General features: G+C 49.2%; 6 protein-coding genes and 1 pseudogene across 7 annotated transcripts; 3 read left to right on the plus strand and 4 right to left on the minus strand.

Annotated features, from left to right (window-relative positions):
- Positions 1-16,701: 16,701 nt before the first annotated feature.
- EGR4 (early growth response 4) lies at positions 16,702-18,582 on the plus strand. The gene is made up of 2 exons (XM_053450088.1): positions 16,702-16,864; positions 17,276-18,582. Exons 1-2 carry the CDS (start codon positions 16,714-16,716, stop codon positions 18,568-18,570), a joined length of 1,446 nt encoding a protein of 481 aa, XP_053306063.1. The 5' UTR covers positions 16,702-16,713; the 3' UTR covers positions 18,571-18,582.
- A 33,104-nt stretch (positions 18,583-51,686) lies between these two features.
- FBXO41 (F-box protein 41) lies at positions 51,687-68,534 on the plus strand. 2 transcript variants are annotated; one of them, XM_053458076.1, is made up of 12 exons: positions 51,687-52,665; positions 60,494-60,701; positions 61,371-61,450; positions 61,852-62,195; positions 62,503-62,735; positions 63,075-63,190; positions 63,342-63,494; positions 64,106-64,201; positions 64,316-64,434; positions 64,912-65,070; positions 67,435-67,550; positions 68,032-68,534. In XM_053458076.1, exons 1-12 carry the CDS (start codon positions 51,932-51,934, stop codon positions 68,092-68,094), a joined length of 2,421 nt encoding a protein of 806 aa, XP_053314051.1. In that variant the 5' UTR covers positions 51,687-51,931; the 3' UTR covers positions 68,095-68,534. The 2 variants fall into 2 exon arrangements, with proteins under 2 accessions (XP_053314051.1, XP_053314052.1); XM_053458077.1 differs by having other exon boundaries at positions 64,109-64,201.
- A 2,655-nt stretch (positions 68,535-71,189) lies between these two features.
- Positions 71,190-79,482, minus strand: CCT7 (chaperonin containing TCP1 subunit 7). The gene is made up of 12 exons (XM_053458078.1): positions 79,357-79,482; positions 77,521-77,674; positions 77,209-77,315; positions 76,956-77,081; positions 76,294-76,346; positions 75,791-75,962; positions 75,509-75,673; positions 74,928-75,116; positions 74,116-74,213; positions 73,626-73,758; positions 72,137-72,343; positions 71,190-71,945 (listed from the first exon to the last, which is right to left on the minus strand). The coding sequence occupies exons 1-12, from the start codon at positions 79,360-79,362 to the stop codon at positions 71,727-71,729; spliced, it is 1,629 nt and encodes a 542-aa protein (XP_053314053.1). The 5' UTR covers positions 79,363-79,482; the 3' UTR covers positions 71,190-71,726.
- A 1,976-nt stretch (positions 79,483-81,458) lies between these two features.
- PRADC1 (protease associated domain containing 1) lies at positions 81,459-83,744 on the plus strand. Its single transcript, XM_053458080.1, has 5 exons — positions 81,459-81,604; positions 82,349-82,449; positions 82,761-82,870; positions 83,141-83,308; positions 83,399-83,744. The coding sequence occupies exons 1-5, from the start codon at positions 81,535-81,537 to the stop codon at positions 83,517-83,519; spliced, it is 570 nt and encodes a 189-aa protein (XP_053314055.1). The 5' UTR covers positions 81,459-81,534; the 3' UTR covers positions 83,520-83,744.
- A 1,766-nt stretch (positions 83,745-85,510) lies between these two features.
- On the minus strand, positions 85,511-87,173 carry GLOD5 (glyoxalase domain containing 5). Its single transcript, XM_053458081.1, has 4 exons — positions 87,061-87,173; positions 86,454-86,603; positions 85,997-86,152; positions 85,511-85,771 (listed from the first exon to the last, which is right to left on the minus strand). Exons 1-4 carry the CDS (start codon positions 87,100-87,102, stop codon positions 85,631-85,633), a joined length of 489 nt encoding a protein of 162 aa, XP_053314056.1. The 5' UTR covers positions 87,103-87,173; the 3' UTR covers positions 85,511-85,630.
- A 1,499-nt stretch (positions 87,174-88,672) lies between these two features.
- On the minus strand, positions 88,673-94,516 carry LOC128477540 (histone-lysine N-trimethyltransferase SMYD5). Its single transcript, XM_053458079.1, has 13 exons — positions 94,410-94,516; positions 93,466-93,574; positions 93,089-93,228; positions 92,876-92,997; positions 92,588-92,657; positions 92,197-92,301; positions 92,004-92,066; positions 90,322-90,392; positions 89,995-90,101; positions 89,780-89,836; positions 89,579-89,673; positions 89,211-89,281; positions 88,673-88,883 (listed from the first exon to the last, which is right to left on the minus strand). Exons 1-13 carry the CDS (start codon positions 94,500-94,502, stop codon positions 88,733-88,735), a joined length of 1,254 nt encoding a protein of 417 aa, XP_053314054.1. The 5' UTR covers positions 94,503-94,516; the 3' UTR covers positions 88,673-88,732.
- Positions 94,517-113,359: 18,843 nt separating this feature from the next.
- On the minus strand, positions 113,360-119,258 carry LOC128488822 (histone-lysine N-trimethyltransferase SMYD5-like; annotated as a pseudogene).
- Between the last annotated feature and the right edge of the window lie 957 nt (positions 119,259-120,215).

Genomic DNA, 120,215 nt, shown 5'->3' on the forward strand with positions numbered 1-120,215 from the left:
GTATATTATATATTATATTTGTGTATTATAATGATATTTATGTATTATTATAATATTTATGTATATTATAATTATATATTATGTTTATGTATTATATTGTAATGATATTTATGTATTATTACATTATATATCTTATGTTTACAATATTATATATTTTCATTATATTATATAAAATCTAAAATACAAATTAAAATAAAACTCCATTTCCCGTCTGACCTCGAGGGATACAAACTACTTCTGAGCGCGACATTCGGCGACAATCTACATTGTATCCACGAAGTGAGACAAGCGATGGGTCCGCTGCTAATCCGCCGCAAAAACCTGCCCGACGGTCTCTTTGAATCTCACCGAGAGGGTGGTAGATAAGTGGAACAGCCTCCCAGCAGAAGTGGCCGAGGGTAATACGGTGCATGGGATAGGCATATGGCTTCTGAATCTAAGGCGAGGCCACGAGTCTTTACAAAGGGAGAAACGGGCGACTAGACGGGGGCCGGATGGGGCCGATCTGCTGCTAGACTCTAGGTTTCTCACACCCTCCTCTTGTACGGCGCTATGGAATATGACGGCGCCATATAAATCAATATCAATGAAACACGATTTCCGCACTTCAACCATCAATCCATGAAACTCCAAATTAGTGAACAAAAGGGGCCGCAGCGAAAGCCTCTTACATCATCACCGCGGGGCCCGCTGAACGAGGTCGCCGGCAGGTCGGCGGATGGCGTCAGTGCCGGCCGCGTTATCCCACAAATCGAGACAAAAGAGCAGTTTGGAAGATGGGGCTTTTTGGGTTTTAATGAATTAACAGCAGAAAGCGAGAGGAAACATCTGCAAATCTATTATCAGCTCTCTGCGTCGCCCTGATGACCCGGCGCTGACATCACTCGCTGGCGCGGGGGGGGAGGTGGGGGGCGTTGGTTGACACACATAGCGTCCAGGGCCCCGGAACAGGCTGAACGCCGGTAACAATCATGTAACCAGGCCGGAGCGCTTAATCGGCCAGCACAGCCTCGTCTGCCCAGACGGCACCCACGCTACAGGGGGGTAACCCATGCTATCACTTCCCCCCGTACCGGATCCATTGCCGGTGTACTCCCCGGGCCGATGGGATTTGGGTTCTGTGGACATTGAGAATTCCGGCTCTTTCTATAACTTCTGTGTTTGTAATAAAAGTAGAACAACGAATCGATAAAATCCACAATAATCCAGAATGATCCAACCCCCCCGCACGCTGATCCCCCACTCTCATACCCCCCGCACGCTGATCCCCTACTCTCATACCCCCCACTCTCATAACCCCCCGCACGCTGATCCCCCCACTCTCATACCCCCCCGCACGCTGATCCCCCACTCTCATACCCCCCGCACACTGATCCCCCCCACTCTCATACCCCCCGCACGCTGATCCCCCACTCTCATACCCCCGCACGCTGATCCCCACTCTCATACCCCCCGCACGCTGATCCCCTACTCTCATACCCCCCCACTCTCATACCCCCCCGCACACTGATCCCCCACTCTCATACCCCCCTGCACGCTGATCCCCCACTCTCATACCCCCCGCACGCTGATCCCCCACTCTCATACCCCCCGCACGCTGATCCCCTACTCTCATACCCCCCACTCTCATACCCCCCCGCACGCTGATCCCCCCACTCTCATACCCCCCCGCACGCTGATCCCCCACTCTCATACCCCCCGCACACTGATCCCCCACTCTCATACCCCCCGCACGCTGATCCCCCACTCTCATACCCCCCGCACGCTGATCCCCCACTCTCATACCCCCCGCACGCTGATCCCCCACTCTCATACCCCCCACTCTCATACCCCCCCGCACGCTGATCCCCCCACTCTCATACCCCCCCCGCACACTGATCCCCCACTCTCATGCCCCCCACTCTCATATCCCCCCCGCACACTGATCCCCCACTCTCATGCCCCCCGCACGCTGATCCCCCACTCTCATACCCCCCCGCACGCTGTTCCCCCACTCTCATACCCCCCGCACGCTGATCCCCTACTCTCATACCCCCCACTCTCATACCCCCCGCACGCTGATCCCCCCACTCTCATACCCCCCGCACGCTGATCCCCCCACTCTCATACCCCCCCGCACGCTGATCCCCCACTCTCATACCCCCCACTCTCATACCCAACCCGCACACTGATCCCCCACTCTCATACCCCCCCGCACGCTGATCCCCCACTCTCATACCCCCCCGCACGCTGATCCCCCACTCTCATACCCCCCGCACGCTGATCCCCTACTCTCATACCCCCCACTCTCATACCCCCCCGCACGCTGATCCCCCCACTCTCATACCCCCCCCGCACACTGATCCCCCACTCTCATACCCCCCCGCACACTGATCCCCCACTCTCATACCCCCCCCGCACACTGATCCCCCACTCTCATACCCCCCCCGCACACTGATCCCCCACTCTCATACCCCCCCGCACGCTGATCCCCCACTCTCATACCCCCCCGCACGCTGATCCCCACTCTCATACCCCCCCGCACGCTGATCCCCCACTCTCATACCCCCCCGCATGCTGATCCCCTACTCTCATACCCCCCCCCCACACTTAACACCTGACCCAGAGCAGGTGTGCTGCCGTAACCTGTTTATGATTAAAGGCCTCCGGGGATGCCCCAGATGCCCCCCGGAGGGTAATTAGCCACAAACTCCCTGTAATCAGGAAGCAGCGCAGAGACAGAACCTGAATACTGACCGCCAACCGCACGGAACATCCACAGCACACAGTATACACGCTCTGTACACGGTATATAATGTAAGGACAGTATACACGCGCTGCACACACGGTATATAATGTACGGACAGTAAACACGCGCTGCACACACGGTATATAATGTACGGACAGTATACACGCGCTGTACACACGATATATAATGTATGGACAGTATACACGGTATATAATGTACAGACAGTATACGCACTGTACACACGGTATATAATGTACAGACAGTATACACGCTCTGTACACACGGTATATAATTTAAGGAAGCAGCGCAGAGACAGAACCTGAATACTGACCGCCAACCGCACGGAACATCCACAGCACACAGTATACACGCTCTGTACACGGTATATAATGTAAGGACAGTATACACGCGCTGTACACACGGTATATAATGTACGGACAGTAAACACGCGCTGTACACACGGTATATAATGTACGGACAGTAAACACGCTCTGTACACACGGTATATAATGTACGGACAGTAAACACGCGCTGCACACACGGTATATAATGTAAGGACAGTATACACGCGCTGTACACACGGTATATAATGTACGGACAGTAAACACGCGCTGTACACACGGTATATAATGTACGGACAGTAAACACGCGCTGTACACACGGTATATAATGTACGGACAGTATACACGCGCTGTACACACGATATATAATGTACGGACAGTATACGCGCGCTGTACACACGGTATATAATGTACGGACAGTATACACGTGCTGTACACACGGTATATAATGTACGGACAGTATACGCGCTCTGTACACACGGTATATAATGTACAGACAGTATACACGCTCTGTACACAAGGTATATAATGTACGGGCAGTATACACGCTCTGTACACACGGTATATAATGTACGGGCAGTATACACGCTCTGTACACACGGTATATAATGTACGGGCAGTATACACGCTCTGTACACACGGTATATAATGTACGGGCAGTATACACGCTCTGTACACACGGTATATAATGTACGGGCAGTATACACGCTCTGTACCCACAGTATATAATGTACGGGCAGTATACACGCTCCGTACACACGGTATATAACATACGGACAGTACACACGCTAATATATATTAGTATATATCTCATACTCACGGTCACCGGACTCTCTGCTCCCTGTCCTCCTGCCTTTCCTGCCATGCTGTGTAAAGCCCGGTCCCTCCCGCCGCTCGGGCCGCCAAACCCGGACTGTTGCTATGGACGCGACCCGGAAAGTGACAGCGCGAGTCCGCGGCCCAAAGCGGGAACTGCGGGAGCGCGCATACAGCGACACCTTCCGACCACTGCGGGAAATGGGGAGCGCGCAAACAGCGACACCTGCTGACCACTGCGAGAACTCGGGGAGCGCGCACACAGCGACACCTGCCAGACACAGCGGGGACTGGGTGAGCGCGCACAGAGCGACACCTGCCGGACACTGCGGGAACTGGGGGAGCGCGCAAACAGCGACACCTGCCGGACACTGCGGGAACTGGGGGAGCGCGCACACAGCGACACCTGCCGGACACTGCGGGAACTGGGGGAGCGCGCACACAGCGACACCTGCCGGACACTGCGGGAACAGGGGGAGCGCGCACACAGCGACACCTGCCGGCCCGCCGGGGTATATTACTGTATATTACGGCTCTGAATCATCAATGGATCCGAAATGTAGAAATAAATGGAAAGAAATCTCCGCCGCCGTCACCGACCGCCACGAATCACCCACCTCATAGCTCCCAACTGTCCCCGGGAGGCCACGTCTGCGGCTGTTTCATAAACCTTCCCTTGCCTATCTCGGTCTTGTGTTTAGAGGCTACATATAGTTATATATATATATAGTTATAGTTATATAGTTTTTATGTAATTCCACTTTTGGCCACAGGGGGGAACGTATACAACAAGTTAGCTGCTGTCATCACTTCTACTATAACTGGGTCCTTTCTGTGATCCGGTGTGAGTTTTCTGCAGTTTTTTGGCGTAATCTCCATTGTATGAGGCGCAGCGCTTCTTACCCCGGACACCAAATGTGTTTTTTGGAATCTATATTGAATGGGTCTCTTACCCCCATCTACACCCCAGGATATGAGCTGCCAGTCTAGCCCCGTTTAGTAGCCGGTAGAAGGCAAACATGACTAGCAGGGGTGAGGATGAGCGCTGTTACCCCTGCCCCGTAATATAATGTTTTCAGGAAGCTGCACATGAGTAGCACATCAGGACAGAACGGACTTCATTAGCATCGCCATAAAGCGTCAGCTCAGTGTGGGGTTTGAGCCGGGAAAGTCACCCAAAATATCACACGACTGACAGCAACGGCGGCTCCAGATCTGCAGATAAAGGGAGTTTATTGGAATAAAATGAGATAAAACCAGACATTACTGTATACAGTGCTGGGGGTTATATTACTGTATACAGCGCTGGGGGGTTATTACTGTATACAGCGCTGGGGTTATTACTGTATACAGTGCTGGGGGGTATATTACTGTATACAGCGCTGGGGGGTTATATTACTGTATACAGCGCTAGGGGGTTATATTACTGTATACAGTGCTGGGGGTTATATTACTGTATACAGCGCTGGGGGGTTATATTACTGTATACAGCGCTGGGGGGTTATATTACTGTATACAGTGCTGGGGGTTATATTACTGTATACAGCGCTGGGGTTATATTACTGTATACAGTGCTGGGGGTTATATTACTGTATACCGCGTTGGGGGTTATATTACTGTATACAGCGCTGGGGGTTATATTACTGTATACAGCACTGGGGGGTTATTACTGTATAGAGTGCTGGGGGTTATATTACTGTATACAGCGCTGGGGGGTTATATTACTGTATACAGCGCTGGGGGGTTATATTACTGTATACAGCGCTGGGGGGTTATATTACTGTATACAGCGCTGGGGGTTATATTACTGTATACAGCGCTGGGGGGTTATATTACTGTATACAGTGCTGGGGGTTATATTACTGTATACAGCGCTGGGGGGTTATATTACTGTATACAGCGCTGGGGGGTATATTACTGTATACAGCGCTGGGGGGTTATATTACTGTATACAGCGCTGGGGGGTTATATTACTGTATACAGCGCTGGGGGCTATATTACTGTATACAGCGCTGGGGGTTATATTACTGTATACAGCGCTGGGGGGTTATATTACTGTATGCAGCGCTGGGGGGTTATATTACTGTATACAGCGCTGGGGGTTATATTACTGTATACAGCGCTGGGGGTATATTACTGTATACAGCGCTGGGGGGGTTATATTACTGTATACAGCGCTGGGGGTTATATTACTGTATACAGCGCTGGGGGGTTATATTACTGTATACAGTGCTGGGGTTATATTACTGTATACAGCGCTGGGGGTTATATTACTGTATACAGCGCTGGGGGGTTATATTACTGTATGCAGCGCTGGGGGGTTATATTACTGTATACAGCGCTGGGGGTTATATTACTGTATACAGTGCTGGGGGGTTATATTACTGTATACAGCGCTGGGGGGGTTATATTACTGTATACAGCGCTGGGGGTTATATTACTGTATACAGCGCTGGGGGGTTATATTACTGTATACAGCGCTGGGGGGGTTATATTACTGTATACAGCGCTGGGGGTTATATTACTGTATGCAGCGCTGGGGGGTTATATTACTGTATACAGCGCTGGGGGGTATATTACTGTATACAGCGCTGGGGGTTATATTACTGTATACAGCGCTGGGGGTTATATTACTGTATACAGCGCTGGGGGGTATATTACTGTATACAGCGCTGGGGGTTATATTACTGTATACAGCGCTGGGGGGTTATATTACTGTATACAGTGCTGGGGTTATATTACTGTATACAGCGCTGGGGGTTATATTACTGTATACAGTGCTGGGGGTTATATTACTGTATACAGCGCTGGGGGTTATATTACTGTATACAGCGCTGGGGGTTATATTACTGTATACAGCGCTGGGGGTTATATTACTGTATACAGCACTGGGGGTTATATTACTGTATACAGCGCTGGGGGTTATATTACTGTATACAGCGCTGGGGGCTATATTACTGTATACAGCGCTGGGGGGTTATATTACTGTATACAGTGCTGGGGGTTATATTACTGTATACAGTGCTGGGGGTTATATTACTGTATACAGTGCTGGGGGTTATTACTGTATACAGCACTGGGGGGTTATATTACTGTATACAGCGCTGGGGGTTATATTACTGTATACAGCACTGGGGGGTTATATTACTGTATACAGCGCTGGGGGGTTATATTACTGTATACAGCGCTGGGGGTTATATTACTGTATACAGCGCTGGGGGTTATATTACTGTATACAGCGCTGGGGGTTATATTACTGTATACAGTGCTGGGAGGTTATATTACTGTATACAGCACTGGGGGGTTATATTACTGTATACAGCGCTGGGGGTTATATTACTGTATACAGTGCTGGGGTTATATTACTGTATACAGCACTGGGGGGTTATATTACTGTATACAGCGCTGGGGGTTATATTACTGTATACAGCGCTGGGGGTTATATTACTGTATACAGTGCTGGGGTTATATTACTGTATACAGCACTGGGGGGTTATATTACTGTATACAGCGCTGGGGGTTATATTACTGTATACAGCGCTGGGGGTTATATTACTGTATACAGCACTGGGGGTTATATTACTGTATACAGTGCTGGGGTTATATTACTGTATACAGCACTGGGGGGTTATATTACTGTATACAGCGCTGGGGGTTATATTACTGTATACAGCGCTGGGGGTTATATTACTGTATACAGCACTGGGGGGTTATATTACTGTATACAGTGCTGGGGGTTATATTACTGTATACAGCGCTGGGGGTTATATTACTGTATACAGCGCTGGGGGGTTATATTACTGTATACAGCGCTGGGGGCTATTACTGTATACAGCGCTGGGGGGTTATATTACTGTATACAGTGCTGGGGGGTTATATTACTGTATACAGCGCTGGGGGTTGTATTACTGTATACAGCGCTGGGGGTTATATTACTGTATACAGCGCTGGGGGTTATATTATTGTATACATCGCTGGGGGGTTATATTACTGTATACAGCGCTGGGGGGGTTATATTACTGTATACAGCGCTGGGGGTTATATTACTGTATGCAGCGCTGGGGGGTTATATTACTGTATACAGCGCTGGGGGTTATATTACTGTATACAGCGCTGGGGGGTATATTACTGTATACAGCGCTGGGGGTTATATTACTGTATACAGCGCTGGGGGGTTATATTACTGTATACAGTGCTGGGGTTATATTACTGTATACAGCGCTGGGGGTTATATTACTGTATACAGCGCTGGGGGGTTATATTACTGTATACAGCGCTGGGGGTTATATTACTGTATACAGCGCTGGGGGTTATATTACTGTATACAACACTGGGGGGTTATATTACTGTATACAGTGCTGGGGTTATATTACTGTATACAGTGCTGGGGGTTATATTACTGTATACAGTGCTGGGGGTTATATTACTGTATGCAGCGCTGGGGGGTTATATTACTGTATACAGCGCTGGGGGTTATATTACTGTATACAGCGCTGGGGGTATATTACTGTATACAGCGCTGGGGGGGTTATATTACTGTATACAGCGCTGGGGGTTATATTACTGTATGCAGCGCTGGGGGGTTATATTACTGTATACAGCGCTGGGGGGTATATTACTGTATACAGCGCTGGGGGTTATATTACTGTATACAGCGCTGGGGGTTATATTACTGTATACAGCGCTGGGGGGTATATTACTGTATACAGCGCTGGGGGGTTATATTACTGTATGCAGCGCTGGGGGGTTATATTACTGTATACAGCGCTGGGGGTTATATTACTGTATACAGCGCTGGGGGTATATTACTGTATACAGCGCTGGGGGGGTTATATTACTGTATACAGTGCTGGGGGTTATATTACTGTATACAGCGCTGGGGGTTATATTACTGTATACAGCGCTGGGGGGTTATATTACTGTATACAGCGCTGGGGGGTTATATTACTGTATACAGCGCTGGGGGGTTATATTACTGTATACAGCGCTGGGGGTTATATTACTGTATACAGCGCTGGGGGTTATATTACTGTATACAGCGCTGGGGGGTTATATTACTGTATACAGCGCTGGGGGGTTATATTACTGTATACAGCGCTGGGGGTTGTATTACTGTATACAGCGCTGGGGGTTATATTACTGTATACAGCGCTGGGGGTTATATTATTGTATACATCGCTGGGGGGTTATATTACTGTATACAGCGCTGGGGGGTATATTACTGTATACAGCGCTGGGGGTTATATTACTGTATACAGAGCTGGGGGTTATATTACTGTATACAGCGCTGGGGGTTATATTACTGTATACAGCGCTGGGGGTTATATTACTGTATACAGCGCTGGGGTTATATTACTGTATACAGCGCTGGGGGTTATATTACTGTATACAGCGCTAGGGGGTTATATTACTGTATACAGCGCTGGGGGTTATATTACTGTATACAGCGCTGGGGGGTTATATTACTGTATACAGTGCTGGGGTTATATTACTGTATACAGCGCTGGGGGTTATATTATTGTATACATCGCTGGGGGGTTATATTACTGTATACAGCGCTGGGGGGTATATTACTGTATACAGCGCTGGGGGTTATATTACTGTATACAGAGCTGGGGGTTATATTACTGTATACAGCGCTGGGGGTTATATTACTGTATACAGCGCTGGGGGTTATATTACTGTATACAGCGCTGGGGGTTATATTACTGTATACAACACTGGGGGGTTATATTACTGTATACAGCGCTGGGGGTTATATTACTGTATACAGCGCTGGGGGTTGTATTACTGTATACAGCGCTGGGGGTTATATTATTGTATACATCGCTGGGGGGTTATATTACTGTATACAGCGCGGGGGGGTATATTACTGTATACAGCGCTGGGGGTTATATTACTGTATACAGAGCTGGGGGTTATATTACTGTATACAGCGCTGGGGGTTATATTACTGTATACAGCGCTGGGGGTTATATTACTGTATACAGCGCTGGGGTTATATTACTGTATACAGCGCTGGGGGTTATATTACTGTATACAGCGCTGGGGGTTATATTACTGTATACAGCGCTGGGGGTTATATTACTGTATACAGCGCTAGGGGGTTATATTACTGTATACAGCGCTGGGGGTTATATTACTGTATACAGCGCTGGGGGTTATATTACTGTATACAGCGCTAGGGGGTTATATTACTGTATACAGCGCTGGGGGTTATATTACTGTATACAGCGCTGGGGGTTATATTACTGTATACAGCGCTGGGGGTTATATTACTGTATACAGCGCTGGGGGTTATATTACTGTATACAGCGCTGGGGGTTATATTACTGTATACAGTGCTGGGGGTTATGTTACTGTATACAGTGCTGGGGGTTATATTACTGTATACAGTGCTGGGGGTTATATTACTGTATACAGTGCTGGGGGTTATATTACTGTATACAGCACTGGGGGTTATATTACTGTATACAGCGCTAGGGGGTTATATTACTGTATACAGCGCTGGGGGTGATATTACTGTATACAGTGCTGGGGGTTATATTACTGTATACAGCGCTGGGGGTTATATTACTGTATACAGCGCTAGGGGGTTATATTACTGTATACAGCGCTGGGGGTTATATTACTGTATACAGTGCTGGGGGGTTATATTACTGTATACAGCGCTAGGGGGTTATATTACTGTATACAGCGCTGGGGGTTATATTACTGTATACAGCGCTGGGGGTTATATTACTGTATACAGCGCTGGGGGTTATATTACTGTATACAGCGCTGGGGGTTATATTACTGTATACAGCGCTGGGGGTTATATTACTGTATACAGTGCTAGGGGGTTATATTACTGTATACAGCGCTGGGGGTTATATTACTGTATACAGCGCTAGGGGGTTATATTACTGTATACAGTGCTGGGGGTTATATTACTGTATACAGCGCTGGGCGGTTATATTACTGTATACAGTGCTGGGGGTTATATTACTGTATACAGCGCTGGGGGTTATATTACTGTATACAGCGCTGGGGGGTTATATTACTGTATACAGTGCTGGGGGTTATATTACTGTATACAGTGCTAGGGGGTTATATTACTGTATACAGCTTTATTTACTGAAGTCATAAAGATCTGTGATGGGGATCGGGTGATGGGAATCGGGTGATGGGGATCTGGGGGTAGGGATCGGGTGATGGGGATCTGGTGATGGAGATCTGGTGATGGGGATCGGGGGGTAGGGATCTGGGGATAGGGATCGGGTGATGGGGATCTGGTGATGGAGATCTGGTGATGGGGATCTGGTGATGGGGATCTGGGGGTAGGGATCTGGGGGTAGGGATCTGGTGATGGGGATCTGGGGGTAGGGATCTGGTGATGGGGATCTGGGGGTAGGGATCTGGTGATGGAGATCTGATGATGGGGATCTGGTGATGGAGATCTGGTGATGGGGATCTGGTGATGGGGATATGGGGGTAGGGATCTGGTGATGGGGATCTGGTGATGGGGATCTGGTGATGGGGATCTGGGGGTAGGGATCTGGTGATGGGAATCTGGTGATGGGGATCTGGTGATGGGGATCTGGTGATGGGGATCTGGTGATGGGGATCTGGGGGTAGGGATCTGGTGATGGGGATCTGGGGGTAGGGATCTGGTGATGGGGATCTGGTGATGGGAATCTGGTGATGGGGATCTGGTGATGGGGATCTGGTGATGGGGATCTGGTGATGGGGATCTGGGGGTAGGGATCTGGTGATGGGGATCTGGTGATGGGGATCTGGGGTAGGCCAGATGATGGTAAATGCTGGAAAGCCCAATGATAAAAAAAAAATCTAAATTTAGTAATTTCCTGGCCTAAAATTAATGTTTGTGCCGTCTAGCTGGTCGCTATGACAACCTGACATTATCTGACAATCTTTACAGATGCAGCACAAGAATTTTCTGCTTTTAATCTGAAGCAGGAAGGTGCGGGGATCACCCGGCTCGGGGCGAGAAAAGTAACCGGCCTTCCCGGAGGCCAAACCGGTACCGGCTCACCGGCCATCCCGCAAAATATGAAGTCATTTCTTCTCTGTGACTCACGAGAGAGAAAATGCAGCCAAAAAACGTCTTCCGGCGGGAAGAAAATATGTTTTTCTGCAAAGAAGAATTATAAAGGTGGGGGAGGGGGGGAGTTGGTTAGATAATTCTGGCTCTGCCACAGGCTGCCTCCGGTCTCAGTGACCCTGCTTTGGGACAATGGGGTCTCCATGTTTATTATTCTAAAAAGCTGAGAGTTCTTGCTGCTGATCCATTGGTCACGCCGCCATGCTTCCAGCATATGTTACGTGTCCGTGTCCAGCATATGTTACGTGTCCGTGTCCAGCATATGTTACGTGTCCGTGTCCAGCATATGTTACGTGTCCGTGTCCAGCATATGTTACGTGTCCGTGTCCAGCATATGTTATGCGTCCGTGTCCAGCATATGTTACGTGTCCGTGTCCAGCATATGTTACGTGTCCGTGTCCAGCATATGTTACGTGTCCGTGTCCAGCATATGTTATGCGTCCGTGTCCAGCATATGTTACGTGTCCGTGTCCAGCATATGTTACGTGTCCGTGTCCAGCATATGTTACGTGTCCGTGTCCAGCATATGTTACGTGTCCGTGTCCAGCATATGTTACGTGTCCGTGTCCAGCATATGTTACGTGTCCGTGTTCTGTCGCCATGCGCGGTTACCGTCACCGCGCGCATGTTCCGCTGAGACCCCACCAAAGCCCAGTGTCCCCCCGATTTTGTCGTTGCTTGTGCTGTGGATGTTCTGGATCTTTCTCTGCGTCTCCCCCTCCTCCTCCTTCGTTATTTGCTATTTATAAACCGCTCTGATCCGACGGTCCGCGGCGCTCCGGAACAAAGTACCGGAGCGGAACCAGAACGCTTCCTGCGCCAGGCGGAGGGGGTCAGCTCTGTAAGAACCAGGAGGCTTAGCTTATAGAATGCGGGTTGGTCGGGACATGGAGGTCTGGAACGCAGAAGACTCGGGGTTGGCCAATCAAACCATTCCGTACTTGGAATTTGGCGAAGACGGAGGCATCTTCAGAACTTGGGTCTCTTCTCGTTCTCCGACTCAAATTATTTCTTTTGTACCCAAACTTTGCAAAGAACTTTGGCCGTCCCCCAACGCTTAACGTTTGGAGAGCAATTTGATGCCACCACATGGTGTCCTTGGTGAGGTTGCTAGGCACTGACTTAATATGGATCTGAAGACCACAGACCTTAAGTGGTGGAGGAGAGAGTGTCCTACTTTACAGAAGTCGGGGGTTTCGAGGGCTTTTTTTTAGTCATCGGCCCAAGTCCATCTCCACAGTTCCATAAAGAGGTTCGTATCTCGGCCCAAATGCTGACAATGCGCCACCAACCAACATCGGGTAAAATAAAGGCGCGTTCTGTGAACCTTCTAGAGCGTCTCGCTTATCTCTGTCTGCGTTCCGTTGCTAAGATTTATTACGTTTCTCTCATCTTATTTTTTCTTTTCTTCAAAGCCCAAGGTGTCAGGCGACAAAAGAAAGGCTGCTTGGCGCTTCTCGCCAAAGTTAGGCCAAAACGGACCCGGGCGCCCCCAGCTGGGACCATTTCTCCCATTTTTTTTAACGAAAAAGAGAAAATCCTACGTGAACGGAAAGAATGTTCGCAAAACAAAGACGAGGTTCCGTGCTTTTCTACATATACATTTTTTTTTACTATTTTTTACGTCATTGAGCCAAATTGTCACCTGGTCAAAAGATCCTCCGCACATTTTTTAATGCCCCCCCCACAATGAATAATTTCCTTGGTTTGCTGAGTAGAAGGCGAGGCTTTCAGAGCTTTCGTATTGCGTTACCTAGAACCCGCAGACAGCCTGACGCCGCGTTCCGTGAAGGTCGCGCTTCGTTGGGGGGGGGGCTCGGCGGCCGGTGGGGGTATCTGGAATCCCGTTAAGAAAGGAAACAACTAAATAGAGACTGGGAAGCTGTTTGCAGAGCAACGAGAGATCCTCGCCTCCCACGGCCCGTCTCCCGCCTCTCACCATCTGCACCCGATACACGCGGCAGGGAACACCACCCAGCCATCGCTCGCTCCGTGCCAGGGTCTGACACGGGAAACACGCTGACATCACCACGAGGCGCGGGGATTCCTCTGGGGATCAGACGGCCGCCTCGATGTATGGGGGATTTAAAGGGACGAGAAGCTTTACAGGAAGATCTGGATCAACAGTCCTCAGGACCCTTGGCCCCTAGGCATGACCCCCCCTCCAATTACAGTGTTCTAGGGGAGACCACCGAACAATCTATAGTGCTGCTCATGTGGACTGCATGCTACTTTACCTCCTTTAGGGTGACCCTATTGACATTGGGACCCTCATAAATATTATTAATAATTTTAAAGGCACCATCATATCCCGCAGTAGCAGTGGCTACTTCTTTATGACAAGATACTGTAGCACGTCGTAGGATGTATAAGCGGGTAACCTTGTTATGTTCTGCTAAATGTGATGACATCATATAAATTAATAACTCATCATAACTGATTCTCTTGTTATACCGCGTGCATACTGCAGGGGGCAGCACTTTACACGCGCTGGACTCAATATTGTATGATACGGGTAATGGGAAGAAAAGAAATATTTTAGACCAATATTTAAGACAAAGGAAAATTTAAAAAAATATCTGAAGCGTTTTTAAAATATTTTAACAGATATTTCATCTTAATTTGGCCACAATATGCCACTGGTTACTCCAAAGCGCGCGCCAAAACATTAATAAAGAAAGCCGTTTGAAAATGATGTATTTTGGCCTTGGTGATGCAACGCACTGAAAAAAAGTATAGTCTAAGAAACGTAAATCCGCTTTTTAAGAAGTAAAACAAGTTGGGCAAAAAGTTTGCCTTCTGAGGCTGTGTGCAGTTCCTGCCGCAGTCCACTAGAGGGCAGCCGACTCCCAGCTCAGTGACCCCCACACCATGACCTGGAACCAGGGGCTGGATGCTGCGCTAAAGCTGCTGTCCCACTCACTCTGCTGAATGTAACACTTTGCTAGCCTAAAGCAGCGTTTAACCCCTCATTCCCAGTCCTGCTAGATTCCTAGAAATGTCCCTTTAATCACGCACACGCATGTTTCACTCGTCATTCTTTTCTGGGAACGCTGTCATGTGACACAAAAGCAGCCGCTGATAGATCGTCGCCACAAAAGGGTTTCCAGGCGGCTTTCATGCGATTTACGCGTTAAAGGGAAGAACGTAGCGGCCGCTCTGATGAGGTCTCGTCGTCCAACACGCTAGACAGCGCAATTTAAGCACTCAGTGGAACGGCAGCATTAACCCCGCAGAGACCGTGAGAATCGAAATCGCAGAAATTCACAGTTTCTGTAAAAAGCATCATCCTTTCAATAACAATTATTATTATTATATATACGGTATATATATATAGTTACAGGGCTGTAGTGAGGATAACGAGGGGGCGCCGGCACTTTAAGGTCAGCGGCCGACGGCTGGATATGTTATATGATTGTTATTATATATTTTTCTTCTGGACATTATCTGATATCTCCGGACCTAATGAGAATAAAGCTATTTTTTTCTTGCCTGGAATAAAAATAATAAATAGTCCATAATGTCGCTTCACACCTCCGACCGCTTATTGACAGCGGAGAGGCGCAGAGGCTTAGGTGGAATGTAAGAAAGGTTTTACGGTGGTAGATGCATGGAACAGCCTCTCAGCAGAGGTTGTAGAGGTTTAACCATGCATGGGATAGGCATATGGCTCCTGAATCTAAGGCGATACCAACGACTGATTAAGGTTTGAGTCCTTACTACAAGAGAAACGGGGGACTAGACGGGGGCCGGATGGGGGCCGATCTGTCTTCTATCTATCTATCTTTTCACTTTCTATTTTTATTTAGTTCATGAAGCCGGCGCTGCCCCAGCCATGGAATCAGAAGAGATCGCAGGTCCTTCTGCGAACGATAACTACCACTACCCTCAGCCGGCATCTGCCAGCCCAGCTTTAGACTGCAACCCCCATCATATGAAGCCAGCTACCTGATGGGAGTTGTAGTCCACAACATCTTGGCCACACAGTTTAACCCTTAATCCCCCCCCCACACAAGAGCTGCTTTGTGGCTGTAACCAGACATTTAACCCCCAAAACCCTGCAGGCACCGGACTGAGTGTTTAAAAACCAGACATTTGGACCCTTTAAAGATGCTCAGTGCTACTATCCTCACTGACACGTGCATTGAAATGGTTAATTCGTCTTATCATCCAAATCCCCCACTTCCAGACCCTTCGATTTCCCCCCTGGCTGAGCATACTGGGAGTTGTCCCAGCCGTGCAGCTTCAGGGCTGTTATAATAATAATAATTCACAACTTTTTTTTTCCCCTTCTGGTTGTTGTTGTTTTTTTGTATTATCATTAATAGCGATAATGAAATAAATAAATAGCATGAAAAAAAAAGAAAAAAAACCCACAATAAAGAGATTTTCCTTTTTGGGTCTCCCCATCCTACATCCTGTGTCCTTATATGGGCTTTTACGTCACGGCCGCGTCACGGGAGGCTCCTGAAAAGGAGAGATCCCCGGCAGCGGAAGATCAGAGGCTGCCTCCGCCGCAGATATAAAAGGGAGGCAGCTCCGGAGCATGGTCACAAACACAGCCGAGCTCAGCGGAGAGGGGTCTCCGCAGCCCCCCACACACAGCCGCGACCCTCATTAGCACTTGTTAAGGACCTCCAGCCTGGCTGTTACCTTTTCACATCTACCCCGAGCTTTGTCCTCCACCTTCTCCTCCTCCCCACCATCTAATGCTCTGGGAACTGATGGATCTCTCCCGCCAGGACTCTCTCCATCCCAAATTCCAGGAGGGCTGTGACCTGAAAGAAGAAGGAGAAGCAGGGCGAGCCATGGCCCCCGGAGAGCCGCAGCAGCAGCCCCCCAGGACCCAGGAGCTTACATCTGGCTTCCATGAAGGTAGGAAATGTTCATATTTATCTAGATTTTTTTTAATTGAAATGACTATATATGGCGATTTGCCGGATAAATCCCGATGATTTCAGGTTAATTAGACGTAGTAGATACAATGCCGGAGCGTGCGCGCCTCAGTGTTCGATTTGCTGGAACCTCTTGTAATGTTGTGTTAATTGCCCCCGTGTATCATTTCTGGGGGGGTATTGCTATGTTTTCTGGGTTATATAGAATAATATGATATATATTAGTTGGGAGGGGGTGTTCCGTGACCCTTAAAGTGTTAAACCTGCCATCAGAACCATTTTGAAGAGGCGCAGAGTTCTGTATGAATATCTGTTGGAATGTCAGGCGTTCGGGGGGCGAGATATTGGACGCTTTTAACTCACCGGTGTCTTTTTTTCTTTTAACCTCCAGAAAATGGAGACACCGCCGACTACTTATTCCTCGGCAGCCAGCCCTCCCCACCTCTCCCGCTCAACTACTCCGGGAGCTTCTTCATCGAGACTGCCCCAGACAACCACCAAGACCAAGAAACCCTGTTTAACATCATGTCGGGCATCCTGGGCCTGTCCTCTTTCTCTGCCCCGCAACGGCCAAGGAGACAAGAGGCGCTTTATTCTGTTCCCGAGGCCATGCAGAACCACATGGACCTTTACTCCAACTCCCAACCCAGCCTGGACATCAGCGTCCCGCAGCCCTACGCCAGCCAGCTTTACTCTGCCTTTAGCAGCACCGAGGACATTCATCAGGTGCCGAGTTCACCGAATCTGGGCAGCTCCTGCTCCTCACAATGCTTTTTTGACTCCAAGGTGATTCCGGGCAAGCAAGAATTGGATGCTTCCCCCGTGTCCCCCTCTCTGGATTCATTCGGTTCCATATGCCAACAGTGGGAAACCCAGACCCCCCAAAACCTTGGCCCAAGTTCCTACCAGCCAGACACTTTCTTGCAGTCTGATGGATCGCTGCCCATGTTTCACCCACTGGAGTCCAAGGTGGAGAACGTCCTTTCCGCCTGTTGCCAGCCACACATGGGCACCATGGCAGATGATGGTGCTCTCTACAACGCCATGGACTTCACCTGCCCGTCAGAGACTTACCAGACAGATTTTAACGAGACCAAGGTGGACTTGAAACCTCAGCTGATGGTAGATTTCAAGTATCTGGGACCTCAAGTGGCAATGGTTCCAGGGCTTATGAGGCAGGAGGACTCTATTCATCACCAGTCCCCACCACTCATCTCCGCCGACTTTCTGGGCCATTCCCCAAGCGCGGACCACACCGTCCTCCCAGCCGATGGAGGGAACCCAATCGGCGAGCCAAGGAAGAAGTACAGGAGAAACAAATTCCCTGCCAAGTGTTTTCGCCCCAAACCTCACGAGAAGGCCTTCGCCTGCCCGGTGGAGAGCTGCATCAGGAGCTTCGCCAGGTCGGATGAGCTTAATAGACACCTGAGAATCCACACCGGACACAAACCCTTCCAATGCAGGATCTGCTTGAGGAACTTCAGCCGCAGCGACCACCTCACCACCCACATCCGGACTCACACTGGTGAGAAGCCCTTCTCCTGCGACCTGTGCGGGAGGAGGTTCGCTCGGAGCGACGAAAAGAAAAGACACGGCAAGGTCCACCTCAAGCAGAAGGCCAGGACGGAGGAGAAACTCAAGGGACTTGGCTTCTACGCCATGGGCTTATCATTCGGAACCTTATAAGATACCTCCAAACCAAAGTTGGATTATGGGTTCCACCTTTACCTTGGAGAGGTTTCCTCCACATGGTCAACCTGCCAGCTCCTCGTGGTCTGGAAGGAGCTAAGTTCGTGGCTCTGCTGTTGCCTGCATGGCTCAATCTTCTGTTATCTTTACAGTCTGATGTATACAAAACCGTGAAACCGACGTATACCGTACCTGTCATCGCCGAGAACCTACACTGCTTCAGTAGCCGGAGACGCTACGCCTGTACAGAAGAAGGTGACCGCGCCGAGAGATTTGGAGCTCAGCACCAAGAGTGCGGACAGTTCCCCGCCAAGCGAGCCAAGCCCGAGACTTAAAGGAGGGATTGAATTCCCCTCACGGACTGAGAAACACAGAAAAGTAACTTTTTTAAACAAAAAAAAACGCTATGAATGGGGGGGGGTTTGCTGCGGTGTATGAAATGACATCATAGATTTCTATAAATACTCACAATATTTGTATGGAGCCTTTGTAGTAGACATAAATCCTCTTTTTTGTCCGGCACTTAGTGAGTTAATAATCTGCTGTATTTTTATGCTGCTATCGTAAAAAATTATAATAATAATAAAAAAATGATTTGTTACGGAGGAATTTTATCTCCACGGATATTTTTTCCGCGGCGGGCGGCGAGGGGTTAAAACTATTTTTTAAGTCAGATGAGAAATAGACTTTTTTTCCCCCTTTTACACACCTGGCAAAGTTCTTTTTTATCGTCAGCTTCTTGTCGTATTTATCACGTTCTTTTTTTGTATATAAAGAAAAAAACTTGAATTGTTTATTTTTTCAAAGAAATAAAGTTGGTTTTAAACAATGGATTTGTTAGCGTGGTTGATGGTGTGTAATGGGTTAACGATCTATCTGTATACCGGTGTGTATATATATATATATATATATATTATTATTATTAATTATTAAATTATTATTACTTAATTATGACAGTATACAGAAATGTTAGAACAATCTAAAATCTAGACCGAGAAGGTTGGAGTCTTGAGATGTAATGGGGGAAAAAGAAAAACAGTTTTACCGAAAGGGTAGTAGATAAGTGGAACAGCCTCTCTGCAGAAGTGGTAGAGGGGAAATTAGAACTGTCAGGGGAAATTACACATGCATGGATCATGAATCGAGACCGACGACTTATTAAGGTTTGAGTGTTTACAGACACTTTATGTGACTTTGTGCCCCACTGCGGGGTATTTGTGTCACTGGGTGGGGCATTTAGAAGAATAATACTGGGGGTTTATTTACCCCGTTTAATTTATAAAGCCGTTTCCTGCTGCTTCTATACACATTATCGGGGCTTTTAGGGCTGTAGAACCCTGCGATCCCCTCATACCCAGCAAACATTCCGACCTCCTAGAAAAGAGGGGCATCAGGGGAGGAGAGAGAGGGGTATCAGGGGAGGAGAGAGGGGTATCAGGGGAGGAGAGGGGGTATCAGGGGGGAGAGAGAGGGACTGGCCTAAGTAAAGAGTTGTTGCCTGTCTGCGCCTCTCAGTGTAACGCAAAGAATTGTGTGTTTGTAGACACGCTCCGTGTCGCTGATGTTAGGCGTATCGTGACGCTCCCTCCCTGGACCTGCCGACCCGTGGCCTACAATCCCAGCACGCGCTCCTTAACCCGGCTCCCGCTCACCGGATACCTCTAGGACACGAGCAGGCGGATAGTGAGTGTGTGTGGGGGGTGCGTAGAAGGGTTATTGAATGGGAAATACTCATTGATAGGGACTGGAAGCGGAGAAGCCCTTGTGCTCCGCGGCGAGGGCATCCATACATAACGATGTTAATTGTATCGGAGCCGAGTGCCGTCAGCGCGATGCGAATGAATGAATGAATGAATGAAGCAGGCTCTCCAACCCAGGCATGGAGGATCGGGGCAATCGCATTGCTTTCAAATATTATAACAACACAATAAATAACCTTATTTCACCCTAGAAACACAGAATCTGCCGGCAGATCGGCCCCATCCGGCCCCCGTCTGGTCGCTCGTTTCTCCTGCTGTAAAGACTCAAACCTTAATCAGTCGTCGGTCTCGTCTTAGATTCAGGAGCCGTATGTCTATCCTGCGCATGTTTAATACCTAAGTAGACAAAACCCTTATCCTGAGACCCCCCCCCAGTAGATTACATTACATCGAAGTATTTGGCCCTCGAGTCTTAGATAGCAAAAAGAAAATAAAAACGTAAAAGCGGATGATTTCCACAAGGCAAAAAATACGAGACAAACTCAGAGGAGAACGGACAACTCGTGGGACCTGAGCTCACTTGTGCCATCAAAGAGGAATTATCTTCATGGATATCACAGATTACCCCCTCCCCCCACTGGGGCAATCTAGAACCGCTATTTTCCCAGCATGAAGGAGCTAATGACCCCAGTCGTATCTCCTGGGCATCGGCAGTGAGGTGGGCAACGAGATCCATGTCTAGACTCACTGTAACCCTCAGACAGAACCCCTATATATTTCCAAAGGAACCTGGAGAGCTGGGCCTATGGGGCGTCTATGGCTGCCACCTTCTCCCGGTCCATTTCCTGAGAGGTTGGGTCAGGAGTTGAGGCTGGGATGTGGTCACAGGTATGGTTTAAGGGTGTGCTGCTACAATGTTTGGTGTGGTAGAGAAAGATGAGAGGTTAGAGGAGAGAAAAAGAAGAATGGAGACAAGAGAAGAGAAAAAAGGAGAAGAGAGAGAAGAAAGACAGGCGAGAGAAGAGAGAAATGGCAGGAGAGAGAAAGAAAAGGCAAGAAGAAAAAAGAACAAACAGGACAGAAAAGAGAAAAGGGAGTAAGAGAGAGGAGAAAAAAGAGAGAGAATAAAGAAGATAGAGGAGAGAACGAAGTGAGGAAGGAGAGATGAGACGCTCCAAAATACCTAACATTATACCTTCTTAGCTAGGTAATTAGGCCAAAAGCATGCGCAGGGTCCCAAATATCCGTAGCTGTTGATCCAGAAGACCTCCTCACCAAGTGGTGCACAGAAACTGCAACTTGGAGCCAAGTCCCTCAATGTCCTCTCACAAACCTCCATGGCCCCTTTGGGTGGTCTAGTGAGGTGAAGGGATATCTGGACTGGATGTCTTCTGCTCCCTATGTCCGTATGTTGGTAGGCACTCGGTAGCTGGGGGTGTACGACGTGATGTATTATCTAACGGGCTCACATATCCTAGAGAAGCATGTGGAATGGCGGTGAAAACAGAATATAGCCTGAGAGGTAATGACTCCAGATTACTCATCGTGTAATAAGCGGGCGTTGAGAAAGCCGTCTAATGAACGGTGGAGCTCAGAGGTACCACTGAGTGCCAGAGGTTTAAACCAAGTTCCATCAATGTCTGCTCTGGAATGATGGAAGGCGGCTTAAGGCCCCCCGCGTACCACCAAACACTTACCCATCAGGCGGACGCGAGAAGTGGCGTCACTGCCGCCGATGCGTTTCACTTAACTGGCTTCATCAGGAGTAGAGTCTGTCTAATCCCGCTTATTACCTGCGGAGTTATTATCGAGAGCTGCGTCTGTCTCTCTGAACGTGTTATCAGCTGACGTAAACTAATCTGCCATTAGACATATTTAATGCGTTAAGATATTACCGATGGACAATAAGCACTTTTTTTACATCCTTCAGAGATACTATTTTTATTTGACTGCTGGCGAGGTCTGGTGACACGGCTGAGAAGGACACTTTCTACACCTTACGCGCCGGTGGCTGAGACGGTTCTCTGTGCAGACGTGTGAGAGAACGCCACTTGGAAGCTGATGTCTGATAGAACGTCTGGCTGGACCTTGGATTACTCCAAAGACAGCACATACCATAAACGGGTCAATGTGAGTCCTCCGGAGAAGACATGGCTGTGAGATGTGGCTATGGATCCTCCTTGAACAACATAACAGTGAACATTATCCCAACAACATTACTCTGATCCGGTCAATGAGACAGCGCCACCTTCACAAGAGATTTCCGAAGACAGATGCCGTTTTCTAGATAATAGTACTTGGAAAGGCTGATTGACTCTAGAGAAAGAGCACATTTGGTGACACCTTTGTTGGCTAACTGAAGTACTGTATCAAGACTATCTCTTCTTCAGGGGTATAATATGGCTGAGGAAGAAACCTAGATGGTCATCTTTGCCATATTTGCTCTTTCTACGTCTAACACGGCACTGCTCCATGTGGGGTTCTTGTGATGTTGGCGTGTTCCTCTCAGCCCTGCCAGTTGAGTTGTGTTCTAGATTTCATCTCAAACAATGACACAGAGCCAGTTTAGAACCTTGACTGGGTTGTGCTTCTACTGCTGCTCCTCCAGCCCCGCTAGTGTCTTCCTAAGCAAAATTTGGTCTGTAGCCTTCATCAGGTCCACAGTCCGCTTCTACCTACCTTTGTAGATTCCCATGATCTTGCAGGAGCCGTAGAGCCAAAGGGGGCTGTTGAAAGGGTATCAGGACATGCCAGTTTAGACAGTTGTGTAGCATTGTATAGTCCCCTGCTTGCTGTATTATGGCACCAAGGTGTGTACGGCTTTGCCGATGTCCCATGAGGTTCCATCACACGCTCATACCATTCCAACTCATTCTATCCCAACCCATTCCATTCTAACCCATTATGTCCCAACCCATTGAATCCCAAACTCATTCCATTCCAACCCATTCCATCCCACGCCATTTGCACATGTCTACCTGATGGGTCGGATGGGTCTGATCCTTCGGCAGGTTCTAGGTTTCTAACAAGAGGGTCATTCTGGAGGTCTACAGTATCAGTTGCCAGAGGTTTTTCCAGAGGATGTCCTCTGGAATATGGGGTCGTTTCCCATCTGCAACGATCGGAGAGGCTGCAAAGTTTTATTTACTTGCTACAAACCTCACAGCTCCAGATACTCCTGAGCAGGGGGAGTCTTTAAAGCGTCTATTTCTGGAGGAGGCTCCCTATTTAAAGTGTTTTGCTTGTCATCACTTCACGGTGCATTTTAACGAGCCGGTCACATCTCCCGTCTGCTGTACGGGGTGTTTATGCTAATTCCTGTTACTTGCGTGGCGGCTCCTGGAGTTTATCGGGGGGAAGGTGGGTTGGACGTGGCTTTTCAGCAACACAATCTCCTGCTCGAATATTTAGATAATAAAACATTACTTTTCGTGTCAATCTAAATGATGACAACCCCGGCCAGTTATGGCCAACATTCACAGAATCACGGGGGCCGGAGAGATCATGCATATACAGTCTACGTGTTTTAGACAGCATTAAAGAAAGGTCCTCGGAACTATGTGCGGCCAACGGTAGATGGGCTGTCTGCCTGACTTGTCTTCCATTGGCTGGGAAGGGCGTTTTTAATGATGTCACAGACTATCGTAATTATCAATGGAATCCATGAGTTTCTTGGATCTTCTATGTGGGGATTCCATCGTAGAATCTCGTACTTGAGGTTTGAGTCGGTTACTTATTCAGGATAAATCTCTAGATCTATCTATTATTTCTAGGAATTGTATTATGCGGCGTATGGCACCATGTTTGAGTTGGCGGATCCTTTGGAAAGAGATTTGATTGGATGTTAACCAGTGCCAATAGGAACGTTATACCAAATTAGAAGGTCTGGCAGATGCCACCAGGCATACCTCCATGGCTCCTGGTGAAGGGCCCTCAAGACATAACAGCTGGGCCTATGACCTGCGAAGAGTCTCTAAACCTCTATGATCTACGGAACCCAACCTCCACTCCAGTAGATTTCCCCAAACTGTCTTAGATGACGAACAGATTCAGTGATGATCCCTGGAGAGACTCTCTTCACAGTTACACAACATAGAAGCATAGAATGTGCCTCATTCCCCCCATTTAAGACTCCAACCTTGATCAGTCGTTGGTCTGGTCTGAGAGTCAGCCGCCATATGCCTATCCCAGCCTATCTACCACTTCTACTGAGGGGCTGCTCCACTTATCTACCACTGTACATGTATACCGTTTATTCATGTAAGAGATTGCACAGCTGACAGCCCGCATCCACAGCCCACAACGTATTAAATATAAAATCCTCCCACCAAACCTCCAAGACTTCTCTGTCTTGAATGATTCGACACGAGAAAACCTGGCCAAGATCTGTAACTTTTTAATTAAATTCAACAAAAATATATATTTCTTCTTTCCATTTTAGCTTCGTTCCCTAAATGAATCAAAGCGTCAGTAATTATGACCACAGCCCCCCCAGATCCGCTATTTACTCTTTTTATAAATATCGATGGAACGTTTAGAACGAAGGGTAATCTGGAATCCTGGCGTTCCCTCATTAAATGATTTTTCTGCCCGGGGCATCGATGTGTGGTGGGGGCTTCGATGCGTGACAGGGCCAATGAGCTTCTTTTCTAAAAGGGTTTGGAATGCAGTGTATGTAGCAATGGAACCGTCATTCTGATGCATCGAGACGTTGCTTGGTGGTTCTCGAGGTTCTCGAGGTTCTAGTACATGTTCTCGGCAGTCATACTTCTCCTATATTGTGTAGGGAGTCCCGCATCTTACATTTGGGCAAAGAAATGAATGGGCTTTTGGTTCTAGAGGTTCCATCGACCTCGTTTCGGATCAAGTCGTGAAGAATGTGTAAAATAACCCTTCGTCTCCTTTATCGCCGTTACACAAAGCCCCGCTTGGCTATTGGCATGGGGGCCAGAGCGGGGCCGCAAAAATAGCAGCGGCTGTAGGAATAGATCTAAGATAGCGAGAACGTTAGACGCGGAATTAACCAGGGAGCAGGGATAGAGAACGAGAGGCAGAATAGGTGTGTGTGGGGGGTATGTATGTGTATGTATGTATGTATGCATGTATGTATGTGTGTATGTATGTATGCATGTGTGTGTACGTCTGTATGTGTGTGTGTATGTATGTATGTATGCGTGTATGTGTGTGTATGTATGTATGTATGCGTGTATGTATGCATGTATGTATGTATGTGTGTATGTATGCGTGTATGTATGTATGTATGTATGTGTGTGTATGTATGCATGTAAGTATGTGTGTATGTATGTATGTGTGTATGTATGTAAGTATGTATGTAAGTATGTGTGTGTATGTCTGTATTTATGTGTGTATGTATACATGTATGTCTGTATGCATGTATGTATGTGTGTATGTGTGTATGTATGTATGTGTGTGTATGTGGGGTGGTGATATGGAAGGAAAGATAAGGAAGATGAAGACGGGATGGGCAGGGATAATGGATATGGAGGCCGGTATCTGCGGGGCAGGAAGTGAAGGCGCGGAGGCCGGAGGACGATGATAGGGAGAGAATATGGAAAGAGAAAGCGCCAAGAGGAAAAGGTAGAGTCTGGTGACACGCGAAGTGATTTTAATCCATGGAAAGTGGTGAGCGCTCAGCTCAAATCAAATCACCATGACAACAAGGACAGAAAAAAATGTGAGAAAGGGGAGTCTTGATGCTATTTTTGTTAACCTGTGCATGGCCAAAAAAGGCCATGTTTCACTTCCTATAATCAGCAGTGGGCACTTTATCTACAGCCACGTAAGATCAGCGAGCTGGCCCTGTATAATGTATGGATAAGTTAGTGTGCCGGGCCCCTGTGTAATGTATAGTTAAATCAGTGACCGGCCCCTGTATAATGTATAGTTAAATCAGTGACCGGCCCCTGTATAATGTATAGATAAATCAGTGACCGGTCCCTGTATAATGTATAGATAAATCAGTGACCGGCCCCTGTATAATGTATAGATACATCAGTGACCGGCCCCTGTATAATGTATAGATAAATCAGTGACCGGCCCCTGTATAATGTATAGATAAATCAGCGAACGGCCCCTGTATAATGTATAGATAAATCAGTGACCGGCCCCTGTATAATGTATAGATAAATCAGCGAACGGCCCCTGTATAATGTATAGATAAATCAGCGAACGGCCCCTGTATAATGTATAGATAAATCATTTTAAACTTCGCCCCAGGCGGCATTATGTCTTGGGCCGTGCCTTAACTCTTCCCCAACCTCCATCTCTCCTCCACAGACGGGCGTCTCATACATTAATCGTTACTATTCGCAGGCGAGCCGGCTGGACGCACAGCACTGAGCAATCCGATTGGTTCATTCACTCGCAGGTTCTAAAAAAACATTTTACTCGGTGGTTCCGGCAATAAGATAAGGAAGGATTCCGGGTGTCCGTGGAAATATCGCAAAGCGGACAATAAAGCTTGAGTTTTCTGTGACTGAGCGCGTGCAGGAAGTGTACTGACGGACACTTCCTGATTCAGCAGACGCAGCAGGGGGAGGAGTTAAACAGGAAAGAAGTCCGATTTTCTGTCTCCGATAACTAATGGATGTCTGCAACATCAGAAATGGACTCCATCATGTGTTAAAAAATACTATTTGAGGGAAGGGACATAAAAACACCGAAAAATATAGTTTTAAAATAAATATTTATTGAAAGAGGAGCCATTTGAGCAGACACCCCGCTGAGAGAACACAAAAAGGATCCCACCCAGGCCTTAATAAAAAAGTAGTGGATGCTTGGAATGGTTCCACAGTAGAACTGATCATGGCTGGAGGTGTTCGTGAATATATATATATATATATAGGATGGTCATATAGCTATGTGAGTCAGAGACTGAGATGGAAGGAAGTTACTTTAGAGAGAGGGTGGTGGATAAGTGGAGCAGCCTCCCAGCAGAAGTGGTAGAGGGTAATACAGTGAGGGTATTAAGCATGTATGTGACAGAGATACGGCTCCTGAAGACTGTCAGGGACCTGAAGTGGCGTTAAATCTGTCCGGTGGCCTCCGGAAGACAAATAGTGACATCGGAGTTAACCATTAACCCCCCGACACTCATCTACGGAGCTGTCTGCGCGGGGTGATTATTAACCCTGTCATGGGCATGGCCGGGATATATCCCAGAATGCACAGCGCCGGTTTTCAGTGGTTGGCCCCGCAGTTCCAGCGAAGGGTTCAGCACCGAGATCCTCGCTTCCAGCGCTGCGGAGACAGTTTGGGGGGAAACCTTTTCTATCGCAGCGGCCCCGGCGCGCAAAGCGAGTGCCATAAAGACACGGGCCGGACGAGTTTGGGGAGGAAAAACTTTACCAGCTGCACAGAGCCCCGACCTCAACCCCATCGGACCCCTTGGGGATGAACCGGAACGGAGACTGCGAGCCGGGGGTCTCATCCAACATCAGTGCCGGACCTCACAGACGCTCTACTGGATGAACGGGCAGAAATCCCACAGAAACTCCCCAAAATCTCATGGAAATCCTCCCCAGGAGAGCGGACGCCGTTATATCCGCACGGGGGGGCTTCATATAACACCTGTCTGGGGCGCCCCGCTAACTCATAGAGGTGTGATGGTGAGGCGTCCGCATACTTCTGGCCACAAAGGTGGCATTTTCGTCTGGAGGGCAGTTTTTGTTTTCCGCCCCTTTATGGAGTAAATTTACTGAGCTTAAAAGAATCCTAAAGTGAAAATGTTTCTTTTTTGTGAATTTCTCCGATTCCGGGGCCGTTCGGGGCAGATTTTCAGTTTCCGGTGGTTTTACCCCAGCAGGGGGCGGCCGGACCCTGGGAGGAATCCCGGCCGTTACACATTAACCCCGATCTCCGCAGGGGGCTTCACAGCTCCCCCTGAATGGGGCAGATGGATGGCACTGAGCCGGTTAAACGTTAACCCTGTCACTGGGGGACGTGGAATGCATCGGACGGGGGTCCGGAAGATGGATTGGGGGGGATTCTCAGATCTGTCACCGGAATCTGGATACACGGGAGCGGAATTCTAGACTTTACTACATTCTAAGGGGTTTAGAAAGTTCCGGCGCCGACCCGCAGGGGCCGGACTGAGGAAATCACAGACTCTCTAACCATGTCTCTCTTTCCTCTCAAACTCTGAAAACTTCTTTAATGAACCTAAAGAAAAACAACGCGGCTCGATCTGTCCGGCCTGGGGGAGAAGAGAGAGACCGGGGAGAAAAGAAAGAGGAGAGATGGGGAGAAAAGAGAGAGGAGAGAGAGACCGGGGATAGAAGAGAGAGGAGAGAGAGACCGGGGAGAAAAGAAAGAGGAGAGATGGGGAGAAAAGAGAGAGGAGAGAGAGACCGGGGATAGAAGAGAGGGACTGAGAGAAAAGAATCAGGAGCGAGAAAGGGGGGGAGAAGAGAGAGAAGGGGGGGAGATGAGAAAGAGAGAGACAGGAGAAAAGAGAGCAGATAGGAGAGAGACATTTAAATCCATAAAGGGGTTAATAAAGGACGGGAGAAGAAAAGTAACAACAAGAGACCGGAATCCAACACTAGAGAGTCAGAGACTGAGATGGAAGGAAGTTTTACTTTACAGAGAGGATGGTGGATAAGTGGAGCAGCCTCCCAGCAGAAGTGGTAGAGGGTAATACAGTGAGGGTATTAGGCATGTATGGGATAGACATACGGCTCCTGAAGAATGTCAGGGACCTGAAGTGGTGACTCTCCTGTCTCCGGAGTCCTGAGTGGACATTAAATCTGTCCGGTGGCCTCCGGAGTTAACCAATAACCCCCCGACACTCGCCTCTACGGAGCTGTCTGCGCGGGGTGATTATTAACCCTGTCACGGGCACGGCCGGGGATATGGGGAGTCTGACACTCCGGCACACGCTGATAAAATGATATCAGCCCCATGCATGTTTAACCCCACCGGCCGTGGGTGGCAGCGCCGAGACCTCCGTATGGAGCGTGATTATTTCCGCTGTGATTGACAGGTAGCATCCCGGGGGCCGGCTGTGTCTGGGGCCCCATCTCTGGGCCGTTAGTACCGGCAGCCATCGCTGTGAGCGTCATGACGGTTATACCGGTTAACCATTTACCGTGTCACACAGCGGCAACAGGGAGACATGAAAACACAAGCCACACGAGTCTCCTCCTCAACGTCACAAAACAGGACGTTTCAACTCGCCATACTATGTTCAGCCTTAGTTATTTATTGCAGTAGAAAAGTGGAGCAGCCTCCCAGCAGAGGTGGTAGAGGGTAATACAGTGTGGGTATTAACCACACGTGGGATAGACATACGGCTCCTGAATCCAAGACGAGACCAACGACTGATTAAGGTTTGAGTCTCTACAGCAGGAGAAATGGGGGACTAGACGGGGGCCGGGAGGGGCCGATCTGATAACTTTTTTTACTCCATTATTACTCAAAATGACGATATTGCGAGGAAAAGAGCGTCCGTTATGACTTCACTCATCCCCGGCACTCAGAGGATGTGATGATGTCATTTGTCAGATTGTTTTTGGGACGCTGTCCCTTTAAGAGTTATTCCAGAGATTCCAGCACTGGACGGGGGGGGGGCGGGGGGGACGCAGAAATATCCCGGGAATGGCGAGAAGCGCGATTCTCTCCCCAAAATAGACTTTTCCAAATCAAAAAAATGAATTCAATATTCAACAAAATCCGAGTGCGCGTGGAGACCCCCCCGCGACATTCTATTAAATTCAACATTTTCGTGGAAATTCGGATTCCCCCCCTTTCTATGCTGTATGCGGGGATCCCGGGTGCCGGCTCGGGGTGATGGGGGTGATATTATTTCTATTGTATATTCTTTAAAGTCAGGCTTTTTTCCGGAGTAAATTTGCTGAGCGGAAAAGAAAAAAACGAAAAAATCCTAAAGTGAAAATGTTTCTTTTCTGTGAATTTCTCCGATTCCGGGGCCGTTTGGGGCAGATTTTCAGTTTCCGGTGGTTTTACCCCAGCAGGGGGCGGCCGGACCCCGGGAGGAGAACGCGGAGGAATCCCGGCCGTTACACATTAACCCCGATCTCCGCAGGGGGCTTCACAGCTCCCCCTGAATGGGGCAGATGGATGGCACTGAGCCGGTTAAACGTTAACCCTGTCACTGGGGGACGTGGAATGCATCTGACGGGGGTCCGGAAGATGGATTGGGGGGGGGATTCTACAAATATCTGGGAATTTGGGGGGGGGCGGGAGGATGGATTGGGGGGGATTCTACAAATATCTGGGAATTCGGGGGGGGCGGGAGGATGGATTGGGGGGGTTCTACAAATATCTGGGAATTTTGGGGGGGGCGGGAGGATGGATTGGGGGGGGTTCTACAAATATCTGGGAATTTTGGGGGGGGAGGATGAATTGGGGGGGGGTTCTCAGATTCTTTAGATTATTTTTAATGTCCTTAAAGAATAAAAATGTTTTCAGAAACGACTCCTAAGAGAAAAGACTAACGGCGCTCAACATATCCGGCATGGGGGAGAGAGAGAGAGAAAAGGGGGGAAAAGAGAGAGGGGAGAAGACAGAGTGAGAGAGAGACGGGGGAAAGGAAAGAGATTGAAGAAAGAGGAAAGAAAAAAAGGGGGGAGACAAGAGAGAGAGAGAGATGAGGAAGAGAAGAGAGAAGAGAGAAAAGCGGTAGAGAAGAAAGAGAGACGGGGATAGAGATGAGATGGGAAAGAGAGAGGAGAGAGAGATTGGGAAAAGGAAAGATGGGGAGAGAAGAGATGGGAAAGAGAAGGGGAGAAAAAGAGAGAGGAAAGAGAGAAGGGTGAGACAAGAGAGAGAGAGACACGGAAGAGAAGAGAGAGAAGAGAGAAAAGGGGGAGAGAAAGAAATATGGGAAAGAGAGACGAGGGAGAGAAGAGAGGGGAGATGGGAAAGAGAGACCGGGAGAAAAATAGAGAAAAGGGGGAGACAAGAGACAGAGAGAGATGAGGAAGAGAGGAAAGAGAGAGAGGAGATGGGAAAGAGAGAGATGAGGAAGAGAAAAACGAGACCGAAACGCTCTCGGAAACGTACTTGTGTCTCTCTCCACTTTAAGGATCCTTCGGTGTCCAGGCGGGCCGGGCTCTGACTGCGGCTGGCTAACTGCTGCACACAGTGCTTGTTGCCCCGTTACAGGGTTAATGTTTGCCAGGGTCGGGGGGGGGGGCTGTATATACGCCTGGCTCGTTGGGTGGCTGTTAACCATTTATCGAGAGTCACGTGACTAGGAGGCGAGACGTCCCTCATACCCCTCATACCCCTCATACCCCGTGACAGCTCAGCCAAGGGCAAGTTCAACCCTCGCCGGCTACCGGAGGGAGGATGTATGTACAGCGCTGCGCTATATGATGGCGATATATAAAGCCCTGAATCCTGTGTACATAAAATGTCATTATTTATATTATAATCTCAGCTGGTGGGGCAGACGTCGGTGATGCCGCCTCCCCTGGGCCACCGCAAGGCTTCTGTCATCTTTTATAACACTGATGGCATCTTAGAGGGTGGTGGATAAGTGGAGCCGCCTCCCAGTAGCAGAGGCTAATACGATGACGGGATTGAAACATTGGAGGGTGGGATTATTATTTATTTTCTGATCGCAGGACGGGGTTTTTGGCTTTCAAAAATCCTAAAGTGAAAATGTTTCTTTTCTGTGAATTTCTCCGATTCCGGGGCCGTTCGGGGCAGATTTTCAGTTTCCGGTGATTTTACCCCAGCAGGGGGCGGCCGGACCCCGGGAGGAGAACGCGGAGGAATCCCGGCCGTTACACATTAACCCCGATCTCCGCAGGGGGCTTCACAGCTCCCCCTGAATGGGGCAGATGGATGGCACTGAGCCGGTTAAACGTTAACCCTGTCACTGGGGGACGTGGAATGCATCGGATGGGGGTCCGGAAGATGGATGGGGGGGATTCTACAAATATCTGGGAATTCGAGGGTCCGGAAGATGGATTGGGGGGGATTCTACAAATATCTGGGAATTCGGGGGGGCGGGAGGATGGATTGGGGGGGGGATTCTACAAATATCTGGGAATTCGGGGGGCGGGAGGATGGATTGGGGGGGTTCTACAAATATCTGGGAATTCGGGGGGGCGGGAGGATGGATTGGGGGGGATTCTACAAATATCTGGGAATTCGGGGGGCGGGAGGATGGATTGGGGGGGTTCTACAAATATCTGGGAATTCGGGGGGGAGGATGGATGGGGGGGTTCTACAAATATCTGGGAATTCGGGGGGGAGGATGGATGGGGGGGTTCTACAAATATCTGGGAATTCGGGGGTCCGGAGCCTCGCTCTCACACTCAGCGGGATCAGAACCACCCTGGGGGCAAGAGCCCTAAAACCCCGGGGGCAGCAGGAGACGCAGGACAGGCATTTGGGGCACAATAACTGAAGATGCAATTATTTAACGATTGTGTAACGCGTCGTGTCTATAATCATAATAATAACTTCATTAATGTCTCTCTATATGAATTAATAATAATAATAGTAATAATAATAAAAATAATAATAATATGCGTGGTGCTGAATTTCTCACTGTACACATAAATAATAATAAATACATTTATTTAATTTCTCTCTATAATAAAAATAATAATTTTACATTGGAATTTCTTGCTATATAAATCGATAATAATAATAATAATAATAATAATAATAATAATTACTACATTTGAAAATTAATTTCTCGCTATATAAAGTAATAATAAGAAGAAGAATCTGTAGAATGGAAATGTTTCCTGTATAAATGCTAATAATTTATAATAATAATAAGAATGAAGTATTTTGGTGACCGCAGGAAATTATTATGTATTTTTTTTTAATTAAATATTTCCAATAAAAGCAGTAAATCAGACGACTTCCCTGAACTCTCCTCGCATTCACTACACATTATACAGGGCCTTCAGCCGGCCCGCCCGCCCTTAACAATGTATTATTTAATCAGGTACTGAGATTTAACCCCTAAAACACTGGTCTGGCCGGATAGAGTCTTGTTATGATATATATTTATAATATATGCATTACGTCACTAGCAGATGCTGCGGACGGCTCGATGCGCGGTGATCGTTTCTTAATCTAAAGTATTCCTAAAAACACGTTTTATTAACCCATTGAGCGCCAGAGGAATGCACATATTGCCCTTTCCAATGACCCCGGAGGGACTGGATTCCCTGCCCCGGGACACACACACTGACCCCGGAGGGACTGGATTCCCTGCCCCGGGACACACTGACCCCGGAGGGACTGGATTCCCTGCCCTGGGACACACTGACCCCGGAGGGACTGGATTCCCTGCCCCGGGACAAGCCCTCCTTTGTGCGTACGACATGCAGCAGCTGTGTTGGGGTTAATGATGAAAGGATCCTCATCTCTCAATTAGCTTCCCAGGGATAATAACAACGCGCCATTAACCCTTTCACTGCAGGCAGCCGATCCAGAGCTTACCTCTCCGTGGATACATTTAGTAGAGTTACTCTACTTATACAGGGGCCGGCTCACTGATTTATCTATACATTATACAGGGGGCCGGTTACTGATTTATCTACACATTATACAGGGGGCCGGCTCGCTGATTTATCTATACATTATACAGGGGCCAGTCACTGATTTATCTATACATTATACAGGGGGCCGGCTCAATGATTTATCTATACATTATACAGGGGGCCGGCTTGCTGATGTATCTATACATTATACAGGGGCCGGTCACTGAGAGGGTAGTAGATAAGTGGAACAGCCTCCCAGCAGAGGTGGTAGAGGGTAATACAGTGAGGGTATTAAACATGCGCGGGATAGACATACGGCTCCTGAATCTAAGACGGGACCAACGACTGATTAAGGTTTGAGTCTTTACAGCAGGAGAAACAGGTGACTAGACGGGGGCCGAATGGGGCCAATCTGCCGGTGAGTTCTATGTATCTGCGGACAAGGCGTTATCTCTGAGCAGAGTATTGGCTGATTCTTTGTAAGTATGTTTCGTGACATTCATATACGTCATGGGTGATTAAAATGCAAAAGGACTAGGATTTGCCAGTATGGCCCCCGTGGCCCCCTATTGCTGGCAGCCTGAGTGTAAATGCATGATTGATAAGCCTGGAATTCATATCTTAAAAGACATTCATTGAGGGCAGGAAACGCAGAACAGAGAGCCGGTTAACCATTAAACCCGCCGCCATGACAGCCCAGCCGGAGACCACCGAGGCCAGAGACCAAGCAGTTATTAGCACTGGCAGCCCCTCCAGCAGAGATGGATGAGGGGACGGGGTTAACCATTACCCCTGTCACTCAGGGCAAGGAGGCAATGAATGGGTGCAGCTGGGCCACTCAGCAGCGCCACCTGCTGCTCATAGCCGGAACAAGACAAATCCATCAATAATAGAGATTTTATACAGAAAAACCCCGAAAATCACTAAAAGTGGGAAATCCTACCAAAACCCTAAACATTCTTGGAAGTGGCAGGGGGTGAATCCACACTCAGAATCCTCGGAGGTTTTCCCCCCAAAAATCTAAAAAATAAAATTAAAAAACATACAGAAATATCATGCATGCAGGGTTTTTATCCTCTACGGATTAATAAAATGTTTTTAAGTTATTTCCCCCTTTAAAATAATAATAATAATTAATCTTATTTCCCCTGAATATTGACAATTTAGGAAGGAAAATCCCTGAAGTCGCAGCCCGAAGGGGTAGTGCTGCCCCCTAGCGGTGTTGGCTGGGATTACCGGCGCTTTACTCACCGAAGACTCTAAGGGGGAGACATTTTTTGTATCTTGAATTTTATTAAAAAGTTTCCTTTTTCACAGCGAAAACACTAAAAAAAGGAAATATAATCTAATGATCCCAGTCCTGATATCCTACCAGGCAGGAATGGGGCTTTATAGTTATCCCAGTGTCCCAGATTAACCTCTACCACTTCTGCTGGGAGGCGGTTCCACTTATTAGCCACCCTTTCAGTAATGTAAAAAGCCTCTGACCCTCTATTACTTTTCGTTGTGTCTGAGACCGACGTGGAGACCCCAGAGGAGTTCTGCCGCGCTGGCTGTTACCGGGGACGTTTCCGGCGCTGTCACTCAGGGTCCCGACGTCGGTGCTTTTCTCCCTGCTATATCACAGCTGGAATCCCTGCTTGAATACAGGTGACTCCATTCAGAATATCTCTACCTCCTGTAAAGTCACGGTTTCCATAACGACCGTTTTTAGAACCACTGAGTTGCCACCGATACATAATCCCTACGATAGAGTGTTTGCGGAGGGACTGGCCCTGCTGAGTAGGGACACCTGGGATTGAGAAATAAATCTGGCCTCCATTTCTGTGAGAGGCGACCCAGTAACGTTTCTTCCGCCCCAGTGACCTACATGCCGGGAAGGGGTGAAGACGCGGCGCGGGGAGGCGGCAGAGGCGGCAGCTCTGTTGGAGGGATGTGTCCCGGGCTAGCAGGGCTTCAGGCGTCCCGGGTCACCCACAGGGCGGAACGACAAAAGCAGGTCGCCCGTTATATATTAGGTCATAAATACAGCCCAGATTCCATCACTGTATTAACCTCTACCACTTCTGCTGGGAGGCTATTCCACTTGTCTACTGCCCTCTTTTTAGTTCGGATGTGATTGAAAGCATAGTGCGTACCGGAGCTGCCGCCCGTCACTGTACACGCGTAACACGCTGCCGGTGAATGATGATAGGGGGGCCGTGTTGGGGATCATTTCGGGGAATCGGGGGTCGCCTCCTCCGCTTTCACCATCACTTTACTCAAACTACCGAGCGGGGGCTCCTTCCGCGCCCCGGGAGAGTCTATCAACTGCGGGGGGTGCGCCTGCGGGGCATTTATAATACCACAAACATTAAAACCATTTCATTTATAACCCCGCCTCCTGCTGCTTCTATACACATTACGGGGCACACCTTCCGACCTCCTAGAAAAGAGGGGCCTCAGGGGAGGAGAGAGGGGCATCAGGGGAGGAGTGAGGGGCATCGGGGGAGGAAAGAGGGGCATCAGGGGAGGAAAGAGGGGCATCAGGGGAGGAGAGAGGGGCATCAGGGGAGGAGAGAGGGGCATCAGGGGAGGAAAGAGGGGCATCAGGGGAGGAGAGAGGGGCATCAGGGGGGAGAGAGGGGCATCAGGGGAGGATTTGGGCTCCGCCTGGGCGTACCCCGAGTATCCTCCATAGCGCGTATTACTGAGGTTCCGCCAGCAGGTGGCAGCAGAAACACACACATATCCGCATTATTCCGAGTATTGTCGCTTTCAGGACTCCTCACTACCGACAGAGCAGGCTTTGTAATAAGAGTTAAGACATTTGGAGTAAAATTAAAGGATAAGGTGGATAAGTGGAACAGCCTCCCAGCAGAGGTGGTAGAGGGTAATACAGTGAGGGTATTAATCACTTTAGTGGATTATATGCGTGTTTAATCCCCTCACTGTATTACCCTCTACCACTTCTGCTGGGAGGCTGTTCCATTTATCTACCACCCTCTCAGTAACATAAAACTTTTTCCATTCCATCTCTTTTTAGTCTGAGGTCACGGCCTCTTCTCCTAACATCCCTTCATCTTAGAAATTCACTTTTATTGTAGTGGCGCATGTCCAGCATTATGTCTAATAGTGCATGCTGTGTGGCTGTGATGATGCATTGCATGCTGTGTGGCCATGATGATGCGGTGCATGCTGTGTGGCCGTGATGATGCAGTGCATGCAGTGAGGCTGTGATGATGCAGTGCATGCAGTGAGGCTGTGATGATGCAGTGCATGCAGTGAGGCTGTGATGATGCAGTGCATGCAGCGTGGCTGTGATGATGCAGTGCATGCAGTGTGGCTGTGATGATGCATTGCATGCAGCGTGGCTGTGAGGATGCAGTGCATGCAGTGAGGCTGTGATGATGCAGTGCATGCAGTGAGACTGTGATGATGCAGTGCATGCAGTGTGGCTGTGATGATGCAGTGCATGCAGTGTGGCTGTGATGATGCAGTGCATGCAGCGTGGCTGTGAGGATGCAGTGCATGCAGTGAGGCTGTGATGATGGATTGCATGCAGTGTGGCTGTGATGATGCAGTGCATGCAGTGTGGCTGTGATGATGCAGTGCATGCAGTGTGGCTGTGATGATGCAGTGTGGCTGTGATGATGCAGTGCATGCAGCGTGGCTGTGATGATGCAGTGCATGCAGTGAGACTGTGATGATGCATTGCATGCAGTGTGGCTGTGATGATGGATTGCATGCAGTGTGGCTGTGATGATGCAGTGCATGCAGTGTGGCTGTGATGATGCAGTGCATGCAGTGTGGCTGTGATGATGCAGTGTGGCTGTGATGATGCAGTGCATGCAGCGTGGCTGTGATGATGCAGTGCATGCAGTGTGGCTGTGATGATGGATTGCATGCAGTGTGGCTGTGATGATGCAGTGCATGCAGTGTGGCTGTGATGATGCAGTGCATGCAGTGTGGCTGTGATGATGCAGTGTGGCTGTGATGATGCAGTGCATGCAGCGTGGCTGTGATGATGCAGTGCATGCAGTGTGGCTGTGATGATGCATTGCATGCAGCGAGGCTGTGATGATGCATTGCATGCAGCGAGGCTGTGATGATGCATTGCATGCAGCGTGGTTGTGATGATGCAGTGCATGCAGCGTGGCTGTGATGATGCAGTGCATGCAGCGTGGCTGTGATGATGCAGTGCATGCAGTGTGGCTGTGAGGATGCAGTGCATGCAGTGTGGCTGTGATGATGCAGTGCATGCAGTGAGGCTGTGATGATGCAGTGCATGCAGTGTGGCTGTGATGATGCAGTGCATGCAGTGTGGCTGTGATGATGCAGTGCATGCAGTGAGGCTGTGATGATGCAGTGCATGCAGTGTGGCTGTGATGATGCAGTGTGGCTGTGAGGATGCAGTGCATGCAGTGTGGCTGTGATGATGCAGTGCATGCAGTGTGGCTGTGATGATGCAGTGCATGCAGTGAGACAAACCATTGCAATTCATGAGCACATCTTGTAGCCAGAATTGGAGGAACAGGAGTTAGGGATCGTGGATAAATGTACCACGGCTGCAGTAAACGCTTTAAAGCATTTCACGGCCAGAGATTCGGGGACACGGTGAGACAGCGGGCCGAGCCGGCGGGCGCGGAGTGTTGGATGCGGTGATAGGAGGCGGGGGCAGGGGTGGGTTGGGGGTTAGAGGAGTGAGGATTGCGGGAGAGGGAGGTGAGTTGGCAGACGCTCCCTTCGTGTTCTGCACAGCTGGGCTTCTCCGAAAGCTCCACATGCAGCGCTGAGAGGAGGACCGCGGCGGGCAGCGGAGAGAGGGGCAGCGGGGAGAGGGGCAGCGGGGAGAGGGGCAGCGGAGACACGGGCAGCGGAGACACGGGCAGCGGGGCAACAAGGGGTAAGGCAGGCAGGACCTGGGGCACAAGGGCGGTGGGCACAGCCAGGGGAGATGCCAGGCCGGGTAAGAGGAGAAAAGCCCCCCCCGTAAAAACCTGCAGTCATGGAGGCTCCGCAGATCGTGCCCAGGAGCCCAGCAAGGGCCACACCATGCCAGCCACAAAGGGGCATCTCCGGCCCCCCACCCATCCTGCCGTGTTACCCTAATTATACAAGGACCCCCCCTAAGCAACACCTGCCCCCCCCCATTACCCTGCACCCGCCGGATCAGAAGAGATGCGGGTTGTGGCCCCCATGCAGGTTCAGGGGTGTCAGGTATTTCCCCAGCCCCCGCAGGCAGGGGGTCCGTGTTTTGGGGGGCCGGTCTGGCAGCATGCGGCTTGCCCTTGAGAGGCAGACGGTAACGCTGCGTGCCGCATCCTCATCGGGTCTTTGCATTTTAACAGGGGCTGTCGGTGAGACCCCCGCGGGGGGAAGATACGAGAGGAGGGACGCATCACGCAGCGATGGAGGAGACCGGGGGTCTGAACACCGTGTGATTTATCACCGTCTGCACCTTCCCCAGCGAGACGGGCTGCGGCTCTCTCACCGCCCGAGGTACGCGCATGCATTCACGCCGACGGCTGCGTTAAACCCGCGGGCTGGAGCCGGGGGGACGGGGGGGCAGCAGGCGCAGGGACAGGGTGATTGGGGCCACTGGCCATGGTCCTGCGGAAGAGTCAGCGCCGGTCCAGGTCCTTGCGGGGATGATGGTTCGGTAAAGGCTGGGAGGAATCCTGCCGGGTGGTGTACCTGCGCCGCCGGGTTATTCCGATGAACCACCGGGGAGACGGGAATCGGGACGGAGGAAAATGAGGATGGGGTGGAAAAAATCATCAAATTATCGCAATCTATATGAATTAACCGGAATCAAGTGAGCGGCACAAAGCGTTCCTGACCCACTTATACCGATAGATATATACGGTATATAATGTGCAGTATAGCCTTGATTTGATATATATGTGTATATAATATATATAGGAGCAGGTATGTTATGTGGATGTATAGGTTCTGTATCTATAGGTTATATATACGTGGTTCCTGCCCTCGGTGATCTCTCTTAGGTTCTGTTTAAAATGCACCATGTGATGGATGTACATATAGACGCCCAGACATATATCATACACTGGATGATGGGTACTGAGGGTACGGGGTTTGGTATTGGATAGTGAGGCACTTGATTGGATGTTGGGTACTGGGGGCACTTGGTTGGGGGTGTTTGGTATTGGGCACATTTGGTTGGAGGGGTATTAGGCTGGATGTTGTATACTGGGGGCACGTCGTGGTTGGAGATGTTGAGTACTGGGGATACTGGGCTGGATGTTGTATACTGGGGGCACGTCGTGGTTGTAGATGATGAGTACTGGGGATACTGGGCTGGATGTTGTATACTGGGGGCACGTGGTTGGAGATGTTGAGTACTGGGGATACTGGGCTGGATGTTGTATACTGGGGGCACGTGGTTGGAGATGTTGAGTACTGGGGATACTGGGCTGGATGTTGTATACTGGGGGCACGTCGTGGTTGGAGATGATGAGTACTGGGGATACTGGGCTGGATGTTGTATACTGGGGGCACGTGGTTGTGGATGTTGAGTACTGGGGATACTGGGCTGGATGTTGTATACTGGGGGCACGTCGTGGTTGTAGATGTTGAGTACTGGGGATACTGGGCTGGATGTTGTATACTGGGGGCACGTCGTGGTTGTAGATGTTGAGTACTGGGGATACTGGGCTGGATGTTGTATACTGGGGGCACGTCGTGGTTGTAGATGTTGAGTACTGGGGATACTGGGCTGGATGTTGTATACTGGGGGCACGTCGTGGTTGTAGATGTTGAGTACTGGGGATACTGGGCTGGATGTTGTATACTGGGGGCACGTCGTGGTTGTAGATGTTGAGTACTGGGGATACTGGGCTGGATGTTGTATACTGGGGGCACGTGGTTGGAGATGTTGAGTACTGGGGATACTGGGCTGGATGTTGTATACTGGGGGCACGTTGTGGTTGTAGATGTTGAGTACTGGGGATACTGGGCTGGATGTTGTATACTGGGGGCACGTCGTGGTTGTAGATGATGAGTACTGGGGATACTGGGCTGGATGTTGTATACTGGGGGCACGTGGTTGTAGATGTTGAGTACTGGGGATACTGGGCTGGATGTTGTATACTGGGGGCACGTCGTGGTTGTAGATGTTGAGGATTGGGGATACTGGGCTGGATGTTGTATACTGGGGGCACGTGGTTGTAGATGTTGAGTACTGGGGATACTGGGCTGGATGTTGTATACTGGGGGCACGTCGTGGTTGTAGATGTTGAGTACTGGGGATACTGGGCTGGATGTTGTATACTGGGGGCACGTGGTTGTAGATGTTGAGTACTGGGGATACTGGGCTGGATGTTGTATACTGGGGGCACGTCGTGGTTGTAGATGTTGAGTACTGGGGATACTGGGCTGGATGTTGTATACTGGGGGCACGTCGTGGTTGTAGATGTTGAGTGCTGGGGATACTGGGCTGGATGTTGTATACTGGGGGCACGTCGTGGTTGTAGATGTTGAGTACTGGTGATACTGGGCTGGATGTTGTATACTGGGGGCTCGACGTGGTTGTGGATGTTGAGTACTGGGGATACTGGGCTGGATGTTGTATACTGGGGGCACGTGGTTGTAGATGTTGAGTACTGGGGATACTGGGCTGGATGTTGTATACTGGGGGCACGTGGTTGTAGATGTTGAGTACTGGGGATACTGGGCTGGATGTTGTATACTGGGGGCACGTGGTTGTAGATGTTGAGTACTGGGGATACTGGGCTGGATGTTGTATACTGGGGGCACGTCGTGGTTGTAGATGTTGAGTACTGGGGATACTGGGCTGGATGTTGTATACTGGGGGCACGTGGTTGTAGATGTTGAGTACTGGGGATACTGGGCTGTATGTTGTATACTGGGGGCACGTGGTTGTAGATGTTGAGTACTGGTGATACTGGGCTGGATGTTGTATACTGGGGGCACGTCGTGGTTGTAGATGTTGAGTACTGGGGATACTGGGCTGGATGTTGTATACTGGGGGCACGTCGTGGTTGTAGATGTTGAGTACTGGGGATACTGGGCTGGATGTTGTATACTGGGGGCGCGTGGTTGTAGATGTTGAGTACTGGGGATACTGGGCTGGATGTTGTATACTGGGGGCACGTCGTGGTTGTAGATGTTGAGTACTGGGGATACTGGGCTGGATGTTGTATACTGGGGGCACGTCGTGGTTGTAGATGATGAGTACTGGGGATACTGGGCTGGATGTTGTATACTGGGGGCACGTGGTTGTAGATGTTGAGTACTGGGGATACTGGGCTGGATGTTGTATACTGGGGGCACGTCGTGGTTGTAGATGTTGAGTACTGGTGATACTGGGCTGGATGTTGTATACTGGGGGCACGTGGTTGTAGATGTTGAGTACTGGGGATACTGGGCTGGATGTTGTATACTGGGGGCACGTCGTGGTTGTAGATGTTGAGTACTGGTGATACTGGGCTGGATGTTGTATACTGGGGGCGCGTCGTGGTTGTAGATGTTGAGTACTGGGGATACTGGGCTGGATGTTGTATACTGGGGGCACGTCGTGGTTGTAGATGTTGAGTACTGGGGATACTGGGCTGGATGTTGTATACTGGGGGCACGTCGTGGTTGTAGATGTTGAGTACTGGGGATACTGGGCTGGATGTTGTATACTGGGGGCACGTCGTGGTTGGAGATGTTGAGTACTGGGGATACTGGGCTGGATGTTGTATACTGGGGGCACGTCGTGGTTGTAGAGGATGAGTACTGGGGATACTGGGCTGGATGTTGTATACTGGGGGCACGTGGTTTTGGATGTTGAGTACTGGGGATACTGGGCTGGATGTTGTATACTGGGGGCACGTCGTGGTTGTAGATGTTGAGTACTGGGGATACTGGGCTGGATGTTGTATACTGGGGGCACGTCGTGGTTGTAGATGTTGAGTACTGGGGATACTGGGCTGGATGTTGTATACTGGGAGCACGTGGTTGTAGATGTTGAGTACTGGGGATACTGGGCTGGATGTTGTATACTGGGAGCACGTGGTTGTAGATGTTGAGTACTGGGGATACTGGGCTGGATGTTGTATACTGGGGGCACGTCGTGGTTGTAGATGTTGAGTACTGGGGATACTGGGCTGGATGTTGTATACTGGGGGCACGTCGTGGTTGTAGATGTTGAGTACTGGGGATACTGGGCTGGATGTTGTATACTGGGGGCACATCGTGGTTGTAGATGTTGAGTACTGGGGATACTGGGCTGGATGTTGTATACTGGGGGCACGTCGTGGTTGTAGAGGATGAGTACTGGGGATACTGGGCTGGATGTTGTATACTGGGGGCACGTCGTGGTTGTAGATGTTGAGTACTGGGGATACTGGGCTGGATGTTGTATACTGGGGGCACGTCGTGGTTGTAGATGTTGAGTACTGGGGATACTGGGCTGGATGTTGTATACTGGGGGCACGTCGTGGTTGTAGATGTTGAGTACTGGGGATACTGGGCTGGATGTTGTATACTGGGGGCACATCGTGGTTGTAGATGTTGAGTACTGGGGATACTGGGCTGGATGTTGTATACTGGGGGCACGTCGTGGTTGTAGAGGATGAGTACTGGGGATACTGGGCTGGATGTTGTATACTGGGGGCACGTGGTTTTGGATGTTGAGTACTGGGGATACTGGGCTGGATGTTGTATACTGGGGGCACGTCGTGGTTGTAGATGTTGAGTACTGGGGATACTGGGCTGGATGTTGTATACTGGGGGCACGTCGTGGTTGTAGATGTTGAGTACTGGGGATACTGGGCTGGATGTTGTATACTGGGAGCACGTGGTTGTAGATGTTGAGTACTGGGGATACTGGGCTGGATGTTGTATACTGGGAGCACGTGGTTGTAGATGTTGAGTACTGGGGATACTGGGCTGGATGTTGTATACTGGGGGCACGTCGTGGTTGTAGATGTTGAGTACTGGGGATACTGGGCTGGATGTTGTATACTGGGGGCACGTCGTGGTTGTAGATGTTGAGTACTGGGGATACTGGGCTGGATGTTGTATACTGGGGGCACATCGTGGTTGTAGATGTTGAGTACTGGGGATACTGGGCTGGATGTTGTATACTGGGGGCACGTCGTGGTTGTAGAGGATGAGTACTGGGGATACTGGGCTGGATGTTGTATACTGGGGGCACGTCGTGGTTGTAGATGTTGAGTACTGGGGATACTGGGCTGGATGTTGTATACTGGGGGCACGTCGTGGTTGTAGATGTTGAGTACTGGGGATACTGGGCTGGATGTTGTATACTGGGGGCACGTCGTGGTTGTAGATGTTGAGTACTGGGGATACTGGGCTGGATGTTGTATACTGGGGGCACATCGTGGTTGTAGATGTTGAGTACTGGGGATACTGGGCTGGATGTTGTATACTGGGGGCACGTCGTGGTTGTAGAGGATGAGTACTGGGGATACTGGGCTGGACACGCTGGCCGATCGGTCACTGAAACTTCCTCAGCGGGCTGACCAGTGTTGTCCATTATGCTTTCCCCTGTGCCTCTTCCTCCTCTTTTCAACCTCTCCTCCCCTATACCCCCCCCCCTTACCTCACCTCTCCTTTGCTTTCCCCTCTCTCTCCTGGCTTAATTTGTCGTAGGTCTCAGCCTTATCTTGGGGTCTTCTCTGATCTCTTACATCTCTTGATGGCCTCTCCTTTTCATTTTAGCTCTTATCCTCCAGCGGCCCCGGTCCCTTCCTATATTTTGTCTCTTTTTTTTTCTCCCTCTCTTAGCCCTCTCTACGTATTCTGTATCCCTCACTCCATGGCCTCCTCACTTTGAGGTCTCCTCAGTGGAGTTCCTCCTCGGTTCTGAGCCTCTTTCTTCTACAGTCTCCTCTCTGACCCTTTTCTCTGCCTGACTCCTTCATCCAGACTTCATTCTGACTCGTTTTCCATTCATCTCCCTCTCGCTCCTTATTATATCTCCATCTCTCTCACCTCCCTGATCTTCTCTCTCTCACCTCCCTGATGTTCTCTCTCACCTCCTTGTCCTTCTCCCATCCCTCCACCCTTCTTTTAGAGGATGAGATAGAATGGAAGGAAGGGTTACGTTACTGAGAGAGTGGTAGATAAGTGGAACAGCCTCCCAGCAGAGTCGGTAGAGGCCGATTGGGTCTGGTCTGCCGGCAGATTCTCTGTTTCTATTACAGCATCTGCCGGCAGTAAGCAGGATGATATTGACCACGGTGTTTAGCACATCCCGCAACTGTGTGGGGAAATAAAGGGTTAAATTCATCTTCTGCAGTGTGATGGAAACACTCAGTATTGTCCGGTATTGGAGGTTTCTAAAGATTCTAGAACATTCCACTGAGCATTCTGAACACAGCCCCCCCCCTCCTCCGCTCCACCTCGCGGACTCCGGCCTGCGGCAGACGTGGTGTGCTGACAGGTGTGCGCTCCCCGACGCAAACCTCCGAACGGGGGCCGACGAGAGACCCCAAATCCCCCCGACGCAAACTTCTGAACGGGGGCCGGCAAGACTCAAAATCCCCCCGACGCAAACCCCCGAACGGGGGCTGGCGAGACCCCATATCTCCCCGACACAAACCTCCGAACGGGGGCCAGCGAGACCCAAATTCCCCCCGTCGCAAACCTCCGAACGGGGGCCGGCGAGACCCCAAATCTCCCCGACACAAACCTCCGAACGGGGGCCGGTGACAGACCCAAAATCCCCCCGACGCAGACCTCCGGTCACAATAGGCATCCTCTGGCCGGCGGTTGTTTAGTCCACTGGCTGGTCACTGGTCGGAGGTCCGGTTTGTGGCCGCAGTGCCTTCCGGTTAACCTACAGGTTGGCGCAAACCCAATAAAAGCCGGTGTCCTATACGGGTAACAGAGCGGGGGAGGGGCGAGAACGTCACCAACTTTTGCCTTCGCAAGCTGCAGCTTCCCATCCCCGTCGCGTCCCAATGTCTCACTCCACTGAAGCAAAACCAGTCAAAACATGTACTTACCTTAGGGAGAAGCTGCAGCTTTCCATCTCCCCTGTCCCAAGAATTCAGTCCACTGATTGGTCGCTTGAAGCTCGGCCAATGCTGCGGGCGAGACCGCTGTGCACCGGCAGTGATTTATATTATTGGAGGGCAGCTGCAGCAGCAGGACAGCCCGCAGAGGGGTGCGTTAATATGGGGGTGTCTGTACCCATAATGGTTACCCGACGTGGTCCCGTGGGCCGCCCGTCCGTGGCTCCTGGGAGTTCCAAGCCGGGCCCCGTCTTCTAAATAACACAAAATTGTTTCATAAACCCAAAAGCCACGTTATTTAGTCCTCGTTTTCTGTAACGCGGCATTAGTGGGGGGGGGGCAGATCCTGGGGGTCCGAACGGCAGAAGAGATCGATGCAGAGTATCGATGAGATGACTCACCGGATGATGATGTCATAACGGGCTCCCGGCTCACATAACATGTCGCGGCCGTTACATGCGACATCATTCTACCCGACGTGACACATTTTACGCCTCTCATTGAATCCGACGTCTCGTAGGACCCCTGAAACGCACGGGGGGTTACATGTTTCATAAGACAGAGACCCGAGTGGCATCGCTTGCTACCGTTATTACACAATTCCTGCTTATGTAACATTTCCTTCCAGGCCGATCTGCCGTTAAATAATATGTTTAAACATAAATAACATCCTGTCCTTATACGCCGAAGGGAAAGGGCGCAGGATTATTCCTCCCCGTCAAATACAGTTGCTGATTGTTGTTGATTGGTTGAGTCCTTGTAACAGTTGGGGGGAGGGGAGATGTTCGCACATGAAATAGATTATGCTGGCCGTGTCTCCCCCCCTGATGCCCCCCTCTTCTCCCCTGATGCCCCCTCTCCTCCCCTGATGCTCCCCTCTTCTCCCCTGATGCCCCCTCTCCTCCCCTCTTCTCCCCAGATGCCCCTCTCTCCTCCCCTGATGCCCCTCTTTTCTAGGAGGTCAGAATGTTTGCTGGGTATGAGGGGATCGCAGGGTTCTACAGCCCTAAAAGCCCCGATAATATGTATAGAAACAGCAGGAGACGGGGTTATAAGTTAAACGGGGAAATAAACCTCATTATTCTTCTTCTAAATACCCCACTCGGTTACACAAATACCCCGCCCTCAGCCACGCCTCTAACCCCACCCCCTAAACCCAAACTGCCCCCTCCGGCCGTGCTGTTAGATGGTTGGGGTCTCTCAGGGGTTGTGATGCCCGACAGCTCCTCTGATACGCAGCACAGAGAGGGTTAACCCTTTTAACACGGCGGCACCGTGGTTACCAGGTGGTTGCCATGGTAGCCGTGGGCCACAGAGACGCTTAAAGCAGCCCCTCTAGTCTTGTTGGAGTTTGTATTGTGAGGACGGTCACTACGGGGGGGGCAGGAATACAACGCCACGGCGTATGAGTCACCAAACTCACAGCCCGGCGTACGCCAAGCCAACTGGAGCCGAGTATAGTGGGGGGGCGGGAAGGGGGCAGATTCCTAGGGGGTATTCTGCAGATTGCCTCCCCCATGCATTTGTAAATGGAAGGGCCCTGCATTAAAGTACAGTCAGTGGGCCACCCGAGGGCCGGAGCTGTGCGAGTCGTGGTGTTTGCCCCTAGTTAACTGCCCCCACCTCCCCCATGTGATATTACCCCCCCCGTTAACATGATGTCATACGTGTGATGCAGTGTGTTATTGTGTGTAACCACGTTAGCCGCTTGATCCCGGAGACCGTTTACTCCTGATGGAAGCACCGCGCCTCGGGGCGATGAAAGGGTTAACGGACCAACATATTTATATTATATATTATTATATATTATATTATCAGCTGGGGGGGTTATAGTAATAACGGGCCCCTGCGCATGCCCCCCCCAACCCCCTAAACCCAGCACAGCCGTCGCCCATCTGAAGAGGACACATCCGGGGGGGCTGCAGGTGGGGGGGCATGAATATTGGGGAGAAACTTATCTTTTAAATAGGAAGCTCAGCTCTGAGTCGCATTAAAGAGCATTTAAATCGCCCCTGCTGCGTGTGGCCCCCGGCAGTGCTGCATGTGGCCCCCAGGACTTCTGCGTGTGGCCCCCGACACTGCTGCGTGTGACCCCCAGCACTGCTGCACTGCTCTGGACTACAGGCTTCTCTGCGAGACGGCCCATCGTGCTCACAGCTCTGGCAGACCCGGCTGCCACACGCGCTCTCTTCCCCCCGAGGGCCCACCTGTCACAATGTGTCTGAACGGTGCGGAAGGGATGCCCGGCGTGCATGCGCACTACTCAAAACCAATGCATGGAAGGAAAAAGCACTATTACCGTTGTTGCCATAGCGATAGATGCGTAATGCCAATTACTAAATACAAATGTATCAGAAACCGACGTTATGCGAGTCCTGTGAAAGCGGCCGTCTTAACTTCCTGTTGTTGGGATCTGCAGGATTATTCCTCCCCATTAAGTTGCTGATTGTCGTTGATTGGTTCAGGCAGCCTTTGTTAGGGTCGGGAGGGAGATTGGAGAAAACGCCATGACAGGGAATTGGAATTTGCGTCCTCGTGATGAGATGATGTCATGCGCTGGTTCCAGGAGGATTGTGGGTAGGCGAGTTTTCCTATTAATCCTCCTGTAAGTCAAATAAAAGCTGCCAAATAATACATAATCCAATCATTACCGCTTTATTTTACTTTGGACAGGGTGATGGGAGTTTTACTCCGCGGCTATCTTGCCCCCGGGCACCAGCGAGTTACTGAAGCCTCACTGGCCCGGGCTAATTCTACCCTTTTTATACCCTTTGTCTAAACCAATCAGATAACACCTGGTCATATGTAACCGCCCCTTACTGTATGAAGACTTAACCCCTTTATTACCTTTTAGATGTACAGGTACGTCCACAAAAGATATGGCAAAATTACCTGTAGGCCGTACCTGTACGTCATGCGTGTTTCACAGCAGCGGGAGATCAGACCGTCTGTTGGCAGCCCGCAGTTCCCCCGTCAGCAGAAGCCGGCATTGCTGGCTTCCTGTCGAGTGATCAATGTGACCGCCGGTACACGGTCAGACGGCGCATACTGAATGCCTAATCGGCGTCACCGGAAAGTCACTGGAGGTCTGTTCCGACCCTACTTGGCTCTCGGATTGCTCCCTCTGCTGGATGATCACAGGTATTGCGATCAGCAATGCAAGGCAATGGATTCCGGCCTGCTGATCCCAGTGTGATCAGCGCAGGCAAGAGAGTAAGAACCCTTCCATCCCATTGGCTTATCACTACATTGTTACCCCTCCCCCGGTCACTACCCCCATCCCCGAAGACAGAAATATTAAAACAAACTATGTGAGGGATGCACGTGGCCCTCTAGAACATAAATCTGTGTGTGCGGTGCGTCTGTAATCGGGGGACGTTGGCGAAGAAATATTGGGTCGTTGTTTATCTGGGGCCCTAAAACACAGAAGAAGTCCAAAGAAAATGCAAAAAATGTTTTTTTTTTTAGTTTTTCACATACTAGCACTCACAATTATTTTTTTTTTGCCTTTTTTGGTTTCAAAGCCCTATTTATTTTATTTTTATTTTTTTGAAGAAAAGGATGGAAATGCTAAAAATGGCAAAAGAAAATGTAGGGTATGTAGGTTACTGGAAAAAACCTTGGTGTGGAAAGGGTTAAAAAACCATCTCCTGGTGGGAATCCCCCCCTAACCCCCCCCCTGTCATCGCTCGCTATTCTGATTAAGTCTAATAAATAGGGCAGAGAATGACACCTCGGGATGCCCACGTGTTGGAGATTAACGGGTTAATAAAATAATACCCGGAACCTTCTAGCTGAGACCCTCCAAATTCCCAATTTCTCGAAGAATACTCCGGCCCCCCATTGTGTTTTTTTCTTTTTAATACAGATGGAGGTTACAGAGGTGCAATGAATGTTTTGTGTCAGTGGAACGGCATCTTTAACACCTTTCCTATAATCCTGTGTCAGCCATCATACCTACCAAGTGTCCTGGCTTTCATAGGACAGCTAATTTTTTTTAACCCCCCCCTATACTTACCAAAGGTCCTCTTATACACTGGGCAGTCCTGATTTGTGGTTAACAGGGGTTGTATACATTCGATGAATTGATAAAGGCGAGTGGATCTGCCCCGGAGAAGGGGTGACTTTGTACCCGAGCGCCCGCTCCATCTCACAGGGGAAAGGTTAGGAGGCTTGTTAACGCACATCTAATAAATCCACCAATGGGAACGCAGCGTGCTACAAGTGCCCTTATAGCGAGGCAGCATGCGGGGGGATCGGGCTATACATCTGTTGCTAGGCAACTGGCCGAGGCTAACAGCTCCTCGTATAACCCTAATCAGGACGGACGGATCCGGCGGGCGTTCAGGCGAAGCGCTCCTCGTAATCGGTAATAAAGCCGCCGGGACTGACGGCCGCGCTCAGGACTTTCCCACCCAAAGCTGCCGCCCTACTGTCCCTCTTTATTTTGGCAAGTCCCTCTTTAGGACCCAAATTACCTGATGCCCCCCTCCTCCCCTGATGCCCCCTCTCCTCCCCTGATGCCCCCCTCTTCTCCCCTGATGCCCCCTCTCCTCCCCTGATGCTCCCCTCTTCTCCCCTGATGCCCCCTCTCCTCCCCTGATGCTCCCCTCTTCTCCCCAGATGCCCCTCTCTCCTCCCCTGATGCCCCTCTTTTCTAGGAGGTCAGAATGTTTGCTGGGTATGAGGGGATCGCAGGGTTCTACTGCCCTAAAAGCCCCGATAATGTGTATAGAAAGGGGGACATTGGGTGGGACAGCCATTTGGGTCCAAAATAGGGACTGGTCAGCTAAACAGGGACACTTCAGAGGTATGAATTAGGAATCACCTGACATGATTTGCAGCATCCCTGCGTGAATCCTCATGGTGCAAAGGGTTAAACCCAGCGCTTCTTGCTGGGCCCTTTCCCTGTTGTAGAGTCCGGGGAGGAATAATTTTCTATTCCTAAAACAGAAAAAACACTGTGGGGAGATATGAGGAGAAGGTATCGTGGTTCATTTTGCATTTAACTCTATGAGTGCCGGTTATTAGCGGTGTACTCCTTCACCCACTTCACCCACTGGAGAGTGCCCACCTAAATTCCATTAGAAAGCCCCTTTTCCGGGCGTTTGGATGTTCGGGGGTTAATCTGCGCTCTTCTATTTATAGGCAGGCAGCTTGGCGTTAGCACTCAGTGCCAGGCAGCAGCCGCGCGAGCCGAGGGGCCGATTCAACGGAGCCGAATCCAGGGCTGTTTGTTTTTCATTATAAAACGTTTTGTGCAAGAGGGGCAGACGGGGTATTATTCTAAAAACCAAGTGCCCTGTGGGGGGTAATTTTGAGCGCTGGTGGTGTAGAGGAGATCCTCGCTGGGATTGGTGGGATATCTCGGCACGCAGCCCGGTATCTCGGCACGCAGCCCGGTATCTCTGCACGCAGCCCGGTATCTCGGCACGCAGCCCGGCACGCAGCGCGGTATCTCGGCACGCAGCCCGGCACGCAGCCCGTTATGGCGGCACGCAGCCCGGTATCTCATGTCTGGCAAATAAAAAGCAATGAAATCATAGTCCAAAGAGGGACTACTTTGCCTTGCAGAAGTCTTTGGAAGTGGCAGCCTGTGGCAGAGTAGTAATCCCACCCAGAAACCATCCATGTTCCCGGCGTTGTTTGTAGAGAGGTTAAGGAGGTCCGGTAAGGATAGCCGTATATAATATATAATATATATAATATATATCACTTCCCGGTAACTGCGCTGTGATTGGTTTAATTTGCCCACCGTGTCTTCTTCTGGTTCTGGTCACGTTATGGTCCTGAAGGACCGAGTTGGACACCTTTGGGTTAATATGAGTTACACGCGTGTAAAATCTCCCATAACATATTGAGAAGAGTCTCCCCGTCACGGCGTACTTGCGCTCTTTGACGTTATGTTCCCGTCTCTTTTCAGAGTGATGTCCCTGCAGAAGACCCCCGCGTGAGGAGCGAGACCGGCACGAGACGGCTCTCCTGGAGGTCTGCGTAGAGGGTCGGTCTGTCGCTCAGCTGCCTCAGAGATGAAGCCGTGGATGCAGAGGAAGAAGCGCTGCTGCTACCCCTACAGCTCTGCCCCCTGTACCCCGCCGGGCACACCATGATCCTTCCCACCCAGCCGCTCTCTCTGGGGCTCCCTGATAGACACCCCCGGCTCGGCTGAGGGATGGCCTCTTTGGATCTTCCTTATCGTTGCCCGAGGTGTGGGGAGCACAAACGTTTCCGGAGTCTGTCTTCTCTGAGGGCCCACCTGGAATACAACCACACGTACGAGACGCTCTACGTCTTGTCCAAGACAAATAGTATCTGCGATGCCGCCATCTTTCCCTTAACCAGCGAGACGGCCCTGCTTACCCCGGCCCACCGCAGGGAGGTGTTTGAGAGCACGTCGTTCCAGGGAAAGGAGCAGAGGTTCTCCAGGGACGCGGTCCAGCCCGAGGACCCGAGTCCAGCATCTTCGCGTTACCCGCAGGAGGTAGACATTCCCCTCGGGGAGATATTCACCAAGACCACGATGGCATCTCACTCCCCGCCGCCTGCCGCCGTGGCTGCCGCAGCTGCCGCCTCGGCCGCCGTGGACGCCGCCTATGAGGAGGGCCTGGCAAGGTTAAAAGTGAGGGCGTTTGAGAAGCTGGAGGTGGACAAACGCCTGGAGAAGCTGACCGAGGAGGTCGAGCAAAAGATAGCCACCCAGGTGGGCCGACTGCAGGTGGAGCTGGAGAGGAAGAGCTCGGAGCTGGAGAAAGCCAAGCAGGAGAGCGTCAGGCTGGGCCGGGAAAAGCAGGAGTTGGAGGACAGAGCGTCGGAGCTCACGCGCCAGGTGGACGTCAGCGTGGAGATGCTGGCCTCCCTCAAACAGGATCTGGTGCAGAAAGAGCAGGAGCTGACCAAGAAGCAACAGTAAGTGGCGTGTGTACAGAGGTAGTACTCTCAGCCGCGCACGACGCAAGAAAGCGGCACCTAAAGGAGTATCCGCCGCTATCGCGGGTCCTACACGATACGTTTACCGCACCTACTGTACTGTTAGAACCCCTTTGTACGTCACCGCAGAGTATGACGGTGCTATAAAAGTCAGTAAGTAATAATATACCATGAGAGCGGCCATCTTAAATTCCTGTTCGTAGGAACTGTGTGATTATTCCTCCCCATTACGTCACTGCTCCTGTGTTGTTTTGTCGCTGATTGTCGGGTTTTGATTCAATGTAACGCCCGAAGCTGTCTCTGTAAACAATGAGATGTTGTAGGATGTTAGGAGACGGTCCGCGGCGCTCGGTGTCAGTCTGTGCTGTCTCTGCACTGACTGCCGGCTGTCACTGAGAAGTGGCCTCATCCGATGATGTCACCGGAGAGACACGTGTCATACGAATCAGACACTGGAGACTCTGTATCCATCACATGATGAGATGTGACAGCCTGTGGGGTGGAGTGGGGTGACTCACTTGGATAAAGAGACACTCCGGATTTCCCGAGACCAAACTGGCAGAAAGGGAGACGAGCGCCCTGCGCCCGGGAGCTTACAATCTAGTCAATTGCTAGAAATTGCTCAGATCAGCCATGAGATGCGCGGAGTCGGGTGTTACATGTACAGAGTGTGACATCATCGCGTAGATGTCATGTGGACAGAGCTACGCCGTGACATCACATCAGTATCATAATGCGTATATATATATATATATATATATATGTGGGGTTTGACTGACGTCATCCGGTTATACTTCCTATGTTTGTAGCTCATATTCTGCGGCGCTGTACAAAAAAAGTAGACCCGGATCATATGGCATTAAAGGGGTTAACGCTGCAAAAATCACGCGCCGCACCTGATCCTCGCACTCAACTCAGACTGATGCGAGAGGTGCAATGTCGCCCGAGCCGTGTGACGCAGGGGAGGGGAAGGTGTTATATATATATATATATAAATACAGTATATATATATATACCGTATTGGCTCGGATATAGGCCGCCCCCGTATATAGGCCGCACCCTAAAAGTTTGGTGCTTTTTTAAAGAAAAAGTTTTTTTTCTTTAAAAAAGCACCAAAAAACATGCTGCCACTCTGTCCTCCCTCCCCGAGATCCGCTGCCACTGTTCTCCCTCCCCGAGATCCGCTGCCGCTGTCCTCCCTCCCCGAGATCTGCTGCCGCTGTCCTCCCTCCCCGAGATCCGCTGCCGCTGTCCTCCCTCCCCGCGATCCGCTGCCGCTGTCCTCCCTCCCCGCGATCCGCTGCCGCTGTCCTCCCTCCCCGCGATCCGCTGCCGCTGTCCTCCCTCCCCGCGATCCGCTGCCGCTGTCCTCCCTCCCCGCGATCCGCTGTCCTCCTCTGCCCCCCCCCTCCTCGACTTACCGGAGCAGACTCCCGGGCGGCTTGCGGGGCCGGCGAGGGACATGTACGCAATACGCGTATGCAACTTCCGGTACCGGAAGTTGCATGAGCGTATTGCGTAAATGTCTCCCGCCGGCCCCGCAAGACACCCGGGAGTCTGCTCCGGTAAGTCGAGGAGGGGGGGGCAGAGGTAAAACGCTTAGATAACCTCCCGTGCCGGCACCCCCCCCCCGTGGGAAGTGCTGGCAGGGGAGGCTGTCTGAGCGTATCGGGGAGAAGGATGCAGGTCCCCTGCACCGCTGCGGGGGATCTGTATCTTAACCCCGCTGCCTGCCCGGCGCCCGGGACTGCATGTCCCGGGCGTCGGGCGCTAGAGCCCGAATATAGGCCGCACCCCCACTTTAAAAACTTAAAGTGGGGGAAAAAAGTGCGGCCTATATTCGAGCCAATACGGTATATCATGGGCGGGGGCGGGGAGGAATAAGCGCTATAATCCATTTCACAATTTAATTAAGAAAACACCATGGGGGAAAGTTTTGTTTTATTTAAAAATATATTTATGATAATAATAAAAATTAAAAATTTATTAAAGCACATTAAATCCTTTTTTTCTTTAAATGTCACAGTATAATTGTATAAACCTGTGACAAAACGTGGCAGAGCTAAAATTATCTGATCAGCAGGGGAGAGATAATGGGGAGGAATAATCATATATTCCAGCGGTAAGGGATAACTGCTTAAATCTTGGGGAAATAATATTTATCAAAAAATATTCGTTTTTGGCAGATATTATCTGTTAAAAAAATGAAAATACTTTTTAATAAGCGAATGAATAATAAATACAAATCAACGACTGACACATTTCTCCAGCTGTGGGAAGCAGTTTAAGTCGATAGTTACAAATCCCTGAATATAAATACCGTTAATATGCCCTGAAATGTTTGATCGCCTAACAAAAGATGGCCTACATTCCTGGGGGAGTGCGGAGGCTTCATTCTCCTCATTCTCCTCATTCTCCCGCTCGCGCCGGGCGGCCGTTCTCTTGGAGAGGCGTCTGTTCAGAAGGCGATACTCGGGATTATTGTTTAAATTGTGTAATAAATCGTGGCGTCGATCAGCAAGCAGGTTCTGCATTTAGTTTGGCGCCTGATGCTGATCACCTGGGATTTTCTGGTCCAATGAGATGTAGACTGTAAGCTCCTCGGGGGAGGAACCTCCTTTCCTTATGTATTCATAACTATTGAACCCCAGTCAGGAGGTCTGTAGACCACGCAGATTGATTATCATTGTGCAGCGACACTTATTGTACGGACTGGCAGATGCCCAGCTGGCGGCCGGCCGGCAGCGCTCTGTACTGCCAGCTGGATATGACGGGCCGCGCGCTGCGTGATTATAAAATTACGGGCAATTTCGTATATTTTCAATGTTAATCTTTTTTGTAATTTTGTGACATCGCTACGGAATCTGCTAGCGCTCCAACAAGAAGCGTCAGCGAATGGGCTGAGACCATTTTAAGAAGGTTTTTACAGTTTCTATGGCAACGACTTATCAGTGTTTGTTTTTGTTGTCACGTGAAAATTACGTATTCCCAGCAAAAATTCTGCAGAGGGCAAAATCATTTCTAGGAAGGGTTGGGGCATCGAGCAGGACCAGGAACTGTGATTCTAACGGGGCATTCCAACGGGGCATTCTAACGGGGCATTCCAACGGGGCATTCCAACGGGGCATTCCAACGCGGCATTCCAACGGGGCATTCCAACGCGGCATTCCAACGGGGCATTCCAACGCGGCGTTCCAACGGGGCATTCCAACGGGGCGTTCCAACGGGGCATTCCAACAGGGCATTCCAACGCGGCATTCTAACGGGGCATTCTAACGCGGCATTCCAACGCGGCATTCCAACGCGGCATTCCAACGCGGCATTCCAACGGGGCATTCCAACAGGGCATTCCAACGCGGCATTCTAACGGGGCATTCTAACGCGGCATTCCAACGCGGCATTCCAACGCGGCATTCTAACAGGGCATTCTAACGGGGCATTCCAACGCGGCATTCCAACGGGGCATTCTAACGGGGCATTCTAACGGGGCATTCCAACGCGGCATTCTTAACACGGCATTTAGTTATAAAAGTATTAAATAAGCAGAGTAGATGGAACAGCAGCTTTAACTCCATTTTCCAGGTGCCGAAGCCAGTTGCAGGGAGAATGAATTCTGTGTGTATATATATATGTGTATGTAGGTGTGTGTATATGTGTACATGTGTGTATAGATATGTGTGTATGTATGTATGTGTATGTATATGTATGTATAAATGTGTGGTCTGTGTATATATATGTGTATGTATGTGTATGTGTGTATGTGTATGAGTGTATATATGTATGTATAGATGTGTGTGTATGTATATGTGTGTATATGTATTATATATGTGTGTATGTATGTATATGTATGTATGTATTTACGTGTGTATGGATGGATGCAGTGAGAAGTGCCGTGTTGCTGTCCAGCTGCTGAAGCAGACGCCATGCAGAGACTGAAGCCCTCAGCAGTTCAGCGCTCGGCCATTGATCCCTCTCACAGGGGAGATCCAGAAATTAACCGTGTCACTGCCAAAGGGCAAGGCGCTGTATTCTTCCCTCTGCGTTCATAAAGAATACAGAAGAAAGAAGGTACTGATTCATAAATAATGAATTTACTACCCGTAAAATCAGGGTCTCTACCCCACAGGTGAGACGGGGGAGAGAAGAGAGAGATGGGGGAGAAAGGAGACCAAGGGGAGAGAAGAGGGAGACAGAGGAGAGAAGAGAGAGACGGGGAGAGACATTTAAATACATAAAGAGATAAAGGACGGGAGGGAAATTTATTTCAGAGGAGGAGCAAAGTTATTTTCATGATAGGGTGGTAGAGTCATGGAGCAGCCTCCCAGCAGAAGTGGTAGAGGGTAATACAGTGAGGGGATTAAACATGCATGGGATAGACACACGGCTCCTGAATCTAAACGAGACCAACGACTGATTACGGAGTCTTTATAGCAGGAGAAACGGCCGGCAGACTAGATAATTTGTGTAAAGGATTCTTCCAAATCTGTGAAGAGGGTATTTTATCTATCGGTGAATAATCTGCCCCAAAATCACTTCTGTCTGTTTATTTGTTCTGCCTCGTTCTCACGCTGTACATGGTTTATATTGGTTTCTGATTGGGTAATATCGGGTGCTCGGGGAGGGAGCGGGCCGTGGTATGGGGTTATACGTCGTGGGTAATATTGGGTGCTCGGGGAGGGAGCGGGCCGTGGTATGGGGTTATACGTCGTGGGTAATATTGGGTGCTCGGGGAGGGAGTGGGCCGTGGTATGGGGTTATACTTCGTGAGTAATATTGGGTGCTCGGGGAGGGAGCGGGCCGTGGTATGGGGTTATACGTCGTGGGTAATATTGGGTGCTCGGGGAGGGAGCGGGCCGTGGTATGAGGTTATACGTCGTGGGTAATATTGGGTGCTCGGGGAGGGAGTGGGCCGTGGTATGGGGTTATACGTCGTGGGTAATATTGGGTGCTCGGGGAGGGAGCGGGCCGTGGTATGGGGTTATACGTCGTGGGTAATATTGGGTGCTCGGGGAGGGAGCGGGCCGTGGTATGGGGTTATACGTCGTGGGTAATATTGGGTGCTCGGGGAGGGAGCGGGCCGTGGTATGGGGTTATACTTCGTGAGTAATATTGGGTGCTCGGGGAAGGAGCGAGCCGTGGTATCGGGTTATACGTCGTGGGTAATATTGGGTGCTCGGGGAGGGAGCGGGCCGTGGTATGGGGTTATACTAGGGCTGCAACAACTAATCGATAAAATCGATAATAATCGATAATGAAATTCGTTGCCAACGAATTTCATTATCGATTAGTTGAATCGATTTTTATCGATTATAAAATGAGGGTTTTTTCAGAGCAAACGCTCTGAAAAATCCCCCTCATTATATAATCCGTTTGAGTGACTCACAGCAGCAGCTCCTACTTACTCCCCCTCCCTGTAATCACTGTGACAACTGGCCCCGCCCCCTTCCTTCTCCCAGAAGGCCAGAACCACATGGCTGTGACACTCATCTAACTGTAAGTATAAAATTAATATTTGGCCTGCTGAAAGTTAGGGGGGGTGGGGGTTAATTTAGGGGCAGTTATGGTTAATGGGGTGTTTAGGGTTAATTTAGGGGCAGTTATGGTTAATGGGGTGTTTAGGGATAATTTAGGGGCAGTTATGGTTAATGGGGTGTTTAGGGGCAGCTATGGTTAATGGGGTGTTTAGGGGCAGCTATGGTTAATAGGGTGTTTAGGGTTAATTTAGGGGCAGCTATGGTTAATGGGGTGTTTAGGGTTAATTTAGGAGCAGCTGTGGTTAATGGGGTGTTTGGGGTTAATTTGAGGCAGTTATGGTTAATGGTGTGTTTAGGGTTAATTTAGGGGCTGTTGTGGTTGACAGGGTCTTTAGGGTTAATTTAGGGGATGCTGTGGTTAATGGGGTGTTTAGGGTTAATTTAGGGGCAGTTATGGTTAATGGAGTGTTTAGGGTTAATTTAGGGTAGCTGTTTTGATGGGGTATTTAGAGTTAATTTAGGGGTAGTTATGGTTAATGGGGTGTTTAGGGTTAATTTAATGATGAGGACTGTGGGTTAATTTGATTAATTTAATAAAGTTAACTTAAGGCGCAGTTAGAGGTAAAGGGGGGCAAACTAAGGGGAATCTAAATCCTGGGGGCAGCGAAGATTAACCCTGTACTTATTTATAAAAGTATGGTGTCTGTGAACTGTGAACGGGTCTGTGACTCTATGAGGGGACTATGAGATATCTGGGGGGTATAAGGCATATCTGGGGAGGACGGAGTGACATATCTGGGTGTATAAGGCATATACAGTATATAAGGCATATGTGGGGAGGGCAGTGTGGCATGTCTGGGGAGGACGGGAGTGGTGTATCAGGGTGTATAAGGCATATCTGGGGCCACAGTGGCATATCTGGGGGTAGAGTGGAGTGGCATATGTGGGGAGGGCAGCGTGGCATGTCTGGGGAAGATGGAGTGGTGTATCAGGGGGTATAAGGCGTATCAGGCACAGTGGCATATGTGGAGGTGGAGTGGTATATGTGGGAGGCAGCGTGGAGTGGCATATGTGGGGGGGCAGCATGGCATGTCTGGGAGGCAGCGTGGCAAGCCTGGGCTCAAATGTGCATCAATTGGGGGGCTGGTTGGGAAATAAAGACAAGAAATGCATTTTATCTAAGTTTTTTTTATTCTGCTGTTTGTATTTAACATCATTTGTTTATTAAATTATTTTAAATAAATGAAAAATTTACATTCATTTTTTTATCCGATTAATCGATTAATCGACAAAATAATCGGCCAACTAATCGATTATGAAAATAATCGTTAGTTGCAGCCCTAGGTTATACGTCGTGGGTAATATTGGGTGCTCGGGGAGGGAGCGGGCCGTGGTATGGGGTTATACTTCGTGGGTAATATTGGGTGCTCGGGGAGGGAGTGGGCCGTGGTATCAGGATATACGTCGTGGGTAATATTGGGTGCTCGGGGAGGGAGCGAGCCGTGGTATCAGGATATACGTCGTGGGTAATATTGGGTGCTCGGGGAGGGAGCGGGCCGTGGTATGAGGTTATACGTCGTGGGTAATATTGGGTGCTCGGGGAGGGAGCGGGCCGTGGTATGGGGTTATACTTCGTGGGTAATATTGGGTGCTCGGGGAGGGAGTGGGCCGTGGTATGGGGTTATACTTCGTGAGTAATATTGGGTGCTCGGGGAGGGAGTGGGCCGTGGTATGGGGTTATACTTCGTGAGTAATATTGGGTGCTCGGGGAGGGAGCGGGCCGTGGTATGGGGTTATACGTCGTGGGTAATATTGGGTGCTCGGGGAGGGAGCGGGCCGTGGTATGAGGTTATACGTCGTGGGTAATATTGGGTGCTCGGGGAGGGAGTGGGCCGTGGTATGGGGTTATACTTCGTGAGTAATATTGGGTGCTCGGGGAGGGAGCGGGCCGTGGTATGGGGTTATACGTCGTGGGTAATATTGGGTGCTCGGGGAGGGAGCGGGCCGTGGTATGGGGTTATACGTCGTGGGTAATATTGGGTGCTCGGGGAGGGAGCGGGCCGTGGTATGGGGTTATACGTCGTGGGTAATATTGGGTGCTCGGGGAGGGAGCGGGCCGTGGTATGGGGTTATACGTCGTGGGTAATATTGGGTGCTCGGGGAGGGAGCGGGCCGTGGTATGGGTTATACGTCGTGGGTAATATTGGGTGCTCGGGGAGGGAGCGGGCCGTGAAATGGGGTTATACGTCGTGGGTAATATTGGGTGCTCTGGGAGGGAGCGGGCCGTGGTATGGGGTTATACGTCGCGTTGACGCTTGGTTATTATCTCGCAGGGAGGTGATGGAGATAGACTTATTCCTGAAGGAGACGGCGAGCCGTGAGGCCAACGCCAAAGTGCGTCTGCAGCAGTTCATCGAGGAGCTCCTGGACCGGGCCGACAGAGCCGAGAAACAGCTCCAGATCATCAGCAGCTGTGGCAGTACCCCCAACGGCAGCTTGGGGCGCTGCAGCGTCCCCGGGTACAAGGTGCAGCCCAGGCAGGTGCGTATGAAGGGAGGTGGCGAGGGGTAAAACCCTGTCCTACGGACGGTATGGGTGATGGCCAGGAGAACAAGTAAGTGCCAAGATGGCCAATCTACGGGGCCAAGAAATAGGTGGGAAATATAAGATGCCCCATGTGGAGGACCCACAAGTTACTGCATGAACCAGTCCCATGTACTACGTAACGAGAGATGGCGGGAAGAGTTTCCAGTAGATGTTAATGATTTTGGACCAAAAAAGTAGTTGTGGTGGTGATGATGATATTGATGATGATGCTGATAATGGTGATGATGATGATGGTGGTGCTCATGATGGTGATGATGGTGGTGGTGATGATGATGCTGATAATGGTGGTGGTGTTGATGATGGTGGTGATGAATGCTGATGGTGGTGATGATGATGGTGGTGCTCATGATGGTGGTGATGATGCTCATGATGGTGATGATGGTAGTGATGATGATGGTGGTGCTGATGATGGTGGTGATGATGCTGATGGTGGTGATGATGATGGTGCTCATGATGGTGGTGATGATGCTCATGATGGTGATGATGGTAGTGATGATGATGATGGTGATGATGATGGTGATGGTGGTGATGATGGGCAATCAGGATAACAATTTATTAAAATTTCTTTTAAAAAATAAAAATTTCTCTATTCTCTCCCCAAAGCGGGACAGGAACCCCGGCCCAGGCTCAGCTGCCCACAGCTCGTATTCAGCCGCCAATCCAAGGACCTCCTCGAGTGTTGGGTGAGCGTCGTTCTGGTCACGTCACCCACCCCTTCTCATGCAGCTTCGCTCTCTCGTTGCGCGGATGGTACAAATGCCTGTTTGCCAAAATTCTCTGGTTTCCATAGAAACGTGGAATCTGACGGCAGATAGGAACCATTCAGCTGGTCTAGTCTGATGTAAAGACCAGGGTGAAGTGAGGCAGAAGTGTAAGCGCTGTAACCGGCCGCTTTGTCTCTCTTTTATCTCTTTATTCATCTTTTTACTACACACAGCTATCCCTTAACCGTCTCGTTTATGATGCTGACGCGTTAATAAATGTCATCAGAGGTCTTTATCTTCCCCAAACGTCAGAGGTGCCCTAAAGAGAACACGCTTGGTCCTCCAAAGATAAAAGAGAGGTCCTTCTGATTTTTTTTCAGGGCCCCTGGTAGAGTGAAGACCGTCTCCCAAAGCTCAGGGGGGTACGACAGCGACGTCGCAGAACAAGCGGCAGCGGACGAGGCCTCGGACGGCCCGCGCTTCACGAGGAACAACTCGGGCTTGGAGAGCAGCTTTGAAAGAAATAACAATACCCCGAGCTCCGGCCTTCGCAGGCAGGCTATCCAGAACTGGCACCGCCGGCCCTACCGGAACAGTACAGAGGGGGAGGAAGGGGACATTTCGGACGTGGGATCCAGGACCACGGAATCTGAGGCGGAAGTTTGGGAACACGAGAGCGTCGGCTCTGCGGAGCTCAGGGTGTCGGGAGGCAGCCGGGCAAAAGGTAAGCAATGGTGGCAACAGCCTATAGAGGAGCATGATAATGTACAGATTGGGTGCCCGCCATAACTCCTCTCGCCCATACGGTGGAGGAAGAAAGGAGTAATAAGTACCATGACTTCTCCTACACGATGGAAACGAAAGATATCCCAAGAATATAGTCCGGAATTCTAGGAGATGCTTCTAGATTTCCATTGCTTAAGGTCCACAAACTGAAGTGTCCAGAGAGATGTATTCAGGAACCCAGTGCCACTGGCGGTGAGGAGACTGCTGTGCAGCACTGGTGACCTTCTCCCACTTGCTGCACCCAGGACGTTGCGACGGGAGGATGCAGAGACCAGAGAAGGGGAGTCCATCCCGATCGAATGAGGTCATCAGCCCCGAAATCCTGAAGATGCGGGCGGCCCTGTTCTGCATCTTCACCTACCTCGATACCAAAACCTTGCTGCGGGCGGCGGAGGTCAGCAGGGACTGGAAGTTTGTGGCCCGGCACCCGGCCGTGTGGACCCGGGTGTTCCTGGAGAATGCGAGGGTGTCTCCGAAGGTGAGATAAGCCGCCTGTCACCCGACCGCGTGGCTCCTACATCCGTCCCTGCGGCGTCGCTACATCTCCTCATTTATTCTGTCTGTTTAACGGCATCTCATTAACTAATCAATAACCAATCACACGGCGCTTTACATTCTCAGAGCCATTAGCCTTAAAAGCCGGTCCGCCGGGGGAGGGGGGTAGATGGTATCACCGACAGTCCTTTGCTGGTAGAGGAATAAAACCAAAAATAACCCAAAAAAATAAATAAAACCTTTTCCTTTGCTTGTTAAATGGAGCAGATGCCGGCTGAGCCTCGTTCTCAGAGCTGACAATCTTTGCGCGGTTCTCTTTCAGTTCTTGGTCACGCTGTCTCAGTGGTGCACTCAGACTCACTCCTTGACCCTTCAGAACCTCAAACCTCGTCAGAGAGGAAAGAAAGAAACCAAGGAGGAATACATGAAAAGCACACGGTAGGAGCGGGGACCCCCAGCTCACGGTGGGACTGGTCCAGGAGCTTGCGCTTTAATCCGTATGCTGGCGTAGTGCCCCCTCATATATTTCCATGTGTTCCCTGTCCCCCCACAGAACCCCCCCATATGTATTTGCCCCCTTTCTTTGCAGGGGATGTCTCGAAGCCGGCCTGGAGTCGCTGCTCAAAGCGACAGGCGGGAACCTTCTGATCCTGCGGATCTCTCACTGTCCCAATATCCTGACCGACCGGTCCCTCTGGCTGGCCAGCTGCTACTGCCGGTCACTGCAAGCCGTCACATACAGGTACTGCCGGTCACCCCAAGCCGCCACATACAGGTACTGCCGGTCACCGCAAGCCGCCACATACAGGTACTGCCGGTCACCGCAAGCTGCCACATACAGGTACTGACGGTCACCGCAAGCTGCCACATACAGGTACTGACGGTCACCGCAAGCCGTCACATACAGGCACTGCCGGTCACCGCAAGCCGTCACATACAGGTAACGCCGGTCGCTGCAAGCCGTCACATACAGGTACTGACGGTCCCCCAAGCTGTCACATACAGGTACTGCCGGTCACTGCAAGCTGTCACATACAGGTACTGCCGGTCACCCCAAGCCGTCACATACAGGTACTGCCGGTCCCCCAAGCTGTCACATACAGGTACTGCCGGTCGCTGCAACCCGTCACATACAGGTACTGCCGGTCGCTGCAACCCGTCACATACAGGTACTGCCGGTCCCCCAAGCCGTCACATACAGGTACTGCCGGTCCCCCAAACTGTCACATACAGGTACTGCCGGTCGCTGCAAGCCGTGCCGTGTAATCACTGCAGATCGTTACTCCCAGCGCTCAGAATTCTTTTATTATTATTGTTTTGCCTAAAATGGGTTTTTGTTCCTGTAACTTTCAGAAGTTCGACGGACCCCGTCGGGCACGAAGTGATCTGGGCTCTGGGGGCCGGCTGCAGAGACATCATTTCCCTCCAGGTGGCGCCGTTGCACCCTTGGTGAGTTCCTTCGATTTTGCTGGGCCGAATCTGCCATAAAAACACCCAAAAATGACTCTGACGGCTAAACCCTGTCCGGTGGGCCGGGTAACCTCTCCCTGTGCTCTCTTCCAGCCAACAGCCCACGCGGTTCAGTAACCGATGCTTGCAGATGATTGGACGCTGCTGGCCACACCTCCGGGCCCTTGGTGTTGGAGGAGCCGGCTGCGGAGTGCAGGGTCTCTCTTCTCTAGGCAAGTGAGGGGGGCTTTAGGGCAGTAAATTATCCTTTCATGGAACCCTCTAAGACCGGAATTATTAGGAATTTCCTCCGTATTCCCGGATCATCGGGTCGCCTCGTCTCCATTTATTTCTATATCGCCAGCAGATTCCATAGGGCTGCTGCAATAGGGGACGGCGAAGCTCTCATTAACAGACGTTAAATAACCCTCATTAACCCTGCTAGGTTAGGGAGCTTACAATCTATTTATTTAACCAAAAGCTCGACCCCGGCGCCCCCTCATGGAGAAAAAAAAAAGCAGGTCCCCATTCTATCCACTGCTATATGTATGATGCATACCGTGTTTAGGATCCATGCGGGGATTAACCCTTTGGTGGTATGCCCACCTACCGGCAGCCGGCGGTGGCTTCATTGGTCGGTACGGGGTGTAATAAATGGCGGGCGGGCCGGTTCCTCTCGTTTCTCCATGGCAGCCGCTCTCTCTCCGCAGCTCGGAACTGCATGCGGCTGCAGGTGCTGGAGTTGGATCACGTCACCGAGATCAACCAGGAGGTGGCCGCCGAGGTCTGCCGTGAGGGGCTGAAGGGGCTGGAGATGCTGGTCCTGACCTCCACGCCGGTGACGCCAAAAGCCCTCCTGCATTTTAACAGTGAGTATTGGCCTGCGGTGGGGTCTCCTGCCCATATTACCCTCACGACACCGGGGCCTGAGACTGGGACCTTATGGGGGCATTTACGGGGTGTTCTTAAGATTAAAGAGTTAAAAAGTTACAATATGCGCGGCCAATCAGAACAAAGAGTAGGGTGAATGTTCTAAGCGTCAGAGTTACATTATGTGAATAATTAAAGGTGCCGTTCCACCGAGTCTGCTGAATTTAATGTTTATTACGTTTATTATCGGGAGCCCCGTTCCTGGTGTTACCCACAGTCCAGACCCTTCCCGGAAATAATCCTTTAGTAAAACTTGCCCCCTCTTCGTAACATTTGCAGGGAATGCTTAATTGTCACATGACATAAACGAAGGCACCCCTAGGCGACTGCTGCCGAAACGGGATAAAAAAATTTAAAAAAAGCTCCTTAACCCCTTAACGACAATCCACGTACATGTACGGGGTTGCCGTGCAACGGGTTAACGACAATGCCCGTACATGTACGGGCTGCCGTTAAATAGCTGCATCGGCGGCTTTGCAGCATCCACGGAAGCCTCCTAAGTGAGGCTGACCGTGGATCCGGGGAGGGCAGCCCTTGGCAGCCCTCCCCGGAAGAAAAATGGCCGCCGCCGCACCGATCATGAAAGATCGCGGCGGCGCCCGGCTAAAACAGCTTAGGAAGCGAACTGAATCGCTTCCTAAGCATAAATGGTGTTACTGACATGCCTCGATATCGAGGCATGTCAGCAACACTACCCCCCTACCCCGATCGCCTTGTGATTGCTCCGAAGAGCAACCACAAGTGCCATCCTGTAAATGACGTTGCCGTCATTCACAGGATGGCATCAACAATAGAAATGAGTTCATAGAGGGTCTATCCAGACCCTCTTGTGAACTCTCGAGCTCCTCCTGCAGGTTGAATGCAGGTACTGCATCCAACCATGCAAGGTCAATGGAGCCCAGCTCAGTAATGAGTGATTAGTATTAAAAAAAAAAAAAAAAAAAAAAAAAAAAAAATTAAAAAATTTTTTAAAAAAAAATATTAAAAAAAATGTTTAAAAAATAAAAATAATATGGTAACATATAAAAATCCCCACTGTCACCAAAAAAATAATAAAAAAAAATTAATAAGCAAGTCCTAAAATTCTTTATCTTTACAAAAATTCCAGCATGGAAAGAGTTAAAATATTGGCATTACAAATGCCCATAGGGTGTCTCGTATTAAAAAATGCATGAGTGGATGAGGTAAATTGAATTGGCCGGGTTCAAAGGTGTCCCAAATATGGGACATGGGGGCAGTAGGATCAGATGTCTAAATGGCCAAAAAATACACACCTCACAAAGGCGGCCTTTTACCTCCCAAATAACCCAACAAACCCATGCATGTGGGGTATCACTGCGCTCAGGAGATGTTACTGAACACATATTGGGGTGTTGTTTGACACGGACATATACCAGGAGCGATAAATTTATACCTGAAGTACAACGTGTGTGAAAAAAATACAAAAAAATTTACTACCATAAAGTTTCACAAAGGCTGGTGGTAAAATTAGTGCATGGAAAGGGTTAAATTACCAGCATGTGAAATACCTTGGGGTGTCTAGTTTTTAAAAATATATGACTTGATGGGGTAAATTGCATTGGCCGGCTTCAAAGATACCCGAAATGGCACATGGGGGGAAGAATTACCAGATTTGGAAAAAAAGGTTTTGAAATAGCAAAACGCTACCTGTACTTATTGCCCCATAACGTGCAGAAAAAAGCAAAAAAACATAAAAACATTGGGTATTTCTAAACTCAGGACAAATAGTAGAATCTATTTAGCAGGTTTTTTCATTCGTTTTTGCAGATGAGTAAAAGTTTTTTGTTTAAAAAGTGAGAAAAAGTATTTTTTTAACAAAAAATCCCCATATTTTATCATTTTTTTTATAGTAAATTAGATGATATGATAAAATTAATGGTATCTAAAGAAAGCCCTGTTTGTCCTGAAAAAAACAATATATAATATGTGTGGGAGCACGAAATGAGAAAGAAGAAAATCACAGCTAAACAGGAACACCGAAAAATGTTAAAATAGCCATTGTCCCACAATATACTACGAGTAATAACCCCTATTGTCCTTAAGGGGTTAAGAGGCTTTGCGATGTTTTTATGGGATGAAAGTCACGGATCTGGGGCACTCGTGTGTTGTGTAAGTGGAACGGCACCTTTACGACGCACTCTAAAGGGATGCTGGGATCATTCTGTGTCGGACCGGCCTGGCGTATCTTGGGTTGCCCCGTCCTGAGCCCCGGCCCCGGGTGCTGATGGGTTACACGGATCTGATTGGCTGCCGGGTTCTGACGGGTCGGTTCTTTCTCGCAGGCGTCTGTCGCACCCTGAAGTCCATCGTGGTGCAGGTGGGCATCGGGGATTACTTTAAAGACCCCAGCAGCCCGGAGGCCAGGAAGCTCTTTGAGGAAATGGTGAACAAACTACAGGTAAACGTAAATATATCTACATATATGTGCTATTTGGGGTGTTACCATAGTAACGTAATGTTTAGCTAAGCAAACAAAAGCCAATCAGAGTTGCAAGGGGAGGCACATTGTGTATCGTGGGACTGGGGACGTCTCCGCTAGTAAAGTCCTCTTTCTCAAAGGGCAGTGTTCTAGAGCGCAGTGTTCTAGAGGGCAGCATTCTTGTGCGCAGTGTTCTAGAGGGCAGCATTCTTGTGCGCAGTGTTCTAGAGGGCAGCATTCTTGTGCGCAGTGTTCTAGAGGGCAGCATTCTTGTGCACAGTGTTCTAGAGGGCAGCATTCTTGTGCGCAGTGTTCTATAGGGCAGCATTCTTGTGCGCAGTGTTCTAGAGGGCAGTGTTCTCTCTGGCAGTGTTCTCGAGTGCTGCTGCGCTTTGCGTTATACGTTGACAGCGCCGGTTGGGCTCTATCATATAATATTAACACGCATTTTATGTTCCAGGCTTTGAAGAAGAGACCTGGTTTCTCCAAGATCCTACACATTAAAGTAGAAGAAAGCTGCTAGCCCCACGCTCTTCTGAAACGGACACTTTATGATCTTGAGGTCTCCGGAAGGCTCCGACGTCCCGAGTCCGCCGAGCGAGTCTCCCCGAGGGAAACGCCACCTGTTTGCCAAATACACACTTCTAGGAGCGCGTCCCAGACCTCCTCGCGGAAGAACAAGAAGGGCTTGAAGGAAACTGGAGTCGCCTCCTTCAGCCACGGCGGGGACTCCAAACTTCAGGGTTCTTTAGTGAAACTTTTCTGCTCTTGCGCGTCCGTTATGAGAAGTCGCCAAGAAACGCAGCATCAAGCTCAACCACGGCGGCCCCAAAAACATGTAGCGATATAAACGTTTCTATCGAGCATCGGAGAAAAACGTCACATGATCATCGTCATAATTATTATTATTATTTGTGTTTTTGTCAAGTGAGATATACGTATAAATCTGTATATTAATATATATATAAATTTTAATTATAAATATATATATACATTATTATTTAAAAAGTAATAAAATAATACTGGGAGTCGGTAGGCGTTCCAGGAGAACAGGACTGAGATTATTCCAGCAGGACAGGTTCCGGGACCAGCGCTGTCCCCTACCGGGCGAGAGAAGCCCGACCCGGCCATTTCGGATGATAAATTATCCAAATCTTTGATCTTTGGCACGGCGATAAACCGACCCGGTGCTCGAGGGGGAGAAATAAGGAACGCTGGGGTCCGACTCCTCGTTGGAGTTTTTACCTCCAAGAACATCATCTAAGGATAGCCGTGGATGGACCCACAACGGACCCAAAAAGGTCAGGACAGTTTGAGGAGCACAGCCCGTTCTGATACCGGTGGCCGGTAGACTTGTCTTTGAGATCGTCTCAGCGGATTTATTACGTGGAGCGCGCGCCGTGGCTGGCCGGGGATCCGGTGGGAGCAGCCTGGATCTCCAGGAGACCGTAGCGGGGAGGTCTCTGATTTTAATGTCACGTTACGATCTCCTCGCGTTATCCTCACAGCCTGCGCGTCCGGGCGAGTTCAGTGCTTTCCCAGCCTGGTTTTATTGAAGCAGCCCGGGTGAATTTGGTGTCGTTAGGAGTCGTTGCTAAGTATGTTTCGTAAATAGCGCAGCGCCCCCTGGGGTGTAGATCTCTCCGCGTTGGATCTACGGAAGGATCGCAGCAGAGGCTGCCTTTGGAGGATCTTTATTCCCAGGTCAGTGAGTTAGAATATCGACGGGAAACGCGTCTGCAGCAAAGCCGGGGCCGCTGGGTATGGAGGCCACCTGCCCGTCACACGAGGGGACAGAGGACTCCGCTTACTGATTCCATGCATTAGACATCAGGCATGCGCGGCCGGATCCGACAGGCCGGCTCTCCGATACTCCCGATCCGATTATTCCTCACTCAGGTAGCTTTGTGTCCGTCTTTGTATCTGGTGGGGATTGTTGATCAGTCTTTAAATCCCCCCGTTACACATTGAGGCAGGGTCGGTGGATTTGCCCGGGCGCTAGGCAGCCAGCTCTCCGGCACGGGAAAGACACGGCGGTGTTTGGGGTGATTTTCCTTTAATATTTAGTACATTTTGGGTTTAATTAACCGGCCCTCGAGTTCTTGTTCAGTCTTTGTCCCAGGGCCGTGACGGGCGACCCCCCCCGGGTAACGGTGGGCAAAGTTTGGTCAAAGTATTAACAACGCACTTTAATAATTCCTCACCAAAGTGTTACTTTAAAGGGAAAGCGCCACGGGGGGGAGGGGCTCATCTAACGAGACATTCATCAGGAGGTCCCGGCCCCCGAGAATGTATTTTTTATTATGGGTAAATAAGCACAGATCTGCCAATTCTTTTATACCGTCGGGCAATCAGCACAAGACGCGATCCCCTCACCCGTCGCCTGCCGAGGGGGGGGTTCACCTAGACACAAGCAGACTCTTTTATAATCTTTTAGGTAAAATACAAAAATCACCAAAAATTAACTCTAAAATTAAGCCCCCCCGCACTCTTGGGTCCGTTTCAGATGGGACTCGCTGCATGCGATTGGCCGGTGGCTGCGCTCTCCGGCTCCACCTGCTGGATCTGCGGTGTGCGACACACCTGTCATTCATGCACTCGCGCTGCTGAAGTATCTCCACTCCTATTAACTTCCAACAAGGAACTCCTATAGAAACCCCCCGATCCTTACGAGGGGGCCGCGGCTGAGACCCCGTAACGGATCACAGGGTCCACGCGCCGCGTTCTTTGGCCTCTGATACGATGGCTCCGTCTGATTCTAACTCCATGTTGTTCCCCCCTCCCCCGCAGCGCTTGTGTCTCTCCATTTCTCATAAGATGAAGTAGAGGTTTGTCATCTAAACGAACAGACGGGGAAGTTCTCCCGAAAGGAACTACAACTCCCACAAAGCCGTGCCAGCCAAAACAAGAAGTCGCTCCTGGAGGTTTAAGGATATGAGTTGTAATAATTTTCAGAGGGTTAAATAAAAATAAATCCATGTTTTATTAAAACACTACCAGAAATGAAGGGTACAGTGCAGGGTATATGAGGTGCGCTCATGCGCAGCCCCCTCCATGCTGAATTTATTGTGGATAGGAGCCGTTTATGTTGAATAAAGATTACCGGGTGCTCTCCTCACGTCTCCGCGTGTCAATGTTTCACAAAACCAGTCTTACGCACAGCGTCTAGCGGCACAAACACGAAATGGGGAGAGGAGAACGGGTCCAGCAGCCGGGGAGGAACAAATACTCCCGCACTGGGTCCGCTTAGCCCGAGGCTCCCTCGTCAACACCAGCAATCAACGTTAAACGGGACGCCAATGGTCCCCGTTAGCATTTTCTTTTCCGGTAACTCCAGGGACGCCCCCCCCCCTCCACCAGGTTAAAGGTCACATTTGCTACAGACAGCCCTGAAATTTGTCATTAACCCTTTATATCCATCCCAAGACAGACAGCCAAACAGACTCCACGGCGAGATACCAGGACAGGGCTAACGCCGTCACCTACGGGCTTCATGCAAGCCTTTGTAACATGCGCGACCTCTCGCTGGCCCACGGCTACCATAAACATATATAGGGCATTTTGTCAGATTCTGGGGAGGAAAAGAAAAAAAAAACAAGCAAGAACTTTAAAGCGGACTGAGGGAAGTGCATTTAATTCAGATTTGTTCAGAAGAAATAAATACAGTAACAAAAACGGCGAAACGCCTGCAGGAAGGAGCCCGGCCGCTTGCCTCGAACCGGGACTCGCGGCATCTAACAGACGCACCAAGCATGGGATGGAGGGACTGCGGGCGCTGCGCTCCGCCAGACTGACCCTACTGTTTGATGTCAGTAAGACGATCTGCGGGTTACAGGGGGTAACAGGGACCCGACAAGAGCTTTCGTTTGTTTTGGGCGCTGCGGCTATGAATGAAAAGGGAAATGGCGGTTATACCCGCTAACCATCATGTGTTTCATCGCACAGTCCCGGTTAGGGTTATACACACTGGCGATCTAATTGTACAACGCTAAACTTTTGCCCTGGCTGATGCGGCTGCTATAATCACAGCCACTAATAACCCCTTTGTGTTACCATTAACCCTTTGGTGATGGCACCGCACCCACAGTCCTCCTTTTAAACCGGTACGGACGTGAAGAAATGTGACCGGGTCGGACAACGAGCTGCAAGCGTGGTTTAATGATGGTGCGGCCGGCCCCTGCCACGGCCCCCCGGAGCGCCCTCCACGGTGGAGCGCGGATTCTTGATGGTTTCGTCCACGGAAAGGATGAGGCAGGCTGCTTCCGAAGCCGCGGTTAGCGCATTGATCCTGACGATGGCCGGCTCCCAGACGCACGCCTCGAAATTATCAGCGATGTCCTCGTTGTTGACGTCCACCCCGTACCACATCCCGCCCTGAAAGCATTCCCAAGACACGGTCAATGCCACAAGCTCGCTAGCCGCCATGCCATGGGGGGGCGGATCTCCCAGGACATGCACGGGCACAGACAAGAGATTTCACTGGGTTCTAGATGAATTCCACCCCCAAGATATACAAGACAATGAATACCCCCGCGTGGCGTGAAGAGTTAACGGCGGGCACTCACCTGGGCATGCTTTGCTCTCAGTTTGTTGAGGATGTTGGTGGCATCGAAGCCGGCGTTGTCACACAGCTGCCGGGGGATGATTTCCAAGGCCTTGGCATAGGAGCCAATGAGGAGCTGCTGCTTGCCAGGAATGGTCCTGGAGTAGTCGCGCAGGTATTTGGACAGCTCCATCTCTATGGCGCCTCCTCCAGCAACGACAGAGTCATTCTAAATGGGAGGAAAGGAAGATTTGGCTTAACCCTTTGCGGTCCTATACACACACACACACGACAAAATATTTTACAGCTTGTGGTCCACTGTGGGATTTCCCAGTCACCGCTAGATGTCGCTATAAGGAATTAGCCATATTTTTATTATTTAGTGATGAAGATGATAATTAAAAAAAAATACAGACTAACATAATATATGTCGGTGCGCTAAGCTAGTCTCAGGCTCAAATAATACAAATGTATAATATGAGGCCTACCAAACCTCGTATTACACATTTGTATTATTTGAGCCTGTGACTAGCTTAGCACACCGACATTTTTTCTTTTCGCTGTTTGCACATATTTGAGGTTGTTGGCTCCTCATCAGTCTGGTTGCAGCTTGCTGTCCAGGGGTTAATAGGGAGGAGGTTTAATTGCACCTCCCCCAACACATTAATAAGGTTTTGGTAGCAGTATAAACTGCTTTGTGTTCCCATTATGTAGGAGGTGAGAGTCGGTTCTCACCCTATTGAGAGTGTGCCTTGACGTGGCGGGTGAGCTTAATTATGCTTTGGCCAATTCATATAACCAAAACCTCTCATTTATATTATGTTTATGTATTTGTTGCCAACTTTATTAGGGTGAGAAGCGCAGACAGCTCTTGTTTTTTGTTAACATAATATATGGTTTTAGTTATAGAATTTATTACTCATGTGTTTTTCCCAAAAGTTAAATTGGACCTGCTTGGCGCACTTAGTGAAAATGTATTGATTGGGCCACAAAAGGTTTGTTAAAGGGGCGACTACAATGTGGTCAAAACCATTAGTCGCCTATAAAGGGACGCAGTCACACCAGAGAGGGGGTTTTCCACTCGGATCAGCTGTCTGGCCGCACATCTCTAGACAGGGGAATACTTCTACCCCGAATATATATTTGCGGGTAAATAAATCTCCGGCTGAGACGGTTCATTCAATAAAGCGAGAGAACCGTGGCTTAAACGTCACAACACCGCAAAGAAACAGCTGGTACCGGCATGGGGTGAACCGGCCCTGCATGAAGCACGGATCGGAAAGCAGGAATCTCCCCACATTTACTTTCCTGATCATACGGGGGGGGCAGCTCAGTCCTCGTAATAACTGCAATTTGCCTGCAAACCCACCCTTTTGGGAATAAACCCTCATGATGAAGGGAATCTCACACTCGCCATCGGAATTACAGGTGAATCTGGAAACGTGACAGCGGATGATCTCTCAGCGTCTGCAGTCACCCCGACCGCGCATGCGAGACGAGTCCGGAATTACCTTGATGGCCCGCCGTACAATCATGATGGCGTCGTGCAGCGATCGCTCCGTCTCCTCCATGAACTGCTCCGCGCCTCCTCTCAGTAGGATCGTGCAGGTCTTTGCTTTTGGGCATCCGGTGAAGAAGTTATACCTGCAGAGAGCACAAGGAACAAACGCTCAGTCCCGCTCTCAGCTCCAGACCGCAAGCGCCTTCATCATGGAGATTAAGACACGCGGCTTCAATCCCGGGACAAAAAGAGAAAAACAAACATCTCGCTGGAGAAACCGCTGCCAGGACACCAAACGCCACCGAATGAACGGCTTTAGAAGGACGCCGAGCGCTTTCTCAAAGGGGGATCATTAGAAAGGCCTTGGCGTCCAGTAGAAAGCTTTTTATTCATGAAAGTATATTTGTACGTAACATACAAGGAAGCACATGCTAAATACCCTGCTCAGTGATTGGTGTGCCATAGCGGTTTTAACGTCCAATCACATGACAGTCGCTCACCTTTCACCTCCCACCTGAGCCTCCTCAAAGAGTGCGCACTGACCCAGCACGTCGTCTGTCAGGGCGTTCACACTGGTCTGGATAGACCCGCCGCAGGCCTGGTGAAGGAATGAATGAATGAGTGAGTGAGTGAATGAATGTACACCCTAGCCTCAGACAATAAAAGCCAACATCAATCAGCAGATCAGAAATCTATTTAAAATAAAGCACATGGCCCAATGCGTGCAAACAATCATTACAGGGGTGCGCTTGGGACTTAAATGTCTTATTTTCACTTCTGCTGGGAGGGGGAATTCGATTAGAAGCTCACGGTGAGCCACCGAAGCAGAGCAGCAAGGAAAGAGGATACGCGTTTCCAGAGAAATGCACATCCTCACGTAGGTTATTATTATGATCTTTAATTTATAAAGCGCCAACAATTTACACAGCGCTTAATACAAGACAAATATCCAACGGGGTCTGATAAGACGAGAATCGACAGACAGACAAACTGATACATTAGGTGGAGAGACTCGGCTCGCAAGCTTACAATCTTGAGGTTAGGCAGGAGTTCAGGTTCTAGGGAGTGTAATAAAAATACTATTTTTAACAGGTTTAAATCTGAACTCGGGGAGGGGGGGCTTCTCGCTGCACGCCAGCTGAAGCATTCAGTGAACATGGCAAAACCATGCGTCCACGTGGTCACACGTCACCTCTAAGGTCTAGGAAGCTAATACTTTTTGTTGGCCCAATAATAATAATAATAAAGCAGACCTTATGCACAGTGAACAAGTAAGTAGACAGAAGCCGGAAGTTTAATAAGAAATACCAACCATCATGGTCCTCTTGAGGTCCTCTTCCGGTACTCTGCCAGCGCAGAACATATCCCTGTCGGCAAAGTACTGGGTAGCCACATCTCCAATAGGCAGCTTCGAGAGAACAACTTTAGCTCCCGACTTGTGAATCCTGTCCAGTTTGTCATACAAGATGTTCCACTCGGCATCCACAATCGCTTGGTAGTCCTGAGACAAAATGAACGGGCAGCTTGTTAGAGCAAAGCGGTGCCAGCTCACACACGTAGAACGATGCACGTTATACATGTCACGCCGGGGTTAAATCCATGCCATAAAACTAATGGAGGAAGCAGGAGGAATCATTCTTTGAACCCCACACAGGTATAAGCCCGATACGGACACACCAGCGGAGGCTCAGAGGACCTTCTACTTCTATTGACAAGGTTCCCCAGGATTTTCATGCGCAGTCGCCATGAAAGGATGCAATCAGAGACCAGCAGCCTCCGCAGAGCCCCAAAAACCAGAAGAGGCTTCCACCCCGACGAACTGCGGGCCCCCGGTCCGGAAACGGCCCTTCACAGTAACTACTTTAGATGAAGGCACGAAAGCCAAGCCCTTACCTCCACGTTGTTAACACGGACCTCCGCGTTATCCTTCTCTGCTTTTAATTCCAACTCTACGTTCAAAAGAGCGATCTTTGGAGACTCGTACTTCTTGGGCTGCATTTCAAACCCAGCATAGGAGAAGGTCTTCTTAAAGGCAACTCCGGCCACCAGGTGGGAATCCTGCAAGAGGAAACGTTCCAATAATAAGAGCGGAAGAGCTGGCGGACGTATAGTCTCTAGACATATAGCTCATACTCAGGGGTTAAATCAAGCCTTCAGCCACAAAGCCCACCTCACCTCCAACGCCCCACCCTGGACCTTCTTGATCCCGATCATCTTGAGCTGCAGCAGATCATCCAGCATGACGACCGCATCCACCACCATTTTGGCAAAGAAGTCTTTCTGCATGGCGATGAGTTTGGAGCTCAGGGCTGTCGCCGCGCACTTCTCTAGGAGCCGCCGCTGCTCTCTGGAAAGACACGGGACGGCATGAGGCACCTCGGTCTCTTCCGAGAGAATTATTACACGCTTCCATCAAACACAAGACACAGAGCTTCTACGTAGTATTAACGCATCACGAAGATCATGGCTGGCTTAACACGGCAGATAAACAGCCAGCTAATTATTATTCATTCGTTAATTCCCATTTAAAACCTAAACAGGTCTGGCCAATCACAGCTGCATGGGTTAAATCGCATATAGCACGTATAGATAGCGAGTCACACACAGCCCCCCGGACTGTCAGCATGCGCCCCCGTAACCACACAATGAAGCCGGGGATCAGTAACTCGGATACTCACTCTTTGTCCTCCTTCTTCACCGTGACTGCAATTTCTTTGATTTTACTGACTGCCTGTTTGTGGAGATACACCAGTGTTAAAGCAGCAATAAATACGCAATAGCCGGTGAATAAAAATCCACCATCAGCAAAACACATCAGGGAAGGTAACATTATGCGTAATTATAGGCAGGACAGCTTCAATATCATACATAAATATATATTATATTATCAACCCTTTGCAGTCCAGTCAATTTTCACCAAGCAACAATTTAATTTTCGGAAAAAAAAAAAAAAAATAACTTTTTTTATACAGAACAGTTATTTTGTCTTATAACTACGAAGCAATTAATAAATACTATTCTAAACCACATATTATGTTAGTCTATATTGTTTCAGTGCATGAAACTTTTTTCTTTATCTTCATCACCAACATCACATTCACTAATAATAAATAATAATAATAATAATAATAATATGGCTAATTCTTCCTTATAATAGCGACATCTAGCGGTCACTAGGAAATCCCACAATGAACCACAAGCGGAAAAATATTTTGTCGGATGTATTTTGGCTCAGGACCGCAAGGGGTTAAACTTGCTAAACTGCTGATTTTGTAAAGGCAGGCATATCGAACCCCCGCACGTCTCATACAATAAACAGACTGCCCGCTCCGGTACTGACCAGCTGGGTCGCGGTGCGGAAAGCGCGGATGATGATCTGAGGATGAAGCCCCTCTTCCACGTAAGACCTGATCTGCTTCATGAACTCGGCCGCCAGCAGAGTCACCGAGGTGGTGCCGTCCCCAACCTGCAAGCAACAAACCAAATCTAACACAAGGAACGCCGGCCCTCGGACAACAACCAAGAGGATACATCGTGTCTCGTTACGCGCGTCATAACGACGCGGCAAACACGGAGCCGCAGCAAACACGCACCTCGGCATCCTGGGATTTGGCGATGTCCACCAGAGTCTTGGCCGCGGGATGCACCACGTCGAGGAGCTTCAATATGGTGGCGCCATCGTTGGAGATCGTGGCTTTACCTGCGAGAATACAGGAGGTCAGCAATCTGAGTGACGGGATCGCGACGCACGCGCCATGTTTCTTTCCACACATTCGAAATGTACAAGTGATGCATTTTTCCTCCCCGGTACAGACCAGTGCGCGCGGTTATAAAGAAGAGGTGATAAGAGTGCAGAAAGGTCACAAACGCAGGTCTCCCTGCACAGCGTTACACCCCCCGCTTACCTCTATCATCAACAATGAGCTTGTCCATCCCGCGAGGGCCGAGGGTGGTGCGCACGGCTTCAGCGATCACCTGGCAGGCGCTGATGTTGCTCATGAGCTGCGGCACCCCCTGCGAGGAGTCCGTTCCCTCCTTCAGCAGGATGACCGGTGTGGGCTGAAAAAAAACAATTCCCCAGATTTACCGTTAATCCAACGAAACGCAGAACGCCAAAATCACAGCACGCGGGGGCCGCGCTCGCCCCAGCATCCACACGAGACACGCTGGCTCAGAGACAGATATACAGCCATGGAGGAGACATCCGGAGACAGAGATCAAGTGTAGCCCTCTCAGCCTCGCTGTATGGCGCGAGTAATAATCTGTCTCCATAACACCCCTTTCAGAGGATAAACAGCCCCGAATGAGACATCCATGCGCAGCCAAGGGCTGGATACCCGCGTGCTGCAGGAAGGCGTCAGAGCCTTCATACACAGACTGGATTGATAGGGGGGAGCGGGAGGATCGGCTGTTGGTCCCCCACCTCCGCAACCAGCTTTCGGAGACTTCTCCTGTTTCTCGGCCCATTTCTCTCCTCCCGTCCCGTTTCTCCCCGCCACCTCTTCTCCCGGCCCGTTTCTTTCCCCCCTTTCTTTACGTATTGGGTTCATCTCGCAGCGGGCCGGCTGGGCTCCTTTAGCGTTGAGATGTTAGCTGATCATTCTTCTTTATGTTTTCTGGGCTACGTTTATAAACCAACGCACTCTGAATTTAAATATTCTGTATGATTTTTATTCCCGTTGGCCCCATTTTTGGCCGGCGGGGTATTGCACCTTGTTTGCTGCGGGGTGGATCGGACCTCCAAGAACGTTTAAAGAGAAGAAGAAACATACAGAAGAACTAAACAAAAGACTTAAATAACGTGCAACCCGGGAGTCTGCAGCGACAGAACGCTACCCCGGGCCTATAGATCTATCCTAAAGCAATCCTGTTCCGGAACGATCCGGCGCTGGGTTTACACAAAGCCATAGAAGCTGGGAGGTCTGTCTTCTTACCCCATATCCAGACAAACTGATTCGGAAGGAGAAGAGGACCCTGCCCATAAGAGCTTGCAATCTATTGTAAGTTAACCCATTTTGGCTGCGTAGAAACATCCGCTCATTAGTGGCGTTTTATTGGCTGAGCCATCTCGGAAGCTGAGGGTGTCCACAGATCACGTGACTTCATATTTAAGGGACTCACCCGTGGTAGGAGTATTTGTAAAGGTACCGCACATAAATGTCTGATACGTCACGAGACATAAAACCTGCCAGAGAAACATAATAACCGCAGAACAATAGCTGTATGATGACGCAGACGTTAACTTATGGAGTGCAATTCATAGAGAACCATTCTGGTGCAGTCGCCATAGCAACCAACAGACTGTTTCTGCCGCTTTTTCCACTTTTTCCCTCATTACCCCAGAGCTGCGCTGTGTTCACACTTTTATAGCGCGATACACAGCCAAGGGCCTGCATCACACCCAATACGGACACACAGAGGCCCCACGTTACCCCCGCCAGGAGCGCCGAGTCAACCAGGACCAGCCCGTGGGGCGAAGAACGGGAGACGGGAACAACCCGGGACCCCAAAGCAGTCCATAGTGGCTCAGACCCCGGAGAGAGATCCAGGCCATGCCGAGGCTTTGTGTGGCCCAAGCGGTTTACACGTGAGGACTGTATCGCGCTGAGGGCGACCCGCTGCTGGGACACGCTCCCGATAAGCAGCTCACGAAGAGAGGGAGACGCGGGGAAGCCGGCGGAGCGGAACCCGGAGAGCTGCGGACATTTATCGGGGAGGATGGCGGCGGATTTCTCACTCACCATCATCTTGGCGGATTCCTGTCAGTTCTCCTCAATGAAGCCGGCTGTCACCGCTCCCACAATACACTGCGCCAAAGCTTCCGGAACTTTCCGCCGCCAGCCGTTAACTGTCATTGGGCGGTACCATGTGGGCGTGTCCATGTGATGGTTACCATGACGGCCGAACATTATAGCCGCGCCTCGTTTCCAGCATCAGAAACGTTGATTGGACAGTGTGAGTCGCTGCTTTGTTGCTATTGGTCGGCTGTGTGCCGCGGCCGGGCGCTTTGTTGGTGTATACTGACAGTCTTTACCTTATAAGAGCTCCTCGTGTCCCGGGCGGCCCGAGCGCTAAATCTGAGCAGGCGGTGTCCAGCGTGTGCTACACACACTGGCCAAGTGTCCCTGTTTAGTGTGTCCAGTCCCTCTTAAGTTCTCAAGTTGCAGACCCCCGACCTCTTCTGATGCCCCTCTTTTCTAGAAGCTCAAAATGTAGCTGGGTATGAGGGGGTCACAGCTAGGGCGTAACTAGAAACCACAGGGCCCCGGTGCAAACAGTGACCAGGGGCCCCTCAACTTCACCAAGCAACATGTGCCATCCTTACCCCCAAACGGCTTGTCTGTGCCATTCTTACCCCCAACATACGCTCCTGCACAGGTAAACACACTAATTTACACATGCTAAGGAACACGTCCTCGTCATGTATTTAGGAAGACGTTATCTATGTGTGTTTTGTGTCACATACATGGCGTCTCATCTGAAACAGGTTTCACTTGCGCTAAAGAATGTGCAGATAGAACGTTTCCAATACTTTGCAGCCACCTTTTGTTCTGAGCCACATACCGTATTTGCCCGAATATAGGCCTACCCCCCCCACACTTTAGGTCTTTAAAGTGGGGGTGCAGCCTATATTCGGGGTTTAGCGCAGGGATGTGCGGTTAGTGTCGCCCCCGACGCCCGGGACATGCATTCACTTATCCCTGCTGTGGGTAAGCAGCGCTGCAGGGGACCTGGATCCTCCTCTCCGGCAGCCGTGGACGTCTGTGCGATATGCGCAGAACACCTCCGCTGCCGGCACTTCCGCCGGGGCCTCTATGGTGGAGCACGGGCATTACATAACCTTCCGGTGCTCCAGCATAGAAGCCCCGGCAGGGCACATCGCACAGACGTCCCCTGGCCGGCCCCGCTAGACAACAGGGAGTCAGGGGGTGCATTGTCAGGGGAAGGGGTGACACTTCTAGGAAGCAGGGGGGCAGAGTGGCACTTCTAGGGTGCATAAAGCATATCTGGGGGGGCAGAGGGGCATATCAGGGGTTATAAAGCATATATGGGGGGCAGAGGGGTATATCTATAAGTAAGGTGCATTATGAATTAAAGGGGGGGGCTTAAAATGGCTTTTGGTTTTCTGCTTACATTACAATACAATACAATACATTTATTCCTGTTCATTACATATTAAACTGCTTTCCTATTCCACTAATGTGTATTTTTTCTTCATCGGGGTGCGACACGGGGCCCGAGCATTTAATATAACGCGAGAAGGGCGCGTGGGGAGTGGCGCAGCGCAGGGGGAGTGACGCAGTGCGCAGGGGTGGCGCAGCACGGGGGTAGCGATGCAGCATGCGGGGAGTGGCACAGGGCAGGATGGCATCGCCCACATGTTACCGGATGTCTGTATGTAATAATAACGCTAATTAACGTACGGCGGCCGCGCTCAGCAAGTAACAATTCATTTTATACACCCTGTCAGCTGCTGAGAACTACAACTCCTATCATGCTCAGTTAACTTTTTGTGCCTGCTGAGCATCTACATCTAGCTGTTATGGACTACAGCTCCCATCATGCTCAGCTGGGTTTGCCCATAAACAATCTGCTTGGCCTGCTGTAGCTGGAGTGCCGGACTTTCCCCATCCTGATATAATCCCGTCCGGATTACGTCTGGTATTATTGGCCGGATGCCTGAACGTGATGGGAATTGTAGTCCACAGAAGATGGGTTATCACGCGCTGCCTGTCCCATATGTTAGGCGGGTTATGCCCGTCTATTAGGTACATTGTGGTATGCAAAAGCAATTGACGTCTCATTTATCCAATTAGGTGCCCGCGCGGCTTGTCGTCCCGCCAATAGGAGCATGCAGTGGGCGTGCCGCTTGGATCAACCGCTTCCTGTTGTATAGCTGCTGGTGCTGATGCGGAGACATGGTGGGCGGTGCGTGGAGCTGCTGCCTGCTGTTTCTGCTCCTGTTACCCTCCTCCCTGCTAGTTCTGGGTAGGTATTCTGCCACCCCGGCGTCGGTACGGGGTGAAAACACCCAGCAGGGGCGGCATGGGGCCGGGGCAGCTCCGGGTGCTGGGGTACTTAGCACGTGTGCAGCTTCCTGTACACAACCTTGTCCAGGAAGCTGACAATCTAATCTCCAGGCGGGGCTTTACGTAAAATAGCAGACATTAAGGGTTAATACACGGTAACGGAGGAGTTAATTTTTTTGTATTTTAAGAGGTGAATTTTTTTGTCGTTTTATGGGTTTTCTGAATTTGCTAATTATGATTCTGCTGGTTTAATGGATGAGGTGCTGGCTGAGAGTGATGTGCTTTACTTCCACGCGTGACAGTCCCAGAAGCAGCTTCATAGCCGGGTTGCAGGACTGCAAGGCTCATGATCCTCAGCCAGCGTTTAGTCTGTATTTTAACAGCTGGAGATCTGCCACCCCCTGGTGTGGGGGAGCATCTGTGACTAAAGATGCCCGCAGATTGGCCCCATCCGGCCCCCGTCTAGTCGCCCCGTTACTACTACTGTAAAGACCTTAATCAGTCGTCGGTCTCGTCTTAGATTCAGGAACCGTATGTCTCCCACTCTGCTGGGTGGCTGTTCCAAGTATCTACTACCCTTAGTAAAACGTATGTAACGCCACCTGGCTGCTCTCCATAACTTTATAATGACTGTATAACCCCCCCCCCGTCACTGAGGATACTCTGCCGCTGCAGCTTCTGACTCCGCTCTCTCTGTCCGCAGGCCTGCGCTTCCAGGAATACCTGTACTTCCAGGTGCTGAGTCCTGGGGACATCCGCTACATCTTCACCACCACCCCGGCCAAGGATTTTGGGGGAGCTTTTGTAAGTTCGTATTGGGGGACTGCTACTCCCATGACGCACGGCCAGGACACGTTACAGGGACAGGCGTCCTAATTATCTTATAGGTTTCCTTCGTTGTGTTCAGGCGCGGCGGGGTTAAACGGGGGGAGGGGCAGATAGCTGGGAACCATGGAGGACTGTGCTGACTGACGTGGCCCTCTGTAAGGTTAAGGGGCCGGTTGGGAGGGAGCCTGATAGCCCGGTCGCCTCGATGCCCAGTTGACACGGACGCGCGTGATTGGCTGTCAGCAGCGCGGTGACCTGCTACTATTTGTGTGTCCTCCACCAATCAGAAGCAGCGGTATGACCAGATCCACCTGGTGCCCGCCGACCCGCTGGAAGCCTGCGGAGAGCTGAGCAACGGCGCCTTCATCCAGGGGCAGATCGCGCTGGTGGAGAGGGGGTAAGAGCAAACCATTAATGCGGGGGGTGGAGGTTGCGCAGCTCAGGGGCCACGGGCCCCCCCGGCAGATACGGCTTTGTTGAGTGATATTGCCTGGGATGCATCGTTTAAAGCTGCTGTCCCACTGCATTCATAGATCTCCGGCTTTAGTGTAATCCTCAGGGTCTCCCGCCCGGCTTCCTGATGCTCACCCCCTATATATCGCTATAGGCGAGTCCGTGGGGGGAAGCTGCAGCTCTCTCTCTCTCTCTGTCTCCTGCGTGTCTTTAGCGGCTGCTCCTTCCTCTCCAAGACCAAAGTGATCCAGGAGCACGGCGGCCGGGCGGTCATCATCACCGACAACGCTGCCGACAACGACAGCTTCTACGTGGAAATGATCCAGGACAGCAGCGGGAGGACGGCCGACATCCCAGCCTTGTTCCTCCTCGGGAGAGACGGGTACGTATCCGGGCGGAAGGACGGCCCTGTAACGTTAACCCTTTACACGTGGCGTCCGGCAGACTCCGCCCATTTGCTCCTTTGTTTCAGGTACATGATCCAGCGCTCCCTGGAGCAGCACGGGCTCCCCTGGGCGGTGATCTCCATCCCCGTGAACGTCAGCAGCATTCCCGCCTTCGATCTCCGCCAGCCGCCCTGGACCTTCTGGTAGAAGCTGTCGGCGGGGGAGACACCGGCAGTGCTTTCTTTGAAATGCCCCCCATAGACGGTTAATCTCCCGCATCTCACGCGTTTTGCCGATTCCTCTCGTCTTCCTCAACGATTCCGCGCTCTACGGTTTTATAAAATGTTACAAAACGTAAACCGGTTTTTAACCCGTTTTCTAGGAGCCATATTTTGGGTGAAAATGTATTAAATATCATCGTTTGGAGCTGCAGGATTCCACTGGAAATCAAAATATTGTTCGTTTTTTTTGTGTTTTTTTACCCCAGTTGTAGTTTTTTGCCCCATAATATAATATTTTCAGGCAGCTGCATATCAGCCGTTTGTATGATCCCCGATCTGCTAAACACCCCGACTCCTTATCATACTGCCTGTGGGGAACGATAGAATGACTCGGTCATAATCACCCAGCTGGACTCTGGCTAATGCAAGTCTATGGAGGAACGGACTTCATTAGCATCGCCATAAAGCGTCAGCAGATAAAGGGAAGGCTGTATGATAAGTCAGACCCGTCTAGAACCAATCGGAGTGCGGTGTGTGTAAGCAGAACACCTGCTAGTGATGAAATAGCGGTGGGCGGCCCCCGGGGGCCACATTCAGATTCAGTAGATCTCTACATCTGAATCGGCTGGTTTTGTCTGTGGTGTTGGGGGGGATTCTGTGGTTCCCTGACTGGAGGCTTCCAGGTGCGTCTGTGATCAGCGCGTTAACCCTTCGCGTCTCAGTAGCCTCCCCCCGTTCCAGCTCCAGCCGGCGATCGTGCGTAACGCGCGCCTGTTGTGCTGCCCGTGCTGTTTAGGTGGCGGTGACACGCGTGGAGCTTTGGCGTGTTCCGTGTTGTGGCGGCCCGTCAGACCCTCTGTCTATAGAATCTTCCCGACAGCCATATTTTCTATGTGACGGTGACTTCAACTTGTGTGGATTTGAATAAAATTGTGATATATTTAGAACTCTGTGTGAATATTTGTCGCTTTATGAGGAGCCGAGAATGTATCCGGCGCTTTACGTAACGCAGCGAGACCACCTGCCAGACACGGCCCCCCCCGGAGACCGCCAGAGACGCATTATTATAGAGACCTCCAACCTTAACCAGTCGTTGGTCTCGTCTTAGATTCAGGAGCTACATGCTTATCTTGGAAAATATAGAACGATGCAACACTCTCAGCCATCCCAGACTGCCAAGGTATGACATCATATCCCTGACCTCAGAAAGCCACACAGGCACCAGGTAGCGATGCTATAGAGACAGCGCTCAGAGCCCTGTAGGGTAAATGGGGTGGAATAAGGGAGAGGCATGAGCCCAATGAGCTGCTGGTGTGGCGGGTTGGTGGTCCTCTTGCAGGTGTAGTGGCCCCAAACCCCCCCCGGCGCTCCATGTCCTGCCATGTATTCACGCTGACATCTAGTGGCCGCAGTTGGTACGACGTTTGGCTCTGGCAGATTTCATGAAATATTTGTGTTTATTGTCATGGATGTTCTTTTTCTTGGCTAGTTATTTTATATAGCGCCAACATATTCCGCAACGCTGTACAACGGGTAAACAGCGCATAAAACCGGACATTCGGAAACAACAGGTGTGGATCTGCTATATTCAGTTCAAATAAGGCCTGAACCGGGGCGGAAAAAGTTTTTTTTTAATAGAAATCTTGCATAAGGCGAATGCTGTGGACAGAAGTCAGCTCAGACCCCCCCCCCCACACACACATTAGCTAAAAGCTCTCCTGTTTGTTTAAATGGGAGCGCTTTCCTGCCACTGATTGGCTGCTTTAAACAGGAGGAGGAGGGCAGCTGCTGCAGCAGATTCTACATCATTCAAGCTTTTTTTTTTTTTTTTTATATTTTTTTAATAATATATATACATAATTATATATAATATATATTCATTAGTCAGAGAGTCCCTCTGGGTGGATAAAACAGAGGCGCACTATTTTCCAGCAGAGCTGAAACACATAGCAATCGTGGTTTAAAAAGAAAATGGAATTGTTGATGTGAGATAATTAACCGTTTATTAATCAGTGAATATAAAACTATTTTTATTAAAGCTGCGCACGCGACAAGGACGTGTATTTCTATTGGCCGGTTGCCCGCGGCGTGTAATACTCATGGCTGCTCTTTAGAGTCCTTCTCGTAGTTGGACACCTCTATTAAGTTATGGTCAGGGTCCCGGAAATAAACGGATCGGATCTCCCCCACAGCTCCCGTCCGAGGTACCGGCCCTTCTTCCACGTGCACTCCGCATGCCTACAGGGGAAGACACAAAGGGAGGGAAGGAGGTCATCAAGGGAGGAAAAAATGCGGTATCAGTAGAGGAAAGAGGGCATCAAGGGAGGAAAGGAGGCATCAAGGGAGGAAAAAGGGCATCAGGGATTTGGGGCCAAAGAGAGGCTGGACAAAGAATCTGGTTAGGGTGTGTGAGCACAGTGTGGTTGCCCCGCTGCGGTGGCCGGGGAGGTACCGGGGAGGTACCTGCAGGTGCTCCAGCACCGCGCCGAGCGGCGTCTCTGTGATCAGACACAGGTCTGCGGAGCCCGGGGAGGGACGATGGGCCTTCGGCTCGAACTCTTTGCCGGCTTCGTGAAGATTTATCTTCTGGATCCCAAAGGACAGAGCTTTCCGGTTCCCCTGAAACAGAGGGCAGAGAGGGTCTGGCGGGGGATGGCTGTCATTGGCTGCATGGTTACAACTCCCAGTAGGCTCAGACTACACAGTGGGGGTGGTGGTTGAGGTGTAGTGGTTGCTAGAGGGCCGCGGGTGGGCCAGACCCGGTAGATCCGGCTTCAGTTAGGTTTATCATCAGGTACCCCTCTCACAGTAACAGGGCATCAATCCCAGACCTGCCCCAGTGGGGTTTTATAAAGATACCCCCGTGCCCCACCATCCCCCAGGCCTGCCTAGTTGCCGCACCCCCCCCCACACGTGGTACCTTGAACGTGGTCACCTCCATGCCCAGCACTTCTGTGTAGAAGTTGATGGTTCTATCCAGACTCTTCACGGTCAGAACCAAATGGTCCAGACGCTGAATACGGATCGGGGGCCGAGAGCTGGAGGCGCAGCGGACGAGGCGAGAGCAGACCTAGAACACAGAGCAACCACGCTTTGTATCATGTAGTGTGAGTGTGCTCTGGTACCTGGGCTCAGTGTATCATGAGTGTGCGCTCTGGTACCTGGGCTCAGTGTATCATGAGTGTGCGCTCTGGTACCTGGGCTCAGTGTATCATGAGTGTGCGCTCTGGTATCTGGGCTCAGTGTAGTGTGAGTGCGCTCTGGTACCTGGGTTCGGTGGACTGTGAGTGAGCTCTCGGTACATGGGCTTGGCGTAGTGTGAGTGAGCTCTCGGTACCTGGGCTTGATGTAGCGTGAGTGTAAGTGTATTCTGGTACCTGGGCTTGGCGTAGTGTGAGTGAGCTCTCGGTACCTGGGCTTGATGTAGCGTGAGTGTAAGTGTATTCTGGTACTTAGGCTTGGTGCAGTGTGAGTGAGCTCTCGGTACCTGGGCTTGATGTAGCGTGAGTGTGAGTGCATGCTGGTACCTGGGCTCGGTGGAGTGTGAGTAGTCGGCGCAGGGGCAGCATGGTGTCAGCACTCTGTCTGCAAGGAACCGACTGAATTAAAAGGGGATTTCACTTCCTTGTGGGGAGGAGCCGGGGGCGGAGCTGCCTGAACATAAATTAACCCCTTAATGACCCAACAAATCACTGGCACCAACAGGCACCACAAGTGATGTGGCCACCAGTCCCATCACACACAGCCAGCTTAATGTAAACTCCCACCTCCCTACATTTAAAACAGCGCCATTTCTAGGGTTTTAATAAGGAAAAGAATTGGATTATTGGTGGAAGATTGTAAGCTCCTGCGCGCCGGGCCCTCCTCACCTGCTGTCTCTGTTATGTTACATGCTACTTGTTATGTCCTGTCTACCCATTGTACAGCGCTACGGAATTCGACGGCGCTATATAAAACAATAATAATAATCCGATGCCTTGCTGCACCAACATAGAAAAATAGGTGGCCACATAACTGAGACTTCTGAGGTTTCTTCTTCTTCTGTCCTTCCATAGTTCATTTAGATTGTAAGCTCCTTTGACCACATCCCTTCCCTTTGGATTACGATACGCACTAGTTATGTCCTGTTTACCTGTTGTACAGCGATACGGTGTATGACGACGCTATATACATCAATAATGAGATTTCTACTACAAGCGTGACTTTTTTTTTCAACAAACTTTATTCAGTCACATTTACACACATGCAGAAATCGTCAATGTGCTGGAGTGACTTGTAGAAAAGGTGTTTGTTGGATGCGGTTTTATGAAAGATACGAAGGTCAATCGAATGAATGGATCCGTAAGTTGGGGGAGGGGAGGTGGGGGGGGCACGGAGGCAATCTGGATTCTTTTTTTTATGCACCAAGTCCTGATGGAGGGGTCATGTGACCATGCAACTTTTTTTTTTTAAATTTAAGAACAAAAAAAAAAAAAAAATGTCCTTTAAAAAAGCTCGACGTGACGTTATCTGCAGGAGAATTCTTTGTAAACTTATACAGCCCTTCACAAGACAAAAATATATTTCAATGTAAACAAAATGGGGGGAAAACAGCCACCTGAAAATAGAAATTTTCTTGAAAGGTGAAAAAAAAAAAAGAATCTAGAAGAAGAAAAAAAAAGTCAGCAGTTAGCTTTACAGCTTTGTTGAACCACAACTCCGATGACACTCAGCCATTACCGGTAGTTAGGAAGCTCAGTATTGCTCAAATAGTGGACAGTCTGATGGGGGAGGGAAAAAATAGATAAAAACAGGAGTTCTTGGTAACGATGGCGGTCAAATCCTTGAATCCAGTTTTAGCGCCGGCGGCTCCGTAATAAAAACAAAAAAAAAAAAAACACACCAGAAAATTCTTAACGTTCATCTACAGGTCCAAAAAAGCTGCTTCTTTACAGTATGCGGTGATCAAGCCGCAGAAGGGATTGTGGGTCATTTACATGCAAACCGGTGCAGCGGAGGTCATCTGGCATACGGGACGACGTTTTCTACGTACCACGTGGACAGCTGAACGGGGAAATCCTCGACCAAGGTGCTCACACAAAAAAAAAAAAAAAAAAGAAAAAAAAAAGCCAGAGTGGTGGAGCGGGCAACTGGCCGGGTCTCCGGATCTGTACTTTTTGATAACGCAGGTCGGGCATTACTCGATGAATCTGGCCTTTTTTACACGTCCGTCATCTCGTCCTCCAGCTCGGCGTCGTCCGCCTCGCCGTCCAGCTCGGCGTCTTCCTCCTCCTCCTCGTCGGACGTCGCGTCGGGATCATCTGCTTGGGAAAGGCACTTGGGGCACGAGCAAACAAAGAGGTAATTTTCCCTGCAAGCAGATGCGGTAAGGGGTTAAACGCACAAATCCGACTTTATAAAGTAACGGAGAGGAATTAAATAAACTCTGTATTATACATAAATAATAATATTATACAGAAAATATAATATAAATAATCACGGCAGAACGTGGGGTTTGGACACGGCTCCTGCACGGCAAACAGCGGGTATTAAGAGGGGCAAATGCATTATGGGGGGGGTTGAAAGTTTGGAGGGCCCACTCTGATAAGTGTGTGCATTAAGGGGCATTTGGTGGTTAGAGGGTCCCTTTAAGGCCCGTATTTTTGGCAGCCGGTAAGCCCAGCATTGTTTCCACTACCTGAGAATTTTGTGTCGACTGTGGCGGCTCCGGTCTCTCTGGCAGCAGTCCAGGTAACTGATGCAAATTTCCTGGGGGGAGGGGAAACATATCGCATTAAACAGATTTTACTGAAAGCGGGGGGGTTTATACGTTATTAGATATACGAGCACGAGAGCGGCGGACGGCAGCCGACGATGATCGACTGTCGTCTGGAGCAGAGGGCTCGGCTGACCCTGCATAACGTATAGTTAAATCAGACCTGCGCGTTATACAAGGAAGGGGAGAGGAAAGAGAGCGAGCGGAAGGGGAGAGGAAAGAAGAACCGCCACCGGTAACCTCTCCTAGTTAGTGAATAAAGCCGCTGCTGCCTGGAGCGGAGCTCCTACCTCCCCGGGCTGGATGTCCTCGACGGCCGTCAGATGAAGCAGAAAGTTGTTTTCCGGAAAAGAAGCCTCGGCGTTCGGCACACAGCTGTGGTTACCTGGAAGCCGGGGGGGGTTTGGATAAATTAGCCCGGAAAACATCATTAATTACAAAAAGAAATAAAAATGGCGTTTCACGGAGAGGGCGAAACGCGCGAGACTCACAGCAGCTCTGCAGCATGTACAGCCCGGACCCCTCGCAGTTCAGGAACTCGCCGGTCTCTGCAAAGCAAGGAGAAGCCGTGACGGCGGGAGAAAACAACGCGATTACCGCTAGGGCTGAGCGAGGAAGCTGCAGCTTCCCCCAGCAGGGGCATTTATGACGAAGCGCGCGGGGCGTGCGCCGTGAGTTTATTGGGGCGATCGCCCTCGCTGCTGACCTTTCTCTATGTCTTTGTACAGTTGGTCTATGAGGAGGTCCAGCTGCTCCCTCTCCCGGGCCGGGAGGTCCAAAGCGTCGCAGGCGTGAACCCACTGGCTCAGGGAGCTGCAAAGGAACGGGACACGGGTTTATATAGCGCCAACAGATTCCGTAGCGGTGTTACAAGCAGCGGAATCATTTAACAGAAGCAAACATTCCTACTGAAAGAGGGGCAACGGGCAGCTTGAGGGCGCAAACCGCTGAATAAAGGACGCGCTCTCAGTATTTATTGATTTTTATGGCGCCCTCATACGTCGTGGCGCTGTACAACGAGTAACGTACTGACCTCGTGCCGATTCCCTGCCCGTTGGTTCCGATAAGAGCGAACAGGGAGCGGAAGCCTTCTGGCGTGAACCACTGTGCGGGGAGGAACAGACGCCGCGTCAGAGACACTACAGGACCCCCTCCAGCGAAAGACCCCCGAACCGTGCCAAGATCTTTCAATCAGTACACCAAGAGTCAGGCCCGGACTGGGACAAAAAATAGGCCCGGGCATTTAAGCCTGAGCAGCCCATTTTTATTTATTTATTTATTGTTAAAGCCCACCCTTCATGTACCATCTTTGCATTTATTCATTCACACAAATCATTAACACATTCATTAATGCAGTCTCACAAATCATTCAAGCAATTCATCCTCACATGAATTCATTAATTGTCATACGCATTCACACAATTCATCCACACATTCATTCATTCATTCCCATACACATTCACACTACCCCTCTCCCCATCTTATCTGCCCCTTCTCACTATGATCCCCCTTTTCACTATGTAACCCCCTTCCCCACTTCTCAATATGTACCGCCTCTCACTATCTATCCCCTCTCCCCATTTCTCACTATCTAACCCCCCTCTCCCCCTTCTCACTGCACCCCCTCCCTCACCCTACTTACCTTGTTGCCGGAGCAAGCAGCGACCGCGGCAGGGCCGGATTAACTTAGGGGTTGATGGAGCTGCAGCTCCAGGCACCTACCTTAAAATAGGCCCAGTCAGGACCGGACTGACTGGGCCTATGCGGCCTCTATGGCCGCATTAACGCAGGGCCCCTGTAGCCCGCCACAACTGCGACCGGGTCCGCCACTCTAAGGGGCCGGGAAGCCCCCACCAGGGCCGGCCTTAGGGGTCTGCGGCCGCACAGGGCTTAAATTAAAACATCGGGGTTTTTTTTTACTTTATTTAACATCCTCCATGTTAAATAAAGTTAACAAAAACTTTATTTAACATGGAGGATGTTAAATAAAGTAAAAAAAAACAAAAAAAACAAAAAAAAAAAAACAGATGTTTAAACCCTGTGCAGCCGCACACCCGTAAGGCCGGCCCTGGTGGGGGGCTTCCCGGCCCCTTAGAGTGGCGGAATCGGTCGCAGTTGCGGCGGGCTTAAGGGGCAGGTGCCCCTTATATGCCCTGCGTTAATGCGGCCGTAGAGGCCGCATAGGCCCAATTGGTCCGGTCCTGACTGGGCCTATTTTAAGGTAGGGGCCTGGAGCTGCAGCTCCATCAGCCCCTAAATCAATCCGGCCCTGCCGCGGCCCGTGCTGTGCCGTGTCCGATGGCCAGTCCGGGCCTGCCAAGAGTTAAGGAAGGCAGATCGGCCCCATCTGGCCCCGTCTAGTCTGCTCGTTTCTCCTGCTGTAAAGACTCAGACCTAAATCTCGTTAGATTCAGGAGCCGTATGTCTATACCGTGCATGTTTAACTCCCCTCACTGTATTACCCTCTACCACTTCTGCTGGGAGGCTGATCCACTTATTTACTTCTTCGCAGTTAAAGTAAAGCTTCCTTACATTCCATCTATATTGTAACATTTCTTCTACAACATGACGGGGCTGATGCTGCATCCTCACTAGAGACCACACAAGCGGCCCCCCACCCCCCCCGCAGGTCTTCCGGTAGCAGCCGACCTGACGCTTTGTAGGCAAACCATGGTCACGTTAGTCTCACACGTGCAGCGCCGTCTGCAGGCTTACCCGGCTCACTCGCTCTTCATACAGGGCGTCCGTGAAAAGCTTGCGGAGCTGGTCCAGCTGTCCCTTAGAAGCCAAAACGAGGACGCAGAATATTTAAAAGGGAAATCACGTCTAAAACCCAGAAAACTCCGGGGAGCCAACGCTTTACGCCAGAAGTACCCGGGGTCATTTGATTTATTTTGGCTTCCGTTACCTTGAACTTGTCTCCAAGCAGCTTGTGGACGATCTCCTCCTCTTCGTTGGCCGTCTTGCTGCAGAACTGGGAGAAAAGCTGAAGCCAGCGGTCTCTGTCCTTGGCCTGTCGCCGTCACGAGACAAAATACCCCCCCGTGAGTCCGGCGAGAACCCAACCGACCCACGTCCCCCCTAAAGAGTAGTCCGCGAAGACCGCGGCTAGGATGGAGTTATTTCTGTTTGGTTTCCACGGAAAGGACCTGTGACCCCCCCCCCCACGATAATCATTATTCCTCCCCAGAGAGCACTCATCCAGAGTACTCGTCCCGCTGACAAACTAAAGCGTGTTTTTAAGCCTCCTACGTGACCTCTTGGAACAACACAGAGGACACCGGGAAAGCAGGACTCACCTGTTTGATGGTGGCCACCATTCTAGCCGTCAGCATAATACTGGCTGTCTCTGGAGGGTAGTGCATATTTCTACAACAGGGAGAGAACACCCAGCAGATCAGCAACGTGGTAGAACTTGGCTAATCTGCTATGAGGTACATCCCAAAATATAGAGCCCCGCCCACCACCAGCTAGTCTCGTCAAAGCTCAATGACATCATAACATCACAAGCATTATGTGATGAGCTAATTCACATACCGGCCGGCGTGGTCTGATCTACGGAGAAAAGCGAATAACGAGTAACTTACCGCCAGGCCTCTTCCAGCTTGTTCAAGGGATGCGAAGGGTTATCCCGGGACGGCCCCAGACACAGGACCTGGTGGTACTGCTCTGCTGCAGCTTCCAGGCACTCGGCGCTGCAGTAGGACACCTGAAGACAAGGTCACAGAACATTCAATGTTGAGTTTAGGAAACTTAAAGCGCACAATGAAAATATTCTACGGCACGGCCGCCTTTCAGACCTGGCACCGAGGACACTGCTGGTGCAGCCCGTTCTGTACAGCGCAGAGTTCAGGGTACGGCAGGACGACATGGACATTCCCAGAGAGTCTTTGGGCGTTCTCCTCGGCCGTCTCCAGGGATCGCAGGCAGTGGTCGCAAGCTACAGAACGAGACGTTCATTAAAACGCGACCCAACGGTCCCAACGTCAGGATGTTTCCCTCCAAACACAACGGGGCAAGAACTTTAATTGCCCCAGCCGGCCGCGGCCAATGGAACGAGGTAGAGCATGGCGGGACTCTCCCACACAAAGCGGGACAGTTGGGAGGCATGCAAAGACCTGATAAATGATAGAACGTCATTCTGGTGCAGGAAGAAAGTACGGGAGGCAGATCTCACCTCTATACCTGTACAGCGCGTTCCACTGAAACTGAGACGACACCAAAGGCTTCTCCCGAAATATCGTCTCCCCTTTCCGGATACTCCGGGTGGCAAACAGTCCCTTTCCCTGAAAAACAATCATCACCATCACCGGCAGAAACCACAGAACTTCACATCCGAGCGTCCAGCGATCCGAGCGTCCAGAGCGGGAGGGGAGAGGAAAGAAAGCGAGCGATCCGGGGCATGGTGCGATTAGATGGGGGCCAGATGGGGCCGATCTGCCGGCAGCTTCCATAGCAGATAAATGAATGCACATAAACCTGGTTACTCGTGAGGCACCCGGAGCAGGTTTTGGACGTTTATTTGTACTCGCTCTGTGGGGGAAGGGACCGCGCGGAGGCAGATCACATCGTTTGCTGCCCCCAGCGCGCGGGGTGTTTTTTTGCCCTCCTCTCAGGTAAGCGGGACTGTCTGCTTTGTACTTTTCCCATTCGGTGGGGCAGTTTTCAGCGCTCCCCGTTCACTCAGTAGGCGCTGCGGTGTCTTTTGTACCCCCCTACGGCAGGTGGGGAAGATATCAGCGCCCCCCCAAAACCAGTCTGTACGCTATGCACCCCTAATTGGAGCCCCTCCCCCAATAGGAGATACAGCTTTCTGTAACCCCCTTCCCACGGGGGGGTCTCTCCCATGTACCCTCCGAACAGCTGGGGCAGTCCCCCGAGTGCACCCCCTGCCGGCGGGCCGGTGCCCCGCGAACCCCGCGGTAGGTGGAAGAGTATCCCGTGTGCCGCCTCCCATTGGCTGCGGGTGTTTTCTCCAGGCGTTCCCGGCGTTGCTTTGTTCTCGGTCCCCGGAGGAGCGGGAGATGCCGTCTACCCCGCAAGCGCCGGCGTCCTGAACGCTTTTCCCGGCGAATTATCTCGCCGGTAACGCTTCCCCCCTCCCCCGGATGCCGCCCGTACCTTGCCAGTGTTGATGAAGCGGACCTCCGCCAACCGGCGGGCATCCTCCGGCCTCGTACAAAAGGCGAACACGTCGCACATGGAGGCGGCCATGATGGGAGGGTCGGTGCGTGACCTCTAACCCGGAAACAGCTGATTCGCCTGAGTGGGAGAAGAGGGAGTAGCGGAGAGCGGATGTCGCCCGGCTCCGGGACCCGTAAAGGTTTCATTTACTTTACCCAGTGACCAGATCTCTGTGCGGGACCTCAAGCCCTGATACCCCCCCTGCTCCCCCCGATAGATACCCCCCCCTCTGCTCCCCCGATAGATACCCCCCCCTCTGCTCCCCCGATAGATACCCCCTCCTCTGCTCCCCCGATAGATACCCCCCCTCTGCTCCCCCGATAGATACCCCCCTCTGCTCCCCGGATAGAGACCCCCCCCTGCTCCCCCGACAGATACCCCCCCTGCCCCCCCGACAGGTACCCCCCCGATAGATACCCCCCTCTCTGCTCCCCCGATAGATACCCCCCCTCTGCTCCCCCGATAGATACCCCCCCTCTGCTCCCCCGATAGATACCCCCCCTCTGCTCCCCCGATAGATACCCCCTCTCTCTTCCCCGATAGATACCCCCCCTCTGCTCCCCCGATAGATACCCCCTCTCTGCTCCCCCAATAGATACCTCCTCTCTCTTCCCCCGATGGATACCCCTCTCCCTCCCCCATGGATACCCCTCTCCCCTGATACCCCTCTCCTCAATGACAGACGTCCTCGCACATTTCTCATAAATGTGAGGATTTTCCTACTTTGGAAAGTCTCTAGTAAAGTTACAGCCCCCCCATGCCAAAAAAAAAAAAATAGTTTTAAAAAGTGATGGGAAAATAGTAATTTTTCATAAAAATCCTGGTGATAAAGCTGGAGGACTTCCAATCAGGGCGATTTAATGAATATATTTCCGGGTTTTCCCCCATTGGCAGTCGCCGCGTACAATTTATATACATAGAAAACTGCGGAAAATGAGTTTTTTGATGTTTTTTATTTCCGTCACAGAAAACGTCTCACATTCATGATTACAAATGCTAATTGAGAACGAGGGGAGTGACGGCTGAACAGACGCAGTAAGCAGATGAAAACTCCTCCGGTCCTGTAGTGTCAGAGTCCTGGTCCATTAGGGGTTAATGATCTCAGTCCCAATAGATTGTATATTCAGTGTACTCGTACGTAGATGCCCCAGCACGTCCACATATTTCACACACTTTGTCGGGGTCATCTTCACTACTGGACTCTGCTTCAACCTCAGAGGAGTCGCTGCTCGATGATGATGACGAAATGGGAACGATGGCGTCCCACGGTGTCCCGTCTGCGTCTGTCATCCCTCTGGTGCTGCAATTGTCTACTCGTTTGTTTCCCTTGGGTTTTATGGTACTGAAGAGAAAGAGAACATTGAGATTGTTACGGGAAGGTCAGTGATGGATCTTCAGGTTTATGGCTGAGTGAAGTCCTCATACAGGACAACCTCAGACGTTCCTTCAAAGATGTCAGTAAACACCCGGCCCGTTATTCCGGGACTAGGTCACATTTTATAAAAGACTCACCTGAGTTCAGGGCCGGTCTGTGGAGACTCGCTTTCCGGTGGAATGGAGACAATGGTGTCTGGTGGAGCAGAGTCTCTCGTTGGTCCAGCATCAACTTTCCCACCGGTTCCCTGACATTTCCTGGACCTGACGAGGAAAGGAAATATTATTATTGCTTTCGACCAACTTTCTGCTTCAGGGAGTCTTTGGCTGCAGTTGATCCCCTTTTATGAAGCCAAGAGAGAAAAAGATGGAAAGTGACGACAAAAGCTTTTGGGACCTCAGAGGTCTCTTCTTCAGATGGAAACTTACTTTTCGTTCTTTCTAATGACGGCTCTGATCAAACTGATCACACTATATATCAGAAAGGGCGCGAAACCACTGATCAGGAGGAGATACACTCTGTACATTATAAACGCCTCCGTCTGATCTTCACGATCCTCCTCATCTTCGGGTAAAGGTCTCTCCCCCGAAGACACGATGAAACTCAGCGAAATAAGTGCTAAGATGGAGCTGCAGCTTCCCATGTTTGCTGTGATTTGCTTCACACTGAGCTCTGCACGGAGCGTCTCACTTGTTACTAGTGGGGCTATTATGACATCATCATTCCGCTTGTGGCGTCACAATAGCCAGTTGCCTCTAACACAGAGAACGTTTAGAAGCCTATGATGTCACAGATTGCCACGGTAACTGCTTAGCTTGTGTACTGAGAGCTTATAGTTTATGTATTAACCCCTTCATGACCAAGAGGTTAGACTGCATATACGTGAAGGTTTCTGTGTAGTTTAACACAGCAGGTAGAGGAAGAAGCCATCGTTCTATGCTGGGGATTATGATTATACATCGTAGAGATTGTGCATAGAATCCGCATGTACAGAGATGAAAGGGTTAATAATGTTTCCATGGAATGATCAGAAGGTAAGTAACAAAATGTATCCAAATAGTGACCAGCGAGAAAATAAATTTAAACTGATGTATTTCTTTTTTTCTATTTTTTTTTAATTCTCTTTATTTGATTATTCGATACAAATAATAAATTACAATAAAAGACCAATGACATCAAAAGAAAGAAAAAACACATTCACTGTATTCTTGGGATTAGTTTATAACCTGTATATTGGGAGGGTGAAGTTTAAACCTCCCCTATTAGGATTTAACCCATTATATACTGATACGTTGGGAACCCATACATACATAATAGTCCGATGGAAAACGTTATATGTTTTTATCATTTTCTCTACCTGGTGTTCTTAACCTCGTAAAGGAAATGTCTCTATATACTACAATATATCTGTTGAGTTCAGGCCTATTCAGTCATATTTTTATCATGTCCAAACATTCCTCCCAGATTTTATGCTTTTTTGGTGATATAGAATTATTTCTACGAGTTCCCAGTTCCATTCTAAGTTGGAACTCGAATTGTTTTTCAAATTTATACCATTGTAATTCCCCTTTTTTCCCCAATCTCGAGCTATTATTATTTTTTTAGCCGCTGAGCAGCTCTGTAATGTAAATGCTGATTTTGATTGGGACATAGTAGGCCAAGTTCTATGTAGGAGAACCGATGCAGGAGTTCTAGGTATATCGATATTACTGACTCTCTTCAGAAAATCTAAAACTTTATCCCAAACGTTTCACAAATGTTTACATCTCCACCATATATGAACGTGAGACCCGTAACATTCTTCAGATTTTTTGAGTGTGGATATATTCGAGCTGATACGGCGGGAACATAATACCATCTGTTTAAAAGTTTATGAAGAGTTTATATTAAAGAGAGATCATGTACCTACTTAGTGGCTTTCTCCAATAAAGTGTGCCGTTCTTCTTGTGACATCGGAAGATTCAGATCTTTTCCCCATTTTGGGTTTATTGGTAGAGGATTCTCTTTTAAAGCTATACATTTAACACACCTGGCATGTGCTTTTTTTTCTTCAATATAAGGTTTTTGAAAAATCTTTACAATTTCTTCTTTCAATTCTCCACTTAAAGAGTCTAGATGATTATTTAGACATTTTTTTTACCCTAAAATATTTAAAGATATTAGAGCTAGGAAAATTGTATGCTTGCTTTAATATAGGGAAGGATTTAATCTTCCCGTCTAACATTATATCCTCAATAGTCCTTATAATAGATTCAAGCAGTTGGATGTTCAAAGAGTTAATTATTTCGTCTTTAAGACCTATTTTCTCCTTAATTGAGTACCACACTGGAATTATCTTCTCTAGGATCATATTCTTTCCTGTAACTTTTTAAATTATCTCGGCAGAAGGAATCGACCGTACGATGGAATTTAAGTTTTTCATGTGACTGAGACTGGTTGAGAGCTGGCGATATGTAATCGTAATCCGGCCTCTTGGTATTGCTGGATCAATGGGAAGCCTGTTCCTCCCTTAGAGATTTTAGAAGCTAAGACGTCTTTGCTTATCCTCGGTTTACTACCCTTCCACATGAAATTTTGAAAACTAGTTTGGCGCATTGCTAACCAACTAGGGGGTATAGGTAGCGGGATCATCCCAAAAAGATAGATCCATTTAGGAAGAACATAGGACTTTAGAATGTTGATGCGGCCCCACCATGTAAAGTTCAGTGATTTCCATTCTTTAAGAAGTTTATTGGTATCTTTTAATAGATGTAAAAAATTCACTTCCGTGATTGTATTTCTTTTTTTAGGAATGATAATTCCAAGATATGTGTATTCGTCTTTTGCATCTACTAACTGGTAGTTTTCCGGATTATATCTGTGGTTTGATGGTCTATATTTATGTATTGAGCTACGGTTTTATCTAGATTTCATTTGCAGTTGGAAACATCACTAAATCTATCCGCCTCGTGCATGAAGGCCTCAATAGAAGCTAACGGATTCGTCCGAGTGATGATGACATCATCTGCGTATGACACAACTTTTAATTGTTGGAGCCCCTTGATGTAAATATTATGACGAATGTTAGTGGCAAAGGGTTCCAAAGATAAAATATACAACATAGGGGAAAGAGGACATCCCTGTCTAGTGCCGTTGTGAAGATTAAACCACTCTGAGCATTTATTTATTCATACTACTCTAGCGCTTGGGGCGGTATATAGCGCCATTATTGCACCCTGTATCCAATCCGTTATTCCAAATACATTTAGTACATTACTCAGAAACCTCCATCCAACCCTGTCGCATGCTTTTTCTGCATCGAGTGATAGAGTCAACAAAGAAAGGTTATTCCTTTGCGCATAATCCAAGGTATCTATCAGACGTCTAATATCGTTGCTAGAGTCTCTTCCCGGAACAAATCCAATCTGATCTATATGAATTATGGAATTAAGAATCAATTTTATTCTTTCTGCTAGAATAGATGAATATAACTTCACATCTACATTGATCGGGGAAATCGCTCGATAGTTTGTTACACGTTCTGGGGATGTACCGTATTGGCTCGAATATAGGCCGCACTTTTTTCCCCCACTTTAGGTCTTTAAAGTGGGGGTGCGGCCTATATTCGGGGTCTAGCGCCCGACACCCGGGACATGCAGTCCCGGGCGCCGGGCAGGCAGTGGGGTTAGGATACAGATCCCCCGCAGCGGTGCAGGGGACCTGCATACTACTCCCCGATACGCTCAGACAGCCTCCCCTGCCAGCACTTCCCAAGGGGGGGTGCCGGCACAGGAGGTTGTCTAAGCGCATCGTCCGCACAATGCGTTTTACCACCTCCCCCGGGACTTACCGGAGCAGACTCCCGGGTGTCTTGCGGGGTCGGCGGGGGACATCTACGCAATACGCGTATACAACTTCCGTTGTATACGCGTATTGCGTAGATGTCCCCCGCCGGCCCCGCAAGACACCCGGGAGTCTGCTTCGGTAAGTCGGGGGGGGGCAGAGGAGGACATTGGTAGCATATCTCGGGGAGGGAGGACAGTGGTAGTATATCTCGGGGGGGGGACAGAGTGGCAGCATATCTCGGGGGGGGACAGAGTGGCAGCATATCTCGGGGAGGGAGGACAGTGGTAGCATATCTCGGGGGGGGACAGTGGCAGCATATCTCGGGGAGGGAGGACGGTGGCAGCGTATCTCGGGGGGGGGGCAGAGGAGGACAGCGGCAGCGTATCTCGGGGAGGGAGGACAGCGGCAGCGTATCTCGGGGAGGGAGGACAGCGGCAGCGTATCTCGGGGAGGGAGGACAGTGGCAGCATATCTCGGGGGGGGACAGAGTGGCAACATGTTTTTTTGGTGCTTTTTTAAAGAAAAAAACTTTTTCTTTAAAAAAGCACCAAACTTTTAGGGTGCGGCCTAAATACGGGGGCGGCCTATATCCGAGCCAATACGGTATTTGGTTTCAAAATTGGTATAACATTAGGTTGCAACATCTCTTTAGGGCAACATCCTGTCTGAGCAATTTCATTAAAAGTCTCCGATAGATGATTTATTATATCGGATTTAAATACTTAAAAAAAATTATAAACCCATCAGGGCCAGGGGTTTTATATTTTAAGTTTTTTATGGCTTTATTTATTTCTGTTTTCTCTATTGGTCTATTGAGAGTCTGTTTTTGCGTCTCAGAGATGGTTGGCATATTGGAGTTTGATAGATAATCTATAATATGTTCTTCCAGAGGAATTTTAGGAAGAGTATAGAGTGTTTTGTAGTCGTCTCTAAATCTTTCTGTGATCTCATCCGGAGATCTGTATATTTTATTTCCACTTTTTATCTTGTCTATTCTATTTTTGCCAATATTTTTCTTGAGTTGATTAGTCATGAATTTATCTGACTTATTATTTTTATAGTAGACGCGAGTTCTCATTTTATCCATATTTTTTATAGTTCTCTCTAATTCTATTTGATTTATGGAGTTACGTATTTCGCTAATTTGTCTCGTATCATCCTCTGTCGGATTTAATTTATTTATAGCTGACATCTTATATAGAGAGATATATAAATCTGATCTACATTTCACAAATGTTGCCTTGTTTGGTTTTTTTTAATCTTAATTAGATAGCCTCTTATGACCGCTTTATAAGCAGTCCATCTAATAGACAAAGTTGGATCTTCGGATTTATTCTCGGAGAAAAATAATTTTGTCGTGAATCAATTCATTGAATAATAAATACGATCACATTAAATTATCTTACAGTAATTAAATAAATACATTTATAAAAATTGTTTTATATTTAATATTACCGTATTTGCTCGATTATAAGACGACCCTGATTATAAGACGACCCCCCAAAATCTGAATATTAACTTAGGAAAAAAGAAAAAGCCTGAATATAAGACGACCCCAAAGGAAAAAAGTTTTACTAGTAAATGTTAATTCATGTAAACTATTTTTTTTAATAAAAGCTATGATTGAGAAAAATATTTTTTTTTTGTTTTTATTTCTTTTATATTTTCTATTGTATTTTCCAACCTGTCCCCCAGTTACGCACATCTGCCCCCAGGCTTGCCACACCAATATGGCACTGTGGCCCATGATATGCCTTTTAACCCTCTATATGCCACTGTGCCCCATGGTATGCCTTTTGACCCCCTATGTGCCACTCTGCCTCCAGAAATGCCTTATACCCCTATATCCCATTCTGGCATTTAGGGGGTTAAAATGCATATTATGGGGCAGAGTGGCATATAGGGAGGTATAAGGCATTCCAGGAGGCAGAGTGGCATTAAGGGAGTTAAAAGGCATTATATAGAGCACTCTGCCTCCAGAAATGCCTTATACCCCTATATGCCACTCTGGCATTTAGGGGGTTAAAAGGCATATTATGGGGCAGAGTGGCATATAGGGAGGTATAAGGCATTTCAGGAGGCAGAGTGCACTATTAAATGCCCCCTTAACGCCACTCTGCCTCCTGAAATGCCTTATACCTCCCTATATGCCACTCTGCCCCATAATATGCCTTTTAACCCCCTAAGTGCCAGAGTGGCATATAGGGGTGTAAGGCATTCCAGAAATGCCCTACACACACACACACACACACACACACACACACACACACACACACACACACACACACACACACACACACACACACACACACACACACACACACACACACACACACACTTACTTACCGGTGCTTCCAATTTCCTGCTGTATTGCCGGGGCAGCGGGTTGACGTCTCATTCCGCGGCAGCCGGAAGGAGGTGGAGTTGGCAGCGGGGGTTTGTATGCGTCCGTCGCAAATACCTTCCCCGGCTGTCAGAGATCAGGAACTCTGGAACAATGATCTCTGACAGTCGGGGAAGGTATTTGCGACGGACGCATACAAACCCCCGCTGCCAACTTCACCTCCGGAAGCACCGGTAAGTGTGTGTGTGTGGGGGGGGGGCGACGACAGGAGGATCCAGGTCCCCTGCAGCGGTGCGGGGGATCTGGATCTTAGTCTCCTAATCAGACCTCTATTTGAGGTCTGATTAGAAGACGACCCCGATTATAAGACGAGGTGTATTTTTCAGAGCATTTGCTCTGAAAAAAACCTCGTCTTATAATCGAGCAAATACGGTAAATCTAAAGATTGTGTTTAAATGAAAAAATTATCATCGTGGACTATTTCCACGTAGTGTTAAAGTGCTTATGACAAATAAGATGAATAAATAAATATTTGTATAAATATAAATCTGTGAAGTGTGTCCACATGTGATCAAAGCGTTTAAAAATAATAATTATTTTATATATTGTAATGTGCAATTGAGTGAAAAAATTTCGCATGCGGAACCTATCCACATGAACATTAAAGTAAAAAAATAAAATGTATCAATGTGAAATGTGTCCACATATTGTAAAGTGCATTAAGTGCAGAAGTTTCCCGTGCGGAACATATCGGCGTGAAAATTAAAGTACTAAAAAAATAGAAGAAGAAAGGGAAAAAAAAATGTAATCAAAAATGTGATCGTTAATTCTATGAATTTAACTTCAAATTTGCAGGGTGTAGATCCCTCTAAATATATAAATATACCACCATGGAATATATCCACATAATATTATATATTAAAAAAAACGAAGGAAAAAGAAAAAAAATTTCTATATTTATAATCACCGCTATATTGAATATCTAACAGGTGTTAGTGGGGTATGGGCACTGGGGGGGAGGTGTTAGTGGGATATGGGCACTGGGGGAAGGTGTTAGTGGGGTATGGGCACTGGGGGAAGGTGTTAGTGGGGTATGGGCACTGGGGGAAGGTGTTAGTGGGGTATGGGCACTGGGGGGAAGGTGTTAGTGGGATATGGGCACTGGGGGGAAGGTGTTAGTGGGATATGGGCACTGGGAGAAGGTGTTAGTGGGATATGGGCACTGGGGGGGAAGGTGTTAGTGGGATATGGGCACTGGGGGGAGGTGTTAGTGGGGTATGGGCACTGGGGGAAGGTGTTAGTGGGATATGGGCACTGGGGGGAAGGTGTTAGAGGGATATGGGCACTGGGGGGGAGGTGTTAGTGGGGTATGGGCACTGGGGGGGAGGTGTTAGTGGGATATGGGCACTGGGGGGGAGGTGTTAGTGGGATATGGGCACTGGGGGGGAGGTGTTAGTGGGATATGGGCACTGGGGAGAAGGTGTTAGTGGGATATGGGCACTGGGGGGAAGGTGTTAGTGGGATATGGGCACTGGGGTAGGAAGGTGTTAGTGGGATATGGGCACTGGGGGAAGGTGTTAGTGGGGTATGGGCACTGGGGGGAGGTGTTAGAGGGGTATGGGCACTGGGGGGAAGGTGTTAGTGGGGTATGGGCACTGGGGGGGAGGTGTTAGAGGGATATGGGCACTGGGGTAGGAAGGTGTTAGTGGGATATGGGCACTGGGGGGAGGTGTTAGTGGGGTATGGGCGCTGGGGGGGAGGTGTTAGTGGGGTATGGGCACTGGGGGGAAGGTGTTAGAGGGATATGGGCACTGGGGTAGGAAGGTGTTAGTGGGATATGGGCACTGGGGGGGAGGTGTTAGTGGGATATGGGCACTGGGGGAAGGTGTTAGTGGGGTATGGGCGCTGGGGAGAAGGTGTTAGTGGGATATGGGCACTGGGGGAAGGTGTTAGTGGGATATGGGCACTGGGGGGAAGGTGTTAGTGGGGTATGGGCACTGGGGTAGGAAGATGTTAGTGGGATATGGGCACTGGGGGAAGGTGTTAGTGGGGTATGGGCACTGGGGGGAGGTGTTAGAGGGGTATGGGCACTGGGGGGAAGGTGTTAGTGGGGTATGGGCACTGGGGGGAAGGTGTTAGTGGGATATGGGCACTGGGGGGAGGTGTTAGTGGGATATGGGCACTGGGGTAGGAAGGTGTTAGTGGGATATGGGCACTGGGGGGAGGTGTTAGTGGGGTATGGGCGCTGGGGGGGAGGTGTTAGTGGGGTATGGGCACTGGGGGATGGTGTTAGTGGGGTATGGGCACCCGGGGAAGGTGTTAGTGGGGTATGGGCACTGGGGGGAGGCTGTGATAAAGGAGATCTAAGAGATCATACGTAGGGGTTGCCTCGCTAGTGAGGGGGTCCCGGCACTCTGGAATGGGCCCCTAAGACTCGTGATGGTGGCCCTGGTGGCTCCCCCACCATCTCAGGTCCACATTTTCTAGTTGCCCTTGGATGGATGGAGCCCAGTAAAATCCCAGAATGGAAATCTCTTCTTCAACACAGGTGACTCGCGACATATAAGAATCACACGGATGCAGATTATACGGGACTTTTATTCATAGAACCTCACAGCAGGATCTCTGTGTAATACCCCTGGGGGCTGCAGATCTCTGTGTAATACCCCTGGGGGCTGCAGATCTCTGTGTAATACCCCTGGGGGCTGCAGATCTCTGTGTAATACCCCTACGGAGCTGTGGATCTCTGTGTAATAACCCCTGGGGGCTATGGATTTCTGTCTAATACCTTTATCATTATCATAATTATTAATATTACTGCTAATAAACTTATTATTATTACTATTATAATTATTATTAAAACTCATTATTGTTACTATTATTACCAATACTTTTATTAATACTATTACCATTATTGTTACTAATATTGTTATTATTATCATTATTGTAACTATTATAATTAGGGTAAATCAATATTTATTGGAAGTTTCACATTTTTCAGGGGTACAGAAAAAAAAAGTGGGGAAGGAAAAATAAATGGGGAACACAGTCACCAATACAGTATTCACGAGGTAACAGCAACAGGCAAACAGCCGCACAGTATCACGTGAGATGAACAGACAGTGGAAGCACAGCCGCTATATGCCAAACCAGTATGCATGCGTGATCGCAACCCATATGGGGAGCAGGAAACACCAGGGCATCACGGGAGGGATCCCAGCAGTTAGCGTGCGGCGGCAAATTGTAAAAGCATCCCAGTAGAGACATACAGGGAACTTGACGCATGGACAACGCCACCGTGACATGCACGGCAAGGCACAACAGTGTATCCTATGGTGACACATGGTTACAGAAGTGGGGCAGAGAGATAGGTGCGTGCGGTCCCAAAAGGAAGGGAGTAGAAGGAGAGGAAAAGAAGAGGAGGAGAGAGAAGAAGAAGAAAAAAAAAAGGGGGGGGTGGATGGGGCAATAGGGGAGAGGGATAGAAGGAAGAGCTCATCATGAATCCACAACGTTCACGCGGGCGGCGTGTCAAACAGGGAGCTGCGTCCCATATACCCAGGTGACGAGGTGTTTAGACGACGCGTCTGAGGCGGAACATATCAGCTCGTCAGGGGTCCTGGTCTTCTCAACGCGTTGAAACCATTCCCGAACCGTGTGTGTGTGTGGGGGGGGCAGGATCCCCCCAGTGTAAGGGGATCAGGGACTTAGCCGCAGTTACCAAGTGACGGATCACAGAGGCTTTGTACCATTTAATCGGGTAAGGCATGTGATGAAGGAGCAAAAAGTAAGGGGGGATAGGGTTATCGGAGAGGTTCTGTAAAAACGAGTGACCAGTTGACCAGGAAGGGCGTATGCGTGGGCAGTCCCACCAAAGGTGGAGAATGGAACAGGGCGGAGAGCCGCATCTCCAGCACGCATCCGAGACAGCAGAGTTGAAGCGAGCAGTAGCTGCTGGGGATCGGTACCACTGGGCGAGTAGTTTGTAGGACATTTCTTGGTCCCTATTGCTAATCGAACAGCGGTGTGCAAGAACAGACATCTTCTCCCACTGGGCCTCCGAGAAGACCATGCACAGAGGAGACTCCCATTAGCCCATGAAGGAAGAGATGGTCAGCCAGGGTAGGGACCGGGTAGGGAAGCCCAAAAGAGCATCATAAGTATTATAATTATTACTACTTTTATTATTATTACCATTATAATTATTAATATTATTACTCTTATTGTTAATACTATTACTATTATTATTATCATTATTATTATTATTATAGCTATTATAATTATTATTACTAATACTCTTATTATTATTATTAATATTATTATTATTATTATTATTATTATTATTTTGGCTGATGTCGGCCAAATCTGTGTAACTTTGTACATCTGATTATTTGGTTCTGGATGCCAGATGTGCGGCTCGCAGGGGCGGTTCGGATTTATATGCAGTCTACAGATAACGATGTATGATATACTGATAGAATGCGCGTCTCCTTTATATTTATATATAGTATATATAGTCCGCATATAATGATGTATGATATACTGATAGAATGCGCGTCTCCTTTATATTTATATATAGTATATATAATCCACATATAATGATGTATGATATGCTGATAGAATGCGCGTCTCCTTTATATTTATATATAGTATATATAGTCCGCATATAATGATGTATGATATGCTGATAGAATGCGCGTCTCCTTTATATTTATATATAGTATATATAGTCCGCATATAATGATGTATGATATGCTGATAGAATGCGCGTCTCCTTTAGGTTTATATATAGTATATATAGTCCGCATATAATGATGTATAAGATGCTGATAGAATGCGCGTCTCCTTTATATTTATATATAGTATATATAGTCCGCATATAATGATGTATGATATGCTGATAGAATGCGCGTCTCCTTTATATTTATATATAGTATATATAGTCCGCATATAATGATGTATAAGATGCTGATAGAATGCGCGTCTCCTTTATATTTATATATAGTATATACAGTCCACATATAATGATGTATAAGATGCTGATAGAATGCGCGTCTCCTTTATATTTATATATAGTATATATAGTCCGCATATAATGATGTATGATATGCTGATAGAATGCGCGTCTCATTTATATTTATATATAGTATATATAGCCCGCATATAATGATGTATAAGATGCTGATAGAATGCGCGTCTCCTTTATGTTTATATATAGTATATATAGTCCGCATATAATGATGTATAAGATGCTGATAGAATGCGCGTCTCCTTTATATTTATATATAGTATATATAGTCCGCATATAATGATGTATGATATGCTGATAGAATGCGCGTCTCCTTTATATTTATATATAGTATATATAATCCACATATAATGATGTATGATATGCTGATAGAATGCGCGTCTCCTTTATATTTATATATAGTATATATAATCCACATATAATGATGTATGATATGCTGATAGAATGCGCATCTCCTTTATATTTATATATAGTATATATAGTCCGCATATAATGATGTATAAGATGCTGATAGAATGCGCGTCTCCTTTATATTTATATATAGTACATATAGTCCGCATATAATGATGTATAAGATGCTGATAGAATGCGCGTCTCCTTTATATTTATATATAGTATATATAGTCCGCATATAATGATGTATGATATGCTGATAGAATGCGCGTCTCCTTTATATTTATATATAGTATATATAATCCACATATAATGATGTATGATATGCTGATAGAATGCGCGTCTCCTTTATATTTATATATAGTATATATAGTCCGCATATAATGATGTATGATATGCTGATAGAATGCGCGTCTCCTTTATATTTATATATATATAGTTATATATAATCGGCGTATAGCGATGTACAAAATGCTGATAGACTGTATATCTCCTATATATATCTATACCGTATTTGCTCGATTATAAGACGACCCCCCCAAAATCTAAACATTAATTTAGGAAAAAAACAAAAAACCTGAAAATGACGACCCTATAGGAAAAAAGTTTTACTAATAAATATTAATTCATGTAAACTATTTTTTCATATTTAATAAAAACAATGATTGAGAAAAATACTTTTTTGTTTTTCCAGCCCCCCTCAATGCCAAATACAAAAAAAAAAGAGTTTTAAAAAGTGATGGGAAAATAGTAATATTTCATAAAAATCCTGGTGATAAAGCGGGAGGACTTCCAATCAGGGCGATTTAATGAATATATTTCTGGGTTTTCCCCCATTGGCAGTCGCCGCGTACAATTTATATACATAGAAAACTGCGGAAAATGAGTTTTTTGATGTTTTTTATTTCCGTCACAGAAAACGTCTCACATTCATGATTACAAATGCTAATTGAGAACGAGGGGAATGACGGCTGAACAGACGCAGTAAGCAGATGAAAACTCCTCCGGTCCTGTAGTGTCAGAGTCCTGGTCCATTAGGGGTTAATGATCTCAGTCCCAATAGATGGTATATATACGGGCTTCAGTGAACTCGTACGTAGATGCTCCGGGACTTCCACACATTTCACACACTTTGTGGGGGTCATCTTCACTACTGGACTCTGCTTCAACCTCAGAGGAGTCGCTGCTCGATGATGATGACGAAATGGGAACGATGGCGTCCCACGGTGTCCCGTCTGCGTCTGTCATCCCTCTGGTGCTGCAATTGTCTACTCGTTTGTTTCCCTTGGGTTTTATGGTACTGAAGAGAAAGAGAACATTGAGATTGTTACGGGAAGGTCAGTGATGGATCTTCAGGTTTATGGCTGAGTGAAGTCCTCATACAGGACAACCTCAGACGTTCCTTCAAAGATGTCAGTAAACACCCGGCCCGTTATTCCGGGACTAGGTCACATTTTATAAAAGACTCACCTGAGTTCAGGGCCGGTCTGTGGAGACTCGCTTTCCGGTGGAATGGAGACAACGGTGTCTGGTGGAGCAGAGTCTCTCGTTGGTCCAGCATCAACTTTCCCACCGGTTCCCTGACATTTCCTGGACCTGACGAGGAAAGGAAATATTATTATTGCTATCGACCAACTTTCTGCTTCAGGGAGTCTTTGGCTGCAGTTCATCCCCTTTATGAAGCCAAGAGAGGAAAAGATGGAAAGTGACGACAAAAGCTTTTGGGACCTCAGAGGTCTCTTCTTCAGATGGAAACTTACTTTTCGTTCTTTCTAATGACGGCTCTGATCAAACTGATCACACTATATATCAGAAAGGGCGCGAAACCACTGATCAGGAGGAGATACACTCTGTACATTATAAACGCCTCCGTCTGATCTTCACGATCCTCCTCATCTTCACGATCCTCCTCATCTTCGGGTAAAGGTCTCTCCCCCGAAGACACGATGAAACTCAGCGAAATAAGCGCTAAGATGGAGCTGCAGCTTCCCATGCTTGCTGTGATTTGCTTCACACTGAGCTCTGCACGGAGCGTCTCACTTGTTACTAGTGGGGCTATTATGACATCATCATTCCGCTTGTGGCGTCACAATAGCCAGTTGCCTCTAACACAGAGAACGTTTAGAAGCCTATGATGTCACAGATTGCCATGGTAACTGCTTAGCTTGTGTCCTGAGAGCTTATAGTTTATGTATTAACCCCTTCATGACCAAGAGGTTAGACTGCATATACGTGAAGGTTTCTGTGTAGTTTAACACAGCAGGTAGAGGAAGAAGACAACGTTCTATGCTGGGGATTATGATTATACATCGTAGAGATTGTGCATAGAATCCGCATGTACAGAGATGAAAGGGTTAATAATGTGTCCACGGAATGATCGGAAGGTAAGTAACAAAATGTATCCAAATAGTGACCAGCGAGAAAATAAATCAACTATAAAACTGCTGTATTTCTAATGATTAAGGAATGAAACATGTAATTGAAACAATTAGTAAAGAATTCAGTGAGTTTTGTCAGCTAAATTTGGTTAAATAAATGAAATATAAAATTAAAGTGTTTCTAATTAATGATTAAATCAATAAAGAATGATATGAAATAAAATGATTGTTTTCCTAATAATTTAATAAAATGAAACTGTAGTTTGGGGAAGCCGTATTAGTCCAGTGTATAAGAATGCAAAAAAACCAGAATGCTGCAGAATCTTGTAATACCTTTTTTATTGGAATAACAGTATTTAAAATAATAGACGAGCTTTCGGGGTCCTCCCTTTATCAACAGCATTTCTGACCAAGCAAGTGAAAAACACAGTTTAAAACTGACCAGCACATGTTCTGATACAGGGGTTAAAACAGGTAGAGAATTTGCAGACAAAAAACCAAGAGGGTCGTAAATAGTTAATAGTGGCAAATACTGCACAGATAGGGGGGGCAGGGGGGAGCGTGTAGGAGAGGGGAAAAAAAAAAAGGCACCCGTTGATCCATTTTTATGATTGTAAAAACAGAGGACTTGGTGTGGATTTGTTTTAGTCCTCTGTTTTTACAATCATAAAAATGGATCAACCGGTGCCTTTTTTTTTTCTTCTCTCCTACACGCTCCCCCCTGCCCCCCCCCTTACCTGTGCAGTATTTGCCACTATTAACTATTTACGACCCTCTTAGTTTTTTGTCTGCAAATTCTCTACCTGTTTTAACCCCTGTATCAGAACATGTGCTGGTCAGTTTTAAACTGTGTTAGTGGGATATGGGCACTGGGGGGGAAGGTGTTAGTGGGATATGGGCACTGGGGGGAAGGTGTTAGTGGGGTATGGGCACTGGGGGGAAGGTGTTAGTGGGGTATGGGCACTGGGGGGAAGGTGTTAGTGGGGTATGGGCACTGGGGGGAAGGTGTTAGTGGGATATGGGCACTGGGGGGAAGTTGTTAGTGGGATATGGGCACTGGGGGAAGGTGTTAGTGGGATATGGGCACTGGGGGGAGGTGTTAGTGGGGTATGGGCACTGGGGGGAAGGTGTTAGTGGGGTATGGGTACTGGGGGAAGGTGTTAGTGGGATATGGGCACTGGGGGAAGGTGTTAGTGGGGTATGGGTACTGGGGGAAGGTGTTAGTGGGATATGGGCACTGGGGGAAGGTGTTAGTGGGGTATGGGCACTTGAGGGGAGGTGTTAGTGGGGTATGGGCACTGGGGGGGAGGTGTTAGTGGGGTATGGGCACTGGGGGGGAAGGTGTTAGTGGGATATGGGCACTGGGGGGGAAGGTGTTAGTGGGATATGGGCACTGGGGGGAAGGTGTTAGTGGGATATGGGCACTGGGAGAGAAGGTGTTAGTGGGATATGGGCACTGGGGGAAGGTGTTAGTGGGGTATGGGCACTTGAGGGGAGGTGTTAGTGGGGTATGGGCACTGGGGGGGGAGGTGTTAGTGGGGTATGGGCACTGGGAGGGAAGGTGTTAGTGGGATATGGGCACAGAGGGGGAGGTGTTAGTGGGGTATGGGCACTGGGGGAAGGTGTTAGTGGGGTATGGGCACTGGGGGGAGGTGTTAGTGGGATATGGGCATAAACTTTTATTATTACTATTACTGTTACTAATATTGTTATTATTATCATTATTATAAATATATATCGCTGTCATACTCCGCAGCGTTGTACAATGTGTGTTATTATTATTATTTATATATCGCCGTCATACTCCGCAGCGCTGTACAATGTGTTATTATTATTTATATATCGCCGTCATACTCCGCAGCGCTGTACAATGTGTGTTATTATTATTATTTATATATCTCCGTCATACTCCACAGCGCTGTACAATGTGTTATTATTATTTATATATCGCTGTCATACTCCACAGCGCTGTACAATGTGTTATTATTATTATTTATATATCGCCGTCATACTCCGCAGCGCTGTATAATGTGTTGTAATTATTTATATATCGTCGTCATACTCCGCAGCGCTGTACAATGTGTGTTATTTATATATCGCTGTCGTACTCTGCAGCGCTGTACAATGTGTTATTATACAATTCATATCAGTTAACTGTAGGGAACAGCTCACGCATGGGGCGGCAATGACAGTTTCACACAGGTTTTAAAAGTAAAGCGTGTTTATTTAGATGCTGTAGGCACAGAGCACCTTATAAACAAAACAAACTCTAAGCCTGTCCGGCTCTAACTAAACATCCGGATACCTCTCTACAAGCCAAGGTCTGGCACAAAGCAAAGTAACATGTTTTGCATGGGGTAAAGCTTCATACCTGGTGGGCTGCAGCGCTGGCTGTAGCTGCTCCTTCACTCAGTTTCTCCTCCCTCTGGAAACCTAACAGCCCTCTCTTTTAAGGCTTCCTCCCCAGTAATGAGCTTAGGAAGCCTCACCTGAGGGCTCCTGGGTTTGCTACCGTGCCTGGCTGAGGAAACCAGGTGAGATATATATCCCATCAACCACTCTCCCATACACTTTACCACATAACGTTTCATTATTAATGATTATTATAAATGATAGATACCTATATTTGAAAATTTAAAATATAATAAAGGATCGTCTTAAACACACTGAAGCATGTGGAGGAGGAGGAGGAGGAGGAGGAGGAGGAAGAGGAGGAGGAGGTGGAGGAGGAAGAGGAGGAGGTGGTGGAGGAGGAGGAGGAAGAGGAGGAGGAGGAGGTGGAGGAGGAGGAAGAGGAGGAGGTGGAGGAGGAGGAGGTGGAGGTGGAGGAGGAAGAGGAGGAGGAGGAGGTGGAGGAGGTGGAGGAGGAAGAGGAGGAGGTGGAGGAGGAGGTGGTGGAGGAGGAGGTGATTGTTGTTTGTGGATATACGTTCGGCTATGCACCAGTGGATGAACGCGGGACGCCGTGATTTTGAGAACTGCTGCTACTCCGATTATTATTATTTTTTTATATATTAAAGTATTCAATTTTTCATATCACTCTCGCCTCCGGATCTGTGCTTCAAGAATTCGGGAAGATTTCCCTCGTTTCTCTTTTTTTCTGAGATTACGAAGTTTGGATATAAAAAAATCTAACGGTGGGGAGTGAAATCTACCCGGGAGACGAATAACCCCTCCGGCTCATCCCTTTGCGCGATCTACGGGCCTGAATAACCCCAAACGTAAGGGTCCAATTTGCCTACCGGATATATATACATTTGTGTAGCTGAATTACACTATGATCTTTTTTTCTTGTTTTATGATTGAATTTAATATACTGCTCGGATCTCTTTGAAGCTACAATGAATTGGTATTGTTTATATTATGTACACTCACTCGGTGGGGGGAGCGCTCACCTATATACGTTACAGGATTTTGCAGCGTTTAATATGCAGCAAAGCTGAAACACGTATTGCAATTATGCTTTTAAAAAATATGGAATTGTTGATGTAGATTAACCGTTTATTAATCATAATTGTTCAATGTGTATAAAAATAGTTTTATTAAGGTTGCGCACACGACAAGGACGTGTATTTCTATCGGCCAGTTGCCCGCGGCGTGTAATACTCATAGTTGGACACCTCTATTAAGTTACGGTCAGGCGGATCGGATCTCCCCCACAGCTCCCGTCCGAGGTACCGGCCCTTCTTCCACGCGCACTCCGCATGCCTAAAGGGAAAGACACAAAGCCAATTAATTGTATCCCACGCGTGCAAACCAGATTACCATGCATTTTCTGCGCATGCGCATTCCTGGGAGCATCCAAGCTCCGGCTACCCGGAACCTTTCATGGATGTGGGTGTGCGGTACTGCTGACTTTGGTGGGCGGTTCCACATGGAGTAAAGACGCTGTGGTTGGAGGGGGAAGTGGGCGGAGAGTGGGGCGTGCAACAAAACCAGGAGAGTTCCCAGGTCTGTGCATCCCATGTCAGGGGGGCATATCAGGGGCCAAAAAGAGGCTGGGTGGTAGGGTGTGTGAGTGTGGTTGCCCCGCTGCGGTGGCCGGGGGTATTTTGGTGGTGGGTGAGGTACCTGCAGGTGCTCCAGCACCGCGCCGAGAGGCGTCTCTGTGATCAGACACAGGTCTGCGGAGCCCGGGGAGGGACGATGGGCCTTCGGCTCAAACTCTTTGCCGGCTTCGTGAAGATTTATCTTCTGCATCCCAAAGGACAGAGCTTTCCGGTTCTCCTGAAACACAGAGGGCAGAGAGGGTCTGGCGGGGGATGGCTGTCATTGGCTGCATGGTTACAACTCCCAGTAGGCTCAGACTACACAGTGGGGGTGGTGGTTGAGGTGTAGTGGTTGCTAGAGGGCCACGGGTGGGCCAGACCCGTTATATCCTGCTTGAGTTAGGTTTATCATCAGGTACCCCTCTCACAGTAACAGGGCATCAATCCCAGACCTGCCCCAGTGGGGTTTTATAAAGATACCCCTGCGCCCCACCATCCCCCAGGCCTGCCTAGTTGCCCAGCCACCCCCCCACGTGGTACCTTGAACGTGGTCACCTCCATGCCCAGCACCTCCGTGTAGAAGTTGATGGTTCTATCCAGACTCTTCACGGTCAGAACCAAATGGTCCAGACGCTGAATACGGATCGGGGGCCGAGAGCTGGAGGCGCAGCGGACGAGGCAAGAGCAGACCTAGAACACAGAGCAACCACGCTTTGTATGATGCAATGTGAGTGCACTCTCGGTACCTGGGCTCGGAGTAGTGTGAGTACGCTCTCTGTACCTGGTCTTGGTGTAGTGCTGAGTGCCCTCTCTGTATTTTGGCACCCTCTTAATTATTATTTATTGATTTATATAGCGCCTTCATTTGCCGCAGCGCTGTACAATGGGTAACCAGCGCAGCACAGAGCGATGTGCAGTTTTCAGTGTTTTACGTACTGACCCCGTGCCGATTCCCCGGGCGTTGGTTCCGATAAAAGCAAATAGAGAGCGGAAGCCTTCTGGCGTGAACCACTGTGCGGGGAGGAACAGACGCCGCGTCAGAGACACTATACGACCCCATGGAGCTAAAGCTGGGGACGGCACCGATCCCCAAACTACGCCAAGATCTTTCAATCAGTACACAATGAGTTAAGGAGTCAAATCAGCCCCATCCGGGCCGTCTGTTCTGGCCGTTTCTCCTTCTGTAAAGACTCAGAACTAAATGTCGCCTTAGAATCGAGAGCCATATGCCTATCCCATGCATGTTTAAATCCCCTCTACCACTTCTGCTGGGAGGCTGTTCCACCCTTTTAACACTCCCTTATTAAAGTAAAGCTTCCTTACATTCCATCTATATTGTTGGAACATTTCTCATCCTCTGAAATAAGCTTCCCTCCTGTATTTAGTTATATCCCTTTAAGTATTTCTCACGTTTTCTGTGCTGTCTGCAGGCTTACCCGGCTCACTCGCTCTTCATACAGGGCGTCCGTGAAAAGCTTCCGGAGCTGGTCCAGCAGTCCCTTAGAAGCCAAAAGGATGTAGAATATTTAAAAGTGAAATCACGTCTAAAACCGAGTAAACTTGCCACAGTCACTGCAAAGACAACTGCTCTCGGAGCGCTCTCTACCCGACTCACTTTCCATTTCTAGAGCATCTCCTGAAGCATCCATTCGGAATGGAAAAGTGCCGCACCATAATAATTTGAAGTCATTTGATTTATTTTGGCTTCCGTTACCTTGAACTTATCCAAGCAGCTTGTGGACGATCTCCTCCTCTTCGTTGGCCGTCTTGCTGGCAGAACTGGGAGAAAAGCTGAAGCCAGCGGTCTGTGTCCTTGGTCTGTCGCGGTCACGACATAAGACAGACATCTGTGAGCTCAGTAGGAATCCAACCAACCTGTGCCTCCCTAAAAAGTCTACAAAGACCGCAGCTAGGATGGAGTTATTTCTGTTTGGTTTCCACTAGGGCTGCAACTAATGATTATTTTAATAATCGATTAGTTGGCCGATTATTTTGTCGATTAATCGGATAAAAAAAATACATTATTTTAAATTGAAGAAAAATTGCAATAAAAAACGTACAATTTACACTTTCATCTCTTTATTGCAATGGCCTCTCTCTATTCACCTTCTTATTTTACTGACATAATAATAAAAGCTAAAAGAACCCAAACACAGTGCTTCTCAAACTAGGTTTTAATACAAAGTTATTAGTAAATATTAATTCATATGTTAACTATTTTTCATATTTAATAAAAACTGAGAAAAAAGCCTTGTTTAAATTTTTTTATTTACCAAACTGCCCCCAGTTATGCACATCTGACCCCCAGCTTGCCACTCTGCCCCCATATATGCCTTATACCTCTTATATGCCAGATTCCACTGTGCCCCCTGATATGCCACTGTGCCCCTGATATGCCTTATACTCCTTATATGCCAGTGATATGCAACTGAGCCCCCTGATATACCTTTTACCCCCGGATATGTTTATGCCCCCCTGATATGCCTAATATCCATATGCCTTATACCCCCTATATGCCCTAAAAATTCACGCCACTATAACTCACCCATACACCACTCTGGCTCCTCCCCCTCCATACACCACTCTGGCTCCTCCCCTCCCATACACCACTCTGGCTCCTCCCCCCTCTCATACTCCACTCTGCCTCCTCCCCCCTCCCATACACCACTCTGCCTCCTCCCCCGCCCATACATCACTTTGGCTCCTCCCCTCCCATATATCACTTTGCCTCCTCCCCCTCTCATATACCACTCTGCCTCCTCCCCTCCCATACATCACTTTGGCTTCTCCCCCTCCCATACTCCACTCTGCCTCCTCCCATCCACCACTTTGGATCCTCCCCCTCCCATACTCCACTCTGCCTCCTCCCATACATCACGTTGGCTCCTCCCCCTCCCATACATCACTTTGCCTCCTCCCCCCTCCCATACTCCACTCTGCCTCCTGTGAACCTCCGTTTCTGACAAGACACCAGGGAGCCGGGTAGAGAGGCAGAGTGGCGTATGAGAGGGGGAGGAGCCAGAGTGGTGTATTGGAGGGTGGCTCCCATGCACCCCTCTGACTCCTCCCCCCTCCCATACACCGCTCTGCCTCTCTACCCGGCTCCGTTACTGAAGGCACTTTCACTGCAGCTTCATAGAAGCCACAGTGTAAGTGAAGGGCAGTAACGGAGGCTGTCTGTGCGATGCAGACCCTCACCGGCTATCAGAGGGGATGATTCTCTGTCAGCCGGTGGGGGTCTGCATCGCACAGACAGACTCCGTTACTCACCTTCACTTACACTGATGCTTCTATGAAGCAGCAGGGAAAGTTCCTGTCAGTAACGGTGCCGGGTAGAGAGGCAGAGTGATGTATGGGAGGGGGGAGGAGGCAGATGGGAGGGGGAGAGAAACGGAAGTGAGAGACCGGCCGACAGTGAGGGGAATCCAGGTCCCCTGCAGCGTTGCGGGGGATCTGGATTCCGGTGTTATAATCCGATCTCTGTTTGAGGTCGGATTATATAAGGAGAGGAGTTTTTCAGAGCATTTGCTTAATTAATCGATGATGAAATTCGTTGACAACGATTTTCATTATCGATTATTATCGATTTTATCGATTAGTTGTTTCAGCCCTAGTTTCCACAGAAAGGACCTGTGACCCCCCCCCTCGATACTCATTAATCCTCTCGGGAGAGCACTCATCCCTCATTTACAGAGCGGACCCCGCTGATCAAACTAAAGCATGTTTTTAAGCCTCCTACGTGACCTCCTGGAACAATACCGGGAAAGCGGGACTCACCTGTTTGATGGTGGCCACCATTCTAGCCATCAGCATAATACTGGCTGTCTCTGGAGGGTAGTGCATATTTCTACAACAGGGAGAGAACACTCAGCAGATCAGCAACGTGGTAGAATTTGGGAATAATGACTAATCTGCTATGATGGATATCCCACCGGTCCCCTCCCACCAGCTAGTCTTGTCAAAATTCAATGACATCATAACCTCACAAGCGACACGCGAGGAGCTGATTCATGTACCGTGTGCCGGCCGGCATGGTCTGGTCAACGGAGAAAATAAAATAATGAATTACTTACCGCCAGGCCTCTTCCAGCTTGTTCAAGGGATGCGAAGGGTTATCCCGGGATGGCCCCAGACACAGGACCTGGTGGTACTGCTCTGCTGCAGCTTCCAGGCATTCAGTGCTGCAGTAGGACACCTGAAGACAAGGACGCAGAACGTTCAATGTTGAGTTTAAGAAACTTAAAGCACTCAATGAAAATATTCTACGGCACGGACGCCTTTCAGACCTGGCACCGAGGACACTGCTGGTGCAGCCCGTTCCGTACATCGCAGAGTTCAGGGTACGGTAGGACGACATGGAGATTCCCAGAGAGTCTTCTCCTCTGCCGTCTCCAGGGATCGCAGGCAGTGGTCGCAAGCTACAGACTGAGACCTTCATTAAAACGCCACCCAACGGTCCCGATGTAAGGATGTTTCCCTCCAAACACAACGGGGCAAGAACTTTAATTGCAAGGCAGGACAATGGGATAGAGCGGCAATAGTGGGACTGTCCAAAGCGGGACAGTTGGGAGGCATGCAAACACCTGACAAATGATAGAACGTCATTCTGGTGCAGGAAGAAAGTACAGGAGGCAGATCTCACCTCTATACCTGTACAGCGCGTTCCACTGAAACTGAGACGACACCAAAGGCTTCTCCCGAAATAGAGGGTGGCAGTTAGGTGGAACAGCCTCCCAGCAGAAGAGGCAGAGGGTAAAACAGTGAGGATGTTAAACATGCATGGGATAGACATACGGCTCCTGAATCGAGAAGACGAGACCAACGACTGATTAAGGTTTAATTCTTTAAAGCAGGAGAAACTGGTGACTAGATGGGGGCGAAAGGGGCTGATCTGCCGTCAGAGTCTACGTTTCCATAGCAGATAAATGTATAAGCATAAACCTCGTTATTTGTGAGATACCAGGTGAGCCGGACCGTCTGCTTTGCACTTTCCCCATTTGGTGGGGCAGTTTTCAGTGCACCCCGTTCACTCAATGGGTGAGACAGTTTCTTCTGTACCCCCCCACGACAGGTGGGGCAGTTATCTGTGAACCCCCCTAATAACAGTCTATCCTATGCTATCCCCCAATAGATCACTTTCTGTACACCCCTTCCTACAGAGAGGTGTCTCCCATGTACCCCTGAACAGCTGGGGGCAGTTCACCGAGTACACCCCCTGCTGGCGGGCCAATGTCCTGTGAAACCCTCGGCAGGTGGGATAGTACTCCAGGTGTTCCCGGTGTTGCTTTGCTTTCGGGAGAGGGAGATGCCGTCTACCCTGCAAACGCCGGTGTATTATCTCGCCGGTAAAACGCCACATTCCCCCCACAAACACCTGTACCTTGCCAGAGCTGATGAAACGGAACTCCACCAACCAGCGGGAATCCTCCGGCCTCATACATGGAGGCGGCCATGATGAGCGGGGCGTTAAATTCAAGTTAATTCAAATGCGCGTGACGTGAGAGACCGCAGAGAGCGGATGTCACTCGGCTCTGGGAGCCATAACTGTCAAAAAGCGCTAACTAGTTTATCCAGTCTCTCCCTCAGGGACCACAAATCACTGATGCCCCTCTCTCCTCCCCTGATGCCCCTAGGAGAATGTTTGCAGGGTATGAGGGAATCACAGGGTTCTTCAGCCCTAAAAACCTAAAGAAGCAGCAGAGAATGAGTTAATAAAAATGGGACCGTACCCCTTACGTATAACATAGTGCAGCCCAAAATAATATTAATATCGAAACGCAGGATTTAAGTTCTTTCCCCGCTACGTAGAGGTGGAACATTTTTAAACGGTGCGTGATATAAACCAGCATAGAGACGCAGATAGCGACAGAACGCTGAGGTATTGCCGCCAGCCACCGGACGCCGATCCGCACTTCACTGCTAGGCCTTGTGTGTGGCGGACAAAATCGCTGCCGTTTGCTGTTTGTTATAGAGATAAATCATTAATTCTTCCTTATTACCAGGAAATCCTTTCATCGTACAATTATTTAACTATTTCTTATACTTAAAGCTAAGGGCCCCAGCGATATAATATAAAGGGGGAGGTGCTGCGATTCAGCCAGTTGGATACATGGAGATGATCACTCGCAGCATCTACCCAGTAATTCTAGAGGCTTGGAGGGTCCGGCTCGTATATACCCACCCAACCCTTTCAATAGCTTTCTTAGCGTCTGAGAGAGTCAGGAGAGGCGAGGATCTCCTATCAGCAAAACCTACGATATTAATTAACCCGCTAACGTTAATTAATTAATTACGGGACAAGTTTCCAGCAAGAATTCTATTTACTGCGCATGCATAACAATTTGCAAAAGACCCTTAAGCCTTTCGGGCTTTATCAGGTCAAGAAACATTCTTTGAAAGTTTATTTTTCT

The sequence above is a fragment of the Spea bombifrons genome, chromosome 1, assembly GCF_027358695.1.
Source record: "Spea bombifrons isolate aSpeBom1 chromosome 1, aSpeBom1.2.pri, whole genome shotgun sequence".
NCBI lineage: Eukaryota > Metazoa > Chordata > Amphibia > Anura > Pelobatidae > Spea > Spea bombifrons.

Bases quoted from the DNA above. Each gene is read 5' to 3' on its own strand.
- EGR4 (XM_053450088.1), top strand. From the start codon at position 16,714: ATGGATCTCTCCCGCCAGGACTCTCTCCATCCCAAATTCCAGGAGGGC. The intron at 16,865-17,275 runs GTAGGAAATGTT...TTTAACCTCCAG, and splicing joins TACATCTGGCTTCCATGAAG to AAAATGGAGACACCGCCGAC.
- FBXO41 (XM_053458076.1), top strand. From the start codon at position 51,932: ATGGCCTCTTTGGATCTTCCTTATCGTTGCCCGAGGTGTGGGGAGCAC. The intron at 60,702-61,370 runs GTGCGTATGAAG...CTCTCCCCAAAG, and splicing joins ACAAGGTGCAGCCCAGGCAG to CGGGACAGGAACCCCGGCCC. The intron at 65,071-67,434 runs GTGAGTATTGGC...TCTTTCTCGCAG, and splicing joins AGCCCTCCTGCATTTTAACA to GCGTCTGTCGCACCCTGAAG.
- CCT7 (XM_053458078.1), bottom strand. The intron at 75,674-75,790 runs GTGAGGTGGGCT...TTCCTCTTGCAG, and splicing joins TCCAGGGTGGGGCGTTGGAG to GATTCCCACCTGGTGGCCGG. The intron at 74,214-74,927 runs GTTGGTATTTCT...TTCCTTCACCAG, and splicing joins ACCTCAAGAGGACCATGATG to GCCTGCGGCGGGTCTATCCA.
- PRADC1 (XM_053458080.1), top strand. From the start codon at position 81,535: ATGGTGGGCGGTGCGTGGAGCTGCTGCCTGCTGTTTCTGCTCCTGTTA. The intron at 81,605-82,348 runs GTAGGTATTCTG...CTCTGTCCGCAG, and splicing joins CTCCTCCCTGCTAGTTCTGG to GCCTGCGCTTCCAGGAATAC. The intron at 82,450-82,760 runs GTAAGTTCGTAT...TCCACCAATCAG, and splicing joins AGGATTTTGGGGGAGCTTTT to AAGCAGCGGTATGACCAGAT.
- GLOD5 (XM_053458081.1), bottom strand. From the start codon at position 87,102: ATGCTGCCCCTGCGCCGACTACTCACACTCCACCGAGCCCAG. The intron at 86,604-87,060 runs GTACCAGCATGC...TCTGTGTTCTAG, and splicing joins TCACACTCCACCGAGCCCAG to GTCTGCTCTCGCCTCGTCCG. The intron at 85,772-85,996 runs GTACCTCCCCGG...CTTCCCCTGTAG, and splicing joins CGGTGCTGGAGCACCTGCAG to GCATGCGGAGTGCACGTGGA.
- LOC128477540 (XM_053458079.1), bottom strand. From the start codon at position 94,502: ATGGCCGCCTCCATGTGCGACGTGTTCGCCTTTTGTACGAGGCCGGAG. The intron at 93,575-94,409 runs GTACGGGCGGCA...ATTGTTTTTCAG, and splicing joins GCTTCATCAACACTGGCAAG to GGAAAGGGACTGTTTGCCAC. The intron at 89,837-89,994 runs GTCAGCAGCGAG...CTTGCTTTGCAG, and splicing joins GTACAAAGACATAGAGAAAG to AGACCGGCGAGTTCCTGAAC.